Below are 144,179 nucleotides of genomic sequence, written 5' to 3'. Positions count from 1 at the left end.
TTAACAGATCACAAGTTGAATATGTCTTCAAGTGTTGCAGAATCTTTTATATACAATTTTCAAAGCTTTCTTCTTGGAACATTGAAAAGTGCCTTTTTAAGAATGTACCCTTTTAGTCCCAATTTACATTCAAAACAATGAGTTTTAAGTTGACTGCAGGCACAATTTCCTTCCAATATTAAACTAGCATTTTACAACATGATAATGTTAGGTAAATGGTTGTAAGAAATCTTGCTGTGTATAGTTTTGGTTGTACTTCATCTATTTGGTTAATGTTCTTACGTAAAAAAATCTGCCATGATATTTCACACTTTTGCAGCTGTGTATTGCATAGTCATCAAGTGCCCTTATTGTGAAAAGGTGCCTTCAAAATGTAATGCCCTGCCACTATAAGATGCGTCCTATGGGCCTGATCTTATTAGTGATATTAAAATGAACTTTAGTCAAAAATAGTCTACTCAAAAAATTAACACAAAGTTATTAGGGGGAAATAGTAGGTCATATTTTAACTTTTTCAAAGGGAAACAGTCTTAGATGTGATATATCTTGAATTTTACCTTCTTTTGGTTTTTTTTGTTTAAAAAGATGTCAGATAATTTTAACTTCCCACCCATTGGCAAAACATCTCTGCCAGATGTAACAGAGTAAGAAAAATGAACCTGCATGTGTTGACTCAGATTTTGACAAGAGAACTTTTCGACATAAAAGTGTCCATTTGAAAGAATTTACCTCTTCCTTTTAGACATTTGATTTTTTTGTTGAAAGGTGTGGGTTGATCTTGTTTGGAAAGAAAATATTAATGACTTTTTGTTCTGCTTCTTTTGAAAAGAAACAAGCTTTTAGTTATTGGATTTTTTATTGCTATCTGAACTGAGCCCAGGCTATTGATTTGCAGAACAAACCCCATTTCCTGATATTGGCATGGGCATTAAGCCAAGCCAGTAAGCCAAATAGTTTTTTTGTTCAGGGGGTTGCCTTTGCTTTTCATCACTTGGTGTCTTTCATTTCCTTGGCTCTGAACCAGAGTAAGAACCTGGGCTTTGAGTGCAGAATTCACTTAAAGGTAATGTGTCCATATAAAAGGACTGCGTATACCCAAAGGACTGCGTATACAAGCCACCCATCAAAATAACAGTTTGCAGTTGGTTAGTATTCTTGCAATGCAAAACTGCTCACATGAAAAGATAACCTCGCAGCAGGATAGATAAACAGAGCGACCGTAATGACTGGGGCAATGACATGAAAAATCACATGTTTCTAAAAAACCCGCAGAGTCGCTTGCTATAGCTGGACACATTACCTTTAAATGCATTTTTGTTAGAAGGAGGTATAGTGTTACTGGAGCTTATTTTATCTGTAATTTTTCCATCAAAGAATCCAGAGTTTGTCATAGACTAGCCATAGACTTTTGTTACCATATAATAATTTTGTTTTAAACTGTCAAATTTATAAGCAAACATTAAGTACAAATGCCAAGAAATTTTCCTTGGCTTGTTGCCAATGGTGAATGGTTTGTTGCTGATGACAAAAGCTCATATTTTTTATTTCAAGTTGTTTCTGGTTATGTTTTTTTCTAAATCTTTCCTGGCTTTGATGATTTGAATTCAGGGACTAGGGATCAGGCTAGAAATGGGGGTACAAAAGGGCACTTGAACTGAACACACCCCTTTCTGAACTTCAGGCCCATACATTAAATTAAAGACCTAATAAAATATATTTTCTTTAACCAAAATACAAAGATCATGTAATTGATTTTATTGCCAGTGGTAAGTTGGTTTTGTAGGGTAGTGACCTCACATAAAAGGAAGCATGTTTTCTGGAACCTCAGCTCATACATTTTTTTCAATTTTTGAATCAGTATTATCTTTAGTTTCTATGTTTCACACAAGTTCAAATAATTTTTTACTTTGTGCCCACCAAGAAAGTTATTTGCTTGGTGCTAGGTTTCTGTTGTTGAATCCTTCACACAGTGTACCTGTGTTTAAGGATGAGTGTTGCCAGTTTTCTTTGGACAGTGCTAACATCCTGGTGTTTTGTGTTCATCAAAACAGATTAACTGCCTGCTGTTGACATTTGCTTTACAGTGTTTGTTTTTTAGTCAGTTTTGCCCAGTAGTTTGCTGACATAGAATTCTTTCTTTTTAGCATTCCTTATGAAGAAATTTCCACTGTGTCGTATAAAGGCAAGCTGTTCACTATTTCTTATGGAGATATTTCCTCCCACAATCAAAAGAAGCTTGGATTTAAACTCAAGTTGCAAAAAGAGACAGTCAATCTGTTTAGAACATTTACTGAATTTCATTCATTTTATCAATGCAAAATGGTCAAAAAATCTGTCATGGAAAAGTGCACTCGCAACTCTGTTGGTCGTGTTGCTTCGTTTTTCCGACCAAATACAAAAATTGGTCGGCAGTACTTGTTTGATGTTGTGAAGACAAGACGTCAAGCATACAATGCTGCATGGATGGAACTAAATGCTCCTGACAAGCGGAGGCAGTCTTCCTTTTATTCAAGTGAACGTGCATTTGGAAGAAAGGGAAAAGTGATTGATAGATTCAAAGACCAGAGAATGTGTCAATCAGTCATAATGAAGCGCAAGCCAGCAAGATTGTTCATTGAAAGTGACAGTAGCAGTGAAGATGACATTGCCTCTTTCCATCCATTTACAATGAAGAGAAAGAAGATTACCTCTGATATAAAAAAAATTGCAGAATTTTCAGAAGAGCAGCTACGTGACTTTGTAAGAACACTGCAGGATTCACGCACTTGTCAGGTATGCATGGACTCCGAGGTCTCTACTGCATTCTGCCCATGTGGTCACGTTGTTTGTTGTGTTCAGTGCTCTGCTTTGGTGAAGGAATGCCCGCTTTGTCGAGCTCACATCACTTATGCACAAAGGGTGTTCTTTTCTTGTGAGCAGCAAAGTTTTTGAGAATTTCTTCACTGCATCGTTTTGTATCACAGACATATCAAAGAACCCCAATGTAGATGTTCTGTGAAAACTATTTTCGACTAAAAAGTGATATTGGAAAAAGATGGGTAGCTAACATATAGCTTGAAATGGTGGGCTATCAGCTGCAGAGAAGTGGAGCTTTGTAACTGTAAGCAGTGGTGCCCAACGTGGCTGAATTCCTGGAAAGTGGTACAAATTGCTGTTTTAAGCATCTGGCTGGAGAATATGTTAATATTGTAAAACATAAAAAGATCTAAAATACAATAAATTTTGTCTTTTGATTAGCACCAGATTTACAACTGTAAACAGGTTTGTGGGTTTTGACCTTCATTCCTTAGTTGTTATTAGCTAACTTAGTTGTGTTATTGCCGGTATATTGATAAGACGGTTACATGAAGTACTTAATTTCAATGTTCAGGCTTTATGTGACTTTTTGTGTATGTCACTGAAAAGGTTTATTGTTTAACCATTTATGCTCGGAAATAGAATAAAAACTTAGTTGTAGGCTCGTTGCCAGTAAAAATTTTCCTATTGCCTTGAAGAATGTTCTTCAACCAAGCATGTCCTTTATCTGCACCACATAACCTTCAGCCGGCATACCGTTTTACTAGAATTACATATCCATGCATGTATATCATTTGTCTTTGTTGATTGTTTGTCATTTTGTATTTATTGCATTTTGTTGCAAGCTCCGTTGCTGCATTTTGTTCCTGTTTATGTTGTTATTGTCGTAGTCAGCACTTTTGTCTAAGTAAGCAGCTGTGAAGATTTATGGAGCTTTAATGCTACACCATTTATTCCAAAGCATATATTCCAGAAATGTCTTTTATATTAAACAAGATATCACCACAAGAACAGCTGCCATTTAGCAATTATATTTCTTTCGTTTGTTGTTATGCCAATTCTGGAAAACTCATGTCCGTTCACTCAATAAATGGAAATTCCAGTTTTAGTCCATCTGGTGAGCGGTTTGGCATTTGAAATGATTTGACTGCATCATCTTTACATTTACACATATTCGCTATTTTTATACGATTTGAAAAAAGTAGAATTTAGTTATCCTTATCTTAAATTGATGTTATTCTTGTCTCTGTGTGTCAATGTTGTCCCTGTCCTTGTTCCCATTGTGCAATTTTGTAATTTTGTCGCAAGCATGTCGTTACATGTTGTTGTAAATTCGATAAATATGGCTGCTATTATTTGATTTTAGCACATTTTGAGCTCTTATCTATCCCCCATCGTCTATGACATTTGTGCTATTTGTTTCAATAACACAAGAAATAATTTAGTTTTCTACCAGGGGCAAGGTTCCAATTGCTGTTTTCAGGAGAGTTTGAATATAGTTTAGATACTTTTGTTTGGAGGAGTTGAAACAATTGAATAGCAGGTTAAAAAGCATAGAAAATATATAGTTTGCTAATACTGTGAACATTAGGTCATTTGTACCATTGACCCCTTCCTTAGGCCCATTGTTCTTTTGTACTTTTGGTATACCACCAGTTCGTATGAAGAACTCTACTTACTATACGATTATGTTAATCTCATTTGTAAATGTATTGCCTCCGTTCCCATTACTGATACGAACTCATAAACACTGTACATTGTTGAAAATTGTTATGTCTTTTAGGAGAGCGTGGGGCCTCGTCTTTGTTGTAATCCGTTGTAGACTGTTGCAGAAGTAATGCTCGTTGCTTTGAAAACCAAGATTTTCTCCGTTCTATTAATATGGTATTGTAAGTGGGTTTTATGTCAATTTGCCCTGTTGGGTCATGCAAAAACTTATTTCCAGAAGGAAGTATTGTTACTCCTCTCCTGTGCTTGACCCCCGCTCCCCTATTTTAACGAGTTCATAAACAACCCCAATAAGATGTCAATTTCATTTTACTAAAAAAGTTGAACCTTGTTTGGGGTTCTCATCTATATAAACATTTATAATATTCACGCCTTTATTTTAACGTTTGTTTGAAAGTAATGGATTTTAAGAATTTTATTGAGATAACCATTCTGAGGTTGAGAATTAGCAGGGTGCCACGGTTGTTTACTTTTCGGCCCTTTCTCTCCCTATTTCAGCCCCCTAATTCGTCAATGAAAACCTTTGCCTTAAAATTCGAAAGGTCTCTGCGACAATAATATGCAGTAATTCTAACCATGTCACCAGCCCCCTGTTCCCGCTTATGTAAACTGTTGATTCCCATCCTCGGAGTTATTGAATAAAAATTTTGGCTCCCTGAAAACGATGCCAATTTTAACCATGCAAGTCCAAAGCAAAAAAGAAAGGCCATTTTTATCCCCCTTCCTTCCTCGAATTGTGCTTTGTATATAGAGGTGATAAACTCCATTTCTTGACTTGAAAACCCCAGCCTTCAAGTGACGTGCAGCGGGGCTCTAAAAATACAATGATTTTTGTTGCGAAAGTAGTGTATTTCGAATTATCTAATTACTCGTTCTTTCGCATATCATTTCAAACTTTAGATAAAATGTATAAGAAATTGATTAGTTATGAAATAGTTGGAAAAATATGAAAAGGAATTTCTCCCTTGATTCGTATATACATTTTAATCATTTTAGGTTCAGTTTTTCATAGAACTTGAAAAAGTCTAGTCTGAGTCGTTTATTTTTTGTTTGCTCTTTCTTTGGTCACGCTAAGCTTGGGGGGGGGACAAAATTCAAAAGGCCACGCCCTTTGCTCTGCCAGGAAACACCATTTTACCAATTTTACCATTTGCAAACCCCAATGACTAACATTTGCTTACATAAAGGCAGTTTCAAAATCATAGAGCCACGTCATAAAAAGTACTTTTCAAAAATAGGGGCAAATAGCCCCAAGTCAGGGGACCCCAAAAAATCTAACAATTTTCCAAACAATAGCAAGACCATAACAATCAAAGTTTAAATGACGTCATGACATGGCTGGGCCAAACCTGCCCCAGGCAACAACAAAAACTTGACGGGCCTGCAGTCAACCAGCAAGTCGTTTAGTTAATTTATAGGTTTAGTTATTGAAGTTCACAAAATTCATTGTCTAGCAGTTCTCTATGGGTTACTCTTAATCATCAGAGCAACCTCTCTGATTTTTTCACAGAATCTTTTCTCCCCTACCCCTTTTACAGTCCGCTACTGTCCCTGAATGCTATGTTTTTTTCTGATCAAGGCTACGCCAATATTAAAGTGTAAGTGATTTCTACCTCCAGTCCCGATGGTGGCCCAGAAGATGCATCATAGATGATGTCAGAGAACACGCGAGAGAAAATTCCAGTTTATTTTCATGCTCATCAAGAAAACAAGCATTGTGCACTTCCATATATAAGGACCAAATACAGTATTCTCTCCAATTAACGGACACTCTAAAAAGCGGACACCTCTGATTAGCGGGCAAATTTTTTTTCTCCGATCGTTTTCTGGTCAAAGTCTCATAAAAAACTTTCTAAAAAGCGGCAACTTAATTAGCGGACACTAATCGACGGACGATATTTTCTGCACAAAATAGTCAATATGGCTTTTTCCTTTCCAATTAGCGGACAGTACAAAAAAGGTAAGAGCCAGCGAACAAAAAATTGAGACGAATGAATATTTGTTCAAATATTTATTTCAAACACTTTGACACTTGACAATCTAGTTGGCTTTTTAAAGCTTCAAGCTTTTTATTACCTTTTCTTTTCCATGATAGTGAAAAATTACTGGAATCTCCAGACCATAGCCACCTCCACGATTCAACCTCTTTCCAATGTTGTTGTGTTACGTTCAATTTGGTTATTTTTTCTTTTTTTTAGCGTCTAAGTTCAACACAATAGCAACTGATTACCCAGCTTACACCCAGAGGTGGTGCCAGAAACCTTCCGACAGAGAGGTTTGAGCTTCCGACAGGGGGGGCTAAAATGACTAAAATATGCAGTTTTCTTACGTTATTTTGTCAAATTTGCTCCGACAATAACCTAAAATTTCCTCCGATAGGGGGCTAGATGCTTCCGACAGAGAGGCTGTAGCCCCCCTAGCCCTCCCCTGGCGCCACCACTGATTAAACCTTTCAAATACAAAAATCGGGTCTATTTTCAAATTTGGGACCTACATTGCAAAACTTTCCAAAAGGCGGACACTTCAAATTAGCGGACAACTTGCTCTTGCCCCGATGGTGTCCGCTAATATGAGAGAATACTGTACTACTTCCTGAGGCTCCGGTGCAGCAAAATTCCATGTTCTTGTGTTTTTATGGTTAATTCAAGGCTCCGGTGTATTTGATATTGTTACATGTATCTATGAACAACTAATTAACCTCAACATTGATTTTTCCATACCTAAAATACTATCAATTGTTTCTTAGACCGCTAAACAACAGGTTCGCATGATATTTTGATAGCATGGTTTACTATCTGATAAAATCTGCTCTATTTTGTCAGAATGAGAGTAGGTTTTCAAGAACACATCACCTTTCGCTCCTGATTTTCATCACTGCCTGTTCTTAATGAATTTAAGATAGAAATTAAAAGCTGGAATGGCACAGACTGCACATGTAAATTATGTAGCACATACTGCACATGTAAAAAGCCGCCATTGTGCAGACAGAAGGAGTTCGTTTTCTCTCTTGGACTCAAGTGGTAATTTTTCTTTAGGCTCGCGGCACTGATTGATCAACTATACCAGTCTTGTGCTTGCGTTTTTCTCATTGGCCTATTTCGATCAACAACTAGGTATATATTTTTCATCGTGTTCTTTCGGACCCTGATTCTGACGCTTTATGCTCTGAGGAGTGTTAGACGAAAAAGCTTTTAGTATGTTGTAAAATGTTTGCTTATTTCAATGCCATTTTGAAATTCTGTACCGCTAAAAAATTGATGAATATTATTACTATTACTATGTCATCGCTATTTTACAACAAAAGAAATGAGACAGTAATAACAATCAATTCTGAGAGTGTCATTTCTTACAAAAACTAACAATATTTATAAACTAAGTTATAAACTTATCTTAAGGCTCTTCACCCCGGTAAAAATGGATGCTTTTTACCAAAAACATAAAAATCTCTTCAATAACGATTTCTTTTTTCGTTTGGTTGCTTTTCTGTCAAATTGAACCATCATTTCTTGCAGAGTGTCAACATCAGTTTGAAGGCTGTCTATTTCGTTTTCTAATTTCAGTCTTACATTGTCTACTTCAATATCTTTGATCCAGGCACTCAAATTTTCAGGGGCACAATTTACTTCAGCGACCATTCCTGCTTTCTCTCCCCTCATGGTACTCCAAATAGTTTCGTAGACTTGATTTGTTTCTTCACTCTCTAAATCTGTCGTTTCCTTTACATGTAAATAAGAAATAGAATAAGAAGTATTCAAAAATCTAAACGTTTTTAGGTAGCCAGAACGTTCATTCTTCACTTTACAGAATGCTACCATACCAGGGCCGCCGCTACGGTGGGGCATGGCGGGTGTGATATCCCCCTTGGAAAAGGAAAAGAGAGCAAGAGTCTCTCTGCAATATGTGTCTTATAATCCTGTTCAGCTAATATTCTTATAGCCATAACTAACCACTGAGCCATTTCAAAATTATGCTTTATCGACCCTATATGGTTTAGCTTATTTGCTGTCTACTACAAAATTACAGTAATCTAAGTAACACTGACCATCTTCGTGCTTAATTGGCATTCAGCTTCATGCACATCCATTCTAAATTTTCCTTGGTTTGCTTCTTCAGTAACGTTAGCATTTATCTTTTCCTCTTCCCGAATAAGCAAATCCTCTATCAGAGCAAGTTTTTCCTTAAGAGTGCTAATCTCTTTTTCCAAACAGGCAACTTGCTTCTTGAAATAACAACCTCCATCCTTCCTACACTCTTGCTCTGATGGAGTTTCTTTTTCTTGTAGCGTTGTCGAGTTGACATCACATGGAGATGGTTGTAGCTGCTCTGTGGTGCTATGTTCAGTACTTGTCTGTATGAGAAAAGTTAGCGAGCTTCCTTACCTCAACTTTTCACTGGATAATGAACGACGATAAAAATGTATAAATTTTGTTCATATTTAAATATGAATTTTATCAAATTTGCTGAAAGATGATATAATTGTTTAAATTTCATAGCCCCTCCTCATCAGGGACATCAGGGACGGATCCAGAGCAAATTTGAAAGAGGGGCAGCTGGTAGTGGGGTCTCTGAAAATTTTTCCGAAATTTGTGACAAGTGTAAACTATATGCACCAGTTTCAGACCCTAATTACTGACAGTAGGCTCCCTATTCACTTTGTAAGGGAATTTCCACAATAATTGTTGTATTTTTTTTAGATAATTCTTGAAGTAAATAAACCTATAAGTCTCAGAAACTTTTGCACCTGATTCTCATTCTTCAAAAGGAGCGCACAATTTCCTTAAAAGGGGCGCCAGACTTGCTTCAACTCGGTGAGGGAGAGGCAACTGCTCCTAGCTGCCCCCTCCTAAATCCACCACTGCTCCTCATTATGAAATTTCATTCAAGTTTCCCAGTGATCTTAACAAAAAAAATTTTATTTTACCACAACCGATACCCCAAAATTTAGTTTCTACTTAAAAAGGTACCCCAAAAATGGCACCACCCGTACCAGTGTATGTTGAAGCTCCCCCCCCCTTGGGATATTGTACTTTTATACCGTAACAATGCTGCATCCATGGGGAGTCAAATTTGCCTCTCTTGTGAAGAAACTATAGATATCTAGAGAACCAAACACAACTTACTTGAAAATCCAAGCTTTCTGTTTCCACTCTATTAGCATGTTTCTCTTCCATTTGATCAGTCAAGGTTTTATTATCGTTAAACTTTTTCATCTTTGCAAGGAGCACTCTCGCCAAATCATTTTGCAGTGAGAGACATTGCATTCGTTTCGTAGTAAACCTTTGCTTTTCCATGACGCGTAATGCTTGCTCCTCTTCTAGTTTTCGTTTCAAATTTAAAAGCTTTAGGTCAAAAGAAAAGCATTAAGAAAATTTCGATTCAAATTTAGATTCTTAAGCAACTAACTACAACAGACTATGCTCTAGATACATACAACAATAAATTACACACTAAGGGCTAGTTGTGTGGGATAGTTGAAAATAATTAAAAAAGCTTTACCGTCAAGTAAAAGGTACAATTGTTTGCAAAATTGTATGATTTGAACCATGTTGTGGCTATGTAAAGTAATTTTATGAATATATTATTTGATGTTAGGATCATGGATTTATGACACAAAATCAGCGTTGTGTTTTAAATTGTCTAATTAAGCAGAAGCCCATAAAACAAAACACAATTAGATGAAATTAAACAAATATTTTTTGAAAAATATCGTTAAAATATCAATTGATATCACCATTGACTGGTTTGCTATAGTAGGAAGTAGGAAGGTGGGTTAGGGGAGGGGAGCAATAAGTATTCATCAGATAACCCCTATTTCATTTGATAAAAAGCTTTCTTTGCGTTTTATTCAGTGCTATACCCTTCTATCGCTTATTTTCATCGGAAAATGTTAGAAAATATGACCTACGCAACCAATTTTTAAAAAATTTTAGAAGATTAAGCAAGATCACATTTTGAGAAAATGCGTCTCTACCAATTGCCCCAGACCATAGAGTTAGCAAGCATTCCGCCTTGATTTTCAAGAAAAAATTGTAAACAATGGCGGACTGGCCAATCGGCCCATCGGCCCATATCCGGTTGACCCCCTTTAAAATCTGGCAAAAGGGTCCATCATTGCAGAAAAAGGACCCCATTTTAGGAATATGAGGCCTTAAGATGTCCCATTACGAATGATAAACGTCATGGATTACATCAAAACCGAGGTTGAAATAGCGTCATTGCATGTGGTTGTAAAAAGGATTGGGTCGAAATTTTGAAACAATACGTCTTGTCTAGAGTATGGGAGATTAATAGGGATTTTGAACTTTTAAATTGATGGAATTTTCTGGAATTTTGATTTTTCATAGACCCAGGTTCACTCCATATCCCCTGCATTAGTTGTAGGGTTCACTTTTTGCCATTGGCGAGGGTCGAAGCTAACAACAAAGTAAGAAATTGTGATGCAGTAGTTAACTTGCAAAACAAACCCGGCGTTAACTTTTTTTTTTACTCAAGCCATGGCATCAAGATAATGCAATGCGAATGATACTTCAACGGGGAATGCTGCATCTTCTTAAGATTCGTCTACCGAATAATCTAGTTTTTTGCTTGCGCTTGACTAGTTAATGTGAAACACGAACGGGTAAAGGTATTGCCTCATGGAATGACAAATTGACATAAAAAAGATGTCATCAAAATGACAAGAATTTGCCAAATTGCACATAAATGGAGGAATAAACTTTGAGTCGCTAGTGGTTCACAGAAAAGAAATCAAAGTTGTTGCAAAAAGGGGACAGGACTGATCACTGGTTTCTTGAAATGCAAAGGAATAAAAGCAACTTCGTGTAGCATTTAATTAAAATGGCATTCGAAATAATTAAACTAAAAACTTTGTGGAAATTGTCGTATGTAAGCATGGTTTGAGTCTAAAATACAGACATCAAACTAATGTAGCGGATGACTACCAAAAATTAACAGGAACCTTCTTGTTTTGATTTAGTTTTAATCTTTTTAAGATAGGATTAAAATGTGAAATTTTTGTACAGTTGTATAGAATATGAATTTGATGAAAATATCTGCAAGCTGGCCTCAGATATTCTTTCATTTTCAACTTAGTAATTCTTATGAATCTGAGTTTAGCTTTCTTATCATTTTAATTTTGTTTTCCAGAAGAAGGTATCTTGTGCAAAATTACTGAAATCCAAATCAGATCGAATTTTCATTATTAAATGCTAAATTTCAATTATAGTACTCTGCATCCATTTGTAATCAACAGCTCAACTTTGCTATTCCAGCTACATCTGTTATGTTACTTCGAAATTGATCGATTTTGATGAAGTGTTTACTTGACCACGCCCCAATTTACAGACCGAACCCAACTGGGCCCATCTCAGTTCTTCATGGCCGGTCAAAAATTCTGAGCCAGTCCGCCACTGATGGTAAGCTACCTTTATTTGCTTACAAGGGTCCCTACTTTCATCCCAATGTTGCAAAAAATTTGATAGCGATTTAGAAAGATCTGTACATGTATTGTTGTAGGCGTGGAGTTTAACATGCATCCTACCCTGGGTCTTAGAGTCTTTATAATTTAGTCTCAGAAATATAGTTTATATTAGTATAGGTTCCAAATCTTTCATTGGCTGAGCGAGAAAAATTCTCCATACTGATGCAATGAGCAAAATTAGCCAATCAGAATTCAAGAATATGACAACAAAAGTGCGCCGCAACAAAATTTAGGCCTATTGTTGTCATATTCTTGAATTCTGATTGGTTAATGGGGTATGGAGAATTTTGCTCGCTCAGCCAATCAAAGATTTGGAACCTATGCTGTTTATATCTAGTCACAGATGTCATGAAAATTACTGTTTACCGGTCTGTAATAAAGAGCTTGATACCGAATAAGGTACAGCTGTACACGCTACTTGGTGTGCAGAACAGGACGGTTCAAAGTTGCTACTCCGATCAGTCACGAATATATTTATTTTGCCACCGCATCGGTCTACACAACTGTATCCCCGGTTTCTTGAGGCTCTGGTACCCAGAGTAGCTCACAAATGTTTTATTAAATACACATCAAGCCATTTCAAATAGCACAGAAAAAATATAAAAGAAACCGAATCTCAGATTGGTGTTCTAAATGAGAACCTGTTTGGTGTGTTCGAAAATCAAAGTGGTTTGGGACATAAATTAAGCAAAAAATTAAAAATAGTAAGAATATTGTTATTCGGTTTTTGATATACCTCGCAATGCAGAACTTTTTCCAACATGCTTCTCTCTATTTCTTCGTTGGTTTGTCTACACAACCTTTTTTCTGTATTTTTCAAAAAATAAGAAACTTTTTCGAGACAATTCATTGCATTCTCTCTCAGCTCCTGATCTGTCGGTTGCCCTGCAGCTTCGATTTCACCAGTTGGTCTTTCCTTTTTGTAATCCATTGTGATAAAAATATCGCTCGCAAATCGATATTATTGCTGTACTTTTCCCTCAAATTTCTTCATGCAATACTTGGAACATAAAGAATACAATACTAGCAAATCATTCTTCTTTTATACTACAATGATCACTATAATTGTGACGTCACAATTGAAAATGCTCACTTGTTACGTCAAAATTGATTTCCAGCAAGCAAATTACAGATGGGATTTTCTATAAAATAATTCATTGATTAAATTGAAGTGTTTTTTGGTCACTTAGTCTATCAATACATGAATCTAAAATCTTAACAGCATGCTAGATATATTGTTTCCGTTCTTGCTTGGAAAAGTGATTTGTCGAGTTATGTTTCATCCTCCTGCCGTCAAGTTTCCCTGATCAAGGCATAAAATTGAAATCATGCACATATGCAGCATCCTTGATACAGCTGCTTTCGAAATTTTTAAAAATGTCATATTACAATTACATACTTCCCTTTAAGACAAAATTTAACACGCTTTGGCAGCTTAATAAACTATAGTTGTCAAAAAATTATTCCGTTTAAAGGATTTGAAGGCAGATATTTGACTGCAGCTGCAAAGAGCACCTTATTAAATGTTTCTGAGAATCTCAAATACAAAAAATTACCCCTCAAGGATGAGACAGTGGCCAGGAACATTTTTAACAATATCAACGAGGAAAGTTGTTATTGAACTTCTTAGTAAGTCTTGACCCTTACTTTTTTTGAAATTAAACCGTTTTCATATGAACAAGTTGCTTGAAAAGACAACTCTAGTGTATTGCTATACGTAACCTAATGAATTCTCACTTTTCATTCAAGTTAATAGTTAAAGTCTGCTTGATCGCATGGAATATACTATTTGAGCTCTTCCTGATCTTCTGAAAGATCTTATTCTCTGCTACTAGCGGACAAGGACTGCATAATTCAAACCTGTTTGCATGAAGTATGAATCTATACCAAGCTGACTCTTCACCAAATGCCTTTTCTTTATTAAAGATACTCACAAACATAGGCAGCAATCTACATACACCACCAATGGAATTATCGTAGATCGAAGGTCGTATTGTTCTAGATAGCGTTTAACTCATAGGGAAAAAACCCTTTCCTTAATAGAAGGTAATTAGTATATTTGAAATTTCTGATGGAACAGAATAGCTTGCAAAGAGAATTGAAGGAGTTTTACTCCAGGGTGAGAACAGCTGATACTAAACTCAGTTACAAGCAATACTTAAGGTTACGGTAAACGTTTTCTGGATGAAAACATCATTTTTTCGATTTTTTCACATTCAACCAGCCAAACTTTCAAGGCACACAATGATACCAAATTTGAAACAAACAGAAATTTTGAAAGTGGAAAAAATCCCATGTAAACAAAGGTTTCCATAATTTCTTTATCAAAACTTTTAGTTGAGGCCTGAAAATCTCTTGACCTGTTAAGCCGATTATCGTTGATTTGCGGTTGTGGTCGCATGTCTCATTTACAATATCGCATGGCACATCCATATATCCAATGTACGGCCGTTTTTATTTAAACAGGCTTATTGATCTTTAATCTTCAAGTGACTTGACCCGGATTACACTGTGGTTTACGAGTGTATCTTGCAAGTGCGATCAGTAAAATCCCGTTTTCTCCGGACTCGAAATTCCTCTACATACAGGTACGAAAAAGCTATTATGTACCCAAGGAACCAATCGAATGGCTCGAAAATTTGCACACAGCCAGGGCAGACGTTTGGCAAACAAAGTGTGTCTCAAAATTTTTTTATTTTCTCTGGTCCGTCTTTTATACCCAAATACAGCTGTGGGAGGGTGGAAAAATTATTTGCCAATTTTTGACAGGGTATAGTTTCAAGAAGAGGAGGAATTTAAAAAATCTGAGACAAACTTTGGTGGCTTAGGACCTGCACTTCCTGCTGGTCTATGTCAGATTTTGTTACCTCAAACGCAAGGGTACATAATAGCTTTTGAAGGTGGTACACTTTTTGACCAGTAAATTCGCATGGAAAACAACATATAACATTATTTGCCAATAATTTTTATCTGGCTAGATACGCCATAATCTTGTGCATCGAATGATATATAGCTGATCCAGATTCCTTGAGCCGTTTGGCCTTTAGGAAGGAAAAACAAATTTTCGTGTTCAAACATTTACCGTAACCTTAAGATGAGTGCAAGGAAACGATGAAGGAGATAGCTCGTACCAAATGTTCAAAGCAGGGACATGCTCAAAGTAGTGGCACGTTCAAAAGCAGTGACATGTTCATAGCAGTGACATGTTCAAAATAGTGAGATGTTCAAAGCAGTTCAAAGAAGTGATATGCGAAAATTAACCACAGCTTTGGTTAACATGTACATTGCTACACACACGATTAAAATATATGTTTACAAATCTAGTTCCTCTGGATTCAGTTCGATTCTGTTGATTCTCAACACAGTCAGATCTTGACGATGCTCTAAAAGAGAAAATTGAGAAAATAAGAATAAAGACGTTTTTTTGGTAAGGAAATAATTTCCACAAAACTTGCAACAAAATGTCCACAACTGACAGCAGCAAAAACGTTTTCATTATAGCAAAGAAAACATAATATCATAAAATATTGGAAAACATAATATTATATAATATTAAGTGAAATTATTTTTATATCATGAGAGGTATCTTTATTTGGCTGTTTTGGACACAAAAAATCTAGGTGAAAGTTCAGATTGAGGTCAAAAGAAACCATTTGAATTGACAGCTTTTTTTACGCAGGTGCTAAACACGATACCTTTCCATCTCTTGTAGTTTTTTCTTCTTTTCTTTTTGAATACAATGACATTCCTGCCTTTAGTTTTTTCAAGAACAGTTGCTTCAATGTGTATATTCCTAAAAAATCAAACAGGCAATGCAAATCAACAGAAACTTAGGAACTTCGATCCCACAAGTCACTTCAATTTTGTGAAGTAGGTTTTGATTATGATTATAACACAAAAAGGGGATTATGACTGCAATTCTTTAAAAAAACACACGGCTACCAAGATAGGTATAATACTGTGCAGAATCATGCAAAGTGTTGAAGACTGGATTCTATAGAAGATCGTGGCCACCAATCTCGATAGCAGGCAAGGTACAAATCGAGATTAAGAAGGGATAATGATTGAGAGACTTATTCAGAGTTTCATACCATGCAGGTTGAAAAATTTGTTTTGAGCCATTTTCAAGACAAAATATGTTTGGTAATGAATACCATGTGCCAAGCAACTGCAATCACATACCACTGAAGTGAGAATCCTTATATGAAAAAGGAGCAAGACACAACTGAAGCTACCTTAATAATGGTTTGCCAATAAGGCTAAACTCTTTGCCTCCAACCATCAGCACCTGTTGGGAAACAATTTTCACAACATGTTAGATCTTATTTTTACATCTAATCGACCACAAGAGTGCATCAGGAACATGTATATGAATATCTATCGTTTATTCATAAGCATTCTTCGGTCTAAATAACGAAAATCTAAAATAGGCCAACCCACTCTTGATAAGCAATAAATATGAAGTTAGAATATCCTGCTTTAAGGGATACATTTTTCTTCATTTGAGAAACTTTTAAGCAATGTTACGAAGAAGTATTTACAATAAAAGAACAGTATTTACTGAAATATTCCATTGCTGTTACCTTTTGCAGCTTTATCTTATCCCCGCATTCGGCTGCTACCTTGTGGATCATAATTATATCGTTCTGTGTTATTCTGAACTGCTTTCCACCTGTAAAACACAACCGTCATAGCATACATGAGGTACTACAATGCATGTCACGCGCTCTAGACCTATGACAAGCAGAAACAATCATATAGATTGATGACATATAAACGACCGGGAAATGGCACACTGTGCATCGAAATAACATATGATGGACCAAATTTTCTAAATCATTGCTAGAAAGGAGTGCAGTGTCAGGAATCAGGGTAGAATCTCACACCTTCATTTTTGACCAACTGCTATCATTTTCTATGATATCAAATTATTTGGAAATATCAAAAGTGAATTAATGCTTGCAAGTTGTCAAAAGAGGGCCAGAATAACAAGGAGTGAGGGTGCAACTATATTGAACGCATTACCTAAGGGTTGCTGACATTACCAGAACACTATGCATTGGTAATTCAAGCGTTAGGCCTTTATTGTACAAGCTAACTTGTCGTTGTACAAATTCACCGATACCTGATGAAAAGAGATTTTTGGGATAATCAAAGAGGACTAATTTCGAGCACACTCAAGTTTAGAGAATGGGTCTAGGGGATAGCAATAAACATTCACTGACCGGAAGTACAAATGGAAACAGCTCTCTGAGAATACATGACAAAGATATCGAATCCAGAAAATTAAACTGCAGATGTTCTTAAATTTGTCAAAATTTGTTTATGGTTGTCTGGAAATCTTGATTATGCATCCAGAAAAGTCAGCAAATCGCTGAAAAGCTAATAGAAACTCTCACTCACCAATGTGCACAACTGCAAAAATATTCTTAAATTTTATACTTTGTGACATTGCTTCCTTCACTTTGCCAACAATTGAATCTACAGAGAAATTTTCATATAAAATACAATATTTTGATTTGCCAAAACAGCATTAGCATCTATGATGAGACTAGGGTCTGGCTTGGATTTAGATCTTCAAAAAATTTCACAAGTTTGGGCAAAGAAAAGACTTTTTAGCATATATTTACAGGTGCGTATTTACAGGTAACAAGTGGCATAAAATTTTTTTCACGGTTTAAAATAGCGAGAACTCTCGCGATACCAATGGCTGTGCGTTCCGCCCAAACTGGTTTGCATCAAACTGGTTTGCATCAAACTGGTTTGCATCAAACTGGTTTGCATCATTACGCAAAATTGCATTAAAAGTTCACAAACAACTGAACTTTCAAAAAACCTGTCGGGAAATATTGCAAGGAAAATGACAAAGAATTGTAAATGTACCCTCGTACCGATCGATATCAGCAAGACTTGCAGCGGTAAAGAAATAGCGAGGCTTTATGACCCTGCACTAAATATTGCAAGAACGTTTAATATCTGTTTTATTGTTACGAATGTGCAAGTTTTGAATGAATCCGCTACATGCAAATATTTTTTCCAGCTTAAAGTATACACGTTGTATTTCTCTTTTTTCGAAAATGTTTGTGTTTAAAGAACAGGTTGGTAAAAATTACCATGTTTTATTGGTCCATTCGAACTGAGCCCAAGTCACCTGTATTTGCTGTTCTCCGCTTATTTGACGTCAGTTGATTGGCGTAAGGCTTGTAGCGCAAAGGTTTCTTATTTTAACAAAAATGATACAGGTGAAAAGCTCAGAAGTTTTAAAAAAATATTTTACATCTTGATTCAATATGGATTTAAATTTACATGGATATACACTGGAATAAGACTTTTGATCAAATAGTAGGAAAGGCAATAGATCTTTCGGTTTAATACCGAGTAAATGTTTTAATGTTCAGGCCAGATGCGAGAAAAACTGTACTTTGTGCTAGTATGCCCCTATCTCGGGTATACATGCAAATCTGGTCACCATTTACTAACATGCAACAAAGAACAAAAAAGGTTCAAAAGAATAGAGTAATTTTGCTATGAAGGATTACCGTTATAGACCTAGTGTGACAGATTTGTTGCTTAAATTGAAATGAGACTAACTTGAATCGTATAGATAACTATTTAAACTGAAATACGAATTTCAAACAAGTTTACCAATCAGGTTTCTCTGGATCCTAATAATTTCTTTTCTCTGAAACTTGTACTTGTCCAATGAAAAGGAACTCAAACTCATGCAAGAAAATGCTCAATTTCGCGAGGGTTGATGTAGAAAGGTTTTCATTTTTTAATTCAACATTCCAGTAAGGAACAGCCTGCCAGACCACATTGTGTCGGGAATGAATGTGGATTCCTTTTACAGTCTATGTCGAAATCATCTCAGCAAATTTGAACAGTGTAGTTGACATTGCCGAGATTTGCATCGACCCAAAATTGTTGTTAAATGTATATTTGATGCTAACGACGATGGAAGGGTTTTTTCAAACATTATCATGATAATCACCAAATTTTTATTACAGCCTGAATTTGTTTTTGTCTGAAAGGGCAACAAATAGACAAACCATCTGAATACTTTTGTGAGAGGAGTGTTTATTTTGCATGCTTAACTTGTCTAAGAAAGCATATAAAAACTTTCAATATTGAAAATATATCACCTCTCTTAGAGCCTTCGGGGAGAATGAGACTGTTAGGTATGCTTGATTGTGTTTTTGCTTCTTCTTGTAGTTGAATAGCGTTTGTTGCAGTTGCCATAAATCTTTTCAGAAAAACTTGCCTTAAAGGAAAAGAGAAATCATAAACACAGAGTGACATGGGTAATTGTAATTTATTTGCTTCAGAATATTACATCAAATGTACCTTAAAGATTATTACTAAAATGGTATTATTAAATGATGGATATATCTTTGGAGCATTGCATCAATTAAAATAGCACAAAAATAGTGTGATTAAATGATAAATATTACTATTGAACTCAAGCTATGTTTGTGAATTTGTTGAGTACAATTTCTTTGATTCTAACATATCTCTAAATTTTTTTAGCATAATTACACATTTTCAGCACACATCAAAAAAAAGTTTTAATGACGATACTGATTTAAATTCTAATAAAATGATAGGTTACCATACATTATTTTGGCCATGCAGCAGTGAAACTCGTGTCTAATGATCATTGATAAGCTATATTGAACATGTCTGCTTTGGAAAACTATCTTAAATAACACCAAGATACTATCCTGATGAGGCAGGCCTGGTCATTTGAGGAGAGCCATAGCTCTTGCTACCCTCCAGGGTCCCCTCCAGACTCCCCTTAAAAGCTCAAGGGGAGCTACTGATAGCTCTCCAAAACTGGTATAAGTGCCATTTGCCCTCAAATAAAATAATTTTTCTTTCATTTCTGTTTTTACATTTCTATGAATAGGTCACCTGGAAATTACTAGGAGAGTTGTCGACTACTCCCCTGCTAAAATTTTTATGGCCAAGCCTGCTTATTGCCCCATTTCAATTCGAGCAGTTCATATTATGCTTAGTTTGTTTCAAAATGAAATTTCAAATCATAGGGTCTTGTAAAGCATCCAAATGAAATGTAGGGCTTCATCATCCAAGTACCTGAGCTTTTTTCATTTTATAGCCTTGTTTGTATGGTGCAAATTTGGTAATTACACGTTCAGTTAATGGTCAAGACCATGACAATGTGAATAATCTATCCATTTGTGCTTAATATTCTTTAAAAAGATTAGCATCAAAAACAAAGAGGTACTGCCTCTCCTAAAAAACAAGCTCTACCAAGAAGATTGGCACTTTTCCCGCAATTAGGAGATTACATTTCTGAAGAAGTGTTGTATTTGAGATAACAGGTCTTGTAGTTTTTGTATAGTGATGACAGAGAATATGCAATTCCTACAGAAATAATTTTCATGTGGTCACTATGGCACTGCCATATTTTTTGCACCTAAACAATTAAATAAATGTAAATCAAAATAACAAAATCATTATATCAAAATCATAAACAAAATGGCACATTTTTACAGCCTTGTGAAACCTCTTATAAGTGTAGAAATAAATTGTTGCCTAGCTAAGTGCAATAAACTTTAAACAGGAACTTACTTTACACATGTGTTATGTCCTAATTTCCTGTCTGTCGTGGTGAAAATATACCTTCCTAAGAAAAAAAAATAGATCTGATTTTGATGAACAGACAATAGACTTCAAGGACAAAAGTAAGGCAACACCTGCGAAGGTGATTAATGGCAGATTATGCAATAACTTTTGTTTTTTATCTGATTAAGCTAATCAGTCAATGGCACCCAAATAATACGGCAACGAATATTCCACTTTTTATTTTTCAAAATTTTAAATTAACAATTAAAGCAGATTTAAATTAAACAAACATTTTGTGGCTACCAAAGTAAGCTAGATTTGACAAATTTATTTGTTTTGGAGCACTGCCATAGCAGCCTAATGTCATTAAAGATATTAACTCCCCTTATTGAATCATTGATAACATCTTCTTTAATTTCAAGCAAGCAGTAAGTCAGTGATTTTCAAATTTCAAGGAAATTATATTTTAGCAAGGCAGTGGGGAAAGAGGTGTTGTATCCCTTAAGAACTTACTTTAAAAAGTTTGCAAGGCAAAGTTTGATTTCTTAATGAAGCTTTTTGTACAATTGATTGTTGGTCATTCCTTGTCAAAGGGGGACAAAGTTTTCAAAATGGACACCCATGGTCAAAGTGTTTTTCCTTTTATTAAGAACAAACAACACCATAAGATAGAAACATTTTCAGTCCAATATTTCATTTGGCTCCTGAAATAAAGCAATTTGAAATAATGTGTTTTTTGGCCTCAATTTCTTTAATCAGCCATTTTGATTTTTTGAAGCCTTTAAAATTCAATAATTTTGTGAAAAACCACCATTTTCAATTAAAACACTGTCAACTCTGGTCAACTCAATAACACTGAATCAAAAACAGTGGTAAATCAAAGTCGCCAAATTTAAAGGCAGTTCTGTCATTTTCCAAGGTGTTGTTAGAGTATTCCCATACGGGATTTAAAAAACAGTGTCACAAAGTAGTTACGACAAGATCTCTTAACATTAGAGTTATTTAAGCAAGGGGGTGCCAAGGAGGCAAGTATCTTGTTGTAACTACTTTGTGGCACTGTTTCTAAATCCCATATGGGAATACTCTAACAGCACCTTGGAAAATGACAATAATTGAAAAAGAAGGCCCCTTGCAAGCAAGTGAGCAGACAATTTTTATTACCCTGTTTCTTGGATTAGCATAAAATACACTTCAGAATATTCTTGGCAGTCACTTTCTTGCAATTGTTTCAATATCACTTTGTTTCAATTGTTTCATTGTCACATTTTACTATTATTTCCATTCTATAAACGGTTACTATCATTCAACAATAAACGGATTAGTTCTATTCTTAAAATGGAGTTCCTTTCTTAACGAGGTTCCCTAGATATTGAGGCCCTTAGGCAATTTGCCCCCTTCACGGTGGCCCTGCTTGAGATCATCCTTCAGATCTTAGGATGATCTTGTTTTGGGCCTTTTTAAACATTATTTTCAAAGTTATCTCTTTACTTGCCAAACCTTTGAGTAGCATAAACTAGGAATTTGAATAACAGCCACCAATGGTAGTATAATCCAGGGTGGAATCCATGTGAAACTCATGCCGGAAATACGCCAATAAACAATAGAAAGACAATGGGAAATCGTTAGTCTACGCCGGATATCTCCGGCGTATGTAAGCTACATGGATTCCACACTGGAGTATAATAGGTAGGTGAGCAGTTCAACTTTCAACTTCATTGAATTTCCCTGAGCTGTTAAATTGATGTAAACAGGAAAAGTGCGGGAAAAATTAGCGCACACTAAAAATCGCTGAGGGATTTGATGCACACACAAATGTGCATGCAAGTTTATCAGCCTTGGCTAGGCATCGACTTCTTTCGTTTTCGGGCCTAGGTTACCATTCATCGTCAAACTCGATTTCGATATGCTAAAAGTACTCAAGAGATTTTTAAACTTTTATCATACCTATGTTATTGCGGACTTGAGATGCAGGGCGAAAGCAAGAGCCACATATCATTTGTAAAACGCTCACAACTCTCGTGGTGCTGGCCGCCATGTTGATCGGGACTTTTCTCCCTGTTTCCCTGTAGTTGCCTATGCCGATCCTGATGTTTGGCTCCAGATCATTTCAAGTAGAGATTCAAATATTTTCAATTTTTATTTTTTCCAATGGGAGGGGGGGGAATGGGAGGGACAAATCTCCCCCGATTTTTCAGAAAGTTCTTGAGATTCTTGTAAACCTTATGAGAAACCATCGGGGGTATGGTTATGTACGCTTAAATGACAGGGGTAAGTGGGGATATCTAGATCGTCACATTCAAATGACATTTCTTGGGAGACAAGAGGTGTTTTCTTCGGAAAAAATGTTTCAGACAGGGGAAAAGGGCGTGGTCCAAAGGGGCGAAAAGGGGCGTGGTCCTTGACACACCTTTTGTATCTTCCATTTATCCCTGGCTGGAGCCGCCATTGTATACAAATCGTAATTGTACTTAGAACATACAAAAGCAAAATATTGCATATATCTAAATATATACGAAATACATAAGCACGTAATAGAAAAACACAGAAAATGCTCTAGGAAGGGGTTAAATAATGTCAGACGCTTTTCAATTTGATTTTATCAAATTGGGTTATCAAAATAGAATACATAGTTACAATCTTGGACAGTGCTCTGAACTCCCGGTAGCGCAGTTTAGCCTCTACCCCTCCCTCCCTCCTACTCAAAGCTAGAGCGTATGTTTTTTATAGCAGAGATACCAACTTGAACCCCAATTAAAAGGAAAGATACAAAGTCTCAACATCATCTGTCCAAAAATGTTGATATATTTTAGTTGTAGCTAACTTATCCCAACGTCGAATAAAGCAAAGCAAGAAAAAATGGTAATTCTTATCAATTCACACTTCTCCGGATAAAAAACATACCCCATCGTAAGCCCAGTTCATCAATCAGCCCAGTTCTTCAATTTTTTGTTACAGGTATATAGAAAATGCAATCATCAGCTAAAAGTCTTTCTTGAGAATTAACAGTTTTAGGTAGATCATTAAGAAAAAGGAGAAAGAGAATGGGGCTTAGAATGGATCCTGTGACAAATAACTAAAAAAGCAATATAAAGACAAAAGGTTATGTTATGGTTGATGAAAGCAATGAAGCAGAGCAAGCAAGATGTCTCAAGCTACTTGGTTGACGATGAGCTAGCTTTTAGCACTCATATCAACAATTTGTGCAAGGAGTGAGTCAGAGAATAGGTGTCTTATCTAGATTTCGTAACACAATGCTTACCAATGCTAGACTAAGAATCTACAAGTCAGCAATTCTCTCTCATTTGACACACTGCAGTACAGTCTAGTACTTCTCCAAAGTAGCCCTTAGAGTTGTTTACAATGATAAGTCCACGCCATATGCTCACTACCTTATGAAAGCAAACCTGCCATCTCTCCAGAATAGACGATTTCAGGACATTGCTCTTACTGATGTATAAAGTTAAAAACAAAATAGCCCCACACTATATAAGATATATGTTTGTTTGCAATAAAAGAAACTTCTTATGAATCAAGAAACAGCAACTTCATTATTCAGAAAATTCTTACAGAAAAGGAAAGAAAATATTCAATAAGATATTTCGAGCCCATATCTGTGGAGCAAATTAAAGAGAGCCACCAAGGAGGTGCCAACAATCAACCATTTCGAAAGAAGTATAAGAAGAATGGACGTAGAAACTCTTCTAGACTGTAGTTTAGTTGTACGTAGGATTTTTATGTTTAATAATTAGACAGCAATCTTATATTTTATACTCTAATTTAACTTTACATTCTTTTTTTCGTTGTGTTCCCAATGAGCTTGTAAGCTAAATATTTTTGACACGTTTTTAAGTCTTTAATTGATATGTTGACGTACTGATTGATTGATTGAATTTGGTCCTATATCCAATTGATAAAAAGGTTTGATTTTTCTAAAGTTTGCACTAAAAGGGTTTTTCTAAAATCTTGTGAGACCTTTTTAATTTCATGTCAACATTTAAACAGATCGAAAAATAAGATATAGTGACGTGAAAATGTTTTCTTGGGTTTTCCTTCAGTCACAATCTACTTAAAATGTAGTTTCTGACCATCTCTAGGATACCATACTTTCTTAAATTTTTCTTGACACCAACCATGGTCAAGACCTTTACTAAACCCTTCCACAATATAAACGTTTGATCCAAACAATTTCAAATGCACTCCTCCAGACTTGATTGTTATTGGGCATTGGGAACTCTGTTTACGATCTTAACCTTCACCAGTTTACAAAACCATGTTTGACCCCTCTCGTTAGTGTTTGATTTGGAATTGGAAATTTGTATAGGCTAAGTAAAACAGAGGAACATGGAGCCAATTTGACCATGTGGCATTTTACCGAGTTTGTCTTCACTGAAGCAAATCAGGGCCCGTGCCACAGAGAGGGGAGGGGGGGGGGGGGGGTGAGGCATGTCCTTTCTACTTTTTCGCTAAATAAAATTATAAAATCAGTTGAAATTATTCATGTAGGTAAACCTTTAGATTACAACAAATACATTGAATAAAAGTACACAACGAAAACAGTTTAAGCAAATTATTGGCCACAAGCGTAGCAATTACGTAGCAATTAGAATATCTATGAGTTTCGAATTTTATTATTATTCTTTTTCCTTTTCTCATTACTACGATTGCAATAGCTTTTTTTTGTGAAACAGGCTAACCAGTAACAAATTATCTATGTAATGGAATATTTGTAATTGTAGTTTTAACTGGAATTCAAAATGAATAGATCATTCAATAGATCTAATCTGTAACTCACTTGCCAAAAGAATTTAATTATCCAATTTCCAAAAAATTATTCGCTTCCCAATGAAAATGGGAAATGTATCTCTCATCTTCAAGAAAGATGATGCAACTAGTAAAGATAGCTATACAGGGCCCGCGAAACGTATTTGAGAATGGAGAGGCCAGAAAAAAGGTTTTGAAAGGCTTTAGGAAAGGCCGACATCAGTTGGCGGCAAGAAAATTTTTAGAAATATGGTATCTAAGGGATGGCAAGAAACTGCATCTAAAACTGATTTTGACTGAAGAAAAATCCGAGGCAATATTTGCAAGCTTCCATTTATCACTGTGTTGCATAATTTCCCTATTGTAATGTTGAAATGTAACAGGAAAGGTCTTGCAAATTTTTAGAATAACCTTCTAATTGTAACTCGTAAATAAGCTTTTCCAGATTTAAAAAGGAGCCAAAATGAAATGGAGGAGACGAATAAATGAATCAAGCTTTAACAAGAACATTAACATTGAAACATTAACAGAAGCACTGAACCCCTAATAAATAAAAGATTATCCTAACAAAAAATAAAAGATTATGTAACAAAAGGACTCTGGATTTGTAAACTTTCAAACTGGACCGGTCAAAACGAGTTTTGATAGAATTTATAATTACGTCTAGATTTTCTCTTTCTTAGTAGGAATGGATTATTGATACAACCAATTTTATCTCGATGATCTGCCGATTCTTCATTTCTCAAAAATATTCTTTCCAGCAGTTTCTTTTTCTTCAACAGCTGATTTCTTTGTAATGTTTTTGAGAAACTTTCCGTCAAGAAATAGATGTCAAAAAACTAGACTCCGCCATTTGGTGCAGGCACCAAGTTATTCTGAATCAGGTTTCTCGATCTATTTTTTTTAGCCAAGGTGTTACTCGTTGTATAGCTTGGACAATGAGCGATTTTTTGACCAAATTCCCATTTTCAATTTTCTTAATGTCTCCTTTGCTAAAAACATAATTACTGAACTTAAGCTAAAGTCATATTTAAGAAATTACTAAGCACAGTTACTTACAAAATGGTAGGCTAGATTTCTTTCCACTTTTGCCTCAAAACAATTATTTTGCTCTGCAGAAAAGTAGAGGGGCCAGAAAAGTGGAGGGGAAAATTTTGCATAGCTACTTTGATTATATACTGCAAAGGCAGGAAATTAATTCTCCGATTTGATACTGTCATCAGATAAAGGTGTAGAGAGATTTGGAACAAGATCCTGATATGAAATCAAACATGCTGAATCTTTGGCAATATTCAAAAATAAATTGAAGACTCTCGCTGAATTCAAATGCACCTGCGACCTGTGCAGGTAGCATTTCAGTAAAGTATAATTCGCCGATTTATTGTAATATTGTACATTACCCATTTTATCTTGCTATGTTGTTAATAATTTTGACTTGTTATGTTGCTATATTACTTTGTTAGGTTTAATTAGCCTTTTGTAGCTGTTTTGTGCATACTAACCAAAAATAAAAGAATGAATAAGAGAATTGAAAAAATATTGAAAATTGGCTGAAATGGCCTTTCTAAAAACTCTCATAAAAGAAAATCATTTGTTCACTGGAATGTCTGTGTGTTAATATCATGCAAAAGCTTTATACATTGTTCATTTCAGCAATCATCAAAATTTTAGTTTTTTAAGCTTTGTGAATATGTTTGAACTGAATATGTGAATAATTCTGTAACGAGTGAAGCATACATATATCTACGTAAGGAAAGACCTAGGTCTTGGAGAGCTCCAAAATGGGTTTTGTGAATTCTAATCAAGTGTTATCTACAACTTTACAGCTCTCCATGTGTACTTTATCGAACATTTTTGTGTATTCAATGAAGCAGACACATTTATCCTTTTTGCATCTCAATTTCTCTCTCCGATAGCATTCTCAGTATAGCATTTCTTGGGCCAGTGTCTTGAACAAAACAAAATTGCCCTTTTCATAACTCTGGACTCATCTTGTTCCTTGCTCTTCTCATCAGAACACGAAGTGAATTTTTATCACGTGACTCATGGAGCTTATCGTTCTATGCAGCTCGTAGGCTTTCAATTTCTTTGCACTGCTCGTTGAGCCAGATTTCCTTGGCTTCTCTGCATTTCTTCCTTATCTCTCTGTCTGCTTGCTCCAGGAACAATTAAGGCTTCTATTTCCTTATGTTGCAGTTTTGTGAGAACATAATCTGTAATACCAATTGCTTTTGCCATCTCTTGAAGGTTCACCAAAAAATCCCCTTAAACTGTCTTTCAAGTTTAATTCATTATGAGAAAATTTAAACTTACTTGTAAAAATCCCATTTTGTCTGTCTTATTTACTTTTCAAGAGGGGGAGGTTTTTGTTACCTTACAAAAATATAATATATTTACAACTGTTCTTCGACAAATAAAACACTATTCAATGAACTTGGTTTCTCAAGAAGTAGCCACGAAAGAAAGACCAATAAATTGATGCACTCTTTATACTTTGCAGTTGTAGACGGTAAAGTTATTTATCAAATTTATAAAAATCTGACAGTTTTCCGTGATCCCTGATTACAAGAACATTTTTTGCCAAAGCTAATATGCAAGAAAAATCCATTAAACGTTTCTAGTTCAAGTTTAATTTCAAACCAAAAAATTCTAAAACATGATATAGATATCTAACAAACAAAAGCATTGAACACAAAGCTTTGAAAAACAATATTTACAACATTTAGATTTCAGGAAATAATATAAGTCTACCTTGGAGAAAAATGGTATGGACCATCCCAACAAAAAAATTATCTGATCTGTTCTCAAAAACGTACTCCTCAAACAGTAAACCAATGCCAGAAAAAAGAGACAAAAGCCAATTCTTTCTAAGGTGCTGCCCCCCTCCCCCAAATCAGATAAATGTTATGAATTTCAGGCAAATTCAGGCATTACAATCACAATGAAACAACAATATTGGAGCAAGCCCCATACTAAGTCCTACTAAATGTTTAGCCTCTGCTAGGCAAATGGCAAAAGGGGAATGATCCCCACGTTTCAGTATATAGTATTGCCAATAAATGATAGCCAAACTTGTTCAGAGCTTCTGCTAATTATAATTTCTGACCTTGGTTGAATATGATTATGATTTTATTAACAATATTCTTCAGCTTTTACTGACATCTTTTTCTTTCAAAAAAAGCACTATGCCTAGACTATTCCCCCTCACCCCCTCAGAATATTGAAATAAAACACTATGCCTAATTCATTACATTTGGATTACTTTTCATCTTAATACCAATTTCTTACCTTAAATCCTTCAAACATCCAAAATCCTCTAAATTATCAAATCATTCTTCAAAATGATAAACTTAAATACAAAAATTACATTCTAACTAAATAAAATTTGAGAACAAAATCCACAACCAATTAAAACGCTGCGCAATGAAAAAACTTGTAAAAGAGGTCATATAGCGCTGCTTATGGCATTTTGGTAATAAGTTATTCAAACTGTTAATAGCTTGACCTTAGATGCATATAATCTACATCTTATGGGCTTTCACCAGCAGCAAGCCTCCTGTTGATGTCGTCAATAACTGGTGGCAAATCATTGATTGTGTCAATAACATAATGGGCCCCAGCATTAGCCAAGATGCCATAAGACCTTTCAAGCCTTCTTTCATAATCTTCAGCAGACAATTTTGAAATCTCCTCTTCATTCAGTGCCACATAGTTTCCCTGTTGTATAAGAAAAATTCAAGATTCATAGAAGTTTTCTAAAGTAGATAAATGATAAATGCATTTGAGAACAAATGAAAAAGGTTAGAGGTTATGGCAAGAGAGCAGTTGGCATCTACTCAGGATGAAAACTCTGAAACAACTAAATGTATCATATTGCTCTAAGCTTTATAGCATGTTGAACCTTCCTCCCGAAAAATTATTGTAGCCTAAACCCCCCCCCCCAACTGTCAAACCTCTAAACCATTACATACACAACACTTTCTTGAAAAAGAGCATTTTTCTATGAATTGAACCCAGAAAAAGCCTGATGTTATCACTTACCGTTCTTGCCAGTCCTACACTCCAACATCCAGCTAAAATGCCTTCTCTAACACCATCAGCAGTGTCATCAACTTTCACTACTGCTTGAATTGGATTTACGTCAAGCTTGATGCAGTTTGCCCAAACCATATAAGGGTAGGGTCTTGCCTGGGGAACTTCATCTGCAGCAAAATAGGCATCTGGAACATACCCAGCTTCTTTGGCAATTTCTCTCAAAATATCAACCATGTCTTTAGTAAAGCCAGTAGTTGAGCCAATTTTCATTCCCATGTTCTTCTGCATGTGTTTGACTGTATCAACTGCCCCGTCAATCATTTTTGAATACTGACGTAAACAAGCCAGCTAAAAGGATAAAGAAAATAAGCAACCAAAACATTCCAATTTAAAAAGTGACTGCAGAAAGAGAAGTAGCAATATAAGTAAAAGAGAGGAAATGGATCAGACAGCCCCCTTTTTCACTGAAATACTGAGCATTTTATGGATGGAAAAAAGCCTTCTAGCATTGTTCACAAAAATGTGTCCCTTTGGATGAATGAGACAACCTTCACTGTCCTAAGGAATCATGGCTGAAAGTGACAACTTCCAATCTGTGTCTAGTCTCATCTTCCAATTTTTCCCCAGGGCCTCTAATATCTCTCGACGGCCCTGCCAACCATGTGGCTGTAGGTGTCAGCTAGGGGGGGGGCAAACTCAAGCAAGAACCATACCTGAGGGGGGCAGGCTTTAAAACAAGAAAACAGATGTATAACAAACAGGTATATTTGGACAAAATCAAGGTCATGGAATTATAAATATGCCAAATTTTCAAAATATCATTTGGAAAAACTGTAGCCAGAGGGGGCAAGCTGTTGTCAAAATTTTCATTTGGGGCACAGCCTCCCCCCCCCGTGCCCCCCTGCAGCTACGTGACTGGGCCCTGCCAAAGATGGTAATTTTAATCTTGTCAAGACTCTCAACCAAATGAAATAAACTATATGGACATTTAAAAGCAAAATTTGCAAGAGGGGGGGGGGCAAAATTTATAAAACTTGATATACACAAAAGTTATATGGTGATAATAAAAGTAAATGGGAGCAACAGAGGGAACAATGGAACTGAGGGTACCAAAGGGTAACGTTCCCCCAACTTTTTAGGCCATGCTCTTACTCCAAGCAGTGACCATATTTAGGAAACTGATAGTCCATTTTTCAGAGAAATAATGGTCCTGCCTATCAAACCTTCAAAGATTTTTTCATCTCTGGGGTCAGATTAAAGAGAAAAAAAATAAAACATCAAACAAGGAAGGGGCACTAAAGCTTGTTATCTTGAGGATGGATGGGATAGACTCAAGAGGTTTGTCTCAATTTTTTATAATCATCGAAAGCTTCTAAAATTTCAAGATACAAGAGGAAAGAAAATTTTTGGTTCACCAACTGATCAAGCCACTTTTCCTCTAGTGGGTAAAGCACTGAGAAATAAGTTTAGCTGGATATGTACCTGTGTAGGAACAAAGTTATCGAACATTCTTTCAACATCTTCTTCATCAGGGTACTTTCCAAACTTCTCAAACCATCTTTGCCTTACAGACTCTTGATGTGTTATCTTTCTGATATGGACCTTCTTGTAAGTACCCATGGGTTCTCTTGCTTCATCCATCGTGATTGGGACCCCTTCATTTTTGAAAACTTCAACAAAAGCAACTGCTGGCGCATACACACCGCAGTCCAAAACTGTACCAGCCCAGTCCAAAATGACTGCCTTGATTTTGCCTTGGTACTTGTAGACTGTTCTGTATTCAGTTCTTGGATTTGACAGCAAATGGCCTGCAAGGAAAGTTACTGTCATCATCACAATCATTATCAATCAAGATTAACCTTAATTGAGGTAGACCCCCAGTTGGGGGTATGCAGAAAACAATCTTTATGAGATTTAAAGCACAATACACAAGCAAGGGGGAAACTCACTTTGCAAACAGGGTACGAGATTTCCACAAAAAGAAAAGAATTTCAAGGGATTTTTACAGGGATGTCCATCAAAAGTGTGCTTGATTTTGAAACAGTGATTCCCCTTCGATATTCAAAGGTTTTCTGAAATACTGCAAATGGAGTCATTTGATTTGAAATAGGATAAGTGTCTTATGGGCTCCAACACAGGTTGAAAAATGGGGGGGGGGGGGCAAGAGAATGTTTAACACTCATAAGAAAAGATTTTTGATAAACTCTATTGTTTTCCAAAAAAGGTGGGCCCCGCCTCCCCCTTCGTCGGAGGCCCCGCGTCTGCTTACAATAGCTAATAATTTATTTTGCGAAATTAGTGAGACTACAGTTTGTATACTTGGATTAATTTTTTTCTGGTATTATACAGGTACAAAACTGATGTTAAAAAAACGATCAAGCAATCTACCTGTTGTAATCGTGAAAGTTGTTTAGATATTTTTCAAAGGCTATATCACATGATACACCACATGGTATCACATGATTGAATATAATGGTAGCTGATTTTCGTGACCTGCTCAGTGCAAACATATCCTATCATTAAACAGTACCAACAAAGCGACAGGAAATTTTACAAAATAGACGCCAAGCTATTGTTTATTGCAGTATTATTCTGAAGAAACGATCTTTAAAATTTTAACAATTTATGAAAAAAACGCCGACATGAGACAAACTTTGACTCTATCTAACTTTGAAGCTTTTATCTCTCCCTCTGTGGAGCAAGATAATGAAAATGCTTATTCTGAAGCTGTTTTTTTAATTAGAGTTCGATGCATTGAGTTCAGAAGAAAACCGGCGATCTAAAGTTGATAAAGAAGCAAGTCATTGCTAAAAAATTTGGCTATTATACAACAAAATAACATGCATGTAAGGCAAAGTGCTATATCACAGCGAAATTTTGAATTTTGATGGTATGTTTTGGCTTGAGATTTTTTTTTACCTACCTTGTCTTTGCATTAATGGTTTCGCAAGAGAGTCGCTTCTTCTGACCTTCAAATCATCCGTAGAAGAAGACACAGCTTCGTTGCTTGCCAGTCGTGAGAGTGGGAGTGAAGTTCCTCTGCCTCGAAGAAGTTGTCTTACAGCTGTTTGACACATCAACCTTGCCATCTTAGAATTTTCTTCGTTCAGAAAAATTTTTTCCGGACTGTATAACTCGTACTGTTGCCTTCACAGCACAACGAATTATGACGCAGTATGTACCAGTCAGTCTTGTTTTCAACGCGTATTGTGCTGAAACAATGAGTTCTACTAGTAAAAGGTCTTTAGATGGATAGACCTCCTTTTGTGACGTATTTCCCTTTACCAAATATAGAAAGCAGAATTCGTTCGTCGACAGACCCTGGCCTTCATGTGACCGGAAATTCTTTAATTTTACTTCACGTTAACTTTGTTTTTGGGCAGCACTTAGGGCGAAACAGAGTCTCGTTCTGTCAAAACAGGCCCGTTGCCAAGGGGTGGCAAACAGCATTGCCATCCAGATTAATTTGTCTTTATATTTTTTCATGTCTTTTTATGGATGGCTTTGATAGCTCTATCTTGAGTTTTTTTCATGTGTCCGTCAGCTGATTTAATTATATATAAGGTTGTTTTCTCTCTTTAATGTTCTTATTGTAATTTTGGGTTTAATAATTAAATTTTAAACCACTAAATGACGTAACGTGTAAGTAATTGATTTGCTGAAAAAAAATGTTTCGAGTTTGAGTTTTCAATGGGTTTTTTCCTCGTTTTTATTGGATTGCGATGGCATGGCAACTTGAGTTATGTCAACACTGACAGATAGCAATTTTTTGTATCGGAGTCTTCTGATTCCAGTGTAGGACTTAAAATAGCCCTTGGTGCTCAAAATATTTTGCCGATGCTAAACAAAAACTTCTCGGGGAAAGTTTGAAAATTATCTCAAAATCAAGATCTTGAAGTTTAAGAAGCGATGAATGGATTGGCTAAAATATTACTGCATCAGCTAGAAGAGGATAAATGGCGAATCTAGCCTTAAAAATCTAGGGGGGGGCAGGAGGCCAAACTTTCAGTTTTAGGGGCAAACGGGGGAAAGAAAAAGGGGAATGAGAATGAAAAAGGAAAGGGGAGAGACGAGGAGACTCGTCTCTCCCTTTTACTATTCCATTCTCCTTCGCAATTCCTTCCCCCGTTCTTCATCCTTTGACTCTCTGAGGCTCTGGCACCCAGGGTAGGTTCGGTCCAGCCTCCCATGTTGGTTGATGTTGGAGTGAAAGGAATTTCGAGAATGAAGTTTGACTGTAGTCTTGATTCAAATGTATTTTTTTTGTTGCCTTCATTTCCGGGAGTTTTTAGGGCGTAGCAACGCAAAATTTCCCCAAGGACTACGCCCCCAGAACGCCAAGCCTGTATCCTTTGACAGAGCCTCCACCTACACTACAACCAGGCTTCGTCATACATAATTGAAACCAGCAAATCTTGCTTATAAAGTGCGCCTTCATCTAAAAGAGGCCTTCATAGGCACTTTTAACTGTCCCCATTTGATCATTAAACAGAAAAGTGTAGTGACCCTGCCTAGGCCTATTTTCCATCCTACGCCATATACTCGTTTCTGCCTATAGAGTACCGAAGTGATGACGTCATAAATATCTATTTTTAGAATTTCTGAATTTTGATCCCAGAACCTAAAAGAGCATCATGAAATACCTCTAAATATGCAAAATCAGTTAAAGGCACTACGAATTGGCTGAGATATGGCCACTTGAGCACAGGCTCTTGCCCCATCAAACCTCTGTTATTTGGTCTTGGTTCATAACTTTATGAACCAGGCCAGAATAACAGTAATCCGTTAGCAAACTTCAAATCTTCTGTTGGCTATGTATCCCCCAATTTGCAACATATTTAGCTAACTTTGCACATTGAGAGGTATTTTATGCCGTTCTTTCAGATTATGGGGCCAAATTTAAGAAATTCTAAAAATAGATTTTTTTCACACTTCATCATGACGTCATGACGTCACAATTCGGTACTCTATTCATCACATTCCACTTAACACGTAAGACATTTCCCAACAGGCAATTACAACATCATTATCAATAATCACCATGAAGATCATCAGCATCAAAACACTGCTATTCCCACATGGCATTTCCTCTCCATTGATCATCTGTCGTCACCTTGCCTCTCCCAACCTATGCATTGTTTTCCTGGCGTCATTCGATTATATTTAGAACAATCAGTTTAGTATATATGTATGTAGATAGTTACGATAACCCTAGTTCAAGTCAACATGCGTCTTACTGAAGCTCCTCTGACTCCGTGTTCTCTGCAGTGCTGAGGAGAGGGGGGGGGGGGGGGGGGGTCGGGGGGTCACTGACCCGGGGGCCCTTGGCTTTAGGGGCCCATAAATAATAACTCAATTGAAAAAATTTCTAAATAATAATCCAGCCTCCCAATCAATATTAAGATAGTATAATATTAGAGACATTAATGACAAAAGTCCATGAAGTCGTTGCCTGCCTCAGTGTTAAATTTAATTTTGTTACGAATTTCTCATCTTTGTTGGCTAGGGCTTAAGAAGTTCAAAAGCTTCTGAATGTTAACAAAAAATGTGATTGCAGGGCAACATACAGGGCAATATGTATGTAATACAGATTTGCACTATGGTATTCGCATCTATTTGCAACAGTGTGTGAGTTGTGGTCCAATTTAGTTAACGAATTGAACGTTTTTCATTTTCTAAACTTTGAGAATTTCTAAGAAAATTTTATTTTCATGCATTATGCTGCTAAGATATCAGTTATGCTCAAATTAGATCAAACAGCGGATCAGGTATGGTAAGTATGATATTTGATGCGTACATTGTATATCGATTGTATTTAAGAAGTGCAAGGTTGAATGAAGCAGTGCGATAGGGAAGGTAACAGAATAAACAGTTGCCTAAAGTATTAAATGTTGTTGTGATAAATGATATCTCTTCCATTAAATATCCCTGAATCTTGTGCCTATCCCACTTGTTTTTTATTCTCAGTTATTTTAACGTATCATTTTGTACCTGTAATTTTCTATTTCTTTCTAATTCACAGGAGGGGTGAGAAACATGGATTTTCCGACAAAAATCTAACAAGCTTCTATATTTTGCTCATAAATTTTAACATAACATAACGGCATCAGAACTGAAAAAAGATCTTTTGATATATTGAATATTCTTATGTTTATTTAGATACAAATTTTTTCCCATCAAAACATAGCATTCAGAAAATCATAGACAACCATGTTAAATTTTTGAAAAGAGCAGAGGTTTCCAGACAAAATAGCATCAGTTTAGCTCTACAGTGGTGTTTTTGCTCTCTCTGACCCCCTCTATCTACACCATTGCCACCGGCACAGTTTAGCCACCATGGCAATTTTAGCAACCAAAATAGCCACCCTAGCAGTTTAAGCAACCATAATTTTCAAAAACTTCTGGGGAGCATTCCCCATACCTCCTAGAAGCGTCTGCCTTAGGCATGCCTTATGATTTAATTTTTGTCTTGACCCGGGGCCCATAAATTCTCTCCGCGGCTCTGGTTCTCTGCACGTTAAATAAGACTACACCGAAGTTCTACTCGTCACAACTATTATACACAACTATTAGGTAACGCCGCTCAACAAAAACTCGCGTTCCTAAAAAAGGAACCATTATTACTTAGGTAGGTTAAGCCTTTGCTAGCTTGCAGATTATTGCTCGTGTAGCATAAGCAAGTACACGAAAGTTACTACCTGAGGCGGCATCATGAGTGCTGGAATTTTCGAATTTTGATTATTCTAGTTCGCTGGAAAATGCACTCATTGAAGCAACTCTTATTACCTTTAAATCTTGCTGTTGGCTCAAAGTGCTGACGAAAGAAGTCGTTGTCTCTCTGCTCCTCTCTGCCACAAGTCGAGTTGAAAAGGGCCGCGAGTTATTTTATATATACTTGGTTGCACTGTAGTTGAAGTGTAGTATAACAAAACAGAGTGAATAAAGAAAAATAAGCCTTGGAATCCTGTGACAGAATCTCTTCAGGTATCTAAACTTTATATGAAAATATTAAAAAATGCAGTCATAAATTACAATTAAATTATTCAATACTCTATTAAATTTAAAGCTACTTTAAAACAGCATTGCAAGAAACAAGCACGTGTTAACAGCTACAGTGAGCTAAAAACTAAAAACAAGCGATTGTTTAATGGTTGTCTGAAAGAGCAGTTGTGCCAAAAGAGATATTATTGATAAATTACTTTGGATGTCCTTTACCCATTAATGTTCTGAAGCCAGATTTTTGGTAGACAACATAAAGAAAACATAAAAATGCCATTTTTCATGCTATAGAATGTAAACTTCGCTATTCATAATAGGATAGACATTTACAAGTAGAATTTTTTTTTGGAATGCCAAATAAAAAAAGTCCATAAAACAGCAAGCAAGACTTTCAGACCTTTAAAAAAATGACCCAACTCTCTCTTTCAATGTGTACTAGTTTTGCTAAAAATATTACTTAGAGTCCTTCAGGGGCTTTCACCCCGGGGGGGGGGGTACTTGGATACCAAAACAACAAGGGTGTGCACTCCTAGGATTGTTTTGGTGAACCGGCTTTAGAAAAAAAAGCTAAAAATGACACCTGGCTTTAGAATTTCTGGAAAAAAGAACAAAGGAAAACAAAAGCTTTGGTGCCAGTTGCCATCGTTACCAGAACACAACAAAAACAATGGGCGGGTAGCTCCTTTGCTGATATTTTTGAATAGAAAAAAAAAGAAAATCAGGCAACCGGCTTTAGATTATATCCTTTGAACAGATACCCAGCCTTAGAATAAATTGCTGAAAATGATACCCAGAAAGACGTGCACATCCCGTCAGCAAAATATACTAAGTATCCCCCCCCTGGGGCTTTCACCTGCAATAACTGGAGGCAAATCATTGATTGTGTTAATGACATAATCTACTTCTTAGGGGCTTTCACCTGCAGCAAGCCTCCTGTTGATGTCATCAATAACTGGTGGCAAATCATTGATTGTGTCAATGACATAATGGGCCCCAGCATTAGCCAAGATGCTGTAAGACCTTTGAAGTCTTCTTTCATAATCTTCTGCAGACAAATTTGAAATCTCTTCTTCATTCAGTGCCACATAGTTTCCCTGAGGTAAGAGACATTTAAAGAATCATTACAGAAGTTTAGTGCAAATCTATTGATAGACACTTTGAACTGAGGAATGAAAGTAAACTAAAGTGTCATCAGAAAACAAGACTAGAAAACAACACATCCTATCCACAACCAAAAATGTAAAAAAACTATGAATTCAAGACAAAAAGCATTTAATAGAAGTTATAGCTGAACTTCATACGCATACCGTTCTTGCAAGTCCTACACTCCAACATCCAGCTAAAATGCCTTCTCTAACACCATCAGCAGTGTCATCAACTTTCAATACTGCTTGAATTGGATTTACATCAAGTTTGATGCAGTTTGCCCAAACCATATAAGGGTAGGGTCTTGCCTGAGGAACGTCATCTGCAGCTACATAGGCATCTGGAACATACCCAGCTTCTTTGGCAATTTCTTTCAATATATCAACCATAGCAGTAGTGAATCCAGTAGTTGAGCCAATTTTCATACCCATGTCTTTCTGGATGTAGTTCACTGTTTCAACAGCACCATCAATCATTTTTGAATAATCACGTAAGCAGGCCAGCTAGAGCAAAAATTTGATTACTTTTTTCCATATATAAACAAATCATACTAAACTACAAATACAATAAACATCAAATATTGCCATTCACAGCAGGAAAAGGCACAGGGGCATCTAATTCCCACTTTACATTACTCTAATAATTATTGATTAAAAAAACAAGATCAAAAAAATATTAAAAAATTGGGAAGGAGGGGTTGCTGTGTCGGTATTATCATGCACATGAAGAAACGTTCAGCCCACCCACCAGAAGCCCCAGGCCCAATCCATGCACAGCACCATCCATGCCCACTCATTCCAACCCCGAGCATGCCCCAAGCCAAGCTGCCATGTAACCCTGAACAGCCACCCCAAACTGACCAAGCACAAAACCCTGCAGCACATCACACCACCACAGGAATGCCCCCATGGTAACACATTGCACCCTGAAGCACCAGACACATTTAATTACTTATTCACAAACATAAATTTGATATCTTTAAAAATCTAGAATTATCTCAAACTATGCAACAACTATGAAGCAGCATAATCAAAAGTGAAAGGTTAAATACTAAAAAATAAAAGAAGTTACAGGCAGAACTATAAAATTTCAACCAGAGTTTTACATATGCAAAGTTTTCATGAATCACCTTAATCAGACAAGCAACACCTTAATCAGAGACTAAGGGAAGTATTGCTCCTTATAACAAACTTGGCTGGGACCACTGATAGCCAGCTTGGGTCCAGGAGTTAAAGGCAATCTGTCACGACATTGGTTGGTTATAAGAACAAAGGGATTTTTATTGTTACCAGTCCCCCTTTAATTATCGCATTGTAAAAAATATGGTGGAGCGCTGGAATCGTGTTTAGGCTATTGTTCCAGCTATTGTTCTCGTTAACCAATCCACAACAAGACAGATTGCCTTTAATCCTCAAATGCAAACTTTTCAACAGCTTTAATGAATTTTATGAATACTTGTTTTTAGATAAAGTGCAATAAAATACCTGCATAGGGACAAAGTTCTCGAACATTCTTTCAACATCTTCTTCATTAGGATACTTTCCAAACTTCTCAAACCATCTTTGTCTCACAGATTCTTGATGTGTTATCTTCCGGATATGAACTTTCTTATGAGCACCCATGGGTTCTCTTGCTTCATCCATCGTGATTGGGACCCCTTCATTTTTGAAAACCTCAACAAATACAACTGCTGGAGCATACACACCACAGTCCAAAACTGTACCAGCCCAGTCCAAAATGACTGCCTTGATTTTGCCTTGGTACTTGTAGACTGTTCTGTATTCAGTTCTTGGGTTTGACAGTAAATTACCTGGTAAGATAATGAAAGTTGTCTTCTAGATCTACATTTCATCTGTCAAGTAACTGGTCAAGCCTCAGTGGGCATCATGCTGGATAGCCATTGCAATGCTTATGATCTAAGGAAGCAATGGAATGGTGTACCCCTGAAGTAAATTTTATCTAAAAGTTTTTTGTTCAGATCCTGCGGGCAGGGATGTATTTAAGTAGCAATGATTGGCAGGGAGGAGGGTGTTAGACTCAAATTAGATTTTGGTGGCACACCTTTCAGGTACAGAAGAAAATTAGAGGGGAATACACCTCCTATACCCCCTGCTTAATCTGTCCATGTTCCACTATGAGCCATCACTTCTACAGTAAAGAACAAATAACAGTACTTTTTTCACATAGGATCTTGTAAATTAAGGTTCAGACTGGCTGTTTTAATTTTTCTAAAAATTTGAGGCGGAATTTTTCTGAAGCTGTTCTTCAATTATTAGGGTGAGTGCTAAAGAAAGTTAGGAAAAGACAGAAGACAGCAGTCTATTGCATAATAACATTGGATGTGTACACTGCATGTATTGCTTTTATCAATTAGTAAAAGATATTACCTGCAGTCCTGATGAAATTTTAATTGTTGTAGTTTTAATTTTTGATTTTTGAATCGCTTTTCAAAATTATTTAACAGTACCTCAGCCACAGCTTCTTCCTAATTTGTTTTCAATTATATTTTTTGTTTAATTATTAGGCTCAGTTTCCTTTTGTGATTGTTAGTATGAAGCTTGTAAGAAGAACAAAACAGAAGCTGCATGTGCATATGTGAATCAATAAATAGGTCTTTTGGGATCATGAAACACCACTTATAAATCTCCCATTACAAACCAAGGAAATTAAAATACGCAATCTTTTTTCTTGGTTAATTTCAAGAGATAGTCTTTCGAAAGCAAAAACGATTTGGCAGGTTTTTTTGGCTAATTTGGCTTCATTTGTAATGACTCAACGGGATATACACGGAGTTGTCGTGTGTGACGGAGTAACCCAGGGACTTCCTTTGTTCAAAGTTCACGTGATAGCCAAGCATGTGACTTCACTTTTTTATCGTGTGGCTTTGTAAATACTTTTGTGATGATCACATGATACAGAGGATAATATTTTTTGACATTTGAAAACAAACTAGGAACAAGCTGTGCAAGTGGCACATTTTCGATGCAAGATGCAAATATTCCATATCATCCTAATTTATTACTCATCAAAAATTTTCAGCTCTAAACGAAAGCCTAAAGCTATATCACAAAACCTAAAGCTATATATCGATGATGGGATTATTGTTAAAATTGCAGTAAAATTGTCCACCGTGAAACAGTCTAGCGACAGAAGAAATCGGTGCTCCAGTTTGACATTGTTTGTAAACAAGCAATGCAATCCTGAGAAAACATAAAAATATTTTAATGTTGATGAGTCGTTACCTAGCCTTCAAGATCCACAAATAGTTCATACTTACCGTGCCTTTGCAATAATGGCTTCACCAAAGAGTCACTCTTTCTGATCTTCAAGTCGTCTGCGGAAGACACGGGATTGTTACTTGCCAGTCGCCCAAGAGGAAGTAAAGACGCTCGTCCTCTAAGAAGTTGCCTTAACGCTGTTTGACACACTAACCTCGACATCTCTGAAACTCCTTCGGTCAAAATTTTCACTAACAGAAACTTTTATGTTATGGCTGCCTCAGAGCTGTGACGCACCATCTAGTGCCGTTTGTACAAGCTGCGTTGTGCTTCAATTGATGAGAACAATTGTGATTGTTCTGGGACAATCACATTGCTGCTTCAGAGCTGCTAAATGGTCAGACTTCCTATTATGACGTTTGCACCTTTCACCAAATTTGGTGAGCAGGGTCTAGATATGGATAGACCAATAGACCTCTTATTTGCACCTCTCCCTTACATGTTATCATCGAAGACACACACCTATATAATTCTGAGATTTTAGCTACATTTCTGAGACTAAATAATGAAGCGTGGTTACTATAACGGGAAATGAGTAAAAATGACTAGGAAACAAGAAGAAACAAGTAAAAACAACTAGGAAACAAGTAATAAACAACTAGGAAACAAGTAGAAACGACTTGGAAAAATTTAAACTGCGGCACAATTTTATTTATTTAGTGGAAATCCTGCATTAATAGCTATGATAGTAGATGTTGATATGGTAATTTTGTAAGAGGAATTAACCTATGAAAGCCTGATGTGAAATCTTACTGGCATTGGAATTAACATGAAACAACTACTGGGAAGGTCGAAATAAAGCAATTTTAATTCTCGGCTAATAATCAAGCCTTTTTCCCCCTGAATTCAACTGCTTTAGGAACTTACCGAAACTTTATAGAGGCTTTAGGGTTAGGCTCCCAAACAAAACATTTTTCAAGAACTACATTGTCAACCTCTATAGCTTGTTCCTCTAGTATATTGGAGTTTGTTCCTTTAGTTTCTGTTGCTTTTGCTGAAATTAGCGTTGTAGAAACATAAGTAAGCATTATCACTGGGTTTCCGTAACCTCATCTAAGACAACAGCTATTGCGGTGGAGAACGACATGACCGAACACTTAGGCCGCTGCAACGAATGCCCACGTGGATGGATAAGCTTGCCTCGTTTTGGAGATCTAGTCGTTTCTGCAAAGTCACAAATCGTTTCATGTTGTTTCCTTATCGTTTCTTCTCATTTTGTATTCGTTTCTTGTTGTTTCCTGTTGTTTCCTGCTGTTTCTTGTTGTTTCCTGTTGTTTCTTATCATTTTGTATTCGTCTCTTGTTGTTTCCTGTTGTTTCCTGTTATAGTAAACAAGATAATGAAGGCGCTGGCAGCCAGGAAAAACAAAAGCAAAGAATGCACACAATCTTGAAATAATTGATAATATGCAGACTGATACATGGTTGTAACCAGGGGCGTCGCGACCAGGGGGTGTGGGGGGGTGTCACACCCCCCCCAATAGTATCTCGATAGGAAGGAAGATAAAAAACTAATGACTTGAAGATTTGAAGATTTCTTGCTGGCACAAAATCTAAAAATCCAGGCACTCTAGGTAAAATTTGTCTTGTGTCCATTTCCCCTAAAAAGGCATGCTAAGATGGAAATAGGGATCTAAATTGGCAACCAGTGCTGCTTGTTACCTGGCTTTAGAAGTAACTGACAACATGGAATTTTTCAAGACCACGGGAAAATTTTACCAGTTGTTTTTATCTGCTGTTCAATTTGTTTGCAAAAATAAAAGAATTTTCGGTAGGATTTGGAGGATTGCTTTAGTGAAATTCACTTAAAAGAGTGCATTTTCCAGGGATATGGAAGCATCAGAATTCGAAATTTTCTGGTCCTTCGGCGGCAACCATGGTGCCTCCTCGGGTAGTTGCCCGTCCCAGTATACAGATTTGGCAAAACCATTAGGAAAGTCCGTTATTATCATTTTAAAATGAATGTTGTGAATTATATGCCACACAGTTAGATCGACAAAATGTATTGCAGAGGTTTGTGACAGCAACTTAACAATTTCAGGTAAATATTTTTTAATCGGGTAAATTTGTAGTCCACACCCCCCCCCTCCAACAAGGCACCATATCTCTTGTGCATAATCTTTAATTTTACTAGTAGTTTGTGAAAACCTCCAATTAGTGGAATGACTTTGTCGACCGTCGTGAAGCCACTTTATGATCATAATCTTGCAACAAACCGCTTCATGAGCATGGAGAAATAGGCAGTCTAGCTCAAAGTTGTTCGCCATGTCAAGAATTACATCAAGATACCACTTGCAAACGTTATCCCCAAGAGGTAGTGGAACAACTTCAAGATATTCTACAATCACTGTCAAAAGTCTTGGAACACTAACGTAGGTTTTCAAAGGCAAATTCAGCCATCCCCCTCTTCCCCTAGGAACAATGTTGATTTACTAAAGAAAAAAGTTATGGAGTACGCTTTTTCTTGTGGATTGTTTGATATTTTTCTATACTTTTAACATTGTTTTGGGGGGAAAGGGGGGCGGAAGTGGTAGTATTCAAGAAAACAAATGAAAAATAGAAAAGCATAGCGCAAAGTGTTAGGTGTTCCATGTAATTTTGGCAGTGATTGTAGATGGCTTTTTGACGTAAATTCGGTGACCAATTTCGTTAAAGCTGTCCATGATCCAATCGGATCGAGCATTTTGGCTCGTTTCCAGATTGGAGATCATCTGTCACCTTGGTCAACACCCAGGCAATGTTTCGCTTCAAAGCCCATTGCAGATGATTATCTGATTTGTCGTCTTTAAGTTCAGGAACATATGGAGGACACGCCTTTTTAGGAATCTTATAGACACAATAATATTCTTGTTCTTCTTCTATCACCAGCGACATTGCCTGGTTATCATTTGCTAGCAGCGTAGGGGCATCAGAATTGTTTTGGCTCTGCCCCCCGTTCCTTGTAGTAAATGCGTAGTGCCTGTACCAGTCAGGGGCGAAACTACTGGGCGGGTATGGGGGGTGCTGCACCCCCCCAATCTTCAAAAAAGCAGATTTTGTCGGGCAAATTTATGGAAATTCCATCTAGAAATACGTTGTTGAGAAAAATCAATCAATAATTTTTTTTCTAAATGTATGAAACTTTCCTCATACATTCATAAGGAGTTATGCCCCAAAATTCTCTTAAGGTTTTACACTTACGGTTCGAAAGAATTGCACCCTTGGCTAGAAAATGGTCATACAGACGCCAAAGTTTTTTAACTAAAAATATTCGAATAACCGTAACAAGTAACAGAAAGTTTTAATCAGTTCAAGCGGGAAATAATATAAAATTTATCAAGAAATTGTAGTTAAGATATGAATTGCAAAAAACTTTCGAGTTTATTCTATTTCTGAAAAATATCCATGATTACAAAAACACGAAAATTGAGCTTTGATGATAGGTGTACCTGTAAAATACTTTCATTAAAAAAACTTTTCCTTGCTTGAGGGATTTTGTTATGGTGAATTGAGAGATACTTTGTGCTGGGGTGTCTAAAAATGTTGAAATTCCTTATGGAGCAACCGAAAGTTGAAAATCAAACTCAGAAAATGCAACTGAAGCTCTTTTTTGTTGAAATATTGTAGTTTGCGTAGCTGTTTCTAAATTCCGAAATTTCCAAGGTTTGTTTTGTTGTTCCACTTAAATAAAATTGAGACCCTACTTCAATCTCTTTTTGAATTGCTCTCTTAATAGCTAGGTGATTTAGAAAGTGAAGACTTTTTTTAGACCTTTTATAGAAAAGACAGGCCTTACAAATGCTTGTTTTTGGAAACAGATGTTTATAGCCAACACCAGAAAAACTAGAGGCATATTTCTTGACTTTAAACAAACAGCCTGGGCCGATGATTTCAGCCCTTGAGGCGATGTGCTTCAAAAATGAAGTTCATGTATGACACGCCCTTTCATCAAGCATGCCACGCCCTTTCGTCGGGCATCTAAGCTTCATACCCCCCTAATGAAAATAGTGAAGTTTCGCCCCTGGTACCAGTCAATGTTTCCTGACATCCATCTGTATCATCTACTGATCTATGAAGAGGTTTTCCTTTTTCAAAAACAGCTGGAAAGTTACTTTTATAAGTTCTAGAAACTTCAGCAGCCCATAGGTTATTTAAAAGCCTAACTTCTGTATTTGATATACCGTGGCCATGTTGGGGATCACTACCGCACTTTACTGGTCCTTATTTAGGATATCGAGATAAATAAACACTCATAATAAGTAACTTCATTGCAACGTTTTCTTTTTATTCCTTCCTTGTATAATCACGAGTAACTCAATACTTATCTTGTGTCACAAACAGCGATGCACAGCATGCCATGCTAACAATAGCTACCACATGATATAAACGAACCATTACCAATAGAAATTCAAGTTTAATCACAAACAATGATAAAACAAACAGCGAATTTAAAAACACAACAAACTGACGTAATATAAGGTTGCATCTTGGCACATCTCTTTGTTGTCTGTGATTGTCAAGAATGATTTTTTCTTGGTAACTACGGAAAGGAGCCAACAATTTTTAATGTTCACCTCGGTTACAAACCAAAACGCTTATCAGGGCCTTCAGCTTGTTAAAAATAAATGCAATAAAGATCACATTGAGCAAAATAAAAGAGCAACCCTAACAAAGCAAAAAACCATTGAACAGCTTTCGAAGAAAACATCGGATTTTTGATAAAAACTTGAAAAAGCTGGGGGGCCAAACAAGGGGCAAAGAAAATTACTGGGAGCGTGACCCCTTTCCCCCCTCCCCCGTAGAAACGCCACTGATGTTTACTCCTGTAATCGCATGTTTACAAACTTCCAAAATTTTGGAAGGTTAATATTTGACTTGCCTCCAACTCACTTTGACTGCCACATAAACGGGTCCTATTTTCGAAGGCAACATGTGACCAAGAGAAAGAGGAAACGTAACATTGATACGAGGTTCCCGTTTCCATTTCCGCCCTGATCCACACTTCTCAGAAACGAAAGCTCTGTTTCAGCATTGCTGAAAAACCTAGCTGCACCCATTAGCAATCTAGTCTTTCTGCAGCGACGAACGATCACAGAGTTTCTATACGTTATTTGTCGAGACCATTTAATAAAGGTAAGTGGGATTATACAAAATACCTTGGAGTTACAAAATGAAGGCTGGAGCGGTCACCTCAAGTGACCATTCTGTGATGCTTAGCGCAACGGACCTTCAGTAAAGCTGCCCAATTATTTCGCACCACTCTCCTGGAAAGGTTTTATAATGCATTAATATGAAAGCATTTTTAATCATATATTATATATCAGTAGGTGGGGTGGAATAGTCTTAGGAGCCCTTCCTTTCCCATCTTTGTCTTCGTCAGTAAATTTTTCTATTGATGACCCTCCACCCCCTTTGTCTGGAAGGTCAAGCGACGTCACTGATTTTAGATAACAAAACAAGATATATATAGATAAATCATGTAGCCAAGTTTCAGGGAAATCTTTCTTCAAGATTGATAAAGGGCCTAAATTGATTTATAATGCGATTAAAGAGTTTTTAAAATTTAATAAATATTGGCAGGATTTTTCATTCTGACAGGCTCCTTTTAGAAACTTTAGGGTAAGTTGTATGTACTCTTGTAAGTATGTGCATCGGCAACAAAGTCCATACTCTAGCACTGAAAAAATACTCTGTTGGAAGCATTATTCCTATGAACAAATGACAGAATTTCTGTTTGAAATAGAATATTTCCTTCGCATTTAATCAATCTATGTCTACCACTCTGTAAATTATTTAAAAGACATACTTGCTAGAAGGCTCACAGTAAGTCATGAAATGTTTATTCCCACTGGTTGATGGAATATTTTCATCCTGACAAGCTCCCAACTTTAAAGCTTTTTACAAGTTAGATAGTGACAGTTTCAGAATGAATTTAAGAATCATACAAAGTACTTTATTATGTATTTTGATTATGTCCCCTTTGGGTTTTTTAATTATTATGCCTGGTGAAATCAAAAGAAAAACCAAATAAATTTCAAATTGGATAATTTCCAATCTCCACATATTTAAAGCATAGACCTAGGTGTCTGATATTTCCAATTCTCTGTAAACTAAAAGAAATGACACTTTTTGCCAGAAAAGAACCTGATTTCCTCTGAAAAGTTACCTATTTTGTCCCAGATATTGTTCCTTTGATCACATGCTCCCTTGTTGATGCAGTAATCACTAGGTTGTGATTATTGATTTCTGGCATCACATGTCCTGTTAGGAACAAAATGTAATCTACCCAACCTTTTTGACACTGTGCTGCTGGTTTGATATCTAGCATCTATCAATGAATAGAAATCAAGCTATGATATCGAATATTTGTAAATAGAATGCACATTCTATTAAATAAATACCTTTAAAGAGTATTTTAAATTCTGATTGCACTTATTTCATAAGTATGATTTTCATAATATCATAATAGTTTTACCATACAAACAAAACAAAATAAAACAAACAAAATGAAAGAAAACAATACGAAAAAGAGATGAGACGAGACGAGATGAGACAAGACTAGATGAAATGAAACGAAACAAAATTACAAAGTGTTCATAATTTATAGTTTTTATAGTAACAACCTTTTCAAATAAATCCAGGAATTCAAAAAGAAAATCTGGATGGGCAGAAAAGGGAGCTTAACTTAATTTTGAGTCAGGAATTCTTAATTAAATGTTTTGATGCTTCTACTGCTAGAAAAAGCATTTCTCAATGTCTATGAAGTTTGGGCAAATGTTGTGCCTAAGCAACTATTGAATGCCAAAGAATCAGGGTGAAACCAATCTTTTTGAATGGATAAAACCATTTTATACTTTACTATATGTTGATTCAAGACTTTCTGATGCAAAAATATTAAGCAATGATTATCTGATGCAAAAATATTAAGCAAGTTCGCCCTTTATTTGCAGTTTTGCAATGGAATTAGAAAATGAGCAGATAGCATCCTTATTGTTTGATGGATTCATAGAGTCAATATTCCCAGAAGGTGTTCCAGAGAGTCGAGAAACATCTGTACAAGGTATTTCATTGATGTTCAGCCATCTTCACACAGTTTCAAGGCACATTTGCATGCATTACATATTCCTATGGGATTAATAAATGAAACCTTATAAAAGAACACCAAATTAAGCAGTTTAACTAAATATGCACATATTTTTAGAATAAGACACTTTATAGGAATCTTGGTTTTCTGAAAAGTTAGATACAGGGAAAGAGCATCTTACCTCAGATGAAGAATTAGAAGAATGAAAATTTTGTCTTGGTTTATTCTTGGTTTATTGATTTCTTGGTTTATTCGAGAAAAGAATATTAGGCAGCATTCTTTTCTCGACTAATCAGGCCCTTTCCTGCCCAAAATTAATTTTGATTGATTGACCAAATTATTTTTCGAATGATATGTTGACTTTGATATGTTTTAAAGGGTGTTCAGCCGCTTAATAGCTTGTTCTTAGGATGTTCTTGGAGTGTTCTTGGGGTGTTCAGCCTGTTCCTAGAGTGTTCAGTCTTTTAGAAATGACGAAGAAATTATCCAAGTTTTTCTCTATTTTTAAGCTTTTCTCATTTTGGAAATCCAAAAAATAATTCAGATTTTCATGTACCCAAAAAAGTAATTGTATTATTGACTGGCCCAAAAATAACTTTAACTCAAATTATAGATCCACAAAAGTAACTCCTATCCTAAAAATATTAAAGTATCAATGCCCTGGGCTTGTATTATGTAACTAAAGTATGCTTTAATTTTAAGAATATTGCGAAAGAGAACAACACAAGTAAGCCAAGCATCAAGTGTCTTTGGACAAGTGTGTTGGTTAAAAAAGTATAGAAAGCTATCTTGTGTCATTGCAAACATTTTCTTCAATGGATGTAGGTTTTAAGTTTAGTAGCCAGCCGCATTCAGGAAATTTTGTCTTATCCAATCAGATACAAGTGCAAAGAAAGATTTTAGATTAGATGGTGCCATAAAAAGCAAAACAGTTCCGAAAGATATACAAGAAACACCAACAGATGTACCTGTTGACCCAAGCAAAATAAATCGTACTGCTGTTAAAGAATCAGTCGCAGAATTGATTAAGATTGCAGATTTGCTTATAGTACCACAACGTGCAAAGAAAACAAAAGAGGTATTTATTAGCTATTTGATAATAAAAGCTTCATTTTGTAAATTCAAAAGGATATCCTATTTTTCATAATTGGTCACTAAAAATAGGCCGCACTGCACTGAAACACAGTGATAAACCAAAATCCTGCGCTAAAGATTTTGTTATTCATTTGAACGGGAAATTTATCCGGTCCAAAAGTTCTATTTGAGGAGGATTTGATACTTTATAATTCAGAGAATTGTTTTTGTAATATTTGACATTTTCACACAGTCAAAAGTTTTTATAGCGGATGCTATTAATGAGCTAATTCAACTTGGTGAGCACAGAATAGTTGCAGCCCAAAGGAGAGCAGGGCATGGCCCCCCTCATTTTTCAAGGTTCATTTTTACAATTTTGTTTCTATCTTTCTGTACCTGGGTCTTACTTCATCCTGTATTCTGTTCTTTGTCTTAATGTATGCCAAGAGTTGTGGTAAAGTTAACACCTTTCCAAACTTAATGATGAACTAATTCAAGCCCTAAAACTCTTAATATGTTATTGCAGTTTGACAGATCAAATCAAACTGAGATAAAACTGTATATCGAGTTTTTTGTTTTTCTGCAAATTACAGTTAGTTTCTAATGTTCTTACAAAGTTTTTAAAGAAAGTTTTTATATCATCTTATCATTAACAAAATTGAAACAAAAGAACGATTACATTTTATTGTGCCGTTCAAAGCAGGAATAATCAAGAGATCATCTGGTCCCAACTCAAAAAGCATTTACAGCTATGCTACTTTTTACAAGCAAAAGAAAAATTTTCAAGGTGGCTAGATGCCAGATACAAACATTTGTAATTCTGGATTCAACCTGAATTCAAAATAGAAACATTCAAAAAGAGGTTTAATATAATTGAAATTGATTGTAATCAAGTAACTATAATCTTATTGCTTTCATTCCCATCATTTTTTCTAATTCCTTTTTTATAGGATTATGCAGCTGAGGTAGATGATCTACTCAGTACAACATTGAATGTTCGATATCAGGCGTTCAAATCCTTTTTGGATTCATTATTTGAGCCACTCAGTGTCAATGAATCACACGCAATTGTGTTGTATCTCATCCAAACTCTTGGTCCTAAATATGGTGCACAGCTTGTGTTGAACTGTAGGAGATACTATAAACAGACATATCAAGATGTTACGGTGGGTATTACCTTAGTTACTTTCCTTACACGATTGTCGCTTCTCTAGACCAAAGACTGAGATACAACTTTTTGTTTGGGGCTTTGGGGCAGCCCTGATAGATTATTTTCAGGGTGGGCCTGGGGGGCAAGGCACCTTCGGCCGCACTATACCTCGTTTTTTGCTCTAGACCAAAGCCTAGCAAATCATACCAAACTTGTTGCTGCTCTCGAAACTTGAGACAGTCTTTACCGAGGTAGTGTGCAGTGCATAGGGAAACATGAGTGGGCAAAGGTGAGTTGAGGGAAAGAAACCTTGAGGGCACACCATTTATAACACCAGAAAACGCCCTTTTTCGAATATATTTTATGAAATGGGCAGGGAAGGTCCCCTCATGCCTCCGATTTGCTACGCCACTAGTAGTTTGAGGTTACTTGCTCTATCTTTATTAAACAATCGAGCTTCCCTGCATCAATGCGTTGTTTTTTTGTGGAAAGGTTTTACAGCTTTTTATTCGCCTTCAATTTATACTTACACTTACAATTTTTATCTACAATATTCTCCAGTTTCGAATTTTCAGCTATTGTTTGCAAAATATTAAAGCTTTTTTATATTTTTGTACCGCTATATTATTTTTTTTGACGAATTGATATCTCCAACACATTACATCAATCGCTTCAACAATTTTTCGGAAAACTGTAAGGTCTTCAGAATCATCAGTAACACATAAACTTTGCCCTTTCAGGCAAAACTTTACAAGGAAAAAACTCAAGGCAGTTCTGTGTAACAAGAAGATCAATGGTTAGTCCAGAGGTGTGTTATTTTGGAAGGATTGACTGGTGCAGAGCACTCCCTTGTTACAAAAGTCCGGATACTGATTTAAATCTTTGAAATTAAAAAGTGCTGCATTTGTATTGAAAATTATAGTAGAAAGCTGTCTCATATTTGATAAGATGAATTTATTTCATAAACTTCTCTGTTCCTCTCAACTAGCAAGATCAAGGAAGCCATCCTTGAAATACAGAAGCTGATCTAGACTGAACTAATAGTGTCAAATTCTTTCAAAATATAAATAATAATTTAGTTACGGATAAATTTCTTATAAAAATTGCACATTCATTATAACCTAGTGAAACATATGCCAAAATTATTCGTTGAAAAATAAAGTTCCCCCGTCATGGTGAGTGTACTTCACTGACCAGCATAGGAAATTGTAATTTCTTTGGGAAAAATAGAACAATGCATTATGCTCTGCTCCTCTGGTTTATGTCTTCCTATCAGAAGTTTTATCATTTGCCCATCAAATGCCATATGTGTGCTCCACTCACACGAATTCTGTGCCCGAATGATGGACGCAGCCTGTTGGTTGCTATATTAAAGGGCTCTTTTTGCGGCTGCTGTAATCTAAGGTCTTATTTGCAGACGCAATCATAAAGAATAACAACAGATTTCTCCAAGCTGTAATAGATATTTTTAACTTACGATTAGATTATGTTTTCAAACCAGAAAACCTTTTTCAACTTTCTCACAAAACTAACTGCCTAATTGTGTGAAAAATTAAATACATAAGAAAGAAGTTAATGATACACACAAGGTCTATAATAATATAAAAATAATAATAAATAATTTGTTTAAAGTTGGCGTACTAAATGAACGGCTGATAGCTATAAAGAAGCTAATTAAGGCCAACTATCTATAAAGAGTTAGTATGAAATAGAAATATATGATACAATATTAAAAAGGTTTAAGGTATAATGTTCTAAATAAAACCTAACCCAGCAATAAATTTTTTACACAATCTACAGTCGCATTCTATAGGGTGTGCTCTTAATTCTTTTTTAAATGTTGCCAATGATTGGGACTCTCTTATACTGTGAGGTAGTGTTTGCCACAGTTTTTGACCTAAATATCTCACAGTTTCTATACCATAAGAAGTTGTCCTGGCTTTTGGAATGCAAAGATTATTTTTAGTTCGCAAATCATAATGTACATTTCTTCTTTCAAAAATCTCACTCATGAAACTAGGGTTCAGGTTATGTTTGGTTTTGTATATTTCTATCTATTACTAATGATGAGACTGCGAGATATAATGCTTGCAAAGTACTGATATGTTACTGCGTCTATTAGAATAACAAGCAGACTAATTTTAAAATGTGTGTCCTATGTAACTTTTTGGTAGCAACCATTAAACCAAAATGCCGAGAAACACGAATAAGAGCGTGATAGTGTAGTAGCTGCGAAGCACCGTTTGATAATTTAGCTCTTGAATAAAACTCAGATAGAAAACATGTTGAAGACTTAGCAACAGTGGCGGCACCATGGGGGTATGAAGGGGGTATTTACGACCTCACTCTCATCTTTTCACACGATCTCAATTTTTTTAGACCCTATTTTCATCTAAGAAAAATTCAGCTGAAACGAGGCAAAAAGGGCGTTGTCTCATTTGCCACTGCTTAGCAAAACAATATTGAAGGGAGCAAATCTTTTAATGATATAAAACAGAAATATAAACCCAATGTAGAAATACACCAAATGCAAAGTGATTTCTGTGTTGTCCATACATGGCTGTTATACATGGTACACAATGATACCAAAATTGAAACTAACAGAAATCTTGAAAATGGAAAAAATGCCATGTAAACGAAGGTTTCCATAATTTCTTTATCAGAACTTGTGGTTGAGGCCTGAAAATCCCTTGACCTGTTCATATGAAATGCTCACATGAAAAACGTCCACATTGAAAAAGATACCAATGTCACCATAGTCCATGCTGGCACATGTAACATCAGAAAAGAAACAAACCCAGACGAATTAGCAGATGAAATTGTGTCAACGCTTCGCGTGATTAAATCAAGATTTCCAAAGATGCAGGTCGCCTTCTCCAGTATTTTAAAAAGGACTGATGACGTCGAACTAAATTCCAAAGTGCTAGCAACTAACAAGATCTTGGAAGAGAAGCTACTCCTCAGCGGACTGGATTTGATTGATAATAGTAATTTAAGGTATGGAAATATCTCTTCTGATGGACTCCATGTAAATGATGGTGGGGTCAAAATGTTTGCATCAAATTTTAGTAAATACGTAAGATATTGCTAGGGGTATATGGGAATTATTAATAAAACGCCAAACATAAGCAACAAGAAAAGAAAGGGTTTAAAGATATCTTAACATAGTGTCTCTACGAAACCATAGAATAGAAGTAGAGCAACTATCGAATGAATATCAACTAGATATACTTGGACTTAACAAAGCTAGATTGCATAGAGACATTCATGACCAGGAAGTCTCTATTGAAGGTTTTGAAATACACAGATATGATAGGGATACTTCAGGGGGTGAGGTAGCTACGTATGTCAAAAACACCCTTTCCCATCATCGAAGGGATGATATAGTGGACCCTAACCTTGAAATTGTTGGGATCGAGATCACCCCCAAACAAGCTAAGAATTTTCTAGTCGTGTGTTGGTACCGCAGGCCTACGGATGGCACCGACAGTCCTACTTTTGATGCTCTTTCTAGGCTCATAAAAAGATTAGATACAGAGGGCAAAGAAATGATCTACCTTTAGAGGACTGGGTTTTTTTTGCATACAATATACTTGCATCAGAAAAGTCTTTCTTGGAAGAATAATGGTGCATTATGACCCAGTAAAGTATATATTTTTGAATTGCCAGTTTGTGAAGTATTCCAGAAAAAAATTATTTAACCTAATTAATGATCACGTGATCTCATTAATAATTCAAAATGGCTGACGAAAAAATTTTTTCTTCATCATTTCAATAATTTTGGAGCCAAAAGAGGACATTGTTCTGGTCACTACCAAAGCAAATTGCATTTACTATAAAGTTCTATCATCAGAAAGTCAGGAATCCAAATTATATTCAATTGTTTTATTATTTCAGTAAATTATTGCAACTAAAGAATCATCTGGCTCTGAACCGCTTGACTCGTGTTCTTATTTTGATACCAGTTGCTATCACAAGAAAATTACCTATCCCTGAAGTAACTTACAGGAAATAAAAAAGGAAACCTTTCAAGAGAAATAATGTTACTTATAGCCAAAAGATATTGCTATGACCAAACTTTCAAGAATTCTAGATATTAGGTAAAATAGCAAAACAATAGTTCATTCAAAAAAAGTTAGTATGCAAAAAAAAGTTTATGAATTGAGATGTTCAGTAATCAAATGATTTGAAAGAGTTCCAGTAAATTAGACTCTAGTATGCCATAATTTAAAACAGTTCCTATCTTTATTCAAGCAAAGATGTACATTGCACATCTCACAGGATATGTATGTTACATGAACCCCTGCAGCACGTCGATCAATTTTGCCAATCTTTCCACCTCTGCTTGACTTCACAGTTTCTTTGCATAATTGGCAGTCTTTTCTGTCTGTGTTGTACACAGGCAGATGTACTCCTACATTCTGAAATCTGAGCTCATTTTCATGTGCTACAGATGGACGACCTACAGTGCGCTTTCTTGCACGGTATTGCCCTATCAGCAACTCTATCAGCTCCTCACGAAAGTTTTGACGCTTGGGAGTTTTCTTGCCAACTTCATGAGGGATGAAGCATGATCCCAAGATGAATGCATTATGTATGCACAGCTCAAGAATATGGAAAAGCACCCTCCTGTACCATTTTCTTGACCTTCTTCCAATGTTGTAAAATTTGATCATGTGATCGCAAAAATCGACACCACCCATTTTCTTGTTATATGGCTGCACAATAGGTGGGCAAGGTATTTCAACTGCTCCCGTGTGTCCTTTTTTACCACGGCGCTTCACAACTTTTTCTTTATCCTGGATATCATCTTTGTATTCTGGCTCATGTATTGTAGACAAAAAATGTACCCCTTTGTTGTCAAGCCATGATGTGGCCAAAATACTTCCATTCATTCTCCAATCTGAATATCCACGATCTTTTCCTCTTTTACTTGCAATCACTATTTCCTTCGGAAATCCGCTTCTGTCCACTCTGGCTGTTCCACTTGCATAAATTCCCTTTTCCTCTAAGGATTTGAGCAACCAAGCCTTGGTGTAATAATTGTCCAAGTACAAATGATGATTTACATCTTGGTAGCCTTCAGTGAGCTTCAAAACTACTTTCTCTGCTAGGCCTTTTGAAATTGTTTGGTTAGCATCTTTCCCTGTATAGATGACAATCTCACTAACATACCCAGTGTCAGATTCACATAACACAAAGGCTTTGATGCCAAATCGTGCCCTTTTACTAGGAATGAATTGACGAAAGTAAATTCTTCCTTTGTATGGGATGAGGCTTTCATCAATGCATATGTCTCTGGATGGTTTATATACATTTCTAAACCTGTCAGAGATCAAATTTAGAAAGGACCTGATTTTGAATAGAGGATCATGACCATCTTGTCCTCTTGGTATTTGCTGATTATCATTACAAACATGCAAATATCTATACAGCTGCAAAAACCTGTCTCTTGGCATTACCTCTCCAAAAGAACTGACATGTATAAGCCAATTGATCTTTCTCCAATAGTCCTTTATTTTAGGTAATTTCAACAAGCCCATAGCTAGTAACAACCCAAAGAATGCCTTCATCTCTGCAACATTTATGTTCTTCCAAGAAGACACATTTTTGCCAATAGCATTTGCATTTGTCATGTCAACAAGTAATTGCCATACCTCATCAGTGAAATACTGCTCAAAAAAAACTTTAGATGATAATTTTTCTGGGAGGCTTGTCCTTCTCATTTGTGGGCCTTGTTTTCCAACAAACAGTGGAATTGCCCTTTCAGAGCATGTTTTGTTCCAGTTTTTATCATTAGCCCACTTCGAGTGCTGAGACTCTTCCTTTCTTGATTTCTTGGATGCCTTGCTAGCAAGATTTTGGCTTTGAGCATGAATATGTTTTTTCGGTCGGCCACGTGTCACATTGCTTACTGCAAATCTTGAAACGGCTTTTCCTTTTCCAATTTTCCTTGTCTCTTTCCCTGGTTTGAAAACATTTGTTTCTCTTTCCAATGAAATTTCATCAGGACTTTCAGATTCTAAACTTTCTGACTTTTCATCTACCTCTTTCTCCAAACACAATGACGATGGCCTAGGCGTTACAACTGACCCAACTGCAACCTCACTTTCTGATAAATCCATGGACTCACAAGATTCAGATTCTGATAAAATCTCACAATTAGAGTCTTCCTCATCGTTTTCTGATATTTCGCTGGCATCACAGCTACTTATATCATCAAAAACAAGCAATGCTTCCGCTGCGTCAAACTTTCGTTTTGAATGCGACGCCATGTTGAATTGAAAAATCAGGTGAGATTTTCATCTCGCGATATTTGGTCTTGTTTCCATGTCAACAGCATAAACATGAACAGATATACCACAGGTAGTTCAGAGAAATGTTTAAGCATCTGAACAGCCTATAGTGAGGAATTTTCATCAGGTTTATATGACATCATTTCAAGTGACGTCATGTTGTCACAGATCTGTGACTACCGTCCCCTAAAGGTTAAGTTTTCAGAGACTTTGTGGGAAAGAATAAATATACACACTTCTTCAGGGAACATGTTATTGACATTTTGTTATATTTTCTCTTAACGGTATTTCCTTTTTGGCGACATATTATACTGTAACATCCCTGTTTCAATGCGATATATAAAGCCCCGGCAAAACGACTGGACATTTGCACTGGTCACACACGCTGGATATTGCTCACTTTTTCAGAGTATGGACATCAAGAAAATATTGGTGGTGGCAAAACGACTGAACATTGTCCAGTGAACTTTTTCCCTGTTGAAGAATGCGGGTGGGAAAACTGGCATCAGGGCATCTCTTTACCTTTGAAAATACACTTTTCATGGCCCTAACCGTGTTATCTTATGAATTAGAGTGTATTATTGAAAAGTGGCTAGGACTGCTAGGTTCATCAAAATCACCGTCCTCGTGCTCTCTGACATCGCTTTCCTTATCGGAACTAAAGGTTATCTGATCAGAAGATTCATCGTTACTAATTAAATGCCTTTTTCTACTATTGGTCGAATTGAATTTTCACGTTGTTTCCATTTCGTTCGCGGTGTTGACTAGGAAAGTTTGTTGAAGATTTGAATATGGGAAATAAATTGACGCCAAATCCAAACCATTAATCGATTGCGCGTGCGCGAACTGGACAATGTTCAGTAGAGTGGCAAAACGACTGAACAATATCTGTACTACGGTGGCCCACAGGTGCCACGGCAAAACTTACTTTCTCACGGCAAAACTTTTTTTTTCACGGCAAAACTTTCTTTCTCACGGCAAAACTTTCTTTTTTCACGGCAAAACTTTCTTTCTCACGGCAAAACTTTCTTTTTTCACGGCAAAACTTTCTTTCTCACGTCAAAACTTTCTTTCTCACGGCAAAACTTTCTTTCTCGCGGCAAAACTTTCTTTCTCACGGCAAAACTTTCTTTCTCACGGCAAAACTTTCTTTAGTAAAAAACAATAACAACAACATTCCAATTGGCCAGAAAAGATGGAGAATGGCAGGGACATGGCTGATGTTGTGTACGTGATACTTAGATCTAATCAATGCTTTAGACGTTTCAAACTTCGCAGATTCGCGAATACCTACATCTTCTCTTGATGATTCTTGCAGAAAGACAGCCCAGAAATGGTCTAAAATTTATCTAGGTTGGGCTAGGCTAGGCCTATATGCCTATCTCAACGAAACAGTACCGCATGCAAGGTCTTTGATTCCTTTGTTTTGAAAGCAGTGAAAAAGATCAATTCGTTGAAAATTGGCGTGCACATAAAATTCGTGCAAAAAAATCTCGTACGTGCACTTGGCACGCTCGATTGTGGCTTGTAAAAAACCTATAAATTGGGTATTGTGTTTAATATCATATCATATCGTACTCACAGGGTGGGTTGATGGCTAGGTACTTAATTTTTCGAATAATAGTAACAACAATGAATAAAGAAATGAAATAATAAGCATGGGCATAATGTAAGGGTAGAAAAAAATACGACGACGAGAATCCAATGTAACGAGATAAAATTTTCAAAATAAATTAAATTTAAGTAATAAATTAAATTCAAAGAAAGTTTTGTCATGAGAAAGAAAGTTTTGCCGTGAGAAGTAAAGTTTTGCCGTGAGAAATAAAGTTTTGCCGTGAAAAAAGAAAGTTTTGCCGTGAGAAAGTAAGTTTTGCCGTGAGAAAGCAAGTTTTGCCGTGAGAAAGAAAGTTTTGCAGTGAAAAAAGAAAGTTTTGCCGTGAGAAAGAAAGTTTTGCCGTGAGAAAGAAAGTTTTGCCGTGAGAAAGTAAGTTTTGCCGTGAGAAAGTAAGTTTTGCCTTGAGAAAGAAAGTTTTGCCGTGAGAAAGAAAGTTTTGCCGTGAGAAAGTAAGTTTTGCCGTGAGAAAGTAAGTTTTGCCGTGAGAAAGAAAGTTTTGCCGTGAGAAAGAAAGTTTTGCCATGGCACCTGTGGGCCACCGTACTGTACAACATCAGTGAGCAAAAGAAATTTAATCCTGTGCACTGAACATTTTTGGCTGCCTTCAAAATCGACTGAACAACATTCAACATCGCTGAACAACACTGGACAAGGTGGCAAAACGACCCAACATTTACGCTGGACATTTGTCCAGTCCATGTTCAGTGAAAACGTCCAGTCGTTTTGCTGAGGCTTGAGATTTTAACCTGCCCCGATGTCTTTTTACTTAGCTTTTGCTTGAAGCTGGTCATGTTTTTCCCTAAGCACAAGCTATTGCTAAATGTAATTAATTTAAAAGTCCAACAATTAGAGTTCACTAAGCGATTTGCTCTGTGATGTGAAGTAATAAAGAGGACATGCGTAGAACAAGGAAAGAGCAAGAAGACTTCAACCAAAGGTGGTGCACAGAAATTTCGTGAGGAAAAGCTGTGAGACTTAAAAAAGGATTCAGCTACGATACAAAGCTTTTTTTATCAAGCAAAAGCCACAAACGTCACAAAAAACAGCAGGGTCTTGCTCTTGCTCCTTTCAATAAACTCATACAAGTTATGGTAAATTTATTAGGCATATACTATCATAAGTCAAATGGCCCCCCGCCCAACAGGTACTACACGATAATGGTGCTACACGATAAAATATCAACAGGGGTGCCCATGTTTTCTTTTTGGGGTTAGAAATTGACAAATCGATATTTTTGGGCTGCTGAAAATCATTGTGGTTTTCCGGAGGATTAAAAAATTATTTGTCACAAGTTGAGTTTGATAGAAGCTTTTCCACTTTAAATATATAAAGAACAGATTACGTGGTAATTTTTCGCAGCCAAACCTGGAGTTCTTAGAAAAACACCTGTTAGATGACATCTAGAACGATCACATTATCAACATATAAGTTACTGTATTTAGAAAGAAAGTCAAACCAATGAGTTAAAATTTTTGTTTATTTACTATTTAGTCAGCAAATGACTTATTCAACATGTTCTGTTAACCAGCATTCATCTATGCACACAATTACTGAATTTAAAAACTTGTTTTCCTTACAGACTAACATTTACTTGCATTTTCCGAGGAGTTTTTTATTTGCTATTTTTGTGGGCCGGTTTGATCAAAATTTGCCCGGGTCAAAAAAATTAGCCAGTCCGCCCCTGATGGCAACATCAGTAACATAAGCAGGGCAGGCGAAACGTTAATGAAGTAGGGGAGGGGGTGAGATGTTTAGATTGTTCAGGGCTTAAATAAAAGCCACCACCATGGTTAGGAATTCTGGCCGAATTCAAGAAAAATTTTCGAAATATGACATTATAGGGATGGCGAGAAATGCATCTAGAATATTACAACATCAAGTTGTCGAAAGGAAGATCCTAGGCAGCACATACAAGCTTTCATTAACAATAATTCCCCATGGTTCAATTTTTCTTGGTTTTGACATGGCGATGGGAATAAGTTGGAGTTGGCTTTATATTAAACTTTCAAGCGCCAGAATAGAACAACGTTTAACAACGAGGAATTGAAGTTGGGAAAAGTTGTAGAGAGACCAAAAAAATCTGGAAGAGCAACAAAAACAACTAATGTTTTTAAAATGCTCTGTCGGGATTTACTACTTGAACGGAAAACTGTGTTTGTGTAGAGCCGACTCTCCCAGTAATTCTATGAAATTACTTCCCTGATTGATAATTACTTTCCAATTACCGAAAAGCCAATATAATATTCTCAACTTTTAGCAACAAGCCCAGCATTTCTAACACACAGAACTTTGAACAAATTTCTAAATGCAATTATAAAAAACTCTGTCTTGTCGATTGAAGACTGTTGTAATTAGCGTACGTCACGTGACGCTATTTAATTTCTATGGAGTTTTTTTTGTAGTTGTTGAACAGAGTTGAGGAGTTATGTTCCGAAGAAGAGTTATGGAGTTCAAATTATGAACTAAGTTTAATCTACGAAAGTTATTATAGAGTTACGTTTGCGTTGTATATATTATTCTTTTGTAAATAGCCTTTTTGAGTTGAGGAAATTATTGGAGTCAAGTTTGGAATTGGGTTGTATTCAGTTATGTGTTATCTGCTAGGATTCCACGAACCAGGGTGAAGAAACACATGTTTAAATAAGAAAAACAACCCAGATTCAATTTCACAACAAAGACAGTAAATAAATGTTCTCAGTAAGAAACTTCCAAGAATAGCGAGTCATTCCTTTCTATGTTTAGATATCGATTCATCTGTACATTTATATGAGCATAAAGCTTGTAATGCATCTAAGTGTTCCAGTTTTTATCTCGTTTCTTTTTTTGTAGTTTACAATGGGAGACATTCAAAACTTATTCATTCTTTTGCAAGCCCGTAGACTGTTGCACTGGGTTGGGGGACATGGATAGAAATAAAGCTTTTTCTATACCTGCCTTACTAAATACTGTCAGATCAAGCTGCGCTTATAAGATCTACAAACACAATTTTTGCAAATTATTGGAAGGGGGCATTGCCTCCCTGACCCCAGTGTCTATGGACCTTTTTTTTCCAAAGTTCGTCAGGGCAAATCTCGCATGGTTGTTACCACGTCAGCAAATTTTTGAATTAAAAACTAGCACAGTCAGACCCAGTGGCGACTCCAGCCTTATACCTAAGATCTTTGGCGAGTCATTCATGTTTTATACTGGAGCAAGATATGGATGTACTGGAGCAAAAATTTTGTCAGATCTGAGGGAGTTGAGCCCTTCTGCTGTTTTGATCTATACTCTCAAATCTATGTGGCTAGCTTTAAAATGATGTACCTTACTAGAAATTGAGTCACAAAAATTGTCATTTCCTTACCACCTTAACCTATGATTAAATGAAAACATTTAAACTGAGGGCCCGAGTAGAAAATTTATCAGATTTTGGAACTTCAAGTAAAATATCGTTCTATTGCATGGGCTCCGACAAAGGTTGAAAAGTGGGGGGGGGGGCCAAGGGAAAATTTAACACCCATAACAAAAGATTTTGAAAAAACTCTTGTTTTGCAAAAAAGTTGGGGGGTCGAGGCCCCCCCGGCCCCCTTCGTCGGAGTCCCTGTATTGCATTAGGGGCCCAGGATTCTCCTTGCTTACATGGGCCCCAAATTTTGGAAAATGCTTTTTCAGTACTTAAATACCGCAACGTGATCCTTTTATTCATTCTGTATCCACTAATCTTGAGAGAGTCTCGGTGTTGTGGCAACAGAAGAGGGCCTCTACCAAACAATACGAGTTTTCATTCAATAGCAAAATTAAGAAAAAATTGTAATAATTTTGGGAGGGCCCACCGGACGATCGCCCGGTAGCCCGACCGGCCAGTCCGCCCCTGGTTGGGTAAGGATCAATGTCCAAGAGGTGCGAAACTGCATTAGCGCCGTACCCCCCAACGTTAAACGGTTGTCAAATGTCCGACGAAACCCCGAAATTTCCGACGACGCGAGCCCCCCCCCCCAATACACCCAGGGACGAAAACAAGTTGCTAATTTTTGGGGGGGGGGGCGTGGAAGGATGAAAATTCCAATCTAAGTAAGAAATTTTTTCATTTGACCAGTAAATCTACTATACCTGTCAAATTGTATTTGTAAATAGCCCGAACACCATAGTTCTATTTTCTTTATAATTACCAAAACTTTACTCAATAATTAGCCTAAAGCATAAAAGCCTAAATCTCTAAATTTTGATTAACATGAAACAGACATTTAAACTTACAGTAAGATTTATACAATATTTAAGCAAAACCAGTATTAGATATATTTAATGATTAGTAGTATTCTTTCAGATCAATTGATCAATTTTATCTAAAATACATTTTTTCACGATATAGAACCACCAAGAACTTGAGCCTTTAATTTTTGTTCTTGATCGAAGAAAACTACTAACAATTTTCAGAGGGCCAAATGCCTTTTCATTCTTTACAATTGAAATGATGATTTGAGAACAAACTTGTGCATATGCCTGATTCGAAAGATGAAACACTCTTCTTTGATCAAATACTTCTACTGCAGTTTTGCAATGTGTTCTTGCTTTACAGCAGTTTTGTCATAGGAATTTATGATAAGGGTCAAGGGCGTTAACAAATAACAGGGGGAGTTTAGCATAAACTCGTTTTTTATAAGAAGCGTTGAGAATTTTTAGCACTAAAAGATTATTAATCTTTTATTGAATTAACTACTCGTAGTTTCTTAAAAAACTCCCACTCTAATATTTTCTGATCAATACGGGAATTATTATTCCAAACTATAAAGTCTCAACTTTCTTATCCGGAAATTCACCTTGCCTGTTTGTAATTTGTTTCAACTCCCGTCAGAAAGAAAGCAAACGAGGCAATTGTGCAATTTGGATCCAGTAGAGATGGGATTCACAATAGAAAACGATTAGTGGATGGGTCAGCTTCAGCCTGTGAATTTCAATGTTTAGAATTTTTACATTCAAAATAAAAAAACTTCTTAAAATATAAAATTCACATGTTTGGTCCTTAGAAAAAATTCCAAGTCAACCGTTAAGTTTTCCAACTGTAACTGGATTTTCCAAACTTTGGGGGGGCGTTACGCCCCCACGCCCCCCTTTTATTTACGTGCCTGAATACACCAACAATTTTCGCCACTGGGTATATCATTCCACCGTTTTGAACTAGAACAGAGCAACGCTTTTAAACAATTTTTTTGGGCTTTCGATACCATGTCTGTTTCCCGTGGCATAGTTGGGGAATTAAGACCTTGTCATAAATTCTCCCTGGAGATTGTTGGAACATAAGTTGTTGACAATTTCACAAATCATTACAGAAAGAATAGAATGAGGGTAATGTCGATCCTTTGGAACATGGAAGAATCCCCGATGAAAAGAGATAATGGAGGAAATAAATTGTAATAGACTAAAGACTGACATAAAAGTTTTTCAGAACAAGTTTTTCTAAATTAAAATAAGTGTTTTGGCTGACCAATATTCTTCTGTTTGTAAATAACATATGCGCACCGAATACCCCCCTTTCTTGAATTTCGAGCTTTCAATAAGCCCCCTTCTCAAATAAGCCCCCTATCCAACATTGAATTTTAAGCCCCCATAGTAGGTCTTAATGGAATTTTTAGGTTAGGTCACAAAAACAATCTCAGCGATGACATTCTATTATCAAACAATGGATATTGACTTTGTTACGAGAAATAATTTTCGATAAGGGGTAAAAATAATTTGAGACATTTAGAAAGCCAAAAGACTCTGCAGTTTTAGGGGGGAGGAGGGGGCGGTTAAGTATGGAACTTGCCCAAAGATTATAGATACAACTGCAGAATTGGATCCTGAAGTGCAAAAAATGTTCCTGATGTAAATTTCAGCCTCACTTTTGTCACCTTGATAAAAAAGATCTTCAGAAAGAAAAGACAAAGGACAAACAGAAAATTACAAAACTATCAGTCTTTTAAGCCATAAGTCTATGCTTTTTAAAATCTTTATACAAGATTTCCATACTTCAGGTTATTAAGAAGCAAGTCATATGAAGCAAGTATTTTTCACGTTTTTATTACAATATTTGAAACACAAAACTCCATCTTCCAGAGTTGATTGTGCAGCCAAGAAAAAATTATTGTGGTCATCAAAGATAAAATAATTATTAAAATGGAAACACAAAACACGCAAAACTTATTCATATCCTGACATCCATATTCATATCCATATTCAGATCCTGCAACCCCCCCCCCCTCCACACCCCCTCCCCCCAACACACCAAGGTGATTCTTAATAAAATCAAATAAGCATAATGTTAAAGAATGACATTTGTAATTTGCCTTCCTACAAATGGAACACAGTGGAGCAAATCTGTTAACTGTTGCCTGATTCATCATATGCATATGATGAATGCAGCTTGTGTAGTTGAGTTGCCTGTGAACAAAATCATCTTGCAAATTGGTTGAATTGCCTTACTTACAAAAATTTTGCAATGACTTGATGAAGACAAAATAAAACTACAAATAGGTACCCTTACACAAAAATACTATACAAAATTGTAATCTCTTAGTTGTTTCTGCGGAATCTGACAGCGTTTCGGCAGAATCTGATAGGGGGTTTACTCAGGGTAGGGGAATTTTCTAAACTGAATATTGTCTGGGGGCCAATTTGACAGGGGGGCTTATTTGAGAGGAAGGCTTAATAAGGATTATTGGATTACAAGCAGTCAACATCAATAATACGTAATAGGTATGTAAGAAACCTACATTTGATGGCTCTATTGATAGTTTGATCCAAATATGCAGTTAAGGACCACAGCCTACCCTAGTGTCAATAATTACTAAATCCTACCAATATGAAAACTACATATAAACGATTCTGCTTTCCTTTTATCATCATCTTCAGCTGTTTCCCTCTATGCATGCAGCCTAGACAAGAAGCAGATATTCAAAAAATTGAGAGAAGCTCATTTGGAACAAAAAGCTTGAAATAATTTACATTTAGCTGCTCTCACAAAGAAAAAATCAATGATTTTTTTGCAGTTCATAGTATCACTTATTTATCAAGCAAAGTAAAAAAAGCATTAAATTTTCCCCTTTTTAGCAAAAATCAGTTTTTTATTTTATATTCAACAGTATAAAAAATCATGCAGTTAGAAAGAAAGAGAGCTCATTGAAACATCCTTTACAAAAAGTTCAGAAAAGAAAAACATCATCTATGGGGTCTACTTATCTCCAACTAGACTTCAGGAAAATGTTTGATTCTAGCCAAAATTAGAAATGTTTGTTCACCAATAAAGATATTTGGAGAGGGTATGCTCATTAAAGAAGATATGGTATATCAGCCAGTGACACATAATTTCAGGTAAGTTGGTGATAGAATTACATGGGTGATAGATAGAAAATTCTTTTCAAACAGTGAAAAAAACTGCAATGTAAGTTGTAACCTTCCACAACAAAGCTTAAAGCAAGTTTCCATTGCAAAAAGAAAACCCTTTTGTTTTGTAAGTATATATAACAACAAACACTTTGCTTCATGTGGAAATCAAAACAGCTATTTTTGGTGAATATTTGGAGAAACATCTAAGATAAATCTGCAAAAGAGGATACTCACAGCTTCATCTGCATACTTTTCACCAATATACATCCTTGGATAAACCTGAGACAACTGTTGCATTGTTGATAAAACATTGCTGAACAGGTGCAAAACAAATACAAAGGAGGCCATATCTTGATCCTGCGAAATGACCTCATCTACCACTGCACGGAACACTTCATATGATAAGTTTGAGCCCTTGTCTTTAACTTTCTTAATCATCCCATCTGTTGCACTCTGTAACAAGTCATCAATGGTCAGATAGGCTGCAGAGCCATATAACATTATCTTTTAGTCTGATGTAATGATAATCTTTATTTCCATTATGATTAAGGTCTTCTCTAAAAGCAAACTTATAGAATGCCTATCTTTGTTTGAAACTTGCTGTGTTGCAAATGACTGAGGTCTAACAACATCAGATGAAAAATTTTGTTTCATGAAGGATCTTTCAAGATAAAAAAATATAATCTAAGACATGGCAATGATTTCTAGACCCTAAAGGTTAGTAGCCTGTGCACAGACTCAACTGGTTTTTCCAGAGATTAATTTAATTAAATGGAAAATTTAGACTGAATTTCCCAATCAACTAAATTTCCAATCAACTAGATTCATCTCTGGGAAAACCATTCGAGTCTGTGTGCAGGCTATTGGGTCAGTGGCTATGCACACTCTCTTTTCACTGTCAGAAAACACCCTCTTTTCAGCGGGGAACACTAGTTCTGCCAATTGTGACACCCATGACCAACATTTGGGTAAACTTTGGGTAAACATTTAAATGTATTTTGTTTAAATAGTTGGCCTCAATTAGCTTTTAAGCTATATATTATTAACTGCCAATTTTAAATCAAAGAACTAATAACAAAAATAATTAAAAAAACACTATAAAAAGGCAGATTCAAAATCAGAGAAGCATGATAAAAAATACTTTGTCACATCCTTCCCTAACTTTCCTCATCAAATTATTAAAAAACAGAAGATCTGTTTGGCCATAAAGTGGTGGTGGTGTCCCCCTGGTCCTCTGGTGGTCCCATCATTGCCAAAGATGCAAACTTTGTTTATTTTGTCCTTCTGAGTGGAGATCAATGATAAACTTGGGCTAATCTTACTGAACAAATAAAAAAGCAATCACACCTTCCTATCACCTTCCAAAATCCCAAATATCCCAACAGATCAAATGTTGGAGCAAGAAAATTAATCAGCATGCCCTTACAAAATAAATCAATCTAAAAATTGGATATATTCTTCAAGTTCTGTTTCTCATCAAATTGAAATTCAAATAGACTAGGCAAATACCAGACCAGTCAACTCTCCCGATAACACTTGGAAACTTAATGTTTTGGATGGCAAAGTCCTCTCTATCGTTTTCACCGGTTTTCTTTTAACAAAAATGGTTGCAATGGCATTCTTCATGACAAAATTTTTATAAGAATTACACAGAGTTTGCGAATTAATAAGAAGCTCGAAAAAACCATTATGTAGATGTTTCCTATAATATTTTTGTCATTAACTGTTTGCCTACCATGACTCTTTACAGATGTTGTTTATAAATTTACCCTTAAAATAGTTCTATTATTTCATCTTGATTCAACAAATTCCAGGAATCTCCCTGTTTTGGCTAAATTTCCCTGTTTTTTACGTAAAAATCTATAATCTCCAGGTTTTGAAAATTTTAGGTTGACAGGTCTGACTATAGCTGACTTTAATCAGCTGTTTGTTAACTAGATTTGATTTTTCTAGCCTGCAGTCAAGTGAATATACAATGACCATGATGATGATGATGATTATGATTATGATGATGATAATGTTATTTGATTCATGTTAGCTACGGTGAATAGCAAAGCATTTTACAATTGTTATTGACACAAGCATATAGTATACTCCCCCCAATGAATTTTACATTGTTTTTGGACATATCTCGAGGACCGTATTTTAGAAAAGTGGGGGAGTCCAGACCACCCATTCCCCCCCTTGGGTGCACCACTGACAACATCCCATTTTAATTCAGTGATACAATCAACATTTTGTATGCCACTTATCTCAACCTGTAAGTTGTTTTGCTTGCAAGACAGAATTGATACTTGTCTTGGCAATTACATGGAGGCATGAAAATATTGAAACTGTGCAAACTTTGCTCAAATAAATCAAAGCTCAAAATTTCTTTCATTCATTTTATGACACTCATATGGAAATAGACACTGAGCGCAAAGACAAATTCTTCAAGTGATTTTATTTTTCTTACCTGTATTTGGCATTTATACTCATCATTGAGTTCATCACCTGCCATTGCAATATTGTTAGCTGTGTTGTGGATGTCTTGTTCATTTGGTTGCACTGCATTGTTACTTCCCTGGGCAGTCCATTCATTCAGTGAGTCTGTTCCTGAGGTAACGCTAGCCACATCATCACCAATGAGTTGTAATCTAGAACTATATCCAGTTTCAGCCATAACCACATTCTCTGATGGGAGCATTCGTGCTTGTAGTGTGTGGCTCTCCCTTTGAAATGTTCCTGAATACCGTTTATTACCATCTGACACAGCATTGCTGCCTAAAAACAAAAGTAATAAAGGTTTAGGCCATGTAATATGAGTTTTAGCAGCTGCATTGTAAGCTTCCTTTCTTATTTGAGAGAAAACTTAAATAGCTTAGTGTCTATTTACAAATTAAGTGTGCTTCAAAATATCAAACCAGACAAAGTGTCTTAGAATTTAAGGTATGGAAACTCATCAAAAGGATGAAAAACAGAATGGTAACCTAAAATGCTTGACATTCTTTGCAGTGAGGTTATCAGAATGTGAAAAATGTTACTTGAATTAGTATGACAATGAGAGAAGAGTCCTGTGAAATATGCTTGGCTCCCATATACCTTGGCATTGAAAAATATGACGATGTCATGGCACAGGTTTTCGGACTGCTCAAGGTAAACAACAAAATTGGAGCATTATAAAAGATATACAAGTAAAAGTACTATATTACGTTCCTTTCAAATCAGTCTTGGATGTCGTGAGAGATAAATGAGTCAAAAAAAGATGTTGAAAGTTATCTGAGCATATTGATACTTTTTAGGTTTCAAAGTTTCCAACAACATGAACATTTTAGGAAAAGGATTGAAATATAGGTCTAAGTTTAATATTTGAGCTGTACATTCACTTCTGCGCTTTTAATCTCCTATTCTCCTTTGCCTAATATTAGAGCCTTGCATTGTGAAATAGCATATTTTCTAAACCTTATGTTTGCAACTTGATGCAATGATCACATTTTACAATAAGTACATAAATTCCACTTCTTCATAATTTAACTGCAAAAGGCTTCTGTTTCTGGTCTGCCAGATCATAATTTTTAAACGATAATTTTGTCTAGAGTATCTGATCGTTCACATCATGCTGATAATTTTGGATCGCTACAAGGTTAATGGGATATTCCAGTTATGTTTTGAAATGTTTTATTAAACAAATAGAACATCATGATTATAATGAACTTAAAATTATTTGCGCATACAAAATGCAAAATGATGGTTTCTGGATGTTTTCAGTTTCTAATGTTTATTTTAGGTTTTTTATGAAGATGCATATAAAAATCATTAAGATTATAAAGAATTAGTGCAGAAGGGTCTACCTCCTTTGCTTTAGATAGCTATTAAACATACTTCTATCAATCTGAAGTTCTTTTAAATATCTTTATGTTGTAATAGATCAAGTGGCTTGGTGGGAATGTCTGCCATCTTCTCATTTAGTACTTAAATATTAAAATCCCATGCCAATTTGTTGGAACAGTATCATCTTTTTTATTTTTGAAAATGAAATTTTACAAGTTTGCATGGGTTGCTGTAGTTTAAACATTTCACTGGATGGTGTTAAATCAACATAAGGAATTGTTAGTAAATTATTTTCCTGAAACCTTCAAACATTCAGTCTCAAAAGCATATGGCAACATAACAATAAAATAATTTTTTGTACAGGATAACATTTGAACAGTTACAATTGTTGTTATAAATTTATATACTTATAATACTGGTTGTCCTGTTTCCTGGATCTAAATGAAATCGGAAGAAATCTTTTACACTAAAAACGCAGAAATTTATTACATACATGAACAAATTTGGTACAACCTAAGTCCACTTTTTAAGTTTCTCAACTAACTCTTTGAATGCCTCAGTTTAAAGCAGCTCTTACTTGGTCAGATTTTGTTGAATTTGACAACGGAATTACCGTGTAAAAAGAGAAATCGAATGTCAAAAGCCATCATCAGATTGTCGAATTCGATTTTTCAAGAATCAAATGTGTTTTATTCCATTCGACAAATCGAAAGGTGAATGAATGGCATTCTTGCTCGCTCACACTGCTACGTCATCCAAGTTACCATGTTCTGTATTGTTTCAGTCTGTTTGCAATCAAACGCAGCCAAAGTTCAACAAAAAGGAAGAAACAGAATTATTCATTGCTAAATACTCATGTTGTCCTTCATGTAGTCATTTCCTTCGGTGAAACGCAACTCATTCAAATGTGTATTGTATGTTCCAAATACAGGACATTGATTCAGCCATTCTTTTGTCCATTTTGTTTGTTTTTGACTCTTATTTCTTGGTTTTTTTAATACCAGTGCTATAACTCTGGCAGCTGAAGCAACCTACTCCATTTCATAAACAGAATTGAGGCATTTGACTCTTATCTTATTCCACAAAATCTGATCACGTAAAAGGGGCATTTGATTTGACAAATCTGAAGCAAAACTAGATTCAACATAATCAAATTCGAGAAAATCTGACCGTTTAAGAGCAGCTTAAAGGTAGCTCATTGCACAATTTAGCGCCCATATACAGAAATGCTTTCATGCATATTCTTTTTTCATACTTGGTAATCACATTTGTAGTTGCTTTTTCTTCGCTTCCTTTTTCGTTTGAAAGACTTATCAAAATGGGATTCAAGTTAAGAGTGCTATCCACATAGATGCCAAGATATCCACAATGGTATCTACATGGTATTTCATTGCATTGTTATTGCTGGTTGGGTTTCTTGAGATATAATTGTACTTAATTTTTACGGAAAATGAGTTAGGAAATTGGTAAGAGAATTATTTTACCAGCTTGAATTGAAAATGGGAATGTCCTGGGATAATTTAGCTTTTGTTTATCGTGTTGCCACATTCAATTCTATTATTTTTTGACGACGTCGAGTGGGGCAAAATCGTAAAATTTATGAAGAGGTGAAGTTAAATTATAAAACAATTTAAAAGGGAGTTAAATTATTTAAAAACTATAGAAAAGGAAATCAATTCAATAAATAAACACAGATTGTATATACTTTCATTAAACAGGTGTAGAATTGCAGGGAAAGGGAGGGTTGGGTGGCTTGGCCAACCAAAACCGGAAATTCAACAGGACTTCAAACTAAGTATGATTTTACCTTGCCATTTATTCTTGTGAGCAACAATTTCTGAATCTCCTGTCCAAACTGCACTTTCCTTTGCTTTTCTTATCTCTGATATCTTTAAAAACTCTTCAAAAAGAAGTTCGGCCTGCTCCCTCTTCGTTAAACGCATGTTGCCAAAACGTAGTCAATTATTCCAAAGGTTTCTGACGTAAAAATCTAAGCTCTTTCTACTCCTCTACAGGCAAATGAAGTCACAGCTCTCGTTAATAATTTTTTCTTTAAAGCGAAGAATATGAATTAGGTGAAAAGTGAATATTTGTCAGCTCGCACACAGCTTGCGGCCATTGGTAATGCAACTCAATATCCAAGTTGATAAACAGATGACGTCATTTGTCACCTGACAAAAGGAAGCAGGTGTCCACAAGCCAGCACCTATTTCTAAGAATCGTTCTAGCCAATTTTTTTCTCAGAAGCTTATCAAAAACAACAGTCAGTGAAGCAAAATGAGATGGCCGGCTGACATTTTGATTGTAATTTGACCTAACTATAGTTTGAACTGTAACAATTATAAGATATTAAATGAATCAGAGCCACGTCGAATTTTTTCCGGACTGTCGGATCACCTCCATAATTTTTTACAGCGGCCATTTTTGTGGAATTGATTAAAACATCTGACTATTCTTCCTACTCTAAGGATCTAGCTGCCATCTCGAAGAAAACTCCTTTTCATATTTGATCAATTAGAATCCTAACACTTAAAGCATATAGTATACAAACTAAATCTTGTAAACATCCACAATTTACACAATGAAACATCAGCAGCATTAAAGTGCCACTGAACTGAAAAAAATCAAAATTTGTTTTTTTGATGTTCTAAGTCAAGTCGGTGCTCCTGAATCCGATGCTGAAGTTCGCTTTTCGGAATTGTGAAGTGTTTTGAAGCCACAACGCTTCAAAGTTGCGATTTTCAAGACTTTTTGTGCGAAAATTTGTGCGCGGTCTGTGAGGAATTTCAGGAATGTGTGACGCATTAACGTTTATAAGTCGCAGAAGTGATGCGGGCTTCCGTACTGAAGACTGTATTTCGAGTGCGATAAAAAACCAAAAAAAACGTGAAGTGGATGGAAATAGTGAGTTTCTTGTAAAAACTTCGAGCCCATACGAAATAAGCAAACTTTTTGCGTGCAGTTTTTACCAAGACTTCATGCCGATCAATTACCTTTTATGAATTATTGAGCGTGTCGAATAAGAATGCTTTTACGAACAGCTTTACAAATTATGAATAAAAGTGAGCAAATTGATCAAGGAAAAAGTTGATATATTATAGAACCACACAAATTGCACATTTTTCGGCGCTTTTCCCACTTTCCAACTTGCGTTGCCACTGTCAAAGCATCAGTTATTGCCAGGGCCGTCAAGATGGGATAAGTTGCCCCAGAACCTCGTGGTCAGGGGACCTCAAAAAGTAAAGAAGTTTATTTTAAATGGAATTGATTAAAAGTCCATAAGTAGCACGGTGGGATATTTTTAAGCTTCTATTCATACCCCATCTTTTTGGCGTATCAAACTGCCTATCTCTATCAAGTTTCATGCTGGTATCGCGATCTAATGGTTAAATTGTGACAATTACTGCTTAGAGGTTTGGAACCTAGTACCCCACCCTATAAATAGCACAAATGGATATTTCTAAGCGTCTATTCACACCCCATCTTTTTCAGCGTATCAAACTGCCTATCTCTATCAAGTTTCATGCTTGTATCATGTTTTACACAATTTGTAACTTTTTATCTTCTTACAGCCCTCACTATGGCTGAATTGACTATATAAATCTGAATGCGTTACTCACCCCAGCCTCTTTTCGCACGACCTACACGCAAAAGAACCCCAGAAACCCCTATTTGTGGGCTCCAAATTAAAAAACTAAACTTTTTTTCGAAATCAGCGATGATTAGTCTACCAGAATCAACAATAAAAAAAATTCCATTTTTTTCAATTCAGTGGCACTTTAACAAGAGCGATCGATATTGCGTCTGATTCCTCCTGGTAACTTGTCAAAGCATGTGGTGCATTAATTTCATTGTCAGACACCTTTGCCCAATGGCTCTTTCACAAAATAATATTGCTATCCTTATAAGGCGTTTCGATGTATGTATGTAAGTATGTATGTATGTATAATGAAAATTTTAAAAGGATATGTACATCTAAATAAGAAAGAACTGCTATCAACATGTGTCCTTTTAGTCCTAATAAAGAGGAACATGATTGCATGCATAAATAAATAAATAAATAAGTAGAGATATTCTTACAATTTAATCAAAACCTTTTAAAATGTCTTAAAAATGAAATTAAAATTTACTTTAATCTATAAAATTTTTATCTACTTAGAATGCTGTAAAAATACTATAAAAACAATTTAATTAGAGAATGAATCTACTTTGTTCTCAAAATCACTGGTGTTTTCTCTGATATCTTTAGCAAGTTAGTTGTACAACTTGACGCCATTAAAAAAGAAGCCATTCTAAGCAAACTCCAGTTAAACTTTTGGAATTTGCAAAAGGATATTTCTCTTCTTTGTCCTCGTATTGTGGTGGTTGATTGTAAAATGATCTTGAAAGTTTGAACATACATTTCCGTTTAGACACTTGATCACCAGTAAGATAGCATGCTTATCGATTTCTTGTTTCAAGTTGCATGTCTTTGACTTAAATTTAAAGGAGGCTCGTGCCTCTATCAGTCTATCAATTTTAATTTCTTAAGCTGGGTTCTTGTGAGGTTCAAGTGAACGGTGCAATTGTAAATTAGAGCTGGAATGATGGCGCTAGTACAAACGGCATTTGCAGCTTGATTGGTCATAAATGGCTTCAGCTTGCACAAAAGGCCAAATTTTGACGACGCTTTCTTGTACTTATTCTACCAAGATATTTATATGACTGAGTAGAGTTTATCATTGCAAAACAGGTTTCGGTCTCTCGAATCGGGTGCAGCAGTTGCTATGCGTTTTGAAGTGCCAAGCAACATGCACTCTGTCTTAACCTACTTCAGGTTAATAACAGTGGACTGTATTTCTTTACGCAACCCTGCTTTCTGTAAAGCTGTAGGGTATTTTTCATAGCATTCCTTGTGCTTTGAATTCTATTTAAATTAGATAGGTATTTGCAAAAGCAACATTTATCTCTGTATCATTTCTCGTAACATTAGCAGCTTCTGTCACAATCTACTATTTGACAGTTGCTTTTTATGATTAACGTGTGAACTATTTTTTTGTGTGAACTACAAATTTACCTGATTAAAAAGTTATTGCCTGAAATTTTTTAGCTGCTGTCACAAACCTTTGCAATATATTTTGTCAATGTAACACTGTGTGATAATAAAGGAATTTCCTAATAGTTTTGTCAAATCTGCATATCGGGACGGGCAAAGGATATAGTTACTCCCTGAGGCGGCACCAGGGGTGAAAATGCAAATTTTTTTAGGGGGGTGTTCTTTGAAGGGACCGAGTTTTCGCCACGACAGACCGATGTTTGCGATATAGATATTGTCGGGGATAACAAATTTACCTGATTGAAATATAATTGCCTGAAATTGTATAGTTGTTGTCACGAACCTCTGCAATATATTTTGAGTGAATCTAACTCTGTATATAATTAGCAACTAGTTATTTTTATACGATATGAGCCGACTTTCCTAATAGTTTTGTCAAATCTCTATATCGGAACAGGTAAAGAATATAGTTACTACCCGAGGCGGCACCATGGTTGCCGCCGAAGAAGAAGGAAATTTTCGAATTTTGATGCTTCCAGTTCTCTGGAAAATGCACTTTTTAAGCAAATTTAACTAAAGCAATCCTCCTAACCCTATTGAAAATTTTTTCTTGCAAAAAAATTGAACAGCAGTTAGAAACATCTGGTATAATTTCGCTATGGTTTAGAAAAATACCATGTTGTCAGTTACTTAACAAGCCACGCTGGTTGTCAATTTAGATCACTCTTTCCAGCTTAGCATGCCTTTTGAATGTTAAAAAAAATCTGGATTTCATTGTGAATTGCAGTTCGAGAAACTTTGGGGGAAATGGAAATAAAGTACAATTTTATCTAAAGAGGGCCTGGATTTTTAGATTTAATGCCAACAAGAATATCATATTTAATTTAACCAACGGAGCAACTACCTTTGCTTGATCCTTTATTGATATAATGACAGGAAGGTCTCTGAAATACCTAAAGCATTTCTTCCACCGAGCGGATTTTACCTGAAATTTCCAATTGAGATACTATTGAGGGAATATGACTGCTGCTCTCGCATTCCCCTTAGAAATTTGCGCATCCAACGCCGCGCATATCACGGAAACAAGATAAAGCATGTTCATATGGCGAACAAGTTATTGTTGTCGGTGGCTGCTAGAGTTTTTTTTCCAAAGCAGCGTTGGTTGGGACCGGACTGGACCGATTCTGTCCCCTGTCATTTTTCGGTGATTAGCCCTTCCTAGAAAATGCGCCCACTATATGCCTTACTTTACTGCAATACAGTGTGGTACCAGCAAAATTGGGACCAGCTTTGGGTGTGATAGACAGAAATACTAAGCAGATGGCTAGATCGGGACCGACTTTATTGCTATCAACTTTCAACTGGGACAGGGTGATGAAATTATTGGGGGGGTGTGACACCCCCCCACACCCCCCTCATTTGCGCCCCTGGACGGCACCATGGTTGCCGGCAAAGGAGGAGGAAATTTTCGAATTTTGATGCTTCTAGTTCCCTTCTAAATGCATCTTTCACTAAAGCAATCCTCCTAATCCTATTGAAAATTATTTTTGTTTGCAAAAAAAATTTTACAGCAGATAAAAGCAACAATTTCGCCGTGGTCTTGGAAAATACCAGGTTGTCAGTTGCTTCTAAATTTAGATCCCTCTCTTCACCTTACTATGCCTTTTGAATGTTAAGAAAAATCTGGAGCTCATAGTGAATTGCAGTTGACGCTTCTACTGAGAAACTTTAGGAGAAATGGAGGCAAGGCACAATTTTACCTAAAGAGGGCCTGGATTTTTAGATTTATCGCCAACAAGCAATCTTCAAATCTTCAAATCATTAGTTTGTTTACCTTTATTCATATCAAGGAATATCATATTTAACCAACGGAGCAACTACCTTTGCTTGATCCTTTATTTTATGACATGAAGGTCTCTGAAATATCTAAAGCGTTTCTTCCACCGAGCGGATTTTACCTGAAATTTCGCCCCTGAAATCGTCGTGGCGCCCCTGAGTGTTGCACAGGTTTGTCAAACGAGTAAAGGCGACCTGGGGCGGATTCAGGGTGTCGCACAGGTCGCAAGGAAGACCGTCAGATTTTTTAAAATTTACTTTTAGACTTCAGTCGTTGAAATAAGGCAATCATGTTTGCCACAATCTTTTATTTTCCCATGCAATAATTTCCGCTATACAACAATTTCAGATCCATTTTCGGAACAAAAACATAAGTTTGAGGTAATCCTTGAAGTAAATTAACCCATAGGTCTCAGAAACTTTTTCACCTGATTCTCATTCTTCAAAAGGGGCGCAAAATTTCCAAAAAGGGACGCAAGACTTGCTTCAACTCGTTGAGGGAGGGGCAACTGCCCCTAGTTGCCCCCCCTTAAATCCGCCACTGGTTGCAGTAATAGAGCCTATGTTGAAGCCCCAACTCTACAGCGTGTTTTATGATGCGCTACGCATTGGTTTGAAGAATGGTTCTGGGCATAAGCGTACGGCGGAATTTTTACAGGGGGGGGGGGGGGGGCGGTAGGATTTTTGCCTGAGTACAGAGGCATGCATATATTCATGAGCCTGTTGGTGATAAGGAACTTGACATAGGAATATTTACATTACGAGTTCTTTTTCACCGAAATATCTTAAATAAAAATAATCAGTTGAGAGTAGAGCAAACCAATCAGAGACATATTTGGGGGGACATGCTATCCTTATCGATTCTTCTATACTATGTCTACTGTTCAGATCTAAAAGTTTGATCTAAGTTTCTCATAGATAAGGGCAGCAATGTATAATATTTTCCAATATTTTACTTAATATCACTTAAAATACTATTATTAACTCTTGAATTCGACTACAGTCAATAGAAATGTGAGTCCCGACCCTTTCCATGTCCAAATGTATCAATCATCGCATTCCTGTCACTTTTCAAAACTTCGTTTGAAAATTTCCTCTCGATGCTAAGTAGTGCCAAATTGCTCAGCCGTTCTTGGCCCATGGTTTATCTGAGATATGTTTTAGCCGTCAAAGCTTAGCAATACACTCCTTTTTTATCAGAACAATTTTATAAGAACACGAGCCTCAAAACTGGTCAAAAGTTAAGAACAAATTAAGAACAAGCTGAGGCTGAGCTTCTGCAAAATGCAATTTCGAACAATGTTTTTTCTCAAAATCGAGGATTTTTAGCGATGTGTGGGTGCTTTTTCGGTGAACATTCAATTTGTCAGCAAATTAAGGCTGTCTCACTCACTTTGTTGGCAAATGAACACCTCCTTAGAGCGAAAAAGCTAGCAATAGCACTGCTTACACCCTCTTAATTTAAGAACAAGTTTAGAACAATCCAGCCTCAGATTTTCGAAAAAATTAAGAACAGTCAGCCTGAACTTAAATTTACTGGTTCTTATAAAAAATAGAGTGTATTGCTTCATACAGGAATGGCAGTACTTGATGCAAACCTTCTCGAAACATTTTCTGGACAAGCATTGCTGTATTATTATCATAAGATTCAGAAGCGCTTTGCTTCTTGTAATTTTCAAAAACCATCTTACCATTTTTAAGGCACTCTTGGTCGATTCGATAATGCAACTATATTGACACGTAGCTTTCAGTCTTTGGGTTATTTGAAGATACCACGAATGTTCAACCAAATTGCCTAAAGTAAGTCCCATCACTTTCCAGTGTCATTTCTGCCCAACTATTTGCGGATAATTTTTGAAAATTTGCCCGACTGACATGGTTTTTCGAAAAACTGGGGGCTACCGCCCCCCAGCCCCCCCGGCCCGTACACTTATGGTTCTGGGACTTAAAAACCTCTACGACCACTGATAAAAAAGCTACAAGAAAGAAACCAACACATCTTTCAAGCCTGTCCCATGGTTCATGAAATTTACAGGGTCATAGAGGACTTTTACATGGAACGAGGAATTGTAGAGGAACTTTTGCGGACTGGTATTAGCAAGCAGTGGAGATGGCACAATAAGTTGATGTTCAGCTGTTCCATTCCTTGTCGGCATCACAACCAATGGCGGCGCCAGCCACTACGCTCTGGGGGGGGGGGGACAAAACAAAATATTTTGGACCACGCCTCTTTTAGCACCAGAAAACCCCCTTTTACTAACAAGGAATGCAATTTTTACCTGAAGGGAACGCCCATTACTTACTTTTGGCTATGTAAAGACAGTTTGAAAATCATAGGATTACATCACAAAAGGTACGCTGCCAAAATATTACTCCTCCCCCAACATTTTCGCATCGGATTTAGACGAAATGCAAAATTGATCCTGCCGAGAACTGGGGGCTGGGCCCCTATCATGACTCTACCCTTGACCATGAGGGAGGCCCCCTAGACCGATTGTTAGGTAGCGTTTATGTGCGACTGTCAACTTTTATTCTGTATCCGCCCTTGAGGAGGACCGTGTTGTAAACAACATGATGATAAAAAATAAAACCCCTTTAGTGAATATATTAGGCGTCTCTTTAAACATTGTAAAAAATATATTTTTAAAAAGTAAAAAGATTGAACTTTTTATCGGACAGTCTCGCATCTTTGAAACCTTTGTGAGACTTGCTAGAAGTTTGTCAAAAAGTTTTGTAACAAGTTCTTTCAATCGCAATATGATAATTTCAAAAAAACACTTGCAAGATCATTAATGGTCATTTTTGATCATTAATGGCCTTGTGTTTGGTGGAAAGTGACATATTTTAAGCCATTTTAAAATGCTTACTCTTTAACTGCTGCAGAGGCACTTGAATATTTTCGTAAAAATGTACCAACAATATTTTTTATGAATGTGCTCGCGGTAGATCCCTGCCCAAAATTTAGCAAAGTCCCCCCCCCCCCCTCCTTCCCGTGCCTCTCTACACACCAGGCGCAGATTTCCAACGTGACAAAGTCCAGGCCTCTATTCAGTGCAATTGAATCAGAAAGAGGGTAATCGTTGTTAGACTGCTCAAAGGAGGTGTCGATGACAACTGAGGATCGATGCACAGTGATCGGTAGAAGAATATCCTTGGAAATATGGATCAAAACGCGGAATATGTTGATTGTCCCTACCCTGAAAAGAGTTCTGTTTCATTACGTCCAAACAGTCTTGATCTTCGAAGTAGAGAGAACGCACTTTCTAGCGATGAAGCGGAGACAAGGCACAGTTGGCCGTCGGGCTGCAAAGACCCAGCAGCAGCCAAGTTAAAAAGACAATGCAGGGTTGAAAACAAACCAGATTTGAAGCTCAAACTCGAAAGCAAAGAAAGAATGAGACAGGAGACGAAACTTGTGATTCTAGAATTCCTTAGCAGTCTACCACCAGAACCAGAAAGAATTAATGCAAGATATCGGAGAGAAAACAGAGGACCAACAAATGTCTCCAAAGCGAAGACAATTCACTCGAGCGAACGACCGTTTCTCGATGTTATCGAGAAGAGGAAAAGACTTCCTGTTATTCGTCGTAACAGTGAGGAATATGACCAGAAAGTGAGGGAAAAACTTGCGAAGATGGCTAAACCTTTAAGAAAGAGGCTCACTCCTGAAGTTCGTAGTGATATAGAAAGCTTTGACAAAGCAAAGCTGAAAAAGGAAACCAATGGTCGAAAAACAATGCGAGATTTACCCCATTTAAGGTATTTAGTTTGCAACCTTTGAGAAAATTCTGCAACCAGCAAACACCGTTTTATTGCCTGACTTCTTTCATACAAAGTTCTTCTATTAATTAGGGCAATATAATTTATGGTAAATTACACAGTGTCAACATATGCTATCACGTTTTGTTGTCAATTTATTTTTTATCGATTTCTGAAAAAATTGTTTACTAATATGTTGAAAATTCACCTCCATAGATTTGCTGCACAGGCATCAGCCAAGCTTCTTGATTCACCAATTACCACAGTGACAACAAGACTGGATGAGATGGGTCAGGACATTATGAAGGACTATCCCCAGCTACTTGATGAGCATCTGTCAGAACTATTAACACCACTGGAAATAGAAAATAAATTAACATATGAGGAATTTTCTGTGGTAGCAAAAACAGTATTTGAAAAACAGCTAGCTAGATTTACTGGGTCAATATGGACCAAAGTAGCCATGGTGTTTTATCTTGTAAAGGAGGTTTTGTATTCTGGAAATTTAACTGATATTCAAGTTGAATTACTTGTTGATTATGCAACTAGGTTCATTACAGAAACTTCATCAGAAAAAATAAAAAAGGAAGGCGGATGGGTGAGTTTGAGTTTCATAGTTTTCAAACTTGTTGATGTAATTTACGTGGTTGCACTTTCCTTTAGTTATTAATCCTTTTTTATGCCTATTCTGGAGAGCATAACCTGCAGTAGGGCTTCTCGGCAATTATCTTGTTCATTATCTATTTTTTCCATTCCTGAAGATGGAATGCCAATAACTCACAAACATCCATTAGCTTTAACTACTTTGCCTTTCTGTTAAGCTATCCCTAATATGTTCCAGCCCAGGCCTTGCACAGGGAGATGCTTGAGCTTGGGCACCTAGAAAATTATAGATGAAACTTGATTGATCAAGCACCTAGCATGGTTTAACATTCTTTAAACTGAATTGCAAACATACTTGAATGACAAAGCTTCAAATAGGCAAATGTTAATAAGCTAGACCTAATTCATTTTAGTTTAATTCATTTTATCATATGACATAATTAATTGTATCTGGGTAATACTGTATATTGCGACACATTTCTTAGTTTTTGGGAAATCCTTTGAGAAGCAAAGTATCTTCAGAATAACTGGGTACAAGATTTGCTTTTGCCTGTAACAGACAGTAAAAATTTTTCAAATGTACTACAATTTCTCATCAAGATAAATTCTTGTAGGAAATTACTTAGCAAACCTATCTGGGTAGGTTCCAGGACTGAAATAGGGGCAGTGCTAAAAGTTCCCACAAAGATCCAGACTTGTTCATTTTGACAAAACCATAAAAAGATACTCTTTAGCTTTAAACAACCACTCGGTTATTTGAAATTCATGACCCAAAGATTTCTTTGTTTAGTAAAAGTTTCATATTTCGTTTTTCACATAAGTTTTTTGCCATTACTCCAGGCCACTCTGTTTTGGTCAAAATGATAATGTAGGTGTTCCATTACCCAGTTTTCCATACGTTTTCATATCCTTTGTTCGAGCTACATTTGAAAATGAGAATAAATGACTCCATTTCCGAATGCCTCACTGTTCCCAATAAAATGATATGTTTTCAAATGATCCAGTTTTCAAATTGCTCCAATTTAAACAGCATTTTCGAATTATTCTGGTTTGATTCTGAATGACTCCCTTATTTAGCATATTAACTGAATGCAAAATCAAAAACAAATTCATATGAATCCGTTTTCATACAAAGATGGAGTAATTGCACTAGGGCCTAAAAAACTTGTTCCTTTTTGTTGAATTATTTTGTTTTCAAGAAACTTCTTCTAAAATTCTGTAAAAATTATTTGGTTTTATGAAAACCTTATATGCATTTTTCAAAAGGTGATACACCCCTTTAAATACGTATATGACATTTAAAAGGCTATCAGGTCTTTATAAAGTCATAAGGTCTCCATTTTATGCAATAACCAATGCAACAATTGCCATTTTATGCAATTACCACCACTGTATGTGGCTGACCCCATAAGGTGTAAAAGTGTGGCTTCAGGGAAACTGCTCATGTTACAGGGTTTTTCATATCAAATACAATCTTGTATTTCTTCTTTAGGTTGCACTGAAAGAGAATGATGGATTTATTGACCAGAACATATTAATGCATGATATTTACAATCCTCTTGGGGCAAAGGATGGTCAAGATGCCCAAGATGGTCCATCTTCATTGGTTGAGGAAGAGCCTGACACTGAAGAAGAGGAAACATATATTGGAATGTTAACAAACACTGTTAAGAGCTGGACTACTTATAGTGCAGCCGCCATGGCAGTTGGGATTGGTTTTGCATATGCATACCTAAAGCAACAATGAAATAACAGAGCTTGTTATATTCCAAAGATCTTCATTGTGCATTCCAAAGATTTCAGCTTCTGCCAGCGTTAAATTATATCCCACTATCAATGTTCTCTGTAATGAACAGTCCCAAAACATCATTTGGAACTCCACAATTGGTCTTCTGATTCGGTGCTAGAAAGATTCATTGACCTAGCAGATATGTCAAATTAAGTTAAAAACTTTCACTCCAGTGGATTCCCAAGTTATTCAGAGATTTTTGAGTCAACAGATTGAACAAATTCAAAAAAACTGCACTGTCTGCCACATGATATCAACCACATGCTCTTGAGCTTATCATCATTCATTTCTCTGAGAAATTCAAATCTTTTTTCATGATACCTTCTTTAGCAGCTTGATACGTATTACGTAGTCGACCAATACATTCCTTCATTTCCTTTTAGTAAAGATGTAAGATAGTATTTTAACTTAAGTCAAAATAGGAACTATTGAATATATTACTGATATGAGCAGGGGCGGATGCAGAAAGAAATCTGACATTCGCAAAGTTTCGACCACGCCTATATGACCACGCCCAAAAAAATCAGTCACATTTTACTATAGTCTCAGAATCGAAGTTTTCCACTTAAAGATGTATTTTTCCTTATATTAAGTTTTAGGATTAGGAAACAGAAAATGTTGAGGCTCAAAGGTTGAGAAATTTAAGGATAAATATTAAGAATAACAGCCAGGTCTGGATTTCATTGACAATTTGGCATTTTACTTATTGAGTGAACAAGAAAAGAGATCTCTGGAAAAATTTTGAGAAACACTCATCAAGTTTTTGTTGTGTTGGCATGTTTTGTTTCCTACATGGCTTTTGTGATGGAAAAACAGCAGCAAAGATTTGAAATGTCCTCTTAATAATGATTTAATGGCAAGTCTAGGCACAGAACCACAAATTGTCAAGAACAAAGAGGATGAGCTAAAATAAGGGTATATTAGATGTGTGTATCACCCCTTCTCAGGGGGAAAAACTCATGAAAAACATTTTATGTCACTCACTTAAAAAACAGCCATTTAAAGAAAGGAATCTTAGTTCTATTTATACAATGATATTATTTAACAATCAAATACTGTGTTTAGTGTAGAAATTTTCAATGCAATATCCACCCAAATGTTTGACTTCAACACCAAGTACCTTAGGGGCTCAGAGCTTTTCTGTTATTTATTTTGTGCATTCACCTTTCTATCTAAACTGCTGTGTGATGTGCCTTAAACATGGCCAAAAATACCAGTTAGGTCAATACACATCATACAATTTTAGTATTTTCAGGTGTTGGTAAAACAGCAAATGTAACAGAATTTAAAACAATTCATTGTCTTTCAATAACAAGAACATCATAAATATATATTATATACAAATTTTAAAGGTACATCAAACAAAGTCAGTAATGGCAAAGAAATAAGACAAACATGGTAACTTTTACTATATGGATTTATATGAGATATTTACTTGGCAGAACCAATTTGCTGTGAATTTCTTATTAATAATGTAGTAATTCCCCCATTAGGATCATTCCATTGATTGCACTTATTTACTACCCATATTTACATTTATTTACACACACAATTATATAGAAAAGAAAACTGTCAGTCACTTGCAAATTCATAAACAAAAATTAATGAATCTTAAGGGTATTTCAGAACCAAAAGTTTCAGATGGTATACTCTTATAGTGTGGAAACCACAAATAATTTTACTAGTTTTAGAGGTTAAACTCGTGAAAAGGGTTACCATATTTATGGCTGACTTGAACCCTAAAAGTTCTGATTGAAAGCCTGCATAAAAATGGCTATTTACCTTAAAATGCAACACGTATTTTTCAAAATATTATTTGAGTCTGAATCTCTGTCTAAATAACGTCCTCCATCATGAAAATGAAAACATAGGCAAAATTTTGGTTCAACAATTTTAGGTCCAACTGAACTGTCCTCGCATATTGCCATCTATCAAATTCCATCCATCAACCAAAATCTTCGACAAACTTTGAACATCTTCATAAGAAATCCGCTGATTCAAATTAAAAATCATCTTATATTTGACTCCTTTCACTCCCTCTGAAGTACAATTGCTCCTCTTCTGCAAGCAAATATCTCCACAGCTTTCCAACAACAATCATGGCGGTTGATGTGGAAGCGAGGTTTCAATCTGCTCTCTTTCCAAGGTTCTCTCCCTCAACTGGCTACCGAACATAGTTCGCATCTACCTTCGCCACATTCGCAAAAAAATTTCCCATATACATTTCCTATTGGTTTTCAGATGGCTAAATAACATAGCTTGACTGACATTCGCACAAATTTTTGGCATACATTTTTCAGTACTACTTCATTTGCGCACGCATGCCTAATATATTATAATTCCATTCGACATTCGCATCAAACCTTATTGGTGCTCTCTGAATTTATGCGTAAAAGGGGGAGCCCTCTTTCGAATAAATCATCTCTAAATCACGAAAACGAGGGAATAAAACCTAAAAAGTAAACAACAAGGTGACATCATAGCAACTAGGGCAGGAAACAAAACTTTTATTTCTTGTATTCTGTGGACCTTTTTTTTATTATCTGGCCATTTCTAGTACAATATTCACAATGCTAAAATGTATTAACAGACAATTACAAAAAGACATGTGGAAATCTGACATTCGCCAGTGCGAATGTTGCGAATGTCTGGATCCGCCCCTGGATATGAGGATGCAGCATCATGACTGACTTTGTGATGCCTCTGCCATGTTTTCTTTTACAAGTTAAAAAATTAACTTTATATTGCAAAATACTTATCTGTGATGCAGCAGAAGCATAATGCCTAGATCTGCTAACAAATTGATACATTTATTTGCCTTGTGATTCAAGGCAGTGCCCTACACATAGGGATGAAAATACCGTCAACTGAGGTTTACAGGATTTTAATATTCGCTCAAAGTGCTCTTTTCTGACAATACTGGTCCGGTTTCACCAGTTTCCACAACAGAGCAACTTTGAAATTGTAACTTCAAAGACAGTTTTATTAGCTATTCCATGTAAAGCATCCTTGGATGTTCTATTTATCTATCACAGTAAATGGTGGCACAAAGCCTCACCCATGATTGCCAACTTATTTTCTAAAACAAGAGACCATTGTATCTTGTTCTACAAGAGCGAAACGTTTTCATCCACGTCCCCAAGTCAGGCTCATTTAAAAAGGCCATGTGTGACACTGTGTTAGAATTTGAGAATATAATTACTGTTATAATTAAATGTAATTTCAATTGTGTAAAATATTGTGATTGATTGGAAATTCTGTGTTTTTATTAATAGAGTCTGTTTCTAAATCTGATAGTGCTATGTTTTTGTTCCATGTCTTTCTACCAAATCCCAGTACATTATTGCGTATTCACAGGGCACTAGTGATTTGTTCAATGTCTTAACACAACAAGAAACTTTAACAACTTAAAAAAAGGATTTTTCTGAAGAACGGCTATCCAAAAGATTTTTCTTCCATATACATTTAGAAAAAGTCTAAAGTTATTCGGCTGAATTAAAGTATGTTTCACATTTTCGAGAGTGCTCAGTTTATTTAAGACTATATTGGACCAGTAACACCTCCTTGTAACCATTAAAAAAAGTCAGATTAAACAGTCTTATTTCATTCTTATGCTACCTGAGCATAATTACAATGTGGATGCCGTTTTATCAAACTTTGCCTTTGCTGAAGATTACAATGTGGATGCCGTTTGATCAAACTTTGCCTTTGCCAAAGGTTACAATGTGGATGTCGTTTGACCCTGGGACCGAAACAGTAGTCTATTACATGGTGCTCTTTCGTAGCGAACCATTGGGTTTTGCTTCCAAATTAAAACTATGGATCATCCTTTCTTTAAGGATGGCCCCTTGCTACAATGGCTACGCATCTTTTTCTGCAATACCTCCAGCTGTGGTACTTCAGGGCCCCATCCTTCTAACATCAGACCACCATTCTGTGACTATAGGTATCATTAGATGTAAATAATCTACCAACTCTTATTGGTTCCGAAACAGTGATATTTGCAGATTACATAACAATCCTGTCACATGGGCCCTCTTTCATTAGTTTAACTTGTATCATACTAAGAGATACGGACAATGTTTGTTCATGCTCTTCTAAAACCACCGTGTTTCTCTTTTTACCAAGACAAAAGTATACATTGTAGTAAGCCACCGTAGCAAGCAAATTCGAAGATTTCACCGTTTAAATCCTCAACAATCTGGATACTGAATATGTTATCTCCTATAAATGTTGTCGTTTCACATTGGAGATCTAGTTTGGCTACACTTTACATATTAAGGGTATCTTGAAAAAAAGCTCTAGCTTTCACACAATTAGACGTGTGCATGAGATAAATTTTATCTTAAAGGTAATGTGTCCAGCTAAAGCAAGCGACTCTGCGGGGTTTTTTAGAAACAAGTGATTTTTCATGTCATCGCCCCATCGTTTTGTTTATTTTTACTGCTGCGAGGTGATCTTTTCATGTGAGCAGTTTTGCATCGCAAGAATACTAACCAATTGCAAACTGTTATTTTGATGGGTGGCTTGACAAGTTGGGTATACGCAGTCCTTTTATATGGACACATTACCTTTAATTGTCGTTTTTCTGTCAAGTCATTTAGACTACTGTTCTCCAGTCCTCGACAACCTCAGCTGCAGCCAAAAAAGTGTTGCGTATCTATCGTACGAAATGCTGTAAGTTTGGGTCCCAGGTTGAAAGGTTGCCTGTCTCTGCATTAAAGAAGATTTTAGATGCCCACAAGTACACACCTACATACATTATGATTAATCAATGTACTTTTGCCTGTTATTCGTCGTATTTAAGTTATAGTAATTTGAATTGGTCATACATTACGAAAACTGCCCACTGGTTTTTAGTGAGCAGTGCACCTTCAGAAGGCAGCTCACACAAAATTTATTTTGGCGCATAAGAAATATTGCAAGAAATTTTTCGAAGTAAATTTTTTAAAATTTACTTTTTAAAAACCAATTTAAATTTTTTTTATAAATCTCTCGCAAGTGGAGATATGAAGTTTATAATTTCATTAACTTTTGATATTTCATCAGCCTGGGAAATAACCAATTAACCAATGTCAGGATACCAACATTGCCTTTAGCTCGCTGTAAAGCATGCTTAAGAGGTTGTATCGCATGCATAAGAGGTTGTTGAAGTCTATTCGAACAAACCTTGCACAGAAGTTGGGCAGATACTGTTTTTGTAAAGTGAATACGCGAAAATGCCTCAAGCAGGCCCATTTTTAGTAGCTTTTGCTGCAGCTGCAATATTTGTTGGTATATCTATACATAAAATCGATGAAGGTGAGGCATGAATACAGAACTATTTATTTTCTTGTGGTAGGCCTAGTTCATCCGTACAATTGCAATGCTAATTATAGATATCAGTCCATGTTATTTGACTTAAACGTCGATGACAGATCATTTTCTTATATGTTTATAAGTTATATTAAAAACTTAATATTCTTTAGGGGGAGGGGGGTTGGGCTTTGACCCATATAATACATTCAGAAACTTAAGAAAGAGCACGCACCACAAGCAAAGGGTGAGTGCCTTCACTGAGTTAGGGTTTTTTCAGGTTTAGTTTTTACTGTAGCAGCGCCCATTTTACCAGAAAAATTCTTGGTCAGTGGTGGCTATGATAAGTGCCCTTTCAAAAGGTGTGCCAGCCTCAAGTTCTAAATACCTCTAATATTAGCTGAATATGGTTATCCCGCTAATATTAGCTGATTATGGTCAACAATCTAGAATTTTGATCCAAAAACTGCTTTTAGAAGGAAGTCAAAGCTTTATAAAGCTTAGTTTAATTGTTTCTCAAATAAATGAACAGTGAATAAATTATTTTTGTAAACCTGACCCGAAAAGTACTTATTTAAGCAGGAGGGCTTATTTAAATCTTGTTGCCAAATGGGGCTAAGATGAGTGGGGACTTAATTAATGTGGCAATAATTAGTAAATATAAGCAAAGAGCACACATTTCAAAACCACTCTAATGAACTTGCTGTTCAAGATTTGGAGGAATCATATGAATAGAACAAAATAGGGATCGTTTCAGCGCTCTGTATCTGCCGTTGCATAGCAGCATTAAAACCAATTTTATAGTTATATTTTAGGGGTCTTGGGTTGTGTTGGTACAAATGTTTTTGTAGGTCTTTGTTATTTGTAATATTTTAAGGTCAATCACTTAAAATGTTAAATATGCTATGGAGTAAGCAGCTCTTTTAAATACATTGTATATATAAAACTTTCAAATCATTCAATTTTAGGCCATGTTGGTGTCTATTATAGGGTATGTTTGAATTTTTTTCTTGATTGTAAGATTAAAATATGCAGTTATTCCCTACCTGGATCATTTTTTGTCCACATGCAAAGATTTGACATACAACAGACCTAACTTTTGTTGAACACTTGCTTCAATTTGCGTCACATTCATAGGTTATGCATCACATACTTTACTCAGATATTTTTTTGCATATTCTTTTAATTATTTGTAAATTTTTTATAAAAACTGAGCTTAGTTTTCAAAATGTCAAAACACTAAAAAATAGTGCTTTGAGTATTCAAACTTTAATAATCAACAGTTCATTTGTGTATCTTTTCTATTCTGGTTTAAAAGAGGCAGGTACAGTATGTGTTTTTGGTGTATGAATTCACCTGGTTACAAGGGATATTCTCCAAACTCTTTTAGCTGTTCGTGATTATCAAGTACTTTTTAGCTGTCAGACAATTTCTGTTCTACATACATGATTTTTATATAATGTATCATCCCCATCATTGTTAGACATTTTTGTTTTTGGTCAATTACAAGTTGGTTTAAATCAAATATTTCTATTCAGGGTGGTGCTCTGCTGAAAGGAACAAGTGGTCCAGGTTATCACATAATGATACCATTTATCACCTCCTATAAAACAGTACAGGTATTGTCTTTTAATTTCTTGTAAATTTATAAATTTATATATGCTATGGTATGTCAGGCCAAGAAATGTTTGCAAGGACAACAAATTGCATGTCTGGATCAGGTTTGAAATTGGTAGTCCTTCCAACAATATTTGTTAAACAAAGTCTTTCTGTCTACCTAACCTTTCATTTTGTGTGGTTACTGCCAATTTGTCACCAAAGTATTCGATGTTAAAATCAGTAATGTCAACAGTGAAGAAATTGTGCTTTTCATTAGAAACTTGACCTTTGATTCAGGAATCTCACAACTTTTCAGAACAGACAAAGAAAAAATCAAGCAAAATCGCAAAACCACCATCCTGAAGTTTTCATGTCTTTTTCAGAGTTTGAATTGCAATCAGAATCTCAAGAGTATGAAAAAGTCTCTCCCTCTTCCCAACTGATTGCATTATCTATGTTTCCATATTTTTGTTTGGAGCTTCAGGACGAATTTCTTACTTGGAGTATCTACAACTCGTTCACCATTTTTCTCAAATAAATATCAACAGGTCTTTCTATTGTAGCATTTCTATTTTGTTACTGTCCAGTTCTTGTGATTCCTGCGACTTTCAAAAGCACTCGGTTTCTAAAAAGTGTTAAACTGAAAGGTCTCGAGGTAAATCCTTGATGACACTGTTTTATGTGCCAAAATTTCCATAAAGGCTAATTGCTATGAGAAGGTGAGAATTAAATTATATTGACAACAAAAAAGTGACATTTGTCGCTAATTTTTTCTAAGTGCTCTTCCTTTCTGATGTGGGTGAGATATCTTTGCAAGGGGGGGGGGCAATATTTCACAAATTTAGTTTTTTATTTCTCCTTAGAGATTTCAAATGCTAATGCCCTTGCCAAATTATTGGCACATTATGCTATTTACCATTGTTACAAATGTCTTGTCTGCAAGAGGCAGGAAGATCATTTGAAGAAAAATCAGTCACTATAACTCATGGTGTTGCTGAATGCAAGGTCAAGTTGCTAAAGGAAACAACGCAAATAGCGTCCTCATTTACTTTACACCAAACAGTTTGTTTACAGATAGATGGCAATCACCTATATAGAGCACCAAATTTAAAAAAAAAAAAATTTAGGCACTACTGGGCAGACAAAACCCTAATAACCCCATCAGGCCCTAGTGGACTTGGGCAATCACCCATTTAACCCCATACTCATTTGCAATTTCTAGCTCTTGTGACAATTTCTTCATGTATTTAGGTATAGAAGCCCAATCTATAATGGCTGCATGATATTTTAGCTGTTTCCAAAAACAGCTTCGAAAAGGACAAAAAAAGAAAATACTTTTCCATTGTAATTTTAAATGGTACCAGATTATTTTAGAGTTATATATTACTGGTTTTCAAGAAAGACTTGTATTGCATCATCCTGTGAACTTTGGAAAGCAAAAAAACCTTTACCTTGACCAATGTCTTGAAAATTCATGCTTTCCTAGATTCATTCTTTTAGATATTTACAGAGCTTTGCCGATGAAACATAACTTTGGCTCTGGGTGCACTGAACAAGGTTTCAGGAAAAACTTCTGATGCAATTAACCTCTATTGTTCATAGACAAAAGGGATTAAGCTTGTTAGTAAACAAATGCTGATTTTCCAGTGCACCCACCCAAATTGCCACTGAACCAAATTCACTAATCCCTTAAAGGTTCCGTCATCCTGCCCCAGAGCAGGACAAACTCTGGAAAACAGAAATGGTCAGCAATTAATACATTATCTCTTGCCACACAAAACCCAAAGCCAAATCGTTCTTTGTTTTAAACCACTTTACATTAGCCAAAGAGCAAATAACCACTTCACACACAAACTGCAGTACGCTTGAATTTCCAAGCAGAAATCGGATTATCTTTGTCAAACTTGAAAAGGTATTCTTGATTTTACACATTAACAAAGATAATGAGTTAATTTATGTCAGAAACCAGTGTGCCCAGGGCCTTTGAACTTTTTCTTTAAGATGCTTATAGAATAATTATCTTTTTTCATTTAGACAACATTGCAAACAGATGAGATAAAAAATGTCCCTTGTGGAACAAGGTAACTGTGTTTACAACATAGGATCTTGTGCGGCTGTTCTTTGCTATTTTTTGCTCTGTATTATCATTTTCATGATCTTGTTTGACATTCAGAAAGACATGTTTCAAGAGATAATGAGTGACAAAAACAAACTATAATAATTTGTTGTTGATGTCTGGAGAATGTGGATACCACACCAATGGCAAATTGTCAATTTGTTTACAGTGTAATTATACCAGCCTGAAATGTTTGCATTTTATATTACTGCCTATTTTATAATTCATCATTATTTTAATTATTTTTGCTGGGATAGAATTGAAAAATCAGTTTATGAAATGGAACAATAAATGAAATCAGTAAATGCTTCTGAAAAAGTCATGTGATTTTGAAAATTGTAACCTGTCTAAGTATTGAAAGTAAAGGACCACTTTTGCTGAAGAGTCCAGGGTGCACCAAAACATGTAGTGACAACAGTATTTGAGTAGTATTTAAAAATCATAGGGCAAGCATGGTTTTCTTTTCATTTTGAGTTTTTAGAAACTGGTACATATCAAAATATATAATTCAAACTAGTGTAGATAGAAGAGTTCCTTTTCTCAAGAATTATGGAAAGGCATAATTCTTCCTCTCATGCTACTTCCAAGCTTGCAAATATAAATATATGCATACCTTGAAACATGACCAGAGTTTTTGTTATAGAAAAACCTATAAAATATAAGATGTCATATGAAATTTACTCATTTCTGCTTTTTGTGCTATTTACTAATATGCCATGATATTTACTAAATGTTTTCCTTTATTTCCAGTGGCGGTGTGGTGATCTACTTTGATAGAATAGAAGTGGTGAACCAACTTCAGGCAGAATATGGTATAAACGAATGTTAAATTTATTTTCTGAAGAAGCATCCACAATACTCCAGATCTATATATTAAAAAATGGCTTTGAAGAAAGCAAACATTTTACAGCATATTGAAAGCTTTTTCGTCTGACATTCCTCAGAGTATAAAACATCAGAATAGGGTTCCAAAAGAACAAGATGAAAAGTATATACCCTGTTTTGAATCAAAATAGGCCAATAAGATAAATGTGAGCACATGACTGGTTTACTTGTCCAATCAGTATTGCATGCCTATAGCAAAATCACCACTGGAATCCAAGAGAAAAACAAACTTCCTTCTGTCTACAATTACACAATAGTACCTTTTTTGTTTGTATGTAAATCAATTCCAAAACTGCTAGATGAAAAGATGACCAGCCCCTGCCAATTATCTGATGCATGTCTAAAATGATGACAAGATTTGCAGTCAGCTTACTTACATGCAAATGCAAGCAAGATGAATTTCAAACTTTTCATTTCTGAAATGGAAAAAAATGATACCTTAAACACTATAACAGGGATGTGCTACTAGTTCATTGGCAAAAGTCACAGAAATAATGGTATCACAATGCCTGCACCCAAAAATTTTCATAAATTTCTGAGAATTCAAAGGGAAAGAGAAGAAAATGGATAAATTACAATTGCATTTTTTTAAAATATTAACTTAAAAGAAGTTTCTCCAAGATTTAACCAGAAAAACTTATCCAAATAAAATTTCATTTTTATTTTTTAAGAATGATCATCAGTTTGCAGTTTGATGGTTCTGTTCATTGTGTGAATTCCCAATACCTGTTTTCTTGATACCTTAATGAGTTCCCTAAAAGTGCTAAAATTTACATTTTGAAATTATGATGTCCTGTATTAGGCTAAATAGAGACTTTAAATATAGGATTAGGAGTCCCCCCAATATAGGGTAATAGATTTTCCATAATATGTGGTCCATGTGAGCTTTGACGTGTGTTCTCGATATAAACAGGAAATCAGAAACCAATTCGAGATTACACAAGCAAAAATAAACACAAGAAGCTATTAGTGTGAACGCAGCCTAAGTTAATGATCAGGTCTACTTAGATTTCAAATGTGTAGATGGACAGTTTCTGTAGCAGAGCACTTTCTCTCGGAAAAAGGGTACTTTCCCAAATGTTCTCTAAAGTGCTAAATAGACCCCTATTTTGCTAAATTAAGACTTTTAGTTTGTTGTAGTTTATTAGGTTTGTTAATAGCACAAAATCATGACAGCAAAGCAGTACAAACTTTGCAGTGGGAAACAAGAAAATATGTATTTTGCTTATTTTTTACAATCAATATATTTCATCAGATTGAATAGGAACAGCTTTGAAAATATGTGTTTGTTTAAGTGCTTTTACTCTCTACTCTAGTTTGGTTAGGTCAGTTTTTCAATCTGTAAATTTTTGATTTTGTAATTCTTATTGAGTTAATTTGAAAAATTTGTGACATGATTTTGATAATTGTTGTTTTATTTTGAAATTTGATCAAATCGAATAAATCAAATTCACCAAACATTCCTTTCTTTTTTAGTCCACTTGACTGTGAAAAATTATACTGCAGACTATGATAAAACATTGATTTTCAACAAAATTCATCATGAACTGAATCAGGTATGTCAAGGTATTACTATTGCTATTCAAGATGTAGTGGGTGCTGTAAAATATTAAAATGTGAATATGCCATCAATACTCTGAATTTATTCATACATTCAATTTTGCTTAAATATGTGTTTGTTTAGCGCTTATAACGGAAATACATTGGTCACAAGAATCGAGTAATAAAGTTGATTGACTTTTTTTCGAGTCACCTTAAGATTTACTTCCCTGCATTTTTGTCACAATCGTCTACAAATCTGCCTTTTCTGTGAGATATCTTTTGCTCAAGTATGTTTGTTAGGCGAAACGAAATTTTTGTCAAAATATGTATTTATTTAGCGCTTATAAACGGAAATTCATGATTTTGCCATTTTCAAGGTACGTGGTTCAGATAATCGAGGAAGCATGGAAACGTTGTCAAAGAGAAAATAGATAGCCATATCGTTTTTTTCATCTTTCTCGCAAAACCGTAAGATTAAGGTCCACTTATAAACGCAGTTTGCCTATATTCGGATGTAAGCGCATGCGCCTATAAGCACGGTAATAGGGTATTGATTTTTTCTAAACTAATTGTAGGCTGTTGTGGTTTATTTACAATCAAGTTTTCACAAAGAAAAATTAAGTTACATGCTCAATTTTCAACTTGTTACTTGTTCATAGAATTAAACACTTTACAAATGCGCAGCTGGAGAATTTTTCGCTAGACATTTTAAAAGAAAGTCCGTACTTTTTAAGATTGCTTTTTTAGATTTCTTGATCCCCATCGTGTTTTTTTAGTTCTGCAGTGTTCACACGCTTCAAGAAGTCTACATTGACCTTTTTGGTAAGTGTTGTATCTTTTTTGATTAATTCAACCTTACTTTTCTTACTATGTACAAACCTCGTATGCGAGAAAATAAGTGACCAATCAAGTTTGCCATGTGATATCTTAAAATGTTTTTTTCTAGATGTGCATGTATTGAAGGGCCTGTCTCATTTTGCCATCTTTTTAATTGTTGCGACTGTGTATTTTTTATTCTCTAAAATTTGAATTATATTTTACAATAACTGTATTCCCTGTTTATAAACGTATATTTTTTCAAAAGTTACGATAATGCCATTGTAGATCAAATTGATGAAAACCTGAAGATAGCACTGCAGAGAGATTTGGTTACAATGTCACCAGGGCTACAAGTTCAGGTATACAGTATAATCCGGTTATAACGTACTTTAAGGGACCAGTGTATTAAGTATGTTATATCTGAAGTACGTTGTAACGAGGGTAAGTAAAAATTGACTAAAACCAAGCACACCTTTTGCCTGGACCAAGCACACCAGTACGTTATATCCGAAAGTACGTAATAACCGAGTACGTTATAACGGGATTCTACTGTACTTTTATGAAACTGAGAAAGAAATTTTCAAATATGTAGTTGACCGGAACCCTAGCCTGTAAATACTTGTTGTAAGTAGCATTATTTGAGTTGGGGTTGTGCAGCTCAGAATCCCATATTGCGTATTGTACTTATCAGTATATCAATCAAAGGTTTTTGCCTAGCCAGAGGTTTTTGCCTACCTAGCAGACTTTATTAAAAGTAAAGTCAGAAAGTCTGGGAAACGGTAATTGTATTCATCATGCTAGAAGTATTTTGCAAGATTAGGGTGGTCCTATTCAAAAGTCTTTGGTTTTATTGCACTTTAGACGTCATTACATAATTTCTAGGAGCGGATCATAATGATCTAACTTCTGTTGAATGCCTTAGGGATGTCATAATTTTAGTCGTGCTATGGTAATACCGGTGATGCAAGAAAAGGACTTTAGTTCTACCTCTTTTTATTCCTGAAATCTCTCGAATTCAATGTTTTGACTAAACTTGTTTCAAAGAAGTCTCAATTTACCTTTGTTAGCCAGTCGTATTTCATAAGTATTAACGGATATAAAATTTAATTATCATGAAAGTTACTGGTTACTGGTCTTTCACAAAGTGTTCGATGCCGTATCATCAGTGATGTACATTTGCCTGATAATGGGATTAAGCATACAACTCGAACTTTCAACTTGAAACCGACCTGTTCTATACACCAGATAGGGTAATTAGTTATTATAAGGTTTTTCAAAGACATTACAGACTCCAACCCTTTGTCATATGCCTCGGACACCATCAAAGATTTTCCTGAGGTAGTGAAACCTTCAGAGGAATAATCGCCACTAAGTATATTGGTTTCCAACAAAATTATCGATAGTGACAATTCTAGGCAACGTAAAACCAAACAAATATACTTGCTGTTTCAGTGAGAGAAATCGTTTATAGAAATATAAGTGACAATATTGCATAAAAATCTTAATTACAAAAACAATATAAGCCGGAATTCTGTAAATTTAAACTTATTAATCAGTACATACCTAGACAATCCTTAGAAAATTTTAAAGGAACTGTGAAAATTGCATTGTTTTCTGAATCGATTTCAGCAAAGGCGTCTTCATGAGTACCAAGATTGCCAATAGGCTTTTTTCGTTCAGATTCTTCTTTCAGTAATCTCTTCAGATTTTATACACAAAGGAAACTTTACCTCGATCTTGCAATTGATTTCACGAAGTTAAATTTGTAATGTTCTCATTATATTGCCATTTCAGAGTTTCTAGTCACAGTTTTCGATCAAATCACCCTTTTCATATATATTTTTTATTCACCTCCTGAAGGCAGTCCGTGTAACAAAGCCGAAAATTCCAGAAACGATCCGGAGAAATTACGAGCTCATGTAAGTATAAATTTTAAAAGATAAAAATGTATTTCATGTGCTCAAAGAAAAAATGCTTCATGTGCTCAAAAGTAACCCTCGGGGGGTAAACTAAGCCTAAATTTTGACGGGGACGTGCCATTTTGGTTAAAATTCTGGACCTATAATTCCGCAAACATGCTGAAAACTATACCCATAATTCTGCAGAGCAAAGAAAATTTTTAAAGCACATAACAAATCATCAACCAGATTTTGCATTTCCTATGCCCCAAAATCTCAATATTACACATATTTCATACTTTTATTTCTAGGACATTCATTTTGTTAATGCTTAATCTCCCTCCTAATAATTTTACAATATTTCCCCAAAATGGTACCCATTATTCTGTGTTTCTTCAAATGGTACCCATAGTTCCGCACAAATTTCAAAAACTGATACCGATAATCCACACTTTTCAGAAAAAAGGTACCCCTAAATATTGGCAAGTCCTCGTACCTACATGTTAAGGTACCCCCCCCCCCTCCCCTGAGAAATAACCTTAAACGTGATGTCAAGCAGGACCATTTAATAACCTTGCCATTTTAAAGAAAAACCTCAGATAAAACTTAGCTTGCTATTATAATCAATAAGATATTTTGTTTTCTTATATATACGTGTAATGTTATTTCTTTTATTAGTTATTTTTAGCACGGCCCCCTGAATAGCAAATGTAACAGATTGAAGGGGCTACCGTGCCTAAATAATCAAGAATAAGATAACAATGAAATTAAATGAAAAATTTTCAATGGTTTTTGAATTGTTATAGACGAAGGTTCTTTAAGACTCGAGTTTTTTTTATAAAAATTCAGAAGAGTGATTGTGAAAAGTACTGGCAGAAAGTAACTTTAAATGTCTAAATACAACATTGCCTCAAAGGTCGCCTGCATGTACACTCTACTGTTATGGTCGGTCATATCATTAAGGCAGCCTCAATTGAACAAGGTCTGTTTGGACCCAAAAGGATTGATGATAAGGTTGCTTATAACGTATCGGCAACTTTATAAAATTACATTGATATAATTAACTTTTCAGCCAGTTTTACTTCAACTTTCTTTCGAGAAAAATATTTTCCATTTTTATATTTTTCTTGTATTTTTATGCTGTTTGATTGTTTTTCTTGAAATATCTTTCAAATTTTGACGTTCTTTTCGTCATCTATATTTGAATATTCTTAGGGAAGGTGAAAAGACCAAACTGCTGATTACAAATCAACATCAAAAGGTTGTCGAGAAAGAGGCCGAAACGGAGCGAAAGAAAGCAATCATTGGTAATAAGTCTCTCAAAATATGAAAACCGAAAAATTTGAATATTGCACGGAAAAGCAGAAACTTAGCCTACTAAAGTATATATTTTTTGTCCGAACTGCTCTCACTGTGAACGTCTTGTGTGTTGATTTTGGCTTGGTTTTAGATGTTATTAACCAGACAGAATCAACAGGAATATATAAGCGGCCGTTTCCACAGGACTGTGCTATACCTCAGTTAATATGCTACAAATTCAACTAATTTTCATGTCTAGAGGTGTTTCGTGGCATTTTTTTTAGAAATATCTTGTAAAAAGTCATAGCTTGACTAATATACTTTTCATGACATCAAACTTAATATTAACAGAAAGCAAAACACACGATGTGCGTGAACTGGTGTTATGATACTAATGAGCTAACCAGTGGCGGACACTTGGGGGCGAGGGTGGGGCGACCGCCCCCCCCCCCAATACTTTAGAGAACAATGGTATTTTGTTCTAAAACAATGGGAAATGTGACGTCATCTTATTAAAACAATAGGCTTGCCCCCCAATATTTGACCGCCACCGGAGCTAACCCTGAGTTTTTGCATTGGATCTACTTATTATTAATATCAAACTATATATTTGATTAATCTTTTAACATTCCATTTATTTATTTTTGCTTTAATAAAGAATTTTTCCTTTTATTAAATAGTCATTCATCATTTTTTTATTTTTTGCTTTACTGTTTTTTATCATATACTCAAGCCTGAGATTTTTAGAATCCAACCAATTGAGTATTTACCCCCTGTTTTTGGCAGATTGTTTTAGCATCATATAGGCTGCGTATTGTCTATTTATTTGTTGCAAAGCCTCAATAAAGTTTTATTTGCAGAGGCCCAGAAAGTTGCAAGTGTTGCAGAGATCCAGTATAAACAGAAAATCATGGAGAAAGAAAGCCAACAGAAAATCTCTCAAATTGAAGGTATTGTGTTAGAAAAATCCACATTTGATATTGAATGCCAGGTTTTCGGACTTCCGTTAGTTATGAATAGATGAGATAAATAATTTTGTGGGCAATTCTTTTTTATTTTTGTTGTGTTTTTTACATAATTGTTTATTATTTCATTCCTTTCTATCTCTGTGTCAATAACTATTCTTTGTTTTTTGTAATGAAAAAGTTTTGAAACAAAATATTGAGTTTTTTCTTTTTTTTAGATCTAACTCATCTGGCAAAGGAAAAAGCTCTTGCTGACGCGCATTTTTATAAGACATCCAGAGAAACAGAAGCAAATAAGGTTCGTTGTTTGTACCTGGGTGGAATATGATTGCGTGTTGAGTCTTAAAAATGAAACTTGACAGATATTCTGATTTACAAAACGTCTTCTATCTGTCATTTTGCTTTTTGTAAGAGGTGAATTGGTTGCTTTCGCTGCTTCCATTTACAATCAATAACTAACTATTTATGGTCACGTCCTAGAGAATGACAGGAGATTTCTTTTCGGGAGTCAAAGCCATGTACAATTATGTCACAAAAAGCGAAAATATCCCTATTTGGTGGTCGGGTTGATCTTCATTTTTAGGAATTCACCAGCCATTTGTTTTGATATGACTCCTTATTGTTGGGTGTACAGGGTAAAAATAACAACATTCAAGACTAAATAACTTTGGAACTTTTTCCTGTTAATAAGAATTATCACCAATATATCTTAATTTGATTTTGTTTGCAGCAGGTAAAGACACTTCGCTTTATCTCTGTCTGGGGGTAAAAACATGTCATTGTTAATTTTTAGCCATAGTTTACGTCTTAGCTCTACATTTTTTCTTTAACGATTTATGATCTCATTTTCAGCTCAAATTGACACCGGAGTTCCTAGAGTACGTTAGGATCCAGGCAATTGCATCGAATAACAAAATTTACTATGGTGATAAAATTCCAAATATGTTTATTGGTAACGATTTTAAGCCAAGAGAGAAGAAGACCACGGCCTAAAATTACGCAAGAACAGACAAGAGCACTAAATTGTTGAACATCCACGTCCAAAATGCGTAAAAATGATGTTTTATCAAAATATGCAAGAAAGTTATTATTTGGAAATACTAGCCTTTTTATTGGCACCATACATTTACCATCGCTGTTTTTATTTTGAATGCAATTATTTTAACAAACGTTTGTCTTGCTTTTAGTTTGCACCATATATCAAGCCATTTTGTTTTTTTCATACCTTCGTTTCTTCTTAAGATCCTACAACATGTTTAGTTGTATTCAGATCAACGTAGCAACAATAATCTTTGGTGATTTTCTTCATGTGTTAATCCAAGGAAATCCATTTAAGGATTCTTTCATGGATTCAACATGATCAGCCTGTGAATGAGCTATAGGGTGGCCAACCCTTACCGCCTTCCCCTTACCCAAGCTTAATTTTGATCTAAGTCCAGTAAGGTCTTTATAAGAAATTACTGAACAGCAATTGGCCAATTGATATTCTAAATGTTTTGTATATTCAAATACGATAAAAAATGAACCTAGTTTTTGACGGATATTATTCCAATCGTTAAGAAAATTACAGTTCGGTCACACAGAGGTCTGTTGTCATAACATTGTCACTCTCAAGAATGGAAGCCCAGTGTTTACGGTCTCTTTGGTACTTAGCCATATGGCCCGTATCTACCATGCATTCAGTCGACCTATCAGTACGTAGAAGACCATCACTTATCGCGCGTGGTTTGTCTTTGTTTTCATTGGTGTCCTTAGTGACACGAACACGTGGCCTACCTCCTGGCACCCTTTCACTATGGCTCCTTGTAACCATTTTTGCTGGACGTGCGAACGAAGAATCTCTGCATAACCCCGGTTGATCACCATTTCCAATGTTGTCATTCACTTTTTGGAAATCTGATGTGCTTCTACGATATCTGTTTTTGAGCCAGACAGCATGCTCATAGCTTGGTAAGCTATTGCCTATCAATTTCGAACAAAGTCTGTCCCGCAATTGAAACCTGTCTTCAGTATGGTGCACATTAAGGGCTTCTGGTGTTGAACTCAATAGGCCCTTTTCGCATTCGTTTCTTGTGCATTGATTTGGCATTACAATATTCGCAAATGATTCCGCACCAAGTGTTTTACTTCTGTTGATGCCTCGTCTTCGTCGTTCCCGATGAATACTTGCTTTTCCGTTGCAGGATTGCTTTTCTTCTTTAGAAACACCCAGATGGTCCCCTTTTGCATCGTCATTGACCATTGTTACTACATGCATTGTTTGGTCAACAGCATACGGTACCTTTGCTATCGGTGGCTCTTCCGGTTCTTCTGTGGCAGTTTTTGAGGATCGTTTGAAAATAAGAGACAAAGAACGCAGAAATCGACCACGTCTCCTGTTCGTCGATTTACCACCAACATCACTTTCTGGCGAGTTACTTAAATTTTGAATTGAGACAGTAGGATGCATAGATGCCAGTATTCTGGCCTTTTTATGTCGGATGATCATTGTAAAAGAGTTAAAAAACATTTTCGTATCTGCTTTATTGTCAAATAGTAATCCAATATGGTCTCTAGAATCTGAACTTTTCTTTACAACGAGAAACCGTGCATCTTGTGCCAAGATCTGTGACTTTTCCGTTAGTTTCAGCATCCATAACATCCTTCCAGTTAATTTGTCATATAAATTCAATAGCCACTCACTTGTCTTGTGATCATACGCAAGAGAAGTCATTCCTTTGGCGAAAAGGAACCAGTTCGGTACGGCCATGTCTCCGTTGTCAATAACTGGTTTTGGTTGTGAAAGGTATAAACTGCACCAACAAGATGCTGTCGAAATCTTGGCCATATCTCCCAGTTGATTTTTTGTTTCTTGACTGGTGCTCGAATGCTCGTTCGCTTCTGACATCTTCTCTCGTAATTCTCACTATAACAAACATCCAATTGCGTCTCTCATGAAATCAAATCAATGTTATTTGTTAAAAGTAATAGATCTACCTTTTTGTTAGTAAATGATTCAAGCGACGTTGCTCCTGTCTTCAGAAAACATTAAAAGCACTTCTGAGGCCATCTTTGCTAAATTCTGTCCGGCAAGATTTTTATACGTTGATTTTCTGACTACAGAATTCTGAAAGTATTTTCTCTTGTTACAACATGCATTGATGAACGACAATATAAGCAATGTTTATTTCCTCTCTGTTCAAACGTAGAATGATACAATGTCTTCGGATAAGGATTTAGAATGATCCTAGTGAAACGTAGGTTTGTTATTGTCGACAAGAGACAACAGGATTTATCCGCTTGGCTGATTTACGCTGAATGGCAAAGACGAGTAGGCTAATTTCAATTTAAAGAAACGAACAGCAAGCTGGCATTGCTTTCGTTTGATAACCGTTTCCCTTTTAACAATTCGATGCACTGTTGGGATTAAGGTTACTATTATTTTGATTTCTATAATACCCGGCATCACGACACTAGGCCCATTCTTGATCGCCTGTAATGATTCCACGTGACCCTTGTGATTTCACCAGATTGACTCATAGCCCCACAGATCTCGTATTCAAATCGTTCTTGCCTTGGGATGCCAAAACAACTGTTTTGAAGACAGGCACAACAGCCTCCATGAATTTCTTTTGATAGAAAAATTTGCCTTTTAATCTTGGATAATAGAGCAATTTATTAACAGATTTCAATGTACCAGAAAGATATACAGACAATGTAAACCAGTTTTGACGTCCTGCGAAAAGTCATTCTCATGAGATTACTGACGCAAAATATTTGTAAATCGGTTCTTGTTAAGATGGGCAGTTTCCATGGCAATATCCTTGAAAATCCGCATTCAGCAGGAGGAATACAATGATTTCGCCTTGTTAATTCTGTCTGAACTATAGATTAGATACGAATTCATAGATAAATTGTTAAGAGCTTTTAAAGTAATGGATGGAAAAACAGGGGAGACTTGTTTAAAGTCCATGCATCTGAAAAAGAAGTATTTTAACTGGCATTTTGTCTTTCATCTAGGGAACACATTAGGAGAGAAGTCACGCACATACCCCGAAGATTCTTGAAAATCATCATATTTTCATACGTAGGCAACTCCATTCTGACACAAGGGAAGATGATTTCACAATCTCATCATAAAGGATACCCTGTCCAATAATTTTTATCGGAAAAGGATAAACATATTTTTTTATAAGAATATACACTCGCAAGAAACTGGACACGGCGCGTGATGTCCACGTGATCACTGATCATTTTGGGGAATAAACTGGACCTTTCGTGACTAGCTTGTGCGCAGACTCTAAACTGTTTACGCCCGCGTGTTTTTATGTCAAAATGGTGATTTCGACACGCGACTAAATTATTGATTTCGAGTCTCTTTTGTAGGCTGCGTGCAGACTTAACTTTTCATTGTGAATGTGTGCCAAGGCGGAACTCCGTGCGGAAGAATCCGTCTTCAAAAAAAGATGAATAAAGAATATCGAGGCTCAGCAAAAAATCAGGTATTCTTAGAAAAAAGAGTGTACCCCAATCCCCCCTTCAGGTCAAGCATGAAAGTGTCCCCCCCCTCCCGGGCATCATAACCCGAGACATTGTATTAGTGTTTTTTCGCGTGGTCAATAAGGCTATAGTCACCCTTAGAAAGGGATGGGGGCTAAAGGGCTACAAAAGAGAAGTGCAATCATTTCGAAGCTTTATAATTGAAATTATAAATAGCTAACTGTCATTAACAATCGTAGATTTCATCTTAGACCTTCATTAAGAAGCAAAAAGATTCAGGTATTTTAAAGACAATTAACAAATACTAAGTTGGCTTGGGTCATCCGTCAATCAAAACTGGCCAATCAACAAGCGTAATACACTCACACGTTTATTGATTGGCTAATATTGATTGACAGCTGGCCTCAGCCATTTTGGTATCGGTCCATTGGCCTTAGGCAGCGCTATCAAATATGGCCCCTTTTGAGATATATCCAGTGATACATCTGATATATCAGTGATATATCTGTATACGTGTAATGAGATGTAAATAGAAATTGCCAAAGTCAAGAGCCGCTTAAAAGTAGGGGTCTGAAGTACAGGCTACAATACTCATAAAAACATTCTAATAGTTTAATGTCGCTAAAAAGTCATATAAATATCGCAATTCAGTGTATATGGCCCCTTTTGAGATATATCCAGTGATACATCTGATATATCCAGTGATATATCTGTATTCGTGTAATGAGATGTAAATAGAGATTGCCAAAGCCAAGAGCCGCTCAAAAGTAGGGGTCTGAAGTACAGGCTACAATTCTCATAAAAACATTCGAATAGTTTAATGTCGCTAAAAAGTCATATAAATATCGCAATTCAGTGTATATGGCCCCTTTTGAGATATATCCAGTGATACATCTGATATATTAGTGATATATCTGTATTCGTGTAATGAGATGTAAATAGAAATTGCCAAAGCCAAGAGCCGCTCAAAAGTAGGGGTCTTAAGTACAGGCTACAATTCTCATAAAAAGATTCGAATAGTTTAATGTCGCTAAAAAAGTCATATAAATATCGCAATTCAGTGTATATGGCCCCTTTCGAGATATATCCAGTGATACATCTGATATATTAGTGATATATCTGTATTCGTGTAATGAGATGTAAATAGAAATTGCCAAAGCCAAGAGCCGCTCAAAAGTAGGGGTCTTAAGTACAGGCTACAATTCTCATAAAAAGATTCGAATAGTTTAATGTCGCTTAAAAAGTCATATAAATATCGCAATTCAGTGTATATGGCCCCTTTTGAGATATATCCAGTGATACATCTGATATATTAGTGATATTTCTGTATTCGTGTAATGAGATGTAAATAGAAATTGCCAAAGCCAAGAGCCGCTCAAAAGTAGGGGTCTGAAGTACAGGCTACAATTCTCATAAAAACATTCGAATAGTTTAATGTCGCTAAAAAGTCATTTAAATATCGCAATTCAGTGTATATGGCCCCTTTTGAGATATATCCAGTGATACATCTGATATATTAGTGATATTTCTGTATACGTGTAATGAGATGTAAATAGAGATTGCCAAAGTCAAGAGCCGCTTAAAAGTAGGGGTCTGAAGTACAGGCTACAATTCTCATAAAAACATTCGAATAGTTTAATGTCGCTAAAAAGTCATTTAAATATCGCAATTCAGTGTATATGGCCCCTTTTGAGATATATCCAGTGATACATCTGATATATTAGTGATATTTCTGTATACGTGTAATGAGATGTAAATAGAAATTGCCAAAGCCAAGAGCCGCTTAAAAGTAGGGGTCTGAAGTACAGGGTAGAATTCTCATAAAAACATTCGAATAGTTTAATGTCGCTAAAAAAGTCATATAAATATCGCAATTCAGTGTATATGGCCCCTTTTGAGATATATCCAGTGATACATCTGATATATTAGTGATATATCTGTATTCGTGTAATGAGATGTAAATAGAAATTGTCAAAGCCAAGAGCCGCTTAAAAGTAGGGGTCTGAAGTACAGGGTAGAATTCTCATAAAAACATTCGAATAGTTTAATGTCGCTAAAAAAGTCATATAAATATCGCATTTCAGTGTATATGGCCCCTTTTGAGATATATCCAGTGATACATCTGATATATTAGTGATATATCTGTATTCGTGTAAAGAGATGTAAATAGAAATTGTCAAAGCCAAGAGCCGCTTAAAAGTAGGGGTCTGAAGTACAGGGTAGAATTCTCATAAAAACATTCGAATAGTTTAATGTCGCTAAAAAAGTCATATAAATATCGCATTTCAGTGTATATGGCCCCTTTTGAGATATATCCAGTGATACATCTGATATATTAGTGATATATCTGTATTCGTGTAATGAGATGTAAATAGAGATTGCCAAAGCCAAGAGCCGCTCAAAAGTAGGGGTCTGAAGTACAGGCTACAATTCTCATAAAAACATTCGAATAGTTTAATGTCGCTAAAAAGTCATTTAAATCAGTGGCGTAGCGTCCGGGTATTCAAGGTATTCAGTGAATACCCTGAGATTTCTCAGAAAAAATATTAATACGACGTATAATTGTAATAAGTAAAAAATGTTTTGGGGCTATTGATTCTGGTTGAATTCGTTACCTTCAATATTCTACATTTTGTACAAGTACAAAATATCACGAAATTCATGGAAACAATAACGCTGCGAAGCATAGAGAAGCTGGGAGATCTTTGAAGCTAATTTTGAAGATTGAGCTACTTCATGTTGTATGGAGATTGGTCATGAATACGCAGTGAATACCCTAGACGGTACTTTAACCAATCAAAATGCTCCTTTCCATGAATAATATTTGCCGTTAATCAGCAAAAACAATGGTTCTGTACGCTGAGAAATATGCAGCGTACAGCCTCAAAGTTGGTTCAAAATAGTCTCGTTATGAGATCGATATAAACAGTTAATGGACGTCGGAGCGGTTGGAGTGATGGAGCTGCATCGAAAACAGTAAACATGACTTAATTAAAAAACTATTGCAATGTCTGTATTACTGTTTCATAATCATTCTCTCATTTGACCCCTAATCTTAATCTACCAACAGCAAAGTGGAAAGGTAAGGTAGGCTGCTACATAATACTACACTGATTCAGATCTGTTCCCTCTTAAAATGCCAATTTGTTATTGCTTGCCAATCAGGGATGTTTCTGTTTGTATTATGTGATAGAATTAAAGTAAATGCAGATAGGCCTGGATAATATCCTTATAGTTGCCTGGTGTATTCAGTTATCTTGTTGGCCTATTTTGTTTGCATTATTCGAGCGCATTTATTTGCATTATTGTGCAGTCTCATCTCATTACCTTCGATTCTTTCAAATATTAACTTGTATTGAAAGTATCACGATTAGACCATGAAGAAAAAGTCTATACTGCATACCATAAAATCATTTATAACTCATGTAATGCCCTATGTGAATAATTTTGAAACTTTCGAAAGCCCTTTTCTATTAAAAGGTATTAAGAGTAGGTGTTTACAGTTACTTCCTCTTTACATCAGTGCAAATGTTAGACGATTTAACAACAACTATTGGGACATATTTCGACCAGTAAAATTTTACTGGCTTTCAATGATATGTTTTGATTTGAGTTACTTTTGATGAAATGGTTAATAGTAATATGATGCAATGAATGAGTTCGAAGAGTATATTTGAAGGGTCCTTTAGCAAAGTATCGTTTTTATCATAGCAATGCCCTGACAGTGCAGTGCTTGCCAACCGAACCAAAAAGAAAATTAGATAAAATGTCAATAGCTAGTCCTCTTAATCTTTCTATTATCCCCCTATTTTCATCAAGCCGCATCGAGCCACACCCTGCCCCACCCTTTTGATTAATAGAGAATACCCAGTTGAAAAAGTCACGCTACGCCACTGATTTAAATATCGCATTTCAGTGTATATGGCCCCTTTTGAGATATATCCAGTGATACATCTGATATATTAGTGATATATCTGTATTCGTGTAATGAGATGTAAATAGAAATTGCCAAAGCCAAGAGCCGCTCAAAAGTAGGGGTCTGAAGTACAGGCTACAATTCTCATAAAAACATTCGAATAGTTTAATGTCGCTGAAAAAGTCATTTAAATATCGCAATTCAGTGTATATGGCCCCTTTTGAGATATATCCGGTGATACATCTGATATATTAGTGATATATATGTATACGTGTAATGAGATGTAAATAGAGATTGCCAAAGCCAAGAGCCGCTCAAAAGTAGGGGTCTGAAGTACAGGCTACAATTCTCATAAAAACATTCGAATAGTTTAATGTCGCTAAAAAAGTCATATAAATATCGCAATTCAGTGTATATGGCCCCTTTTGAGATATATCCAGTGATACATCTGATATATTAGTGATATATCTGTATTCGTGTAATGAGATGTAAATAGAAATTGCCAAAGCCAAGAGCCGCTCAAAAGTAGGGGTCTGAAGTACAGGCTACAATTCTCATAAAAACATTCGAATAGTTTAATGTCGCTAAAAAGTCATTTAAATATCGCAATTCAGTGTATATGGCCCCTTTTGAGATATATCCGGTGATACATCTGATATATTAGTGATATATATGTATACGTGTAATGAGATGTAAATAGAAATTGTCAAAGCCAAGAGCCGCTTAAAAGTAGGGGTCTGAAGTACAGGGTAGAATTCTCATAAAAACATTCGAATAGTTTAATGTCGCTAAAAAAGTCATATAAATATCGCATTTCAGTGTATATGGCCCCTTTTGAGATATATCCAGTGATACATCTGATATATTAGTGATATATCTGTATTCGTGTAATGAGATGTAAATAGAAATTGCCAAAGCCAAGAGCCGCTCAAAAGTAGGGGTCTGAAGTACAGGCTACAATTCTCATAAAAACATTCGAATAGTTTAATGTCGCTGAAAAAGTCATTTAAATATCGCAATTCAGTGTATATGGCCCCTTTTGAGATATATCCGGTGATACATCTGATATATTAGTGATATATATGTATACGTGTAATGAGATGTAAATAGAGATTGCCAAAGCCAAGAGCCGCTCAAAAGTAGGGGTCTGAAGTACAGGCTACAATTCTCATAAAAACATTCGAATAGTTTAATGTCGCTAAAAAAGTCATATAAATATCGCAATTCAGTGTATATGGCCCCTTTTGAGATATATCCAGTGATACATCTGATATATTAGTGATATATCTGTATTCGTGTAATGAGATGTAAATAGAAATTGCCAAAGCCAAGAGCCGCTCAAAAGTAGGGGTCTGAAGTACAGGCTACAATTCTCATAAAAACATTCGAATAGTTTAATGTCGCTAAAAAGTCATTTAAATATCGCAATTCAGTGTATATGGCCCCTTTTGAGATATATCCGGTGATACATCTGATATATTAGTGATATATATGTATACGTGTAATGAGATGTAAATAGAAATTGTCAAAGCCAAGAGCCGCTTAAAAGTAGGGGTCTGAAGTACAGGGTAGAATTCTCATAAAAACATTCGAATAGTTTAATGTCGCTAAAAAAGTCATATAAATATCGCATTTCAGTGTATATGGCCCCTTTTGAGATATATCCAGTGATACATCTGATATATTAGTGATATATCTGTATACGTGTAATGAGATGTAAATAGAAATTGCCAAAGCCAAGAGCCGCTTAAAGTAGGGGTCTTAAGTACAGGCTACAATTCTCATAAAAACATTCGAATAGTTTAATGTCACTAAAAAGTCATATAAATATCGCAATTCATTGTATATGTCCCCTTTTGAGATATATCCAGTGATACATCTGATATATCCAGTGATATATCTGTATTCGTGTAATGAGATGTAAATAGAAATTGCCAAAGCCAAGAGCCGCTCAAAAGTAGGGGTCTGAAGTACAGGCTACAATTCTCATAAAAACATTCGAATAGTTTAATGTCGCTGAAAAAGTCATATAAATATCGCAATTCAGTGTATATGGCCCCTTTTGAGATATATCCAGTGATACATCTGATATATCCAGTGATATATCTGTATTCGTGTAATGAGATGTAAATAGAAATTGCCAAAGCCAAGAGCCGCTTAAAAGTAGGGGTCTGAAGTACAGGCTACAATTCTCATAAAAACATTCGAATAGTTTAATGTCGCTGAAAAAGTCATTTAAATATCGCAATTCAGTGTATATGGCCCCTTTTGAGATATATCCGGTGATACATCTGATATATTAGTGATATATATGTATACGTGTAATGAGATGTAAATAGAGATTGCCAAAGCCAAGAGCCGCTCAAAAGTAGGGGTCTGAAGTACAGGGTAGAATTCTCATAAAAACATTCGAATAGTTTAATGTCGCTAAAAAAGTCATATAAATATCGCATTTCAGTGTATATGGCCCCTTTTGAGATATATCCAGTGATACATCTGATATATTAGTGATATATCTGTATACGTGTAATGAGATATAAATAGAAATTGCCAAAGCCAAGAGCCGCTTAAAAGTAGGGGTCTGAAGTACAGGGTAGAATTCTCATAAAAACATTCGAATAGTTTAATGTCGCTAAAAAAGTCATATAAATATCGCAATTCAGTGTATATGGCCCCTTTTGAGATATATCCAGTGATACATCTGATATATTAGTGATATATCTGTATTCGTGTAATGAGATGTAAATAGAAATTGCCAAAGCCAAGAGCCGCTCAAAAGTAGGGGTCTGAAGTACAGGCTACAATTCTCATAAAAACATTCGAATAGTTTAATGTCGCTAAAAAAGTCATATAAATATCGCAATTCAGTGTATATGGCCCCTTTTGAGATATATCCAGTGATACATCTGATATATTAGTGATATATCTGTATTCGTGTAATGAGATGTAAATAGAAATTGCCAAAGCCAAGAGCCGCTCAAAAGTAGGGGTCTGAAGTACAGGCTACAATTCTCATAAAAACATTCGAATAGTTTAATGTCGCTGAAAAAGTCATTTAAATATCGCAATTCAGTGTATATGGCCCCTTTTGAGATATATCCGGTGATACATCTGATATATTAGTGATATATATGTATACGTGTAATGAGATGTAAATAGAGATTGTCAAAGCCAAGAGCCGCTTAAAAGTAGGGGTCTGAAGTACAGGGTAGAATTCTCATAAAAACATTCGAATAGTTTAATGTCGCTAAAAAAGTCATATAAATATCGCAATTCAGTGTATATGGCCCCTTTTGAGATATATCCAGTGATACATCTGATATATTAGTGATATATCTGTATTCGTGTAATGAGATGTAAATAGAAATTGCCAAAGCCAAGAGCCGCTCAAAAGTAGGGGTCTGAAGTACAGGCTACAATTCTCATAAAAACATTCGAATAGTTTAATGTCGCTAAAAAAGTCATATAAATATCGCAATTCAGTGTATATGGCCCCTTTTGAGATATATCCAGTGATACATCTGATATATTAGTGATATATCTGTATTCGTGTAATGAGACGTAAATAGAAATTGCCAAAGCCAAGAGCCGCTCAAAAGTAGGGGTCTGAAGTACAGGCTACAATTCTCATAAAAACATTCGAATAGTTTAATGTCGCTAAAAAGTCATATAAATATCGCAATTCAGTGTATATGGCCCCTTTTGAGATATATCCAGTGATACATCTGATATATTAGTGATATATCTGTATTCGTGTAATGAGATGTAAATAGAAATTGCCAAAGCCAAGAGCCGCTCAAAAGTAGGGGTCTGAAGTACAGGCTACAATTCTCATAAAAACATTCGAATAGTTTAATGTCGCTGAAAAAGTCATTTAAATATCGCAATTCAGTGTATATGGCCCCTTTTGAGATATATCCGGTGATACATCTGATATATTAGTGATATATATGTATACGTGTAATGAGATGTAAATAGAGATTGTCAAAGCCAAGAGCCGCTTAAAAGTAGGGGTCTGAAGTACAGGGTAGAATTCTCATAAAAACATTCGAATAGTTTAATGTCGCTAAAAAAGTCATATAAATATCGCATTTCAGTGTATATGGCCCCTTTTGAGATATATCCAGTGATACATCTGATATATTAGTGATATATCTGTATTCGTGTAATGAGATGTAAATAGAAATTGTCAAAGCCAAGAGCCGCTCAAAAGTAGGGGTCTGAAGTACAGGCTACAATTCTCATAAAAACATTCGAATAGTTTAATGTCGCTAAAAAGTCATATAAATATCGCAATTCAGTGTATATGGCCCCTTTTGAGATATATCCAGTGATACATCTGATATATTAGTGATATATCTGTATACGTGTAATGAGATGTAAATAGAGATTGCCAAAGCCAAGAGCCGCTCAAAAGTAGGGGTCTGAAGTACAGGCTACAATTCTCATAAAAACATTCGAATAGTTTAATGTCGCTAAAAAGTCTTATAAATATCGCAATTCAGTGTATATGGCCCCTTTTGAGATATATCCAGTGATACATCTGATATATCCAGTGATATATCTGTATTCGTGTAATGAGATGTAAATAGAGATTGCCAAAGCCAAGAGCCGCTCAAAAGTAGGGGTCTGAAGTACAGGCTACAATTCTCATAAAAACATTCGAATAGTTTAATGTCGCTAAAAAGTCATATAAATATCGCAATTCAGTGTATATGGCCCCTTTTGAGATATATCCAGTGATACATCTGATATATTAGTGATATATCTGTATACGTGTAATGAGATGTAAATAGAGATTGCCAAAGCCAAGAGCCGCTCAAAAGTAGGGGTCTGAAGTACAGGCTACAATTCTCATAAAAACATTCGAATAGTTTAATGTCGCTAAAAAGTCTTATAAATATCGCAATTCAGTGTATATGGCCCCTTTTGAGATATATCCAGTGATACATCTGATATATTAGTGGTATATCTGTATTCGTGTAATGAGATGTAAATAGAGATTGCCAAAGCCAAGAGCCGCTTAAAAGTAGGGGTCTGAAGTACAGGCTACAATTCTCATAAAAACATTCGAATAGTTTAATGTCGCTAAAAAGTCATATAAATATCGCAATTCAGTGTATATGGCCCCTTTTGAGATATATCCAGTGATACATCTGATATATTAGTGGTATATCTGTATTCGTGTAATGAGATGTAAATAGAAATTGTCAAAGCCAAGAGCCGCTTGAAACTAGGGGTCTGAAGTACAGGCTACAATTCTCATAAAAGTATTGGAATAGTTTAATGTCGCTAAAAAAGTCATATAAATATCGCAATTCAGTGTATATGGCCCCTTTTGAGATATATCCAGTGATACATCTGATATATTAGTGATATATCTGTATTCGTGTAATGAGATGTAAATAGAGATTGCCAAAGCCAAGAGCCGCTTAAAAGAAGGGGTCTGAAGTACAGGCTACAATTCTCATAAAAGTATTGGAATAGTTTAATGTCGCTAAAAAAGTCATTTAAATATCGCAATTCAGTGTATATGGCTCCTTTTGAGATATATCCAGTGATACATCAGATATATCCAGTGATATATCTGTATTCGTGTAATGAGATGTAAATAGAGATTGCCAAAGCCAAGAGCCGCTCAAAAGCAGGGGTCTGAAGTACAGGCTACAATTCTCATAAAAGTATTGGAATAGTTTAATGTCGCTAAAAAAGTCATTTAAATATCGCAATTCAGTGTATATGGCCCCTTTTGAGATATATCCAGTGATACATCTGATATATTAGTGATATATCTGTATTCGTGTAATGAGATGTAAATAGAAATTGCCAAAGCCAAGAGCCGCTCAAAAGTAGGGGTCTGAAGTACAGGCTACAATTCTCATAAAAACATTCGAATAGTTTAATGTCGCTGAAAAAGTCATTTAAATATCGCAATTCAGTGTATATGGCCCCTTTTGAGATATATCCGGTGATACATCTGATATATTAGTGATATATATGTATACGTGTAATGAGATGTAAATAGAGATTGTCAAAGCCAAGAGCCGCTTAAAAGTAGGGGTCTGAAGTACAGGGTAGAATTCTCATAAAAACATTCGAATAGTTTAATGTCGCTAAAAAAGTCATATAAATATCGCATTTCAGTGTATATGGCCCCTTTTGAGATATATCCAGTGATACATCTGATATATTAGTGATATATCTGTATTCGTGTAATGAGATGTAAATAGAAATTGTCAAAGCCAAGAGCCGCTCAAAAGTAGGGGTCTGAAGTACAGGCTACAATTCTCATAAAAACATTCGAATAGTTTAATGTCGCTAAAAAGTCATATAAATATCGCAATTCAGTGTATATGGCCCCTTTTGAGATATATCCAGTGATACATCTGATATATTAGTGATATATCTGTATACGTGTAATGAGATGTAAATAGAGATTGCCAAAGCCAAGAGCCGCTCAAAAGTAGGGGTCTGAAGTACAGGCTACAATTCTCATAAAAACATTCGAATAGTTTAATGTCGCTAAAAAGTCTTATAAATATCGCAATTCAGTGTATATGGCCCCTTTTGAGATATATCCAGTGATACATCTGATATATCCAGTGATATATCTGTATTCGTGTAATGAGATGTAAATAGAGATTGCCAAAGCCAAGAGCCGCTCAAAAGTAGGGGTCTGAAGTACAGGCTACAATTCTCATAAAAACATTCGAATAGTTTAATGTCGCTAAAAAGTCATATAAATATCGCAATTCAGTGTATATGGCCCCTTTTGAGATATATCCAGTGATACATCTGATATATTAGTGGTATATCTGTATACGTGTAATGAGATGTAAATAGAGATTGCCAAAGCCAAGAGCCGCTCAAAAGTAGGGGTCTGAACTACAGGCTACAATTCTCATAAAAACATTCGAATAGTTTAATGTCGCTAAAAAGTCATATAAATATCGCAATTCAGTGTATATGGCCCCTTTTGAGATATATCCAGTGATACATCTGATATATTAGTGGTATATCTGTATACGTGTAATGAGATGTAAATAGAGATTGCCAAAGCCAAGAGCCGCTCAAAAGTAGGGGTCTGAAGTACAGGCTACAATTCTCATAAAAACATTCGAATAGTTTAATGTCGCTAAAAAGTCATATAAATATCGCAATTCAGTGTATATGGCCCCTTTTGAGATATATCCAGTGATACATCTGATATATTAGTGGTATATCTGTATACCTGTAATGAGATGTAAATAGAGATTGCCAAAGCAAAGAGCCGCTTAAAAGTAGGGGTCTGAAGTACAGGCTACAATTCTCATAAAAACATTCGAATAGTTTGATGACGCTAAAAAAGTCATATAAATATCGCAATTCAGTGTATATGGCTCCTTTTGAGATATATCCAGTGATACATCTGATATATTAGTGGTATATCTGTATACGTGTAATGAGATGTAAATAGAAATTGTCAAAGCCAAGAGCCGCTTAAAGTAGGGGTCTGAAGTACAGGGGAAAAATCTCATTAAAACATTCGAATAGTTTAATGTCGCTAAAAAAGTCATATAAATATCGCAATTCAGTGTATATGGCCCCTTTTGAGATATATCCAGTGATACATCTGATATATTAGTGATATATCTGTATACGTGTAATGAGATGTAAATAGAAATTGCCAAAGTCAAGAGCCGCTTAAAGTAGGGGTCTGAAGTACAGGCTACAATTCTCATAAAAACATTCGAATACTTTAATGTCGCTAAAAAAGTCATATAAATATCGCAATTCAGTGTATATGGCCCCTTTTGAGATATATCAAGTGATACATCTGATATATTAGTGATATATCTGTATACGTGTAATGAGATGTAAATAGAGATTGCCAAAGCCAAGAGCCGCTCAAAAGTAGGGGTCTGAAGTACAGGCTACAATTCTCATAAAAACATTCGAATAGTTTAATGTCGCTAAAAAGTCTTATAAATATCGCAATTCAGTGTATATGGCCCCTTTTGAGATATATCCAGTGATACATCTGATATATTAGTGATATATTTGTATACGTGTAATGAGATGTAAATAGAAATTGCCAAAGCAAAGAGCCGCTTAAAAGTAGGGGTCTGAAGTACAGGCTACAATTCTCATAAAAACATTCGAATAGTTTAATGTCGCTAAAAAAGTCATATAAATATCGCAATTCAGTGTATATGGCCCCTTTTGAGATATATCCAGTGATACATCTGATATATTAGTGATATATTTGTATACGTGTAATGAGATGTAAATAGAAATTGCCAAAGCAAAGAGCCGCTTAAAAGTAGGGGTCTGAAGTACAGGCTACAATATTCATAAAAACATTCGAATAGTTTAATGTCGCTAAAAAGTCATATAAATATCGCAATTCAGTGTATATGGCCCCTTTTGAGATATATCCAGTGATACATCTGATATATTAGTGATATATTTGTATACGTGTAATGAGATGTAAATAGAAATTGCCAAAGCAAAGAGCCGCTTAAAAGTAGGGGTCTGAAGTACAGGCTACAATATTCATAAAAACATTCGAATAGTTTAATGTCGCTAAAAAGTCATATAAATATCGCAATTCAGTGTATATGGCCCCTTTTGAGATATATCCAGTGATACATCTGATATATTAGTGATATATTTGTATACGTGTAATGAGATGTAAATAGAAATTGCCAAAGCCAAGAGCCGCTTAAAAGTAGGGGTCTGAAGTACAGGCTACAATTCTCTTAAAAACATTCGAATAGTTTAATGTCACTAAAAAAGTCATTTAAATATCGCAATTCAGTGTATATGGCCCCTTTTGAGATATATCCAGTGATACATCTGATATATTAGTGATATATCTGTATACGTGTAATGAGATGTAAATAGAAATTGCCAAAGCCAAGAGCCGCTTAAAAGTAGGGGTCTGAAGTAAAGGCTACAATTCTCATAATACATTCGAATAGTTTAATGTCGCTAAAAAAGTCATATAAATATCGCAATTCAGTGTATATGGCCCCTTTTGAGATATATCCAGTGATACATCTGATATATTAGTGATATATCTGTATACGTGTAATGAGATGTAAATAGAAATTGCCAAAGCCAAGAGCCGCTTGAAAGTAGGGGTCTGAAGTACAGGCTACAATTCTCATAAAAACATTCAAATAGTTTAATGTCGCTAAAAAAGTCATATAAATATCGCAATTCAGTGTATATGGCCCCTTTTGAGATATATCCAGTGATACATCTGATATATTAGTGATATATCTGTATACGTGTAATGAGATGTAAATAGAAATTGCCAAAGCCAAGAGCCGCTTAAAAGTAGGGGTCTGAAGTACAGGCTACAATTCTCATAAAAACATTCGAATAGTTAAATGTCACTAAAAAAGTCATATAAATATCGCAATTCAGTGTATATGGCCCCTTTTGAGAGATATCCAGTGATACATCTGATATATTAGTGATATTTCTGTATACGTGTAATGAGATGTAAATAGAAATTGCCAAAGTCAAGAGCCGCTTAAAGTAGGGGTCTGAAGTAAAGGCTACAATTCTCATAATACATTCGAATAGTTTAATGTCGCTAAAAATGTCATATAAATATCGCAATTCAGTGTATATGGCCCCTTTTGAGATATATCCAGTGATACATCTGATATATTAGTGATATATCTGTATACGTGTAATGAGATGTAAATAGAAATTGCCAAAGTCAAGAGCCGCTTAAAGTAGGGGTCTGAAGTACAGGCTACAATTCTCATAATACATTCGAATAGTTTAATGTCGCTAAAAATGTCATATAAATATCGCAATTCAGTGTATATGGCCCCTTTTGAGATATATCCAGTGATACATCTGATATATTAGTGATATATCTGTATACGTGTAATGAGATGTAAATAGAAATTGCCAAAGCCAATAGCCGCTTAAAAGTAGGGGTCTGAAGTACAGGCTACAATTCTCATAATACATTCGAATAGTTTAATGTCGCTAAAAAGTCATATAAATATCGCAATTCAGTGTATATGGCCCCTTTTGAGATATATCCAGTGATACATCTGATATATTAGTGATATATCTGTATACGTGTAATGAGATGTAAATAGAAATTGCCAAAGTCAAGAGCCGCTTAAAGTAGGGGTCTGAAGTACAGGCTACAATTCTCATAATACATTCGAATAGTTTAATGTCGCTAAAAATGTCATATAAATATCGCAATTCAGTGTATATGGCCCCTTTTGAGATATATCCAGTGATACATCTGATATATTAGTGATATATCTGTATACGTGTAATGAGATGTAAATAGAAATTGCCAAAGCCAATAGCCGCTTAAAAGTAGGGGTCTGAAGTACAGGCTACAATTCTCATAATACATTCGAATAGTTTAATGTCGCTAAAAAGTCATATAAATATCGCAATTCAGTGTATATGGCCCCTTTTGAGATATATCCAGTGATGCATCTGATATATTAGTGATATATCTGTATACGTGTAATGAGATGTAAATAGAGATTGCCAAAGCCAAGAGCCGCTCAAAAGTAGGGGTCTGAAGTACAGGCTACAATTCTCATAAAAACATTCGAATAGTTTAATGTCGCTAAAAAAGTCATATAAATATCGCAATTTAGTGTATATGGCCCCTTTTGAGATATATCCAGTGATGCATCTGATATATTAGTGATATATCTGTATTCGTGTAATGAGATGTAAATAGAAATTGCCAAAGCCAAGAGCCGCTTGAAAGTAGGGGTCTGAAGTACAGGGTACAATTCTCATAAAAACATTCGAATAGTTTAATGTCGCTAAAAAAGTCATATAAATATCGCAATTCAGTGTATATGGCCCCTTTTGAGATATATCCAGTGATACAACTGATATATCAGTGATATATCTGTATACGTGTAATGAGATGTAAATAGAAATTGCCAAAGCAAAGAGCCGCTTGAAACTAGGGGTCTGAAGTACAGGGTACAATTCTCATAAAAACATTCGAATAGTTTAATGTCGCTAAAAAAGTCATATAAATATCGCAATTCAGTGTATATGGCCCCTTTTGAGATATATCCAGTGATACATCTGATATCTTAGTGGTATATCTGTATACGTGTAATGAGATGTAAATAGAAATTGCCAAAGTCAAGAGCCGCTTGAAACTAGGGGTCTGAAGTACAGGGTACAATTCTCATAAAAACATTCGAATAGTTTAATGTCGCTAAAAAAGTCATATAAATATCGCAATTCAGTGTATATGGCCCCTTTTGAGATATATCCAGTGATACATCTGATATATCAGTGATATATCTGTATACGTGTAATGAGATGTAAATAGAAATTGCCAAAGCCCAGAGCCGCTCAAAAGTAGGGGTCTGAAGTACAGGCTACAATTCTCATAAAAACATTCGAATAGTTTAATGTCGCTAAAAAAGTCATATAAATATCGCAATTCAGTGTATATGGCCCCTTTTGAGATATATCCAGTGATACAACTGATATATCAGTGATATATCTGTATACGTGTAATGAGATGTAAATAGAAATTGCCAAAGTCAAGAGCCGCTTGAAACTAGGGGTCTGAAGTACAGGGTACAATTCTCATAAAAACATTCGAATAGTTTAATGTCGCTAAAAAAGTCATATAAATATCGCAATTCAGTGTATATGGCCCCTTTTGAGATATATCCAGTGATACATCTGATATATCAGTGATATATTTGTATACGTGTAATGAGATGTAAATAGAAATTGCCAAAGCAAAGAGCCGCTTAAAAGTAGGGGTCTGAAGTACAGGCTACAATATTCATAAAAACATTCGAATAGTTTAATGTCGCTAAAAAGTCATATAAATATCGCAATTCAGTGTATATGGCCCCTTTTGAGATATATCCAGTGATACATCTGATATATTAGTGATATATTTGTGTACGTGTAATGAGATGTAAATAGAAATTGCCAAAGCAAAGAGCCGCTTGAAAGTAGGGGTCTGAAGTACAGGCTACAATTCTCATAAAAACATTCGAATAGTTTAATGTCACTAAAAAGTCATATAAATATCGCAATTCAGTGTATATGGCCCCTTTTGAGATATATCCAGTGATACATCTGATATATTAGTGATATATTTGTATACGTGTAATGAGATGTAAATAGAAATTGCCAAAGCCAAGAGCTGCTTAAAAGTAGGGGTCTGAAGTACAGGCTACAATTCTCATAAAAACATTCGAATAGTTTAATGTCACTAAAAAGTCATATAAATATCGCAATTCAGTGTATATGGCCCCTTTTGAGATATATCCAGTGATACATCTGATATATTAGTGATATATTTGTATACGTGTAATGAGATGTAAATAGAAATTGCCAAAGCCAAGAGCTGCTTAAAAGTAGGGGTCTGAAGTACAGGCTACAATTCTCATAAAAACATTCGAATAGTTTAATGTCGCTAAAAAAGTCATATAAATATCGCAATTCAGTGTATATGGCCCCTTTTGAGATATATCCAGTGATACATCTGATATATTAGTGATATATCTGTATACGTGTAATGAGATGTAAATAGAAATTGCCAAAGCCAAGAGCCGCTTAAAAGTAGGGGTCTGAAGTACAGGGTACAATTCTCATAAAAACATTCGAATAGTTTAATGTCGCTAAAAAAGTCATATAAATATCGCAATTCAGTGTATATGGCCCCTTTTGAGATATATCCAGTGATACATCTGATATATTAGTGATTTATCTGTATACTTGTGATGAGATGTAAATAGAAATTGCCAAAGCCAAGAGCCGCTCAAAAGTAGGGGTCTGAAGTACAGGCTACAATTCTCATAAAAACATCCTAATACTTTAATGTCGCTAAAAAAGTCATATAAATATCGCAATTCAGTGTATATGGCCCCTTTTGAGATATATCCAGTGATACAACTGATATATCAGTGATATATCTGTATACGTGTAATGAGATGTAAATAGAAATTGCCAAAGCCAAGAGCCGCTTAAAAGAAGGGGTCTGAAGTACAGGCTACAATTCTCATAAAAACATCCTAATACTTTAATGTCGCTAATAAAGTCATATAAATATCGCAATTCAGTGTATATGGCCCCTTTTGAGATATATCCAGTGGTACATCTGATATATTAGTGATATATTTGTATACGTGTAATGAGATGTAAATAGAAATTGCCAAAGCAAAGAGCCGCTTGAGAGTAGGGGTCTGAAGTACAGGGTACAATACTCATAAAAACATTCTAATAGTTTAACGCGCTAAAAAAGTCATATAAATATCGCAATTCAGTGTATATGGCCCCTTTTGAGATATATCCAGTGCTACATCTAATATATTAGTGATATATTTGTATACGTGTAATGAGATGTAAATAGAAATTGCCAAAGCAAAGAGCCGCTTAAAAGTAGGGGTCTGAAGTACAGGCTACAATTCTCATAAAAACATTCAAATAGTTTAATGTCGCTAAAAAAGTCATATAAATATCGCAATTCAGTGTATATGGCCCCTTTTGAGATATATCCAGTGCTACATCTAATATATTAGTGATATATTTGTATACGTGTAATGAGATGTAAATAGAAATTGCCAAAGCAAAGAGCCGCTTAAAAGTAGGGGTCTGAAGTACAGGCTACAATTCTCATAAAAACATTCAAATAGTTTAATGTCGCTAAAAAAGTCATATAAATATCGCAATTCAGTGTATATGGCCCCTTTTGAGATATATCCAGTGCTACATCTAATATATTAGTGATATATTTGTATACGTGTAATGAGATGTAAATAGAAATTGCCAAAGCAAAGAGCCGCTTAAAAGTAGGGGTCTGAAGTACAGGCTACAATTCTCATAAAAACATTCTAATAGTTTAACGCGCTAAAAAAGTAATATAAATATCGCAATTCAGTGTATATGGCCCCTTTTGAGATATATCCAGTGATACATCTGATATATTAGTGATATATTTGTATACGTGTAATGAGATGTAAAAAGAAATTGCCAAAGCAAAGAGCCGCTTAAAAGTAGGGGTCTGAAGTACAGGCTACAATTCTCATAAAAACATTCTAATAGTTTAATGTCGCTAAAAAAGTCATATAAATATCGCAATTCAGTGTATATGGCCCCTTTTGAGATATATCCAGTGGTACATCTGATATATTAGTGGTATTTCTGTATACGTGTAATGAGATGTAAATAGAAATTGCCAATGCCAAGAGCCGCTTAAAAGGAGGGGTCTGAAGTACAGGCTACAATTCTCATCAAAACATTCGAATAGTTTAATGTCGCTAAAAAAGTCATATAAATATCGCAATTCAGTGTATATGGCCCCTTTTGAGATATATCCAGTGGTACATCTGATATATTAGTGGTATTTCTGTATACGTGTAATGAGATGTAAATAGAAATTGCCAAAGCCAAGTGCCGCTTGAAAGTAGGGGTCTGAAGTACAGGCTACAATTCTCATAATACATTCGAATAGTTTAATGTCGCTAAAAAAGTCATATAAATATCGCAATTCAGTGTATATGGCCCCTTTTGAGATATATCCAGTGCTACATCTGATATATTAGTGGTATTTCTGTATACGTGTAATGAGATGTAAATAGAAATTGCCAATGCCAAGAGCCGCTTAAAAGTAGGGGTCTGAAGTACAGGCTACAATTCTCATAAAAACATTCAAATAGTTTAATGTCGCTAAAAAAGTCATATAAATATCGCAATTCAGTGTATATGGCCCCTTTTGAGATATATCCAGTGCTACATCTAATATATTAGTGATATATTTGTATACGTGTAATGAGATGTAAATAGAAATTGCCAAAGCAAAGAGCCGCTTAAAAGTAGGGGTCTGAAGTACAGGCTACAATTCTCATAAAAACATTCAAATAGTTTAATGTCGCTAAAAAAGTCATATAAATATCGCAATTCAGTGTATATGGCCCCTTTTGAGATATATCCAGTGCTACATCTAATATATTAGTGATATATTTGTATACGTGTAATGAGATGTAAATAGAAATTGCCAAAGCAAAGAGCCGCTTAAAAGTAGGGGTCTGAAGTACAGGCTACAATTCTCATAAAAACATTCAAATAGTTTAATGTCGCTAAAAAAGTCATATAAATATCGCAATTCAGTGTATATGGCCCCTTTTGAGATATATCCAGTGCTACATCTAATATATTAGTGATATATTTGTATACGTGTAATGAGATGTAAATAGAAATTGCCAAAGCAAAGAGCCGCTTAAAAGTAGGGGTCTGAAGTACAGGCTACAATTCTCATAAAAACATTCTAATAGTTTAACGCGCTAAAAAAGTAATATAAATATCGCAATTCAGTGTATATGGCCCCTTTTGAGATATATCCAGTGATACATCTGATATATTAGTGATATATTTGTATACGTGTAATGAGATGTAAAAAGAAATTGCCAAAGCAAAGAGCCGCTTAAAAGTAGGGGTCTGAAGTACAGGCTACAATTCTCATAAAAACATTCTAATAGTTTAATGTCGCTAAAAAAGTCATATAAATATCGCAATTCAGTGTATATGGCCCCTTTTGAGATATATCCAGTGGTACATCTGATATATTAGTGGTATTTCTGTATACGTGTAATGAGATGTAAATAGAAATTGCCAATGCCAAGAGCCGCTTAAAAGGAGGGGTCTGAAGTACAGGCTACAATTCTCATCAAAACATTCGAATAGTTTAATGTCGCTAAAAAAGTCATATAAATATCGCAATTCAGTGTATATGGCCCCTTTTGAGATATATCCAGTGGTACATCTGATATATTAGTGGTATTTCTGTATACGTGTAATGAGATGTAAATAGAAATTGCCAAAGCCAAGTGCCGCTTGAAAGTAGGGGTCTGAAGTACAGGCTACAATTCTCATAATACATTCGAATAGTTTAATGTCGCTAAAAAAGTCATATAAATATCGCAATTCAGTGTATATGGCCCCTTTTGAGATATATCCAGTGCTACATCTGATATATTAGTGGTATTTCTGTATACGTGTAATGAGATGTAAATAGAAATTGCCAATGCCAAGAGCCGCTTAAAAGTAGGGGTCTGAAGTACAGGCTACAATTCTCATAAAAACATTCAAATAGTTTAATGTCGCTAAAAAAGTCATATAAATATCGCAATTCAGTGTATATGGCCCCTTTTGAGATATATCCAGTGCTACATCTGATATATTAGTGGTATTTCTGTATACGTGTAATGAGATGTAAATAGAAATTGCCAATGCCAAGAGCCGCTTAAAAGTAGGGGTCTGAAGTACAGGCTACAATTCTCATAAAAACATTCAAATAGTTTAATGTCGCTAAAAAAGTCATATAAATATCGCAATTCAGTGTATATGGCCCCTTTTGAGATATATCCAGTGATACATCTGATATATTAGTGATATATTTGTATACGTGTAATGAGATGTAAATAGAAATTGCCAAAGCAAAGAGCCGCTTAAAAGTAGGGGTCTGAAGTACAGGCTACAATTCTCATAAAAACATTCTAATAGTTTAACGCGCTAAAAAAGTCATATAAATATCGCAATTCAGTGTATATGGCCCCTTTTGAGATATATCCAGTGATACATCTGATATATTAGTGATATATCTGTATACGTGTAATGAGATGTAAATAGAAATTGCCAAAGTCAAGAGCCGCTTAAAAGTAGGGGTCTGAAGTACAGGCTACAATTCTCATAAAAACATTCGAATAGTTTAATGTCGCTGAAAAAGTCATATAAATATCGCAATTCAGTGTATATGGCCCCTTTTGAGATATATCCAGTGATACATCTGATATATTAGTGATATATCTGTATACGTGTAATGAGATGTAAATAGAAATTGCCAAAGCCAAGAGCCGCTTAAAAGTAGGGGTCTGAAGTACAGGCTACAATTCTCATAAAAACATTCGAATAGTTTAATGTCGCTAAAAAAGTCATATAAATATCGCAATTCAGTGTATATGGCCCCTTTTGAGATATATCCAGTGCTACATCTAATATATTAGTGATATATTTGTATACGTGTAATGAGATGTAAATAGAAATTGCCAAAGCAAAGAGCCGCTTAAAAGTAGGGGTCTGAAGTACAGGCTACAATTCTCATAAAAACATTCTAATAGTTTAACGCGCTAAAAAAGTCATATAAATATCGCAATTCAGTGTATATGGCCCCTTTTGAGATATATCCAGTGCTACATCTAATATATTAGTGATATATCTGTATACTTGTGATGAGATGTAAATAGAAATTGCCAAAGTCAAGAGCCGCTTAAAAGTAGGGGTCTGAAGTACAGGCTACAATACTCATAAAAACATTCGAATAGTTAAATGTCGCTAAAAAAGTCATATAAATATCGCAATTCAGTGTATATGGCCCCTTTTGAGATATATCCAGTAATACATCTTATATATTAGTGATATATCTGTATACGTGTAATGAGATGTAAATAGAAATTGCCAAAGTCAAGAGCCGCTTAAAGTAGGGGTCTGAAGTACAGGCTACAATTCTCATAAAAACATTCGAATAGTTTAATGTCGCTGAAAAAGTCATATAAATATCGCAATTCAGTGTATATGGCCCCTTTCGAGATATATCCAGTGCTACATCTGATATATTAGTGATATATCTGTATACGTGTAATGAGATGTAAATAGAAATTGCCAAAGCCAAGAGCTGCTTAAAAGTAGGGGTCTGAAGTACAGGCTACAATACTCATAAAAACATTCGAATAGTTTAATGTCGCTGAAAAAGTCATATAAACATCGCAATTCAGTGTATATGGCCCCTTTTGAGATATATCCAGGGATACATCTGATATATCCAGTGATATATCTGTATTCGTGTAATGAGATGTAAATAGAAATTGCCAAAGCAAAGAGCCGCTTGAAAGTAGGGGTCTGAAGTACAGGCTACAATACTCATAAAAACATTCGAATAGTTTAATGTCGCTAAAAAAGTCATATAAATATCGCAATTCAGTGTATATGGCCCCTTTTGAGATATATCCAGTGATATATCTGATATATCCAGTGATATATCTGTATTCGTGTAATGAGATGTAAATAGAGATTGCCAATGCCAAGAGCCGCTTGAAAGTAGGGGTCTGAAGTACAGGGTACAATACTCATAAAAACATTTGAATAGTTTAATGTCGCTAAAAAAGTCATATAAATATCGCAATTCAGTGTATATGGCCCCTTTTGAGATATATCCAGTGCTACATCTAATATATTAGTGATATATTTGTATACGTGTAATGAGATGTAAATAGAAATTGCCAAAGCAAAGAGCCGCTTAAAAGTAGGGGTCTGAAGTACAGGCTACAATTCTCATAAAAACATTCTAATAGTTTAACGCGCTAAAAAAGTCATATAAATATCGCAATTCAGTGTATATGGCCCCTTTTGAGATATATCCAGTGATATATCTGATATATCCAGTGATATATCTGTATTCGTGTAATGAGATGTAAATAGAGATTGCCAATGCCAAGAGCCGCTTGAAAGTAGGGGTCTGAAGTACAGGGTACAATGCTCATAAAAACATTCGAATAGTTTAATGTCGCTAAAAAAGTCATATAAATATCGCAATTCAGTGTATATGGCCCCTTTTGAGATATATCCAGTGCTACATCTAATATATTAGTGATATATTTGTATACGTGTAATGAGATGTAAATAGAAATTGCCAAAGCAAAGAGCCGCTCAAAAGTAGGGGTCTGAAGTACAGGGTACAATACTCATAAAAACATTCGAATAGTTTAATGTCGCTAAAAAAGTCATATAAATATCGCAATTCAGTGTATATGGCCCCTTTTGAGATATATCCAGTGATGCATCTGATATATTAGTGATATATCTGTATACCTGTAATGAGATGTAAATAGAAATTGCCAAAGCCAAGAGCCGCTTGAAAGTAGGGGTCTGAAGTACAGGGTACAATTCTCATAAAAACATTCGAATAGTTTAATGTCGCTAAAAAAGTCATATAAATATCGCAATTCAGTGTATATGGCCCCTTTTGAGATATATCCAGTGCTACATCTAATATATTAGTGATATATTTGTATACGTGTAATGAGATGTAAATAGAAATTGCCAAAGCAAAGAGCCGCTTAAAAGTAGGGGTCTGAAGTACAGGCTACAATTCTCATAAAAACATTCTAATAGTTTAACGCGCTAAAAAAGTCATATAAATATCGCAATTCAGTGTATATGGCCCCTTTTGAGATATATCCAGTGATACATCTGATATATTAGTGATATATTTGTATACGTGTAATGAGATGTAAATAGAAATTGCCAAAGTCAAGAGCCGCTTAAAAGTAGGGGTCTGAAGTACAGGCTACAATACTCATAAAAACATTCGAATAGTTAAATGTCACTAAAAAAGTCATATAAATATCGCAATTCAGTGTATATGGCCCCTTTTGAAATATATCCAGTGATGCATCTAATATATTAGTGATATATTTGTATACGTGTAATGAGATGTAAATAGAAATTGCCAAAGCAAAGAGCCGCTTAAAAGTAGGGGTCTGAAGTACAGGCTACAATTCTCATAAAAACATTCTAATAGTTTAACGCGCTAAAAAAGTCATATAAATATCGCAATTCAGTGTATATGGCCCCTTTTGAGATATATCCAGTGATACATCTGATATATTAGTGATATATTTGTATACGTGTAATGAGATGTAAATAGAAATTGCCAAAGCAAAGAGCCGCTTAAAAGTAGGGGTCTGAAGTACAGGCTACAATTCTCATAAAAGCATTCGAATAGTTAAATGTCACTAAAAAAGTCATATAAATATCGCAATTCAGTGTATATGGCCCCTTTTGAGATATATCCAGTGATGCATCTAATATATTAGTGATATTTCTGTATACGTGTAATGAGATGTAAATAGAAATTGCCAAAGCAAAGAGCCGCTTAAAAGTAGGGGTCTGAAGTACAGGCTACAATACTCATAAAAACATTCGAATAGTTAAATGTCACTAAAAAAGTCATATAAATATCGCAATTCAGTGTATATGGCCCCTTTTGAGATATATCCAGTGATGCATCTAATATATTAGTGATATATTTGTATACGTGTAATGAGATGTAAATAGAAATTGCCAAAGCAAAGAGCCGCTTAAAAGTAGGGGTCTGAAGTACAGGCTACAATTCTCATAAAAACATTCTAATAGTTTAACGCGCTAAAAAAGTCATATAAATATCGCAATTCAGTGTATATGGCCCCTTTTGAGATATATCCAGTGATACATCTGATATATTAGTGATATATTTGTATACGTGTAATGAGATGTAAATAGAAATTGCCAAAGCAAAGAGCCGCTTGAAAGTAGGGGTCTGAAGTACAGGGTACAATACTCATAAAAGCATTCGAATAGTTTAATGTCGCTAAAAAAGTCATATAAATATCGCAATTCAGTGTATATGGCCCCTTTTGAGATATATCCAGTGATACATCTGATATATTAGTGATATATCTGTATACGTGTAATGAGATGTAAATAGAAATTGCCAAAGTCAAGAGCCGCTCAAAAGTAGGGGTCTGAAGTACAGGCTACAATTCTCATAAAAACATTCGAATAGTTTAATGTCGCTAAAAAAGTCATATAAATATCGCAATTCAGTGTATATGGCCCCTTTTGAGATATATCCAGTGATATATCTGATATATCCAGTGATATATCTGTATTCGTGTAATGAGATGTAAATAGAGATTGCCAATGCCAAGAGCCGCTTGAAAGTAGGGGTCTGAAGTACAGGGTACAATACTCATAAAAACATTCGAATAGTTTAATGTCGCTAAAAAAGTCATATAAATATCGCAATTCAGTGTATATGGCCCCTTTTGAGATATATCCAGTGATATATCTGATATATCCAGTGATATATCTGTATTCGTGTAATGAGATGTAAATAGAAATTGCCAAAGCCAAGAGCCGCTTAAAAGTAGGGGTCTGAAGTACAGGCTACAATTCTCATAAAAACATTCTAATAGTTTAACGCGCTAAAAAAGTCATATAAATATCGCAATTCAGTGTATATGGCCCCTTTTGAGATATATCCAGTGATACATCTGATATATTAGTGATATATCTGTATACGTGTAATGAGATGTAAATAGAAATTGCCAAAGCCAAGAGCCGCTTAAAAGTAGGGGTCTGAAGTACAAGCTACAATACTCATAAAAACATCCTAATACTTTAATGTCACTAAAAAAGTCATATAAATGTCGCAATTCAGTGTATATGGCCCCTTTTGAGATATATCCAGTGATACATCTGATATATTAGTGATATATTTGTATACGTGTAATGAGATGTAAATAGAAATTGCCAAAGCCAAGAGCCGCTTAAAAGTAGGGGTCTGAAGTACAGGGTACAATACTCATAAAAACATTCGAATAGTTTAATGTCGCTAAAAAAGTCATATAAATATCGCAATTCAGTGTACATGGCCCCTTTTGAGATATATCCAGTGATACATCTGATATATTAGTGATATATTTGTATACGTGTAATGAGATGTAAATAGAAATTGCCAAAGCCAAGAGCCGCTTAAAAGTAGGGGTCTGAAGTACAGGCTACAATTCTCATAAAAACATTCTAATAGTTTAACGCGCTAAAAAAGTCATATAAATATCGCAATTCAGTGTATATGGCCCCTTTTGAGATATATCCAGTGATACATCTGATATATTAGTGATATTTCTGTATACGTGTAATGAGATGTAAATAGAAATTGCCAAAGCCAAGAGCCGCTTAAAAGTAGGGGTCTGAAGTACAGGCTACAATTCTCATAAAAACATTCAAATAGTTTAATGTCGCTAAAAAAGTCATATAAATATCGCAATTCAGTGTATATGGCCCCTTTTGAGATATATCCAGTGCTACATCTAATATATTAGTGATATATTTGTATACGTGTAATGAGATGTAAATAGAAATTGCCAAAGCAAAGAGCCGCTTAAAAGTAGGGGTCTGAAGTACAGGGTACAATACTCATAAAAACATTCGAATAGTTTAATGTCGCTAAAAAAGTCATATAAATATCGCAATTCAGTGTTTATGGCCCCTTTTGAGATATATCCAGTGATACATCTGATATATTAGTGATATTTCTGTATACGTGTAATGAGATGTAAATAGAAATTGCCAAAGCCAAGAGCCGCTTAAAAGTAGGGGTCTGAAGTACAGGCTACAATTCTCATAAAAACATTCTAATAGTTTAACGCGCTAAAAAAGTCATATAAATATCGCAATTCAGTGTATATGGCCCCTTTTGAGATATATCCAGTGATACATCTGATATATTAGTGATATTTCTGTATACGTGTAATGAGATGTAAATAGAAATTGCCAAAGCCAAGAGCCGCTTAAAAGTAGGGGTCTGAAGTACAGGCTACAATTCTCATAAAAACATTCAAATAGTTTAATGTCGCTAAAAAAGTCATATAAATATCGCAATTCAGTGTATATGGCCCCTTTTGAGATATATCCAGTGCTACATCTAATATATTAGTGATATATTTGTATACGTGTAATGAGATGTAAATAGAAATTGCCAAAGCAAAGAGCCGCTTAAAAGTAGGGGTCTGAAGTACAGGCTACAATACTCATAAAAACATTCGAATAGTTAAATGTCGCTAAAAAAGTCATATAAATATCGCAATTCAGTGTATATGGCCCCTTTTGAGATATATCCAGTGATACATCTGATATATTAGTGATATTTCTGTATACGTGTAATGAGATGTAAATAGAAATTGCCAAAGCCAAGAGCCGCTTAAAAGTAGGGGTCTGAAGTACAGGCTACAATTCTCATAAAAACATTCGAATAGTTAAATGTCGCTAAAAAAGTCATATAAATATCGCAATTCAGTGTATATGGCCCCTTTTGAGATATATCCAGTGATACATCTGATATATTAGTGATATTTCTGTATACGTGTAATGAGATGTAAATAGAAATTGCCAAAGCCAAGAGCCGCTTAAAAGTAGGGGTCTGAAGTACAGGCTACAATTCTCATAAAAACATTCGAATAGTTTAATGTCGCTAAAAAAGTCATATAAATATCGCAATTCAGTGTATATGGCCCCTTTTGAGATATATCCAGTGCTACATCTAATATATTAGTGATATATTTGTATACGTGTAATGAGATGTAAATAGAAATTGCCAAAGCAAAGAGCCGCTTAAAAGTAGGGGTCTGAAGTACAGGCTACAATACTCATAAAAACATTCGAATAGTTAAATGTCGCTAAAAAAGTCATATAAATATCGCAATTCAGTGTATATGGCCCCTTTTGAGATATATCCAGTGATACATCTGATATATTAGTGATATTTCTGTATACGTGTAATGAGATGTAAATAGAAATTGCCAAAGCCAAGAGCCGCTTAAAAGTAGGGGTCTGAAGTACAGGCTACAATTCTCATAAAAACATTCGAATAGTTTAATGTCGCTAAAAAGTCATATAAATATCGCAATTCAGTGTATATGGCCCCTTTTGAGATATATCCAGTGATACATCTGATATATTAGTGATATATCTGTATACGTGTAATGAGATGTAAATAGAAATTGCCAAAGCCAAGAGCCGCTTAAAAGTAGGGGTCTGAAGTACAGGCTACAATTCTCATAAAAACATTCGAATAGTTTAATGTCGCTAAAAATGTCATATAAATATCGCAATTCAGTGTATATGGCCCCTTTTGAGATATATCCAGTGATACATCTGATATATTAGTGATATATTTGTATACGTGTAATGAGATGTAAATAGAAATTGCCAAAGCAAAGAGCCGCTTAAAAGTAGGGGTCTGAAGTACAGGCTACAATTCTCATAAAAGCATTCGAATAGTTTAATGTCGCTAAAAAAGTCATATAAATATCGCAATTCAGTGTATATGGCCCCTTTTGAGATATATCCAGTGATACATCTGATATATTAGTGATATATCTGTATTCGTGTAATGAGATGTAAATAGAAATTGCCAAAGCAAAGAGCCGCTTAAAAGTAGGGGTCTGAAGTACAGGGTAGAATTCTCATAAAAACATTCAAATAGTTTAATGTCGCTAAAAAAGTCATATAAATATCGCAATTCAGTGTATATGGCTCCTTTTGAGATATATCCAGTGATGCATCTGATATATTAGTGATATATCTGTATACGTGTAATGAGATGTAAATAGAAATTGCCAAAGCAAAGAGCCGCTTAAAAGTAGGGGTCTGAAGTACAGGCTACAATTCTCATAAAAACATTCAAATAGTTTAATGTCGCTAAAAAAGTCATATAAATATCGCAATTCAGTGTATATGGCTCCTTTTGAGATATATCCAGTGATACATCTGATATATTAGTGATATATCTGTATACGTGTAATGAGATGTAAATAGAAATTGCCAAAGCAAAGAGCCGCTTAAAAGTAGGGGTCTGAAGTACAGGCTACAATTCTCATAAAAACATTCAAATAGTTTAATGTCGCTAAAAAAGTCATATAAATATCGCAATTCAGTGTATATGGCTCCTTTTGAGATATATCCAGTGATGCATCTGATATATTAGTGATATATCTGTATACGTGTAATGAGATGTAAATAGAAATTGCCAAAGCAAAGAGCCGCTTAAAAGTAGGGGTCTGAAGTACAGGCTACAATTCTCATAAAAACATTCAAATAGTTTAATGTCGCTAAAAAAGTCATATAAATATCGCAATTCAGTGTATATGGCTCCTTTTGAGATATATCCAGTGATGCATCTGATATATTAGTGATATATCTGTATACGTGTAATGAGATGTAAATAGAAATTGCCAAAGCAAAGAGCCGCTTAAAAGTAGGGGTCTGAAGTACAGGCTACAATTCTCATAAAAGCATTCGAATAGTTTAATGTCGCTAAAAAAGTCATATAAATATCGCAATTCAGTGTATATGGCCCCTTTTGAGAGATATCCAGTGATACATCTGATATATTAGTGATATATCTGTATACGTGTAATGAGATGTAAATAGAAATTGCCAAAGCAAAGAGCCGCTTAAAAGTAGGGGTCTGAAGTACAGGCTACAATTCTCATAAAAGCATTCGAATAGTTTAATGTCGCTAAAAAAGTCATATAAATATCGCAATTCAGTGTATATGGCCCCTTTTGAGATATATCCAGTGATACATCTGATATATTAGTGATATATCTGTATTCGTGTAATGAGATGTAAATAGAAATTGCCAAAGCCAAGAGCCGCTTAAAAGTAGGGGTCTGAAGTACAGGCTACAATTCTCATAAAAGCATTCGAATAGTTTAATGTCGCTAAAAAAGTCATATAAATATCGCAATTCAGTGTATATGGCCCCTTTTGAGAGATATCCAGTGATACATCTGATATATTAGTGATATATCTGTATACGTGTAATGAGATGTAAATAGAAATTGCCAAAGCAAAGAGCCGCTTAAAAGTAGGGGTCTGAAGTACAGGCTACAATTCTCATAAAAGCATTCGAATAGTTTAATGTCGCTAAAAAAGTCATATAAATATCGCAATTCAGTGTATATGGCCCCTTTTGAGATATATCCAGTGATACATCTGATATATTAGTGATATATCTGTATTCGTGTAATGAGATGTAAATAGAAATTGCCAAAGCCAAGAGCCGCTTAAAAGTAGGGGTCTGAAGTACAGGCTACAATTCTCATAAAAACATTCGAATAGTTTAATGTCGCTAAAAAAGTCATATAAATATCGCAATTCAGTGTATATGGCCCCTTTTGAGAGATATCCAGTGATACATCTGATATATTAGTGATATATCTGTATTCGTGTAATGAGATGTAAATAGAAATTGCCAAAGCAAAGAGCCGCTTAAAAGTAGGGGTCTGAAGTACAGGCTACAATTCTCATAAAAGCATTCGAATAGTTTAATGTCGCTAAAAAAGTCATATAAATATCGCAATTCAGTGTATATGACCCCTTTTGAGGTATATCCAGTGATACATCTGATATATTAGTGATATATCTGTATTCGTGTAATGAGATGTAAATAGAAATTGCCAAAGCAAAGAGCCGCTTAAAAGTAGGGGTCTGAAGTACAGGCTACAATTCTCATAAAAGCATTCGAATAGTTTAATGTCGCTAAAAAAGTCATATAAATATCGCAATTCAGTGTATATGACCCCTTTTGAGGTATATCCAGTGATACATCTGATATATTAGTGATATATCTGTATTCGTGTAATGAGATGTAAATAGAAATTGCCAAAGCCAAGAGCCGCTTGAAAGAAGGGGTCTGAAGTACAGGCTACAATTCTCATAAAAGCATTCGAATAGTTTAATGTCGCTAAAAAAGTCATATAAATATCGCAATTCAGTGTATATGGCCCCTTTTGAGATATATCCAGTGATACATCTGATATATTAGTGATATATCTGTATTCGTGTAATGAGATGTAAATAGAAATTGCCAAAGCCAAGAGCCGCTTGAAAGAAGGGGTCTGAAGTACAGGCTACAATTCTCATAAAAGCATTCGAATAGTTTAATGTCGCTAAAAAAGTCATATAAATATCGCAATTCAGTGTATATGGCCCCTTTTGAGAGATATCCAGTGATACATCTGATATATTAGTGATATATCTGTATACGTGTAATGAGATGTAAATAGAAATTGCCAAAGCAAAGAGCCGCTTGAAACTAGGGGTCTGAAGTACAGGGTACAATTCTCATAAAAACATTCGAATAGTTTAATGTCGCTGAAAAAGTCATATAGATATCGCAATTCAGTGTATATGGCCCCTTTTGAGATATATCCAGTGATACATCTGATATATTAGTGATATATCTGTATACGTGTAATGAGATGTAAATAGAAATTGCCAAAGCAAAGAGCCGCTTAAAAGTAGGGGTCTGAAGTACAGGCTACAATTCTCATAAAAGCATTCGAATAGTTTAATGTCGCTAAAAAAGTCATATAAATATCGCAATTCAGTGTATATGACCCCTTTTGAGGTATATCCAGTGACATATCTGATATATTAGTGATATTTCTGTATACGTGTAATGAGATGTAAATAGAAATTGCCAAAGCAAAGAGCCGCTTGAAAGAAGGGGTCTGAAGTACAGGCTACAATTCTCATAAAAACATTCTAATAGTTTAATGTCGCTAAAAAAGTCATATAAATATCGCAATTCAGTGTATATGACCCCTTTTGAGGTATATCCAGTGACATATCTGATATATTAGTGATATTTCTGTATACGTGTAATGAGATGTAAATAGAAATTGCCAAAGCAAAGAGCCGCTTGAAAGAAGGGGTCTGAAGTACAGGCTACAATTCTCATAAAAACATTCTAATAGTTTAATGTCGCTAAAAAAGTCATATAAATATCGCAATTCAGTGTATATGGCCCCTTTTGAGATATATCCAGTGCTACATCTAATATATTAGTGATATATTTGTATACGTGTAATGAGATGTAAATAGAAATTGCCAAAGTCAAGAGCCGCTTAAAAGTAGGGGTCTGAAGTACAGGCTACAATTCTCATAAAAACATTCTAATAGTTTAACGCGCTAAAAAAGTCATATAAATATCGCAATTCAGTGTATATGGCCCCTTTTGAGATATATCCAGTGCTACATCTAATATATTAGTGATATATTTGTATACGTGTAATGAGATGTAAAAAGAAATTGCCAAAGCAAAGAGCCGCTTAAAAGTAGGGGTCTGAAGTACAGGCTACAATTCTCATAAAAACATTCGAATAGTTTAATGTCGCTAAAAAAGTCATATAAATATCGCAATTCAGTGTATATACACAATCTTACACAAATACACAAATACAGAATATTCATTGTTAATATTATCTTTGAAAATATAAATTGTATTTAGTGGCACCAGAAGTGGTACCCCTAACTTTTGATTACCCCTAACTTTTGATTATCCCTAACTTTTGTCAAAAATGGTGAAGATAATTTTTCTAAAATTTAAAAAAGGCATTAGGTAGGGGCAGGTAATATTTTTCAAGACATACCTAAGGAAATAAACATGAGGCAAAAAGGCGTTGTTTCGTTTGTCACGCCTATTACTCTCCCACTCTGCAGTAGCTGGCAACACCGCTTATTAGAGTATATTTGTAGTTGTATAAAAGTGAGGATAGCGTTGGTTTAGGAAGGGGTTCGTCTATTTGTTCAAATGGGAACAACAATATGGGATTATTTACACAGAACAAATATACTGGGAATGGACGGGTGTAGTCAGGGAAAACAATTCAAATGGGAACAACAATTGGAGGAGGCTACCCTCTCATTGACTAGATTGTGACGTTGCTGTCATAAGAGCTTGTGATATAGAAACCCAACTCCAGTCATGAGGGCAAACACGCTGCCAATGTGCGTTAAAAATGTTAAGGCACGATCAAAGATTATCTCGTTTAATATCACCGCATGTCTGTATTCTGATGCAATTGCTATCTGATGCAGTTCGTTTTGATGCCCGTTGTAATCCCACATAAAACCATTTGATTCAAGTAAATCTTTGCTTTCGCATTCCAGTGCAACCTGCGATGAAATTTAAACATTGTTACCAAGAAATGAAAAGGTTTGAACAGATGAAAGTCAAGTCAAATAAAATAAAGATGGAAGATCTTTTATGGAATTGCAAAGTGATAAATATACTAAATACTGTTTAGATAACCAATGTCCTAATTAATACTTTTGGGTGTAACTGCTGGAAAGAAAAGCAAAAATCGCCCAGCACAACATTCATCTGCCATTGATAGTGTTAGGAACCTGAGAGAAGTTTCGTATCTCTTTTTCTGGTTCTCAGGACAGAGACGATAGACACGTTCGATCTCATTTTACTCTTTATGTATCAAGCCATTTTCCTTCTCATAACTAACTACAGTTCATGCTATCGGATCAATTACCTATATATGTGCTTCCGCTAATACCTTATATGGCAAAATGACCTTGGCCTATGACCTATAAGGTGTTTGAATTGTTTTCTATTCGAGGTTGACCTCTGACCTTGCACATATCACGTGTTACTGTTCTCTTCTAGTTACACGCAAGGGATAATAGCTAAACTTAAACTTCACAACAACCTGTATTGCATCTTTGAACCAAGCTGGTTAAGCTTTTAAGAAAGGCAATGTTTGTTAAGCAAAAAGCAAAAAAGGAGCAAAAAAAGAGCACCTTCAATTTTCTAGACCCTTGATTGAACAAAAAATATGTCTTAATTAGATAGCTTTCTTGTTTAACAAGTAGTCAACGATGGTTTGAAAATTCAGGTTTCCTTGCTACTGTCTACGATTGTTTGAAAAAAAGAGGTTTCCTTGCTCAAAATGCTTCTAAAGTAAATTCTGTTTAAACGCAGAAAGTTTGATACTTGGAACCATGGATAGAGAAAAAACAAAGCATTTTGAAAATGGGCAACAGGTTGTAGTTGAATGTAACGGATAGTAAGATGATATGAAATTAAGGTAAGGTGACATAGTCAATACATACCCAACCGCCTTCCTTGTTTATCTCATCGAAAGAGCTCTCAGCGACAAACTGGGTTGCATAGTCAACTAGAAGCTCAACCTGGATTCCTGACAAAGCACCAGAGAACAGCACCTCTTTGACCAAGTAAAAAATGAGTGCCACTTTCGACCAAACAGATTGTGTTAAATTCGTCAACTGGTTCTCAAATATTGGCTTTGCAACCAAAGAGAAATGCTTATAACTCATTTCTTTGTTTTCTTCAATCGGACAGAGCAATCTATTGATGCTAGCATCCAGTAAAAAAGGGCAATCACGCATGATGCATTGACTTATTTCCTCTAGTCGCATAGTGGCACAAGTGAGAGGGGTATCGGGGCAGGGTATGCAGGTGTCTGATGCACTGAAACTGAGAGACAATCAGACATATTAACAATCTGTGCAAAATGGCTGCTAGTGTATATATCTTAACAGTTAAGTATTCTCTGACTTCATGAGAAGGTAAAACAATGAAAATGCACTGAACATGAGAGAAACAGGCCATCTTGTTAAAAAACCACGGGAACGTTGGAATTCAGAGTTGGGAGTTAACAGGGAGGAAGGGGCCTTAGGTTTCATAACAAGGGCCGCTTATTCAAAAGTTCTAAAAGGGGCAGTTCAAACTTGTCCAAATATATGGGCACATACTCTGGTAACCTACTCCACCTTTGAAAAGAAACCATTGAAAAGAAATTCCAAACCCCAAAAAATGCGATATTAGCCTTAACCCTATTAAGCTTTGTAGAACTGGGAAAGCTCATTGTGTTATCCTCCCATCCCCCCTGTAGTAATAGGTTAACATGAAAACCTTTAGACTATATATAGTGAAAATGGGAAACAATAGCCTCCATCCCACCTGACTTTTCATCTTACGGGAGTCCATGCCTCTCTAGCACTCTTGAAATCAGTGTCGTATTTAAAACAAATTTGGCCTGATGCTGCAGCAAAGAAATTACCTATTACTAGGCCTATTCTGCTTCATAAAAAGTATGGTCTGTTTTCACTTGGGCTTATTTCAGGAATGGGCCTAATGCTGCAGCACCATAAAGTGAGCCTATATGGCATGATCTCTCTTGATGATTATATTGTGTAACAGAAAAAAGGGCATGCACCATGGGGCATATCATGGAATGCGGGAAAGGGGGTCTTCCAAAAGTTATCTGTCTAAAAGTTGAACTTCTATTTGGGAAAGGAAATTCTAAAAGTTTTCGTTTTAAGTGGTTTCTAGGAACTGGTTGGAAAAGCTAAAACCCTGTCAGTCACAAGCTTCCATGGCCTTATAAAAAGGTTAACACTTAAACTACACCTTGTTTCTAAAATAGAGTCTTTGTGTAATTATTATTTTCAAACTGACTCCTGAGTTGGTAGATCATTAGAAAGTCTAACATAAAGTGATTCTCTCTTTTTTAATGTCAGGTGCTTTCATGGCTTCTCAACTAAACTGACGTATGGAATTAAGAAGTAATAACAAAGACCTTATCATCACTTGATTTGATTTTATTTAAATTTAGGGGAAATTGTAGCAAGTTATCACTGCTGCTACAAATATCTGTATATAAGAGGGAGAAAACTTATGACTAATGAAAAGTGGAGGAATTCAAATAGTCTTATCTTGACATAGGTATATCTGTTTCGAAATCTAATATAGGTTTTGATGAAGAATCATGACTCTCTTGACATTATATCAGGGGTGTAGTGCTAAGAGGGCTCAAGGGGGGGCTGAGCCGAAATTTGTTGATGCCAAAATTTAGTCAGTTTTTTCTTTCATTCATTTATTTTAGCAACACTATGTGAAAGAGCTCTCTTGTTATTTTAATAGCACTACGACACTGCAATAAATGCCTCATAATCTGTTTTAAAACTGGTGTGTTAACAAAGCTGATCAAAAATTTTGCAACATTGGTGGACCAGCTCACTTTCTTTGACATTTAGAAACAATTTCTTTAACAATTTCCTTCAATATTTGTTAGTGTGGCTCAGCACAGCACAGCAATGCTTGCAAACTAGTTTTGTTATCAAATATTCTTGCAAAATCTAACATTTTATAGTTTTTAGTATCAGATTCTAAAAGGTATCAATGCCTTGTGATAACTATCTAATGCAATATATCCCCTCTTACAGAAAGACTGACGAAGATACATCGCTGCATAAAGAGGTTAAGTTTCTGTTTTCTTAAACAAAGAAATGTCTTAAGTGACAATATTTTCCTCAAACGCACCTGAGAAGTGAAAGGCTCCCATTGCATTTACCTTTAACTGATTGCTTGCGAACAGCTCTTAGGCCATTTCTATCAAAATTGTTTATACCACGGCAAATTCGTCGATTGCGTTCCACCACATGGCTATCGCAAGACAGTCTTCGCAACCTGGACGTATCAAAAGTTGTTATTTCTTCGGTAACTGAGCGGTAAACATTGCTGATACCCTTATCCCGTCGGAAATAATCTCTCTTCGTTTCCTTCAGGACACTTCTGTCAAATTTTGCGATGCTGGACAGCACATCTTTGGATATCTTTCTGTTTAGAGGATCTAATATCTTACTAAGTTTTCTCTTGATTTTTAGCTCATTGTTCTCGCTGCATCTACGATATTTAATTTCGTTATCAATGCTTTCTTTCGTGGTTCTTTCAGGCAATGAAGTTCTGCCGCAACGATTTCTTTCGCGGCCTAAGTCCGCGCTCGAGTTGCTCATGAATTCCAATGCGACAAGCTTCGTTTCTTGTTTCATTCTTTCCAACTCCATTTTCCATATCTTGCTTCAGTATTTAATAGCTCACGTTTATTCGAATGTTTTAACGGCCTTGTACTATTCGCAGTGCCCACGTTGAACACTCCTTAATTGCAGAGCGCCATTTTTCCGCTTTCTGCATTGTGGGCATTTGAATAAAGCCTTTTGTGATGCAACCAAGTATCACATCTATTTTGTGATGTGAACAAATGAGTTTCGTTGACACTGTATTTGAAGTATACATCATCGTGATTCGTGTTGCTATGGTCGAGCCTTGCGAATGCTCCGGTTCGTTCCATCGCACGCTTTAGCGGTGTAGGTGATGGGCACTGGGTAGGCTAATTAAAGTATTTTTTCAATTACTTAACTGTTCTAAAAATGGATAAACAGGTATTAAAGAAAAGTCAGTCTTTTGAATCATTATTTACTTTTAAATTACAGCACCAGGAAATATTAATAGTCTCTCTGGTGCACAGTTGGCAAGTAAGTCAAATCGCCCATCACTGATTTCTTGGTTTATTCTACTGAAGAACAGGCAATGATATGCTGAATCTGCTGTTTAAAAAGTCAATCCATTACTTTTAAGGGGTTTTGTATCTTCTGCCCCTCACATTAGGCGTAGCACTGAAATGTTATGAATATTGCATGCGTACAATGCAAAAAGGCATGTTATCAAAGGGATACCCATTGCTAAAGCTGTATATTAACGAGGCTGTGACCAAAAAAGAGAAGATGCCTGATTAGATGTACCCAGTGCTGAGAAAAGGGGGATCATGGGGGTAAGGGGGTCACTGACATGGGGGCCCAAGACTATAAGGGCCCATAAATAATAACACAATCTTGAATAAAAACCCAATAAGAAACTTACCAGGAGGTTTTGCTCGAATTTAGGAATCGAGCCTATTTCACTTTCTAAATGGTTTTTTAGATGTAATAAATCGCATATTTTGTAGCCAAGACAAATATGTGTGCGTTGTGGCGCAAATAAACCATCAGCTATGTTTAAGTTATAATAAAATGGCAAAGAAGTAACAGCTACCAGCACAATTTAGCCACCATATAAATTTTGGCAACTAAATAAGCCACCAGAGCAATTTAGCCACCACCCTTTCAAAAAAATTTCCCTAGACCTCCTAGATGAGTCTGCCCTCGATGTGCCTTGCTATGTTGATGTTGTATATTTATTTTACATCGATTACAAATACAAATAATTAGTCTACAAAATATGAATGTACAGGTAAACTAATCTTAATAACACGTGGTCAAAGAAAGTGAATACGTGAAGGAACTCGTGATGATGTTGAATAAAATTAATTTTATTGGCAAAAACTTTTGATGTTTGTCAAGCAAGCTTTCAAGCAAGCTTCTGATGTATTGGTATTGTTTTTTTGTAAGTAGTATTAATAGAGTAGACGTTTTCGTTAGAAATTTGCTGCCGACATTTCAGTTGTTGTCACTGTCGACGCTTATCGTTGCTCAAGTGAGAGGTAGCCTGTGGTCCAGACCCCTAACTTTCAAGTTAGGGGGGTCTGGAACACAGGCTAGTGAGAGGTCGTACATTTTTAATGATATAATGCGAAGGTTGATAATGAACCCACGCACATTAAACCGCACAATTTAGTTATTTAGCAAGTTGTGGTTTGACAATACGAATGTTACTTTTGATCTGCTTGCTTTGCTTAGTATCAGTGGTGGCGCCAGGGGAGGGCTAGGGGGGCTACAGCCCCTCCGTCGGAAGCATCTAGCCCCCCATCGGAGCGTTGGTGTTGGTGGGGATAGAATGAAATAGTATTCTCTTTCAAACATCAAACCAACTTGGTGAGCGATATTAACAATTTAGCTGTAAGACAATAAGCAGTAATTCAAGCTGCAACAAAAAGAAACTAAAAAGCAGGTGTACACATACTTAGCAGAGGTGGCGCCAGAAATCTTCCGACAGAGGGGCTGGAGCTTCGGATAGAGGGGCTGGAGCTCCCGACAGGGGGGCTAAAATGATTAAAATAGGCAGTTTTCGTACGTTATTTTGTCAAATTTGCTCCGACAACAACCACCACGTGCCCCCATTTGACAAAATAACGTACGAAAACTGCCTATTTTAATCATTTTAGCCCCCCTGTCGGGAGCTCCAGCCCCTCTATCCGAAGCTCCAGCCCCTCTGTCGGAAGATTTCTGGCGCCACCTCTGCTAAGTATGTGTACACCTGCTTTTTAGTTTCTTTTTGTTGCAGCTTGAATTACTGCTGATTGTCTTACAGCTAAATTGTTAATATCGCTCACCAAGTTGGTTTGATGTTTGAAAGAGAATACTATTTCTTTCTATCCCCACCAACACCAACCCCCACCCCAAAAAAGAACAGGCTTCTCAGCTTGAAGTGACAGAATATCAAAGATTTAATCAATATTCATGGACATTTCAACACAGCTCATTCGTTATTCTAATTCTACTAACCGAATACTTTTTGAAAGATATCTTAAATTGTATCATCATTATACTTAAAAGCAAAAATGCTTATTTTCGGATGAGATCACAGCAAAGATGCACAAGAATTTTAGCTGTTATTAATTAATTGCAGCATGTATGGGAGTTTAGTGCTGAATATCTTCCTGTAATTTCTCCCTTAGTTTGTATCATGAATGCATAGTAATTGTCTATAGCTATTAAGGTGATGTATAATGTATTCTTAGTAGTTCTTAAATAACTTTGTTAATGAAATTGATTTGAACTCATAGGCGTAGAAGGCATTTCAAAATTGAGGGGGGGGAGGCATGTAGGCAAAAGGACCACCTCCTTGACCTTTTTCTGTTTTTCTAAAAAGTGGGAGGCACGTGCCCCCTGTGCCCCCAGTTCCTGCCTCTTTGACTGCAATCATTTTTTTGGTATTGTTTTATGCATTGAATTCATCACAGAAAGCATCATTTACAATTACTGGTAGAATGAATGTGATGGAAAAATTTACCAGTTATCAACAGCTCAACAGCATTAAATTTTGAAAACTTTTTGATAGCTTCAAAAACGAACACAAATACAAATATAATTTTTAGGGTTTATAGGCTTCAAACCTCGTACTCCCTTACTCGATATATCATAATTATTATTCGTATAAGAAAGATCTTATTAATGATCAATTATATTCAATGTTGGCTCTAAAGTCATCCGGAAATTCGCGCAGTCCTCGCTCCATGATACTTCCTTTAGTAAATTCAGGTCTGTAAGGACATTTTGCTTTTTTCTGAGACAAACTCTTTACGTTTTCAGATCTTCCAGATCGAGCAAGCTCTTTAGTGTTTGGTCTGTAGTCAGAATCACAAATCTGAAAGAAATAAAAGGAGAAAACTATTAATTTTTCGCGAAAAATTTGAAAAACTCTTAAGACTCTTATGTCTTATGGCTAAAATAGATCAACACGAGCAAATCAATGTCGCAGGATAGAAGCGCGCGAAACTCAGAGATTCTTGTCACAAAGAATAATGTGGGTTGTGTCTTGGCATTTGTTCATACATGGTTAGATAGAAAGTTAATATGAAAGGTTAAGTCCTACAATTTTTAATCTGTATATCACAATGATAAAAGTTTTGGAAGGGATAATGGAAAAACAATTCAATTTCAAGTTTATATCTATGAACAGAGACAACGTTGTTTAACAGAGGTAAAACGTTCTGTGCATACACAAATTGGCTGGACAGCCTCCAAACAAGCATTTTACGTTTTATAAAAAGCGTATAGCCACTACATCAAGGTTGTAGCAAATAGAGGATAGCTTACCTGTCTTTTGACAGCCTTTGGGTTTTTCTTTGTCTCACTAGGCTTGAATGCCTCCAGCAATTTGTCAGATATACCAGATTTGAGTGCCAAAGGGTTCAGTGAAGACGTTCTTGGCAGCTAGGACACATGCACAAATGAGGTTTAGTTGTAAAAATGCCATAACATGATTGCATTGGACAGATTACTGGGACACAAAAGATCACCCTAGCGAGACACAAATCAAAAATAGAAGTTTGTCAATTCAAATGGAAGTATTGATAAGGTTTTTCTAGCCTTTATAAAAGAAATGCATATGTTGGAAAAATAGATGCTGGAAGAAAAACTCACACCCGCTCTATTGCCTATGAATCACTTCCGCCTCCTCTCCCTTTTCGCTACAGAATAATATCCCCTAATAGCAGTTTTTAGATTCGCCCCTGTATTTGATAATGGCCCAACGAGAGAAAATTTCCATTTGATAAAATTTTTGGCATTAACTGTTCTTTGGACCTTTAACGAGCTGGCATGGAAAGATTGTAATGAAAAGAATCATATTTTGGGGGCTGCTTTATCACTAAACCATACTTGAGGACAGATTTCTAAATATACTACCTCAATAAGTAACGCATCGATTTGTGTTTGAATTGTTTCAGACTGTTTTTGAATGCAAAGACTGTTAGACAAAGGCAAGACTACATCAATATTTGCAACACATTTGAGTAACATTCCACAAGCATCAGATGGCAGCAAAATACAAAATGTCTTTGGGCTATTTGCTGCTATCTCATGACTTTCCAACAACAAGCACATTTCCTAAATTAAGAAAGATTAAAGATCTTGATTGACATAAGTTATAAATTGACACATACTTCACACACATATTACATATGACACAGAAATACAGAATTGGTTCAAATGCAAATTTAAAAGAAAATGTTTCTACAAAATCCTTTAAACGGCAATTTTAAAATAGTACGCAAATCCTTATCATTGTCATACCGAACGGTAATTTGCCATTGGTAAGATACCATAACAATAGATGGGTCATTTTATGTCAGTCCTAGCCCCTCTTTTCTCTGATTTTAAAAATTTTGCCAAACAAGGAACAATGCAGTTTTGTAATGCCTTTAGGAGAACAGAATTCTTGTTACAATTGGAGAGCATTT

General features: G+C 35.6%; 11 protein-coding genes across 11 annotated transcripts in view; 4 read left to right on the top strand and 7 right to left on the bottom strand.

Moving 5' to 3' along the window:
- LOC135692532 (E3 ubiquitin-protein ligase MYLIP) overlaps nucleotides 1-5,552 on the top strand; it is a 7,746-nt gene extending 2,194 nt beyond the window's left edge. Inside the window, exon 4 of the mRNA XM_065210730.2 lies at nucleotides 2,145-5,552. Within this exon, the coding sequence (XP_065066802.2) occupies nucleotides 2,145-2,931 (787 nt within the window). The 3' untranslated portion in view covers nucleotides 2,932-5,552. The remainder of the gene's footprint in view (nucleotides 1-2,144) is intronic.
- A 127-nt stretch (nucleotides 5,553-5,679) lies between these two features.
- On the bottom strand, nucleotides 5,680-9,914 carry LOC148958124 (uncharacterized). The gene is made up of 2 exons (XM_089113330.1): nucleotides 8,567-9,914; nucleotides 5,680-8,240 (listed from the first exon to the last, which is right to left on the bottom strand). Exons 1-2 carry the CDS (start codon nucleotides 8,606-8,608, stop codon nucleotides 7,950-7,952), a joined length of 333 nt encoding a protein of 110 aa, XP_088969456.1. The 5' UTR covers nucleotides 8,609-9,914; the 3' UTR covers nucleotides 5,680-7,949.
- A 5,313-nt stretch (nucleotides 9,915-15,227) lies between these two features.
- Nucleotides 15,228-22,692, bottom strand: LOC135692616 (uncharacterized). Its single transcript, XM_065210851.2, has 8 exons — nucleotides 22,535-22,692; nucleotides 20,597-20,651; nucleotides 19,147-19,265; nucleotides 17,408-17,485; nucleotides 16,588-16,676; nucleotides 16,240-16,292; nucleotides 15,700-15,797; nucleotides 15,228-15,387 (listed from the first exon to the last, which is right to left on the bottom strand). The coding sequence occupies exons 1-8, from the start codon at nucleotides 22,623-22,625 to the stop codon at nucleotides 15,317-15,319; spliced, it is 654 nt and encodes a 217-aa protein (XP_065066923.2). The 5' UTR covers nucleotides 22,626-22,692; the 3' UTR covers nucleotides 15,228-15,316.
- Nucleotides 22,693-27,826: 5,134 nt separating this feature from the next.
- On the bottom strand, nucleotides 27,827-32,582 carry LOC135686884 (uncharacterized). The gene is made up of 4 exons (XM_065203297.2): nucleotides 32,310-32,582; nucleotides 30,869-31,194; nucleotides 29,393-29,734; nucleotides 27,827-29,068 (listed from the first exon to the last, which is right to left on the bottom strand). The coding sequence occupies exons 1-4, from the start codon at nucleotides 32,473-32,475 to the stop codon at nucleotides 28,880-28,882; spliced, it is 1,023 nt and encodes a 340-aa protein (XP_065059369.2). The 5' UTR covers nucleotides 32,476-32,582; the 3' UTR covers nucleotides 27,827-28,879.
- A 3,766-nt stretch (nucleotides 32,583-36,348) lies between these two features.
- On the bottom strand, nucleotides 36,349-41,917 carry LOC135686968 (uncharacterized). Its single transcript, XM_065203414.2, has 4 exons — nucleotides 40,809-41,917; nucleotides 39,016-39,341; nucleotides 37,693-38,034; nucleotides 36,349-37,479 (listed from the first exon to the last, which is right to left on the bottom strand). The coding sequence occupies exons 1-4, from the start codon at nucleotides 40,969-40,971 to the stop codon at nucleotides 37,291-37,293; spliced, it is 1,020 nt and encodes a 339-aa protein (XP_065059486.2). The 5' UTR covers nucleotides 40,972-41,917; the 3' UTR covers nucleotides 36,349-37,290.
- A 3,844-nt stretch (nucleotides 41,918-45,761) lies between these two features.
- On the top strand, nucleotides 45,762-51,052 carry LOC135687045 (uncharacterized). Its single transcript, XM_065203524.2, has 5 exons — nucleotides 45,762-45,920; nucleotides 47,738-47,847; nucleotides 48,750-48,949; nucleotides 49,896-50,111; nucleotides 50,836-51,052. Exons 2-5 carry the CDS (start codon nucleotides 47,745-47,747, stop codon nucleotides 50,875-50,877), a joined length of 561 nt encoding a protein of 186 aa, XP_065059596.1. The 5' UTR covers nucleotides 45,762-45,920; nucleotides 47,738-47,744; the 3' UTR covers nucleotides 50,878-51,052.
- A 12,859-nt stretch (nucleotides 51,053-63,911) lies between these two features.
- Nucleotides 63,912-71,303, bottom strand: LOC135687632 (uncharacterized). Its single transcript, XM_065204272.2, has 4 exons — nucleotides 70,965-71,303; nucleotides 67,803-68,110; nucleotides 65,582-65,800; nucleotides 63,912-64,896 (listed from the first exon to the last, which is right to left on the bottom strand). The coding sequence occupies exons 1-4, from the start codon at nucleotides 71,098-71,100 to the stop codon at nucleotides 64,870-64,872; spliced, it is 690 nt and encodes a 229-aa protein (XP_065060344.1). The 5' UTR covers nucleotides 71,101-71,303; the 3' UTR covers nucleotides 63,912-64,869.
- Nucleotides 71,304-79,100: 7,797 nt separating this feature from the next.
- Nucleotides 79,101-83,493, top strand: LOC135687709 (uncharacterized). Its single transcript, XM_065204380.2, has 3 exons — nucleotides 79,101-79,787; nucleotides 80,004-80,385; nucleotides 81,883-83,493. The coding sequence occupies exons 1-3, from the start codon at nucleotides 79,189-79,191 to the stop codon at nucleotides 82,135-82,137; spliced, it is 1,236 nt and encodes a 411-aa protein (XP_065060452.1). The 5' UTR covers nucleotides 79,101-79,188; the 3' UTR covers nucleotides 82,138-83,493.
- A 3,826-nt stretch (nucleotides 83,494-87,319) lies between these two features.
- On the top strand, nucleotides 87,320-99,801 carry LOC135687771 (erlin-2). Its single transcript, XM_065204452.2, has 13 exons — nucleotides 87,320-87,480; nucleotides 88,443-88,465; nucleotides 89,013-89,093; nucleotides 91,108-91,154; nucleotides 91,940-92,001; nucleotides 93,551-93,630; nucleotides 94,393-94,438; nucleotides 94,721-94,794; nucleotides 96,296-96,354; nucleotides 97,549-97,640; nucleotides 98,493-98,582; nucleotides 98,816-98,895; nucleotides 99,450-99,801. The coding sequence occupies exons 1-13, from the start codon at nucleotides 87,399-87,401 to the stop codon at nucleotides 99,588-99,590; spliced, it is 957 nt and encodes a 318-aa protein (XP_065060524.2). The 5' UTR covers nucleotides 87,320-87,398; the 3' UTR covers nucleotides 99,591-99,801.
- Nucleotides 99,802-134,710: 34,909 nt separating this feature from the next.
- LOC135696458 (uncharacterized) lies at nucleotides 134,711-139,597 on the bottom strand. The gene is made up of 3 exons (XM_065215856.2): nucleotides 138,764-139,597; nucleotides 136,531-136,915; nucleotides 134,711-135,582 (listed from the first exon to the last, which is right to left on the bottom strand). The coding sequence occupies exons 1-3, from the start codon at nucleotides 139,285-139,287 to the stop codon at nucleotides 135,355-135,357; spliced, it is 1,137 nt and encodes a 378-aa protein (XP_065071928.2). The 5' UTR covers nucleotides 139,288-139,597; the 3' UTR covers nucleotides 134,711-135,354.
- A 2,796-nt stretch (nucleotides 139,598-142,393) lies between these two features.
- Nucleotides 142,394-143,885, bottom strand: LOC135683283 (uncharacterized). Its single transcript, XM_065198496.2, has 3 exons — nucleotides 143,626-143,885; nucleotides 143,035-143,151; nucleotides 142,394-142,582 (listed from the first exon to the last, which is right to left on the bottom strand). The coding sequence occupies exons 1-3, from the start codon at nucleotides 143,821-143,823 to the stop codon at nucleotides 142,394-142,396; spliced, it is 504 nt and encodes a 167-aa protein (XP_065054568.2). The 5' UTR covers nucleotides 143,824-143,885.
- Nucleotides 143,886-144,179: the final 294 nt, after the last annotated feature.

The sequence above is a fragment of the Rhopilema esculentum genome, chromosome 17 (genome assembly GCF_057945365.1).
Source record: "Rhopilema esculentum isolate cy_ngs chromosome 17, ASM5794536v1, whole genome shotgun sequence".
In the NCBI taxonomy this organism is placed as follows: domain Eukaryota; kingdom Metazoa; phylum Cnidaria; class Scyphozoa; order Rhizostomeae; family Rhizostomatidae; genus Rhopilema; species Rhopilema esculentum.
The sequence above is the reverse complement of the archived record's forward strand: the minus strand, read 5'-3'. Positions and strand labels throughout refer to the sequence as shown.

Coding starts and splice junctions, on each gene's coding strand:
- LOC135683283 (XM_065198496.2), bottom strand. CDS start 143,823: ATGTGCTTGTTGTTGGAAAGTCATGAGATAGCAGCAAATAGCCCAAAG. Junction 143,152..143,625: donor TCGATGCGTTACTTATTGAG/GTAGTATATTTA, acceptor CATGTGTCCTAG/CTGCCAAGAACGTCTTCACT. Junction 142,583..143,034: donor CAAAGGCTGTCAAAAGACAG/GTAAGCTATCCT, acceptor TATTTCTTTCAG/ATTTGTGATTCTGACTACAG.
- LOC135687632 (XM_065204272.2), bottom strand. CDS start 71,100: ATGCGTTTAACGAAGAGGGAGCAGGCCGAACTTCTTTTTGAAGAGTTT. Junction 68,111..70,964: donor TCACAAGAATAAATGGCAAG/GTAAAATCATAC, acceptor TTTTGTTTTTAG/GCAGCAATGCTGTGTCAGAT. Junction 64,897..65,581: donor AAAAGTATGCAGATGAAGCT/GTGAGTATCCTC, acceptor CTTCTTGTCTAG/GCTGCATGCATAGAGGGAAA.
- LOC135686968 (XM_065203414.2), bottom strand. CDS start 40,971: ATGTCGAGGTTAGTGTGTCAAACAGCGTTAAGGCAACTTCTTAGAGGA. Junction 38,035..39,015: donor AGAACTTTGTCCCTATGCAG/GTATTTTATTGC, acceptor TTTTTGCTCTAG/CTGGCCTGCTTACGTGATTA. Junction 37,480..37,692: donor GTGTAGGACTTGCAAGAACG/GTATGCGTATGA, acceptor CTCTTACCTCAG/GGAAACTATGTGGCACTGAA.
- LOC148958124 (XM_089113330.1), bottom strand. CDS start 8,608: ATGGATGTGCATGAAGCTGAATGCCAATTAAGCACGAAGATG. Junction 8,241..8,566: donor GCCAATTAAGCACGAAGATG/GTCAGTGTTACT, acceptor TTACATGTAAAG/GAAACGACAGATTTAGAGAG.
- LOC135696458 (XM_065215856.2), bottom strand. CDS start 139,287: ATGGAGTTGGAAAGAATGAAACAAGAAACGAAGCTTGTCGCATTGGAA. Junction 136,916..138,763: donor GGGAGCCTTTCACTTCTCAG/GTGCGTTTGAGG, acceptor ATTGTCTCTCAG/TTTCAGTGCATCAGACACCT. Junction 135,583..136,530: donor TAAACAAGGAAGGCGGTTGG/GTATGTATTGAC, acceptor ATTTCATCGCAG/GTTGCACTGGAATGCGAAAG.
- LOC135686884 (XM_065203297.2), bottom strand. CDS start 32,475: ATGGCAAGGTTGATGTGTCAAACAGCTGTAAGACAACTTCTTCGAGGC. Junction 29,735..30,868: donor ATAACTTTGTTCCTACACAG/GTACATATCCAG, acceptor TTATCCTTTTAG/CTGGCTTGTTTACGTCAGTA. Junction 29,069..29,392: donor GTGTAGGACTGGCAAGAACG/GTAAGTGATAAC, acceptor CTTATACAACAG/GGAAACTATGTGGCACTGAA.
- LOC135687771 (XM_065204452.2), top strand. CDS start 87,399: ATGCCTCAAGCAGGCCCATTTTTAGTAGCTTTTGCTGCAGCTGCAATA. Junction 88,466..89,012: donor ATGTTGGTGTCTATTATAGG/GTATGTTTGAAT, acceptor ATTTCTATTCAG/GGTGGTGCTCTGCTGAAAGG. Junction 89,094..91,107: donor CCTCCTATAAAACAGTACAG/GTATTGTCTTTT, acceptor TTTTTCATTTAG/ACAACATTGCAAACAGATGA.
- LOC135687045 (XM_065203524.2), top strand. CDS start 47,745: ATGGAATTAGAAAATGAGCAGATAGCATCCTTATTGTTTGATGGATTC. Junction 48,950..49,895: donor GTGCAAAGAAAACAAAAGAG/GTATTTATTAGC, acceptor CCTTTTTTATAG/GATTATGCAGCTGAGGTAGA. Junction 50,112..50,835: donor AGACATATCAAGATGTTACG/GTGGGTATTACC, acceptor TTGCCCTTTCAG/GCAAAACTTTACAAGGAAAA.
- LOC135687709 (XM_065204380.2), top strand. CDS start 79,189: ATGGATCAAAACGCGGAATATGTTGATTGTCCCTACCCTGAAAAGAGT. Junction 79,788..80,003: donor CGAGATTTACCCCATTTAAG/GTATTTAGTTTG, acceptor TCACCTCCATAG/ATTTGCTGCACAGGCATCAG. Junction 80,386..81,882: donor TAAAAAAGGAAGGCGGATGG/GTGAGTTTGAGT, acceptor TTTCTTCTTTAG/GTTGCACTGAAAGAGAATGA.
- LOC135692616 (XM_065210851.2), bottom strand. CDS start 22,625: ATGGCGGCCAGCACCACGAGAGTTGTGAGCGTTTTACAAATGATATGT. Junction 20,652..22,534: donor TCAAGTCCGCAATAACATAG/GTATGATAAAAG, acceptor TTTTTTTCTTAG/GAAGGTATATTTTCACCACG. Junction 15,388..15,699: donor AAACTACAAGAGATGGAAAG/GTATCGTGTTTA, acceptor TTTCTCTTTTAG/AGCATCGTCAAGATCTGACT.